Here is a 144,179-nt window from a genome sequence, read left to right on the forward strand (position 1 = left end):
TACTATACAACTACACAGACAATAAATACACATACTATACAACTACACAGACAATAAATACACATACTATACAACTACACAGACAATAAATACACATACTATACAACTACACAGACAATAAATACACATACTATACAACTACACAGACAATAAATACACATACTATACAACTACACAGACAATAAATACACATACTATACAACTACACAGACAATAAATACACATACTATACAACTACACACAATAAATACACATACTATACAACTACACAGACACAGACAATAAATACACATACTATACAACAAAATAAAGATAGAAGGTAAAATAGGTAATATTACTCGAATAACATCTTGGCTCTAACAACAAGGCAAGTCAAGTTCATTTGAGTAGCACCTTTTTACATAAGACACAAAATTGCGTGTGACATATATATATAAAAGGCAAAACTTATTTAAAGAGCAAATTTAAGCACTTCATGTTTTCCTTAAATCATAACCCAACCTCTGAACATACAGCCTCTGTTTGAAAATATTTTTGCTGTTTCAATCAGTTTCCAGCAATCTCCACAACTGACTTCTGTCTGAAAGTGGGGCAAATCTGACTGAATATGAATCCCAGTGCTCTGATGACACACAGAGACAGACACGCACACAGACGCGTGACCGCCCCCATCATGCCTGACTTCATGTGCTCATCCGGGTTCTTTTATGGTAAACAAGCCAGGTGACTCTGGTGGCTGGAGGTTTTCATAGTTATTTTGCTGATACTTTTAAACTCTTAACGTGTTTAAATCAACCATATGTCTTCTTAATGTATGTTTTATATTCTGTACATATAATATTTCAGTTATTGTGGATTTTTTTTACAATTGCTTAATACTTTTAATTTATTTCATTTTATTTGTATCTTGTCTTTCTTTTATGTCTCTTGTGTGCACTATACCCTATGCTGCTGTAATCCTGCAAATAAAGGATTATCTTATCTTATCTTATCTTACATCTTATAGAACTATCTTTTTTTTTTTCAAACATAATTTTATTATACTTGTAGTAAACCAAAAACAAATATGAGAGTAGTCTACACTTGCAGATAAACTCGACTTATTTTAGATATGTTTTCCAGTTTGAAATGTTTACCATAAGAGCTCACAATTCAGTAAATAATAATAATAATAATAATAATTATATTATTATTATATTCCTTTATTGATCCCCATGGGGGAAATTCAAGCAACTACACAGACACAGACAATAAATACACATACTATACAACTACACAGACAATAAATACACATACTATACAACTACACAGACAATAAATACATACTATACAACTACACAGACAATAAATACACATACTATACAACTACACAGACAATAAATACACATACTATACAACTACACAGACAATAAATACACATACTATACAACTACACAGACAATAAATACACATACTATACAACTACACAGACAATAAATACACATACTATACAACTAATAAATACACATACTATACAACAAAATAAAAATAATATAATAAAGATAGAACAGGAATAATAATAATAATAATAATAATAATAATAATAATAATAATAATAATAATATCACCAGTGTTTGTCTGTCTTTAAGGGAGCAGGGAGAGCACGCTGCAGAAACGTGACAACACCGAGTAATCTGACGCAGCCCTCTGGACCAATCACAGAGCTCATAGCCAGTGCGCGTCCCCGTGTGGGGGCGGGGTCTAGGTTTTGTAGGTGCGTCTCTGAGATAGAGCTGAGGACGAGCGCTCCATATTGATGCCCAAAACAGAGGACAGACAGTGCAGGAGACGACTTAGAGGATTTTTTTTTAACAGTTTTTTATTTGTTCAGGTTGCTTTAGGAAGAGGATTTATTAAAAACAAATATATAATAATAATTACAAAAGATTACCTTGAAATCTTAATTACTTAATTATATGAAAGTAGTATTTCTGCAGTGCATTCTTGCAAAAAGCGTTTTAGTAAACAATTATACAAAGCTTTTTTTTTTTTATTCTCATATATCATTTAGAAAAACAAGTTATACAACACGAAACGAGGTTACTGTGCGTCAGTAATCCGGGTCTTAAAGCCTGCGTGGTTGCTCGGATGGTTTTTAAATTCTTGGACATTATGGAAAATATTCTCTTAGAGCAAGGTTGATTGCAAACTTTGACTGCATCACTGAAAAACAACAAGCTTTTCTTCCCATATTTGGATTCACCTTTTTTTTTTTTTCTTCTTGGATACATATTTTTATTATTGATTTGCAACAACAACAACAAAAAAAAGGTGTCATCCAGTTGAGTAATGGTCATTAATACGATCCACTGGTTCAGGAAGGGCTTGCGGCTCCACGACAACCCGTCGCTCCAGGAGTCTGTGCAGGGAGCGGACACTGTGCGCTGCGTCTACATCCTCGACCCCTGGTTCGCTGGATCCTCCAACGTTGGGATCAACAGGTGGAGGTGAGAACATCCTGATGATGATGATAATAATACATTTTAATAATAAACATTTGAAATGGTCCCTTTTGGGTTTTTTCTGTGGCATTGCATGCAGAGGGAGCACCATTCACAACATAATAATAATAATAATAATAATAATAATAATAATAATAATAATAATAATAATAATAATAACTTTATTTATATAGCACCTTTTAAAAAACAAAGTGCTTCGACAGACAAGGCAGCAAAACAGTGCAATAGAAGAAACATTAAGAACAATGGTTAGGATAAAACTGAACAGAGAAACAAAGTGACAATCAAATAAACGAACAAAATAAATAAAATCAAGTAACATAGGTAAACATAAAATAGTGAAGAATTAAAGATAAAATACTAAAACCAATTAAAAACATTCTGTAAAAAAGTGTTTTAAGAAGTGATTTAAATGGCTCCTCGCTGTGATCCATGCACATCTGGATGCTTGGATTTCTTTTTTTATAACATTTTACATTTTTGCCCCCAAATGCATGTTATGTGTCATAGGTTTATGGGCTGTATTTTTTGCTGTTCAGTTGAAAGCAATGGGAAATTAAGTGTTTCACATCCAAAAGTTGTGTTTTTGTTTTTTGCTAATGTGATGAGTCGATGAAACGATCAGACAGATTATTCCTCTGCAACTGTTTTGAAAATAGTGTAATAATTTCAAGCAAAAGTGCCATACAATTTTCTGCTTCTACCTTAATGGATATTATGATATGATTTCAAACTGAATATGTTTTGGTTTATTGCTGTTGGTCAGAGAGAAGATGTAGCCTTGGGCAGTCTCTTTTTATAATCTTTTGACATTTTTGGACAAAACGATTAATCCAGAAAGTAATCAACAGATTAATTGATAATAACAATAACTGTTGGTTTCAGCCCTAATCCCCTTGATGAAGTATATTACAACTGCTTTCTAGTATCTGTGGTGCTGGTTGGTGCAGATGTCTCACAGCTGTTTTGTTCTATTCGACAACACTGCATTGTTTTGTTGTGTCTGCCTCAAAGAGATAAGCATGCTTCATATGTAATAACAGAACGAATATAACACAAAACAAAATGTGTCTCTATATTTGTTCACAGCAGGTGCATCCTTGACATGTAGACTGCCTCACTGTCTGTTTTGTTCATTACCACAGAAGAAGAAAATCTAATCTTTTTGAGTTTTGCAAAATATTAAGAATCAGTTAATAAGCTTTTGAGAAGCACAACATTAGAGAATAGTATTAAACTGTTTGGCTTGTATTATCTCGATTATATTAAAGACCTCAATTAGATACTCCTCCATTACATCATAAATTGTAGTGGCCAATAAAACTGTAATCTCTAAACAGTAATCATCATTAAACCAAACATCCATTAGACCGTCAGATACATGATTCAATTAGGCTATATAAATAATGAGTGCTGGCATCACATATCATTTATAATATGACTTTTTAAACTCCTCTAAAGGTGCATAAAATCTCAAATTGGTAAACAGTATTTTGGCGTGTTGATCTATGTTTCCCTGCTAGTTCCCAAAATCTTTTACATCAAGGTTCCCCAGCTCATTGATCAGTCGTCTGTACTGTGACTAGATTGTGGCAGCTTAATTTACACTTGGCAGAGATCGGTCTCTCCAAAATCTCAAAGTGACTTATGTGTTTGAAAATATAGCCCAAAGACAGAAGTAGGGAATTTCAAACTTGATAATTCTTCATTTGCAAGAGCTGAGAATACTGCCTTAACAAGCTTTGTTTTAATCTCTTCGGCATTTTTCCAAGTAAGGGAAGGTTGTCCGTTCCTTCAGTGCAAACTCTTTGGACAGGAGTTTGGAGGGTTAAAAATAAATCAAACTGTGCATTTTAACGTGTCAGAAGTGGATTACTGCTGCGATATATTATTGTCTGATTTTGACATTCATCACATAGTCCTCACATTTTATGTAACTGACTTTTCCTGACCTAACGGACACTAAGCTTGTGTGCATGTACGGGTGCAAGATAGGGAAAGTCTGGTGTCACACACGTGTATATGAGGCTTAACGGGCTCATGTGACGGAGATAAGAGCGTGGACTGTTATGGTTAGTGGATCATGTGACAACCTATAACCCACCGGCTTTGTCCTCCTTCTTTCTAACCCTATAACCCGTCCAGCAGACAGTCCAGAGTTAACCTTCTGTGTTACATGGAAAGTTTTCCTACTAACCACAAACAGTTGTTGGCATCTTTGGTACCCAGCTTGGCCCGTGACCCAGACCTTTATTCATTACACACATTTGTGCTGCAGTCTGCTAACTGCTTCTGCGTGGGAGCTGCGGCTTTCTTTGTCTGGCACATGTACACATGCAGCTGCTGAGGGAAAGAGCTCCAGAGGTTTGCAGTAGGGTGGGTGTCCTGCTGTGAAGCCGCTCTGGTTTGCATTGAGGTCCCATGCCGTCACTGGGAGAGTAGGAGCTGTTATGGAGCATCCGAGTTGAGCTTCCACGGTTATGTTATGCAACAGAAGCCTGGGCTGACGCAGAGCTAACACACAGACCGCTCAGCATTCTCAGATTTATTCTCTTAATGTTTTTTTGAATGCACATATCAGACACGAACATAAAAACCTTTCATCTCTTAAAACAGTAGGAGTGCGCAGGAAATAAAATATTTAGAGGGTCAAAATCTCTCTTTTGAGAGTCAAGAGATTTGTATTTCTTTTTGTTTGTGTCATCGATTTGTTGTTGCAAATAATGTCAAAGTCTGCAGAAAAAGCTCCAGCTGTGGTTTAGTGGAACAAGTAGTTAATTATATGATCGCACCAAAATTAAGCGTATATGTTTGGGGTTTTTTAAACACTGAAAAAAAAAAATAGGGCATAGGCTCCTTTCACCTTACCAGTGGACGAGTATGCCTTTCTGTTTTTGTGTCAAGTTCAATGTTACAAACACAGCAGAAAACAGTGAAAATGTACCTGTGATAACTTATTTTATATACGTATATATATATATATACTGTTACTGAGTCCGTTTCAAACTCTCAAACCAGATAGGTTGAAAGTGGAACAGTGGAAAGATTAACAAGGACAGTTTTGATGAGTTGTAATTGTTCAAATCTTTATTATAGTGTCACTTCAACGCTCATCACAAAGCAGCTCAGCAGAAACGGGGGGGATATTAGCTTCATGTCACGTTTCCACTGCTGCCGATCAGAGCTGAAGCCGATAAATTACCTGTGACTGCTGCAGAGTCATTCATCCCGGAAACAAATGCCAATTGTAGCCTTTACTTCTGGAGGCAGAAAGCAGATGTTAGTGGTGTTTTTATCCGCTGGGAAAGGAGCTCTAGTTGCTTTACACAGAGAGAGGTGTTACTGATATTAAGCTTACCCTCAGACACAAACTACTTCACAACTACCTGAAGTTGAATCATTATCATCTGAATAGCTTGTGAAAAATGAGCCGCCCTGGCGTTCCTCAGGGAATGAGGCGGGTCCATGCCAGATGACATAATCACGGCAACTTTCCCTCCCACAGACATCTCTACACATGGCGCTAGTAGGTCAGTGTGTTAGTGGTGAGACGAGATGTTAGAGAGCTTTCCAGTTGCCATCATCAGATACCACTGTGCTTATAACTGCCTCCAGATGTGGATGCACACAGCAACTTTTTGAGAGTGGAACAGAATGATCATTTAAGCGTCTTGCCCAAGGACACATTGACATGGACTGCCGGAGCCAGGGATCGAACCGCCGATCCTCTGATTGGAGGACGACCCTGCTCTCCACTGAGCCACAGCCGCCCCTATGCTATGCTATTTATCGCTAACCGAAGGATATTTTTATTGAGGGCTGGGCAATATATCAATATTATATCGATATCTTAATGTGAGACTAGATATCATCTTAGATTTTGGATATCGTAATATGGCATAAAAGTTGTCTTTCCTTTGTTTTAAAGGCTGGATTACAGTAAAATTATGTCATTTTCTGATGATTTCTTATCAAAAAACCTCATTGTGTAAATATTAAGTGAAAGCATCTACCCTACAATATCTTCACAATATTGATGTAATGGTTTAAAATCACGTGATATTCGTGATATATTTTCTCCATATCACCCAGCCTTAAGTGATGTATGACAAATGAAGCCGGACCAGTAGAAAAAGGACTAGATAAAACTTTATTGATCCCTGAAGGGGAAGTGTGGTTGTTACAGCAGCACTAAGACAGCAATAGTACAGATAATTAAAATAATAAATAATAAAAGCTAAAGTAAACTAAAAATGAAAAATAAAATATAGAATAACTTATCAAAAAACATGCAGAGACAAAATGATGCCCATGATTTGCTTTTAAATGTGGACCTCCACTTAGATCTTCAGCCTACACAGTTAACAATATTATCAGAAAAATAACTGAAATATATATATATATATATATATATATATACATTGTGTTATTAAATAGACAGCACTCGTCTGGCTTTGGTTTCAGTAGAAGACATGATAGACCTGGAGGATACAGGAAGCCTCCACCTATGAACTTGGGTAGCCATGGCGACAGCACGGGAAGCACCGTATTACTGCCGCTCTGTCTGCACACAAGTGTGGCCCGGTGTGTGTGTTTATGTGTGTGTGCTCTGATGTTTACAGTTGGCATTTCTTATTTTTGGTTAAAATAAATTAGGGAAGCACAGCACAGATTATATGAGAGTGTTATCGTAAAACACCATCGATCTGTAACAGGAACACGCATTTAGTCTGGATCCTCTTCTGTCAACTCCACTGGAAACAAAAGAGATTTCCTTGAAATACTTAGAAAACACGGTAAAACCTTTTCTATAAGAAAACCGACTCTTGGATTTGGTTGCCTGAACATATGTTTCTGTATCGTGCTGCATTAGTTTAGCACAACAAAGAGCAGTACAACCCAAAATAATCATTCCTACACATCCAAACAGACTTTTCTTTCCTAGCTGTTTAACTTTCATTGCTAGTAACACAATGTTCCTATTTTCCAGCTTCAACATCCCGAAAGTTCCTGACTTTGAAACACACTTTTGAATATTTAGCTGTTTTTTAACCCTTTGTCATTGCTGTCGTCCTCCAGGTTCTTGCTGCAGAGTCTCGAGGACTTGGACTCCAGCCTCCGTAAGCTCAACTCTCGACTGTTTGTGATCCGAGGACAACCCACGGATGTCTTTCCTAGACTTTTCAAGGTGACGTCTCATTTGACCGTCAAGCTAAAGCCCCAGCGCGCTTTTTAAAACATGTTGAGGAAAAACCTTTTTATTATTATTCCATGCTAACTTTTGCGAACTCCCTGATCTTTAGGAATGGAATATTTCTCGTTTGTCTTACGAGTACGACTCCGAGCCGTTTGGGAAAGAACGAGATGCAGCGATTAAGAAAGTGGCCTGTGAGGCCGGAGTGGAGGTGACCGTTCGCATCTCACACACACTCTACGACCTGGACAAGTGAGTTAACATCGACCCCTTAGTACCTCAGCTTTACAGCCATCGATAACACAAACAATAAGGTGTTATTATTCTTTGGGTATTTGACTCTGTGCTCGTTTCCCTCCTGCAGGATCATCGAGTTAAATGGGGGTCAGTCGCCTCTCACCTACAAGCGGTTCCAGACCCTCATCAGTCGCATGGACGCGGTGGAGATGCCTGCAGAGTCCATCACGGCCGACGCCATGGGGAAATGCAGGACGCCGCTGTCCGACGACCACGATGACAAGTTCGGCGTCCCCTCCTTGGAGGAGCTGGGTGAGTCGGGCCGGACGGAGCCACGTCAGTAGTTTGGGTTTCGGATAAAGCAGGAGAACGTGAACCACACGTACATTTACACTGCATTCCATTTGAAGTCAGATTTTTCATCTGGAAAGCCGCCTGAATTTCTGACTCAGAAAGTCAGAAGAACTCCAACCTTAAAATCAAAGATGGCTGCACCACACATCCACAGTTAAAGCACTTCTGTCTTATTTGTGTCTCATTAAATCAGTCATAGATACAGCACTGTCCAACTTATATCTGTGGACTCGTTGCTATGGTGTTTATATGCACAAATGACTGCTGTTATCAATTGGTAGTGCTAACAACGGCTAACCTGACAGGAGAAAAACAACATTTAGTTTTCCTTTTAAAAGGAACGCAGCGTTAATGTGATTATTTTCTTTTGTATGTGATCCCTGCAGGTTTTGATACTGAAGGTCTGTCCTCAGCTGTGTGGCCGGGGGGAGAGACCGAAGCCCTCACACGACTCGAGAGGCATTTAGAGAGGAAGGTTAGTCAGATCCTACCTACCTACTGTCTTGTCATTTAAAATAAAAACAATCAAATTAAACTACAACTATTATAAAAGAAAAAAATGATTATTCTAATCATGGAGGGCTGTTTTAGATAAATGTCTATCTTTGGTTGCTTCTCTACAAATGTGACAGCCATGATAGAGACCTTTTCAAACATTGGTGACATTACACCGTGCTGTCATTCATGTCTGATCATGTGACCTTGTCGCCATCAGGCGTGGGTGGCCAACTTTGAGCGTCCCAGAATGAACGCCAACTCGCTGCTCGCCAGCCCGACGGGCCTCAGTCCGTACCTGCGCTTCGGCTGCCTCTCCTGCCGCCTCTTCTACTTCAAACTCACCGACCTCTACAAGAAGGTGAGTCACGAAACACCTCTGAACGATTTCTCACTATCGGATGAATTATTATATCGGCCCAAAGATCTGCTGTTGGGAGATGAGGGGACGTCTCATATTTGGGCCAACACAGTTATTGAAACAAACTTAAGTGAAATTGTTTTTTATCATTCATGCCACATTTATTTTATATTGAATTTACTGTAAATACAAGTATCCTGTAATTTAAGCAAGGTAAACTACTGCATGCATAGAGGTTCATCTACTGCTCCAGTTGTTTACACCACCACCTAGTGGTTCAATATTTATTCTGTAACAAGCTGACCTATCCACGGCACTCTTAACTTGCTCCGCTGGCTCCCTCTGGAGCTGTGATGTTGTACATTCAGACTACAGTGCAGATGTTTACGGACAAGAAATGTCAAGTTTTGCAATACCAGTCAGCTCCAAGCGTTTTTTCCCACTCCTTTGTTAATGAGAAGTTTGATGATAACAAGTGTCCCACCGCTTCTCCAACACCCCTCCAGGTGAAGAAGAACAGCTCGCCTCCCCTCTCGCTCTACGGTCAGCTGCTGTGGCGCGAGTTCTTCTACACGGCGGCCACCAACAACCCCTGCTTCGACAAGATGGAGAGCAACCCCATCTGCGTTCAGATCCCGTGGGACCGCAACCCCGAGGCGCTGGCCAAGTGGGCGGAGGGCCGGACGGGCTTCCCCTGGATCGACGCCATCATGACGCAGCTGAGGCAGGAGGGCTGGATCCACCACCTGGCGAGGCACGCCGTGGCCTGTTTCCTGACCAGAGGAGACCTGTGGATCGGCTGGGAGGAGGGCATGAAGGTAGACCGCGTTGAATATGTTTAATATACATTTTTACGCCTTTTTTGTTTGTTTTGTTCTTCATTTAAAGTATTCAGATTATGTTGTTTAATATCAGTTTTATATTCTATTTTCTTTCTTGTGTTTGTTTGCTGCTGTGGTCTTTTTTTCTCAAAGAATTTGCTTTATTTTTTTTAAAAGACAACAAATTTCACTGAACAATACAGTATGTTGAATATTTAAGCACCAGGTGTTTTAAAAGAGAATATGAGAAAAAATATTTCTGCTAAATCTGCTTCTGAAATATTTATTTTTCAATTATTTCTCCTTAAAGTTATTAAAAATAAATACTTAGTGCTCCTCAGCTAACATGAGGCCTGTGTGTGTTTCCTCAGGTGTTTGAGGAGCTGCTGCTGGATGCAGACTGGAGTGTGAACGCAGGCAGCTGGATGTGGCTCTCCTGCAGCTCTTTCTTCCAGCAGTTCTTCCACTGCTACTGCCCCGTGGGTTTCGGCCGACGCACCGACCCCAACGGAGATTACATTCGGTATGCTGACAAACCGCAATGCACCCAGGAACCTTTTTAATAAATCCCAAAGCTGGGATGCTAAAATTTCCGCTTAATTGATAGCAGTTATTGATGGATGCTGATGCGAGTATATTAAACGATAATTAGGACTAAACCTCTTCATCCCTTCTCTCAGGCACTACCTGCCCATTCTGAGAGGCTTTCCGGCCAAGTACATTTACGATCCCTGGAACGCTCCGGAGAGCGTGCAGAAGGAGGCCAAATGCGTCATCGGAGTGCATTACCCCAAGCCCATGGTGCACCACGCAGAGGCCAGTCGTCTCAACATCGAGCGCATGAAACAGATCTACCAGCAGCTCTCCTGTTACAGAGGCCTCGGTAAGGGCAAGACGCCGGACACAGACTCACAAACGTCTGAGATGTTGATAGGAAGCAGGAACGACAGGTCACATGACATGATTAGTTTGCTCATTTTCCCTCATTTACAGTTACAGGAGTTGAACAAACGATGTAGATATAACCAGAGTTAACGCCGGTTGGCGTCCAGAACATATAGAACATGTTGTCTCGCTGTCTCTCGTTTTTTAACTTAGACTTTATCAAAATAAATAAAGGGTGCCCTTGTAGCTGAATAATTAAGGTGCACGCCACATAAGCGCCATGTCCAATGGTTTAATTCCAGCTTTGTTTTATGTCAAACTTCTCTCTCTCTCTCCCTTGTTTTCTGTCTTCCTCTCTACTATCAGAATAACAATAACGGCAAAATGCCAATACTGTAAAACGAAAAAGGGAAAACATGACTTTAAAGAACCGGAGTTCAAATGTCTGTGTTTATCTTGGTTCCAGACCCACAAGAGACTAAAAAAGTATTTTTCTTTAAACAAAAAAAAAACTGAAAACTGAACTATAGCAAGATAAACAATTCTTATCCAGCAGTGGTTTGCATTGATGGGATCTCGTCTATCTAAAGTACTTTGTATCAGCTGTTGACTGTCGGTCGTCTGTGTCTTCAGGCCTTTTGGCTTCGGTTCCGTCCACCTCTAACGGTAACGGGGAGATGACCTCCGACGGGATGGGGTTCCCCGCTGAGGCTACACACAGCGCTGCAGCTCCATCTGGTAAGCGGCACACCACCTGCAGTAGTTCTTCATAACATTTTTTCTCCATCGCCTCTGAAGGTGAAGTTCCATCCTTGACGGAAAGATTAAAATGTGTTGTTGTTTTGTTGTTTTACAGGCTATCAGATGCCAGTTAACTCCCAGGCCGACTGGCAAAGCGGCGTCCGGATGTACCTGCAGGCCGATCCGCAAACCAGCACACATCAGCAGGGTGAGGAACTCAATGCTTTATATGTCTCACCTTCCCCCTTTTATACCTCATTTGTTTCCCTGTATTTGTCACCCTTATGTTGTCACGATAATGTCTCGGCTAATCCTTTAATCTTGAATTCCAGGTTACGCAGGCACCAGTACCAGTATGATGTGTTACAGCCAAGGAGCTCAGCAGTTTCCTGCACTTCAGAAAGGTGAGAACTGATATGCTTTTACACCAAAAAGGGAGATCTACTGTTTCGCCTGTTTGGATGATAAGTCCTAAACCAATATCTATAAAGGTATATTTATCTATGCCTCCTTTTTGTGTAGGTAGTGCCAAAGACGGTAAAACTGTATGTTCAGTTTCTGTTTTGTTTTTTAACAGGACCTGAACACAGTTGCATCACTCAGTCCAGTGTCAAGCGGCACAGCGAGGACTCCCAGAATGGCAAAGGGTCTAAACTTAAGAGACAGAGCACTCACTAGAAGGTCAGTGGGAGACTTTCACTTCAGGCCAGTAGAAATAAAATTAAATAAAACAATAACAGACCTTAAATGGAAAATCTTGGTACCATAAGGAATGTGGTCATAAAACTAAATCATAACATCAAAATGTATAATGTATGGTTTTTAAATCTTCCTTTTTTTGTATTTTGTATTTTTCAGAAGTGATGAGTTAATTGCTGCAAGTGCATTTTCTTTTTTTTAGATTAGAAATAATTCTCAGCTGATGTGTGTCCTCTCTGTCTCCTCACAGGAATGTCTGCAGACGGATCGAGGACACAGCCGACACTAAATGGACGTTAAGGCGTACGTGTTTTTTCAACTTCAAGAGGAGCCTCATTAAACACACACAGACACACACACACACACACACACACACACACACACACACACACAGACACACACACACACACACACAAAACGTTTATCAACTATCAGGACTGTATATGATCACGTGGACTGCACGACCCGACCGGCACCGACATCACTGGAGCGGCCGTTTACACTGTGCTCATCTTTGGGATAATATTGCCGGGACAACAAACAAAAAAAAGCCCTTGTGTATATAATGATTTTGCTAATTTCACATACAAGTTGTACATATTTGAATATTGTATGTGCGTTTTCTCTCTTCGTGTAGCCATAGACCCATTGATATATTTTTGATATGAGAAATCATTGTGGATTTTTTTCCTTTTAAAAAAGAAAGGAGATAAATCTTGTATTTATTCTATTACAGCTGCCTCTCATTTATTCTACTTCCCGATTTTCTCCTTTTGGAGCCGTCCTGAGATATCTATCAACGAGTGTTTTAATCATTCCCTTTCTCCATCTCAGTACTAGTGGACTCAATTTAATCCTCACCGCTGTAGAGGCAATATCAGTATGATGTTAAAGATCAAGTTGTTCCTGAGAAAAGGGGACATTAATAAGGATACTTCATATTACGGTGCCTGCTCTGTATTACCCCCCAAATAAATGTACCACTTGAGAGAACCGCTCCACTTGCGTCTTGTTCCTTCTCAATGTGCTTGTTTCATTAAAAACTGGGTTTAAATATACGACATGGTTTCATTCTTAATCTTTTAATATGTATTCTTGAAAATGTGTTTAATTATAATATATTTAAACTCTGGAGAAGACTTAAATGTAACTTATTATTATGATAAAGGTCTGTGGATTATCTTGAGTAACCGGGTCAGGATTTAAGAGCCATTGCTGTTGAGTCACAACAAACCAATCTAGATTGATAAATAGCGCTTCAGATAACAGGACAAATGTGTGTTTTTGATTTGGGGGTAAACTGTCCCTTCGAGCGCTTTTAAGAGTTCCGTGGGATTAACAGATTTTGGACGTATCTACTTTCCATTTTGGGACAAGACTTTAACTTTAATTCTGATGCAAGTCTCAACTCTTTGTGCATATAAACACCATAGCAACGAGTCCACAGATATAAGTTGGACAGTGCTGTATCTATGACTGATTTAATGAGACACAAGTAAGACAGAAGTGCTAATAAACTACATGTTAAAAAAAAATGTTTTAACTGTGAATGTGTGGAGCAGCCATCTTTGATTTTAAGGTTGGAGTTCGTCTGACTTTCTGAGTCAGAAATCCAACTTCAGGCGGTTTTCCAAATGAAAAATCTACTGACGTCAGTTCCGTCCAGGGATCACATACAAAAGAAAATAATCACATTAACGCTGCGTTCCTTTTAAAAGGACGGGACGCTTTCCAGATGAAAAATCTGACTCAAATGGAATGCAGTCGTATGGTTCACGGCTCCTGCATTTCCCCCATGACGTGGTTCGGTCCGTGATGGACTCTGCAGGCATCTCCACAGCGGTCCATTTCCCCATGCGTCTGATGGACTCTGCAGGCATCTGGAACCGCTTGTAGGTGAGAGGCGACTGACCCCCATTTAACTCGATGATCCTGCAGGAGGGAAACGAGCACAGAGTCAAATACCTAAAGAATAATAACACCTTATTGTTTGTGTTATCGATGGCTGTAAAGCTGAGGTAGTAAGGGGTCGATGTTAACTCACTTGTCCAGGTCGTAGAGTCACCTCCACTCCGGCCTCACAGGCCACTTTCTTAATCGCTGCATCTCGTTCTTTCCCAAACGGCTCGGAGTCGTACTCGTAAGACAATCGAGAAATAACCCCAAACTAACCCTCATGCACATTTTAAACACATACAACACATACAAACATAGCTTTAAACATGGCTCCACATTATATTTAATTAAAACCAACCAACTGAAGTCTTGGAGAGGAGACGCAGTGTAGGGATTTTGATGCTAGCATGGTGATAGCTTTGGTTAAGCAGGACAAAATGGCTGACATATAAGATTGTTTATTGGGATTTAACTCTGTGAAAAAGGCGGCATTCATGAACTTGGTAATTTGATTGACATAATTTCTCTCTGGAAAAAACGGTTACTTTATACAAATGTGAAAATCACATCATTATAATTGGAAAGGAAGATTTATAGCTCTCATAGCAAATAATAAGTGAGATAAGCACCATTTTTGTCTTTATTTTTTTATTATTGTTTTTATTTTCAAGTTATTTCTTATATTGGTACTTTCTGTACTTAAAAAATAATGTGAAACTCACTGAATGCAAAACTTTAGACTGAATTGAATATGTAATATATCATAAGAAATACAGTCTTGATTGTCCTCTGAAGCCAAACGAATCTACTTTCTACTTTGGGACAAGACTTTAACTTTAATTCTGATGCAAGTGGGGTTTTTTTTGTACTTTTTTGTACTTTATTTCACTGAACTAGCACAATTTTACTCTGAAAGGATTATTTACTGCTCTTATGGCAAATGATAAGTGAGATAAGCACAATTTTTATTTGTTTATTTTTTATTATTTTATTGAACAGTTTTAAGATGTTGCACTGAATGTGGGTGAACCGGAGCTCCCGGAGTAAACCCTATATCTTACCTTACCTTACCAGTAGCTTGTTGAAGGATCAACGTTGTCCTCGATGCTGTCGGCCGGAGACTGAGTTGGTCCAAGAGACTCAGTGTCTGTAGTCTCTGTAGTCTGTCTGTTCATGTCGGCCTCTCTTTGGTAAAGAATGGCCTGTAACACATTTGCGCCGATCATCGTTGCCTCATTGTCTGTCGCAATAATCAAAGGCACATTACAAACTGTGAAGGATGCCACTTGTAAGGTCACTTCTACCCAGCCGGTTACATTCAGGGGTGTTCCATTAGCTGCAAATACTTCAAACTGTGTATTGCCTTCAACCAATTCACCTAAATCTCTGACCTCATTTGGCATATGTTGTCGTATCCAATCAGCATTAACAAGTGAACTTTCAGAACCGGAATCCAAAATTGCTTGAGTATTAATGCCATGAATTTCACAGTCTACTGTATAAAGTCTTCCAGATGTGGCGCCACTTCCAACCGTATTCATCGGCGAAGATTTTAAAGCCTGTGCCATGAAACGAATGAGGTTGTTTCCTATGAGAGGTGTTGTAAAAGTCATACCCTTCACAACATGCATGGTTATTTCAGTCTGTATCTGTGGAGCTGCACGGTTGGCAAACCGAAATGTGACCTTTATCTGGCCGATGGCTTTCACAGTTGTCCCATTTGAAAGCGTAATTACGCATTGTGCCCTCGGCGATCGGTCGAGTTTTACATATGACAAATATCTCTGCCACCAGGCATTAGATACAAGTGAAATCGTTGATCCGGAATCCCAATCTACCTCTGAGTATTTCCGCCCTATATAGCAGTTTAGTTTATACGCGTATGCAGTTTTGGGGATTTTTGCATCTGTCGCTGGTGTCGGTTTAATGAACACATGTTTTAAATTGCCCATTAAAGCCAGTAAATCCTGAACGTCTCGTGGAGCGGTCTGCGATGGTCCTGGGCTAGTCATGTTGAATCTACTTTTCCTTGTTAAATCTAGACTGATGGCTTCTATATATAAACGTCTGCTCAGTGATGTTACTCGTGACGTCACCAGTAACGGCTTTGAGTCTTTGAATGAAAAAGATGATCACAAAGTCCAAGCAGATCAAAGCAAACAAGTGACGCTGCGTTTGGCTTTGATCCTTGGTGACGTCACGTGAGAGCCTGTGACGCCTATGTAATTATTGCCTTGATATAATTGATACACATTATTGTAGCCTAATAACAATACAATGACATTTCAAACTGGCTTCACACTCGGTCAGTGTTAAACCAACAGAGCAGCGAGTGAAAACTTAACCAAGGAGTTTCAAAGCATTGAGGATTATCGACTATAATATTACGGCAACAATCACCATGGATCGACCACAAACACAGCAGACGGAGGAGACGCAGATGGATGGATCTGCTGTCAGCCCTCTCAGTGGAATAAATGGAGAGGAATCAGAGGAGCAAGTTCAATCCACAAACAGTCTTTCAGATGGTCTGACAGACTGGAACTCTGAAGAGGACGCAGCCAGTGATAACGCTGACGTCTCTTCTAATGTGAACAGTGAAGAGCCTGTAATGAATGCGGGAAGCAGTCCCTATCGCAGAAGACCACGACGGACAGAATTGGACTTTTATTCTTCAAGTAATGACAGCGCCGAGTCACCAGTCACGGTAAGTAATCCAGACAATCAACGTCTGGAGGCGTTGAGGGTGTACTTTGAACATCTCATGGGTCAAGTGTCAGACTTTCAGTATAAGATGGAACACTGTGAAGCCTATCGAGTGTTTCACTTTTTTATTCGTTGGATGTATAGGCCAAGGGGTGTGGCAACAAGGAGAAATAGCGTAAATCCTAGTGAATTTAACTTCTCCCAACTGAATAACGAAATGGACATCATATCCAACCGGGATAATATCCTAGACATCGAAATGTATTCAGATTTGAGCGAACAATGTCGTATTTTCACGCACGTCATGAAGAGATGGGTGGAAAGGATTCGTCAGCCAGACGTTGAGATCCAGTATAATATACCTCTGAATTTAGTGCACACTATTTCTGACCCAGCACACCTGGTATTGGAGATCGAAAAAATTAACATTGTCCTTGTCAGAGTTCAGAATAGGATTAGTCGTATTATTGAGCGAATAACAGGCCTAAATGATGGGCTGGTAAAAAATGAAATCGGTCAGGAGCTTGAAGCTATTGCAAAAACCTGTATTTGGCTAATTCTTAAAGACCAGAAGAATTGGGAGATGAATTATCCGACAGGAAAGAGCATCAATTTTGAAGATTACCGCTCAGATTTCCAATCATTAGTAGATCCCAATCATTTTCAGCAATATTATTGCTCGAACGTTAGGAGATGTATAATCACACAGGAAGTTAAGGATTTCCTCTCCAGTCACTTCACAAATGGGGTCGGGCCCACGATTATCCCAGAAACAATCAAAAGCAGGACAACTCGCAGTCAGTTACATGCTGACACGTACGCTGAGATACTGAATCAAATGTGGAGTTTCCTGAAAGAGATTAATGCTATAATCGACCTGCACGGACACAGAATGGAAGCTGAGTCTCCTGCTCCAGCTCAGCCGCCGGTCGTCAGCATCGAGGACGACGTAGCTTCAGCAGCTCCTGGGTCAGTATGTGAGGAAACACCAGATGAACCCGAACAAGGTGCAACAGAACAGGAAGAAATGAAGAAAATGTCAGTTCAGCTGTTCGTGGAGATGCTGGTTTCCCGGATATTCAAGAAAACAAAAGTGAACTGGACCATTGCAAACACCGAGGCCATCATTAAGCATCTGTTTGAAAGAACGTGGACCGAAGTCCAGGGTGTCGATTTTGATCCCGGCCCAAAAACCTTTCAACAACTTGACAAGGACATTTTCCAGGAGCTTCGTAAGAAGTGGGGCAGTGCAGAAATGGTGCTGCTCTCCATGAAATTAGGGGAACCAGCCCTCGGGAACTGCATCGCCTCCGCCGTCAAAGATCACCTGACGACACCACCCAAGAAACGCAGCACCATCTGCAAGTTCTTCGTCTGTGGGCAAAGCCATCTAACATCTGCAGGCGTAGAAATACTGCTGGTGTAAAGTAGGTGAAGGTAAGGTAGGGTAGGGTTTACTCCGGGAACTCCGGTTTTTCCCCACATTCAGTGAATATCAACTTCATTCACTTAATCTAAGAAAGAAAATCAGTTTAATACGATAATCATCTTGAGGGGGAAAAAAACGTGATGTTTTTTCTCCTTCAAAATGAACGTCAGCAGAGGTCACAGTGTAACATCACAGCTAGAAGGTTTGAGCCTTTGTGAGTCTGTGTGTTAAATACTGTGATGGTAGCTAAGGGTTTACTCCGGGAGCTCCGGTTCACCCACATTCAGTGCAACATCTTATAACTGATCAATAAAATAATAAAAAATAATAAAAAATAAACAAAAAAATAAATACAAATTGTGCTTATCTCACTTATCATTTGCCATGAGAGCAGTAAATAATCCTTTCAGAGTAAAATTCTGCTAGTTCAGTGAACTTCACATTTATATAGTACAAAAAAACCCACTTTAACCAATTAAAGTTATTGTCTATCTAGATTGGTTTGTTGTGACTCCACAGCAATGGCTCTTAAATCCTGACCCGGTTACTCAAGATAATCCACAGACCATGCTGTGCAACGGCACTACTGATTCATACTTTATCATAATAATAAGTTACATTTAAATCTTCTCCAGAGTTTAAATATATTATAATTAAACAAGTTTTCAAGAATACATATTAATATTATTTCGGTACAAAACAACGCTATTATTTGTCTTCACTAGTAGAACATTCAGTACAATGTTAAACTTCTACCACATACAGGAATCAGCACTGTATTTATTCACTTCACTGCACAAAATCCACAACCGTCTCTTCAAAGTCTGTAAGGCTTCCACGTGCTTTAAACATGTTTTTCTATGTCTGCAGTTGTTTGTTTTGTTTTTTACAAATGTAAAGCATTATTAAGTAGTTAAATGCTGTTATTATGGGTATTTCTTTCTAAAGGCACAATGACAGTCACATAGTTAACACAGAACATAATGGTATTATTCTGTTGGGTTTATGCTGTAGCTAGACCTACGAAAAAAGAATGCTCCGCAATTTGTATATATATATATATATCCCACAAAATAACTTTGTGTGGCTTAAACCACTGAAATGCTGCTTGTGTCGACTTTCTTCAGTTTGTTATTGTTGATAGAATACTGACAGGTCTGACAGAACCAGCACCACCTGCTGGACCTGGTACCCGACAAAGGATAGCTGCAGAGAGATGAGGAGACCAGTTCTGTTTTTCAGTTTTAACTTAACTTTCTCACAGAGTTTTGACTTCTTCTGCTCTATCATAGCTAAAACGATTCCTTATTAAATGCAGTTTATTTCATCGATTCATTTAAGTATTTTTGGGGTCTAAATGAAAACAGGAAATGGTAAAAATATCACAACCTCCTTAAAAACTAAACTGTCATATTCAGATTACTTGTACAGAAAAATTCTGAATTTAATAGGAGACTCTTATTTTGTAAAATGGATCCAGCATTTCACAAGACAAGGCCAAACATGATTAAAAAGTCCAGTGCCAACACATGACATGGAAAAGAAGAATCATGCAAGACGTGACGATAGCGCCAGAGAGAACACACAGAGTTACAGAGTTTGTATATATATATATATATATAAGCATATACATATATATAAATATAAAACTATTTAAAACAGGTAATCACACCCACTTTGCTTTCATCACAGGAGAGGATGAGCTGGACAATTTCCTTTTAAATCTATTGTGAAACTAGAGATAAATTGCCTCATAAATGGGATTTGAGCCCTATGGCATTTTAAGAGGACTCATCAGAAATTCAACATCACACCCACTGCTCTGCTTTCATCACAGGAGAGGATGAAATCTGGATCAATTTAACTTTTAAATCTTTGTGAAATCTAATGAAATTATAAATTGCCTCATAAATGGGATTTGAGGTTAGTTTATGAATTTGATTTTAAAGGGCTTTAATTTTGAAATCCTACATCAGAATGTCCTGATTCTCTCTGAATGACACTCTGAGATTGTCTGCTATCTATCTAAAATGAAATTAGTTTGTAACTATTGACAAATTCCTTTCAAATCTAATCTGAAATTAGAGATAACTTGCCTCATAAATGGGATTTGAGGTTTAGATTTTTAAAGGGCTTTCATTTTGAAATTCAACATCAGAATGTCCTGATTCTCACTGAGTGACACTCTCAGGATGTTTGCTATCTATCTGAAGTGAAATTATTTTGTAACTTCAGACCATTTCCTTTTTAAATCTAATGTGAAATTAAAGATAAATTGCCTCATAAATGGGATTTGATGGGCTTTAATTCTGAAATTCAACATCCGAATGTCCTGAATCTTACTGAGTGATACTCTGAGGTTGTCTGCTATCACTCTGAAGTGAAATTAGTTTGTAACTATAGACTTTTTAATCTTTTTAATTCAAATCCGAAATAAGAGGGAAGTTAGCTCATGATTTAGATTTTTTTAAAGGGCTTTTATTCTGAAATTCAACATCAGAAATTCCTGATATTCTCTGAGGTGGTCTGCTATCAATCCCAATTAAAACTAGTCACTTAGTGTAACCTTGAAGTTGCTGAATTTGATACAGTATAATTTAACTTTCAAGTCATATTGGTCATGGACATTTACTCTTTATTAATATATTCAAGTTTTGTCATAATTTAGTTTCATTCATTTGTCTTTCATATTTAACTTCATTCCAGTAGAGGGGGCCAGACGGTGAGGGCGGAGTGATGTAACCTCTCACTGTGACTGGACGCATCAGCAGAAACCTGTCAGTCTCTGCTTCTGCTTCTCGGATCATTGTCACCATGCGGGGCCGCAGAGGCGCACCTGGATCAGACGAGGACTACTCCTTTGTCAGTCCGGTTGTCAAGTACCTACTGTTCTTGTTTAATTTTATATTTTGGGTGAGTGTTTTTTCTTAATTCTGTTAAACACAAAGACCGTGGTCACCTTTATTTACTCTTCTCAGTGCGCAGGTTAATCATTATGTTTCCTGGCAAATCACATTTCAGTTCCTGGTGGCTGAAGTGAAACTACTTGTTCAAATTTTTTTTTTATCTATGTCAGAGCTGCTGTGTTTCTAACCTGTGTTTAACCTGTGAGATGATCTCTGCTGAGCATCCACTGCTTTATTTGAGATAGTTGTTCATTTACTCTGCTGTTTTACAAAAAGTGAAACAGTGTCAAAAAAAGGAGAAGGGAAGTTAATAAGTAAAGCTGACACACACACACACACACACACACACACACACACACACACACACACACACACACACACACACACACACAGTTTCATTCTTACTTTTCAATTCAGAAGAAGTCTATTGTGGTTTATTAGAATTTGTCTGAGGGGATTTTGAGCTCGGAACCTGAACACATTGTTGTCATCTCAACCACAACACTGTTTAAAACACCTGCACTCAATCAACACAACTGCAGTGACTGCATTTCAGGCTAGATCCTTTCATGACCTACGCAGCTGCCTGAGAACACAACCCTTTATTGATTCATTTTAGTTAAAAGTAACAGCAAAGCTCGGCAGTGGATTGTTAACAAACCAAAGTTCATATCGGTGGGTTCCAGTGTCAGGTGCTCAGGGACTGTAACATAAGGAGATTTCTGGCTTAAAAACATTTTTAAAGCAGATCTGAGGTTGCAGATTAATCTTGTTGGGGTTTAGTGGAGACTTTTTTTTTGTTGCTGTTTGAGCAAATATGCAAACAGTGAGCACTAAAGTAGTTAAAACATAGTCAATATTTATTGAGAAAATGAACGAACAAAAAGATGAAAGTTTTCAGCTTCTTTACACGCGGAAACACCATAAAGTCCGTCGAGTTTTCATTTATCCATTTACTTCTGCATTTCAACAGTGTCTCTTAAACACACCTGTATGACTGTGTCAGCCGTGCTCATGACTTCTGGCCGTGCACAAACAGGAAAAGGCTTTGTAAAAACTTGAAACTCTTGGAATGTGGAATGTGTTGTCATTTCTGTTGCCTCTGGCTGCGTTTGGGTCTGTGTAGGACACACCAAAGATAACTGCAAATGCATGGTTGTTTTCATGTAATGTAATGTTCATAGTCTGTTATAAACCTGGTAAACAGCTGTTTAAAAAAAAAAAAACTTTATTAACATTTATTCAGCTAATACAATGACAAAATACATTAAAAACCTGTTTGCTTCAGGTGTCTGGTTTATTTACTGTGAAACTAAACCTTTACAAAAGGAGCAGAATAAATCTAGCGTTGCCCTCCCACCGCAAGAAGGTTTTAGTTTAGTGTCTTTAGTAACTGGATCCATTTCATTCAGGGAGGGAAGAGTGTTTGTGAGGCCTCCCTATTATTCTGGGCTGACAGAGGAGCGCTGAGTGAAAGGCTCTTTATATTTTAGAGAAAGGTACAGATTGCTGCCAGGTCGATTTAGTCAAATGGAAGCAGAGTGGACGGCAGAATCTACATTTCCAAGGCCTTGGCCCCTTTAGTTAAACACTGATTCCACTTGGAGCACTGACACTAAAAGAAGCATACAGAATATAGTGTATTTTTTTGGAAAATGTGCTTTTATTCTACCAGTACAGCCATGTTTATATGACTCATATATGCCTGGTGGTGCCACTCCTTGGACAAGTATGGACATAGAAATGGTTCTTCACCTACTGAGCCGTGTGGGATCTCCTTCTTATGCCCCATTCATAATATTTTAAGATGCACTAAATGTAAATAATTCTTTTTTCTTTTTGTTTTTAGATAATCTCGCTGGTGATGGTGGCCATTGGCGTTTACGCCCGCATGATGAAACATGCAGGTAAATGATCCTTCAGTGATTGAGCATACAGTCTTTCCTCATGTTTATAGGGAGACGGTGGGAGTACTGCATGTCAGGACACATCTTTAGGCTTAGTGCCACTGCTTTCACTAAACAACACAGTGAGGAAAACAGCATCCACATCTGTATTGTTCAAGATTAACAAAGGAAATGTATTTCTAACATTATAGATACTGGCAGAGCTAAACAAACACTTCCACAGATGATTCCGCTTTAACTGTTCGAGATTAATAATTATTTTGTTACAAGAAAAAGAGAGTTGCTTTATCACATTGCTCTTTAAACCTTCTTCTTCTCTTCCTCTTTTCAGAGGCAGCTCTCGCATGTCTGGCAGTGGACCCCGCTATAATGCTGATGGTCGTGGGGTTCCTCATGTTCATCATCACCTTCTGTGGCTGCGTGGGCTCCCTGAGAGAAAACATCTGCCTTCTGCAGACAGTAAGTCAGGATTTTTTTTTAACTGCCAGGCTTCAATGTATCCTCTAAAGATGACGTTTTAACAGTACAACAGAGAGAGAGACGTGCTGTATGACATGCTGCTGTATGTACGGTATTTGCACTTTTATAATCACTCAAAAAGTTGAAACAAAATCAATTTCACATCAGTCTTTAGTTGACTAGCTTATCGTAAATTCTTGCTTTTAGGATTATTGATTTTTTTTTTTCTGCATGTTTTCGCCAAGTACGGGAAGTAACGAGTAACAGCTGAGTTTGCATGGAGACGCAGGGTTTCATGGAATCTGTCATCTAAAGAATTAATCCAAAACAGATTAGTTTCACAGTGCTGTAAACATCCCTCTCTCTTTCCTCCTCGCAGTTCTGTATCTGTCTGACAGTGATCTTCATGCTCCAGCTGACTGCTGGGATACTGGGCTTCGTCTTCTCTGATAAGGTAATGAAATAATGTGGAAGGGGTTCTCTATCAGAGTCATTTATGCAGAAATGTATGTTTTTCCACGTTCCCAATTTATTTAAAAACGTTGATCAATAATCATACAAATGGTATCTCATCAGTGAGAAGCCACAACTTTACAATAACACTGATGCACCTTGAAAAAAGTCAGTAGATATGTTTATTGATTCCTTCATGGGGTGGACTTGGCTTTATTTGTCCTTTTCTAAAAGTGAAGATTGGTGAAACACTGTCCTCTTCTGGGCTTTGTCTGTAACTGCTGCAACATTTGAAAGAATTTGAGAAATGAACAGCAGAGCTCACTCACAGAAAGGGTTACTAAATGGGATTTTGTTTGTTAGAAATGAGAATTTTGAGAATAAGTTCTGATGTTTTACAGCCATAGAAAATTTGGTTTATTGGGATTATCATATTTGTTATCAAACTGCTACTACACCGAACAGAAATATAAACACTTTTGATTTTCACTCCCATTTTAACACAAGTTGACATAAAATATCTTGAAAATGTGGAAGTGGCATCACAAGACAGACCAAGTGTAACTATGCGGGTCCAGGATCTCCACATCTGTCTTCTTCACCTGCAAGCCTGTCTGAGGCCACCCAGACAGCTGATGCAACAGTTAGTTTGCAAAAAACAACACATTTCTGTTCAAACTGACAGAAACCATCTCATGGAAGCTCATCTGTGTGCCCGTCGTCCTCAGCAGGGTCACTTTGACCTCAGTCTGTCATCGTAACCCACTTGAGTGGACAAATGCTCACCTCACATAGCGTCTGGCATTTTGGAGAAGTTTTCTCTTCCCGGATGAATCCCAAAAAATCCAAATCCGTAGCCCTGGTGTGAAAGCCATAATTCAGCATACCTAACAAAGGCTTTATGTTTTATAGTGGCATGAAAAAAATTGTTACCAATCTTTATTTCAACTGGTGAGAAATGGGAGCAAAAAAAAAACTTACTTACTTCACATATATTGGTTATTGGCGGACTTGTTGCAGATGTTAAACTTTCGATTTAATTATATAACATCACTTGCATTTGTTTTCATACTCTGCCAAGGCTCGGAATAGAGTGACATTGATGATCAATAACACCATTGTCCACTACCGAGAGGACATCGATCTGCAAAACCTCATTGACTTTGGTCAGAAAGAGGTAAGGATCTAATCCAAATACGGACCGTCATCATCAACAGTAAATACACAGATAATAGATGAATACGTCTTCTTATTCTTCCGTCTCAAATCATCGTTTGTGTCTTCAGTTTGGCTGCTGTGGTGGTGTGACGTACACGGACTGGTCCCAGAACATGTACTTCAACTGCAAGCAGGACAACCCCAGCAGAGAACGCTGCTCTGTGCCCTTCTCCTGCTGTATCCTACCCAAAGACGAGGTCACCTTCTTTACAAACCTCTCCTGATGGGTGTTTGATGTATTTTGTGAATGTTTCTTAATACGTTTGTCTTTTAACTGTATTTGTATGTGAGCAGCATGTTATCAACACCATGTGTGGCCAGGGCATGCAGGAATTAGAGTATGTTCAAGCATCAGACCACATCTACACCAATGGCTGCATAGACAAACTGGTGAACTGGATCCACAGTAACCTGTTCCTACTGGGAGGCATCGCCCTGGGACTGGCCATACCACAGGTAGGATACGGTGCACAGCACACACACACACACACACACACACACACACACACACACACACACACACACACACACACACACACACACACACACACACACACACACAACTCAAGCTAAGATGGTGAGCCCTCTTTTTGTGTTTTTCTCTTCTGCAGCTTGTTGGGCTCCTCTTGTCTCAGATTATGATCAACCAGATCAAAGACCAGATCGAGCTCCAGAACTACAACCTCAAGCACCGCTCCGACCCGTGGAGCTGATCCAGACCGGATCAGACCAGACTCTGATGAGCAGCGGCAGAGAAACGGTGACAGTTAGCAGGGATCCGCGAAGCTTCTGAAGAACCCAGTCATCTCTGCCTGTATTTAGCATTCAGTACCATTGCTCTTGGACTTACAGCATGTGGCCTTACAAATAATGTGCTTTCAAATACTTGCCATGGAAGTGGAGGTCAAAAGAAATGTATGGAGAAACAGGACTCTGTTGCCACCTACTGGACATAGACCATGCTTGAATTTACCAAACTATAGACATTTCTTGAGGAGGGTATTTGGTGGTCAGGGTCATATTGACCTTCACTTTAGACCTGCAATCAGTGTAATCTATTACAATTCATTGTTTTTGTCAAAGAAACCAAACAGGAGTGGGAGTTGATGCATATGTATTTTCATTGTTTCAACATTACCCATGATGGGGCAAATATAAACTACCCAAAAAGGGACATGCATTTTCTTACATATATAGATTTTATAGATTTTTAAATGTAATAAAGGAATGTCAGTCTTATGCCTGGTCAGTGATGTTGCTTATGGCTGCTAGTGTCTGTGAGATGCGTCTGATATTTGGTTGATGTTTTTATTATTGTAATTGTAATGTGTACCCTAATATAATGTGTTGTTGAAACACTGTGTACAAAATTGTCCAGCCTGCTTTATACATTCTGGTGGATAAAACAGGCACATATGCTAGTTGGTATGTTGTTTTTAAACTTTTCACAAGCTTTTTTATGTGCATAAAAAGTATTTACCTCTGGGCCCAAGAACTGCCATTTATCTTTGTTCTAAAAAAGTAAAATTCAAACAATATAATGACCTTTTTATATAATGTTTTGTAAGGATTCATTTGGCCCCATGGTCTGATTCGCCATAACAAAATGGCCATGTCAGGCTGCCTTGCCCTGACACTGCACATGAGGCCATTTCTTCTTACGTTTTAGCCAGATGACAGCCTGCATGGCTGCAGAGCTGCTGTATTTTGTCTCAATATGCTGCCATAATAATATTTTGTTTGCCATAATAATATTTTGTTTGCCAAACCCCAAAGGCTTTGAACAAAGTTCGTATTCTTTACATATGCTGTGGATGATATCATGTTCTCAACTCTTGCTTTTTCTTTTGTAATAATGGTCAAGTGGGGAATTCCCAATTTCCCACTAAAGAAAACAGTGGTGTGAATGCCTGAGGTGCTCTAGAGTTGTTTTGTTGATGTGGTCACTAGAACGGGCCAAGTTTGTATTTTGTGACCAATGGACAGTGGTTGAGGTTCTCTGACTGAGGAAAGAAAAAAAAAAAGTACTTGGAACTAAAACACAAAAAATGAATCTCACCCTCTCTTTTGTCTTGATACACCACCAATTAAAGCTTGATTTGCTCTGACAGCAACGGAAAGTGTAGCTGTATTTCAAGGTTTTTGTTCGGATTTGAATTCAATGTGGCCTTAATGTTAAGTGAAAAAAATCATCCACAGCTTTAAATTTCAGTTTTTTATATTTCTTTTCATCATGTTATGAATTTAGGCAAATTGTTTAGGTTCTTTCAAACGAAGAGCTATCCTTTAACTGGAGACTTTGTCCTTCTTTGTCCAGAGTAGCTCTAGAAAAAAGGTTTAATGTAACTGTGAAAAAGCATAAACCAACATGACCTCTCGCCTCAACCCTGTTTCTCTGCCTGACGAATGAAAAGCTGAGTTGCGAGGCATTTTCACCCTGAAACCTGATGCTTGTAATCTTTGTGAGCAGAAACAGACCTGCATGTTTAACAGCCTTTGACGCACGTCCACAATCTAAACATGATATTTCTGTGTTAGTTTAAAGCTGTAGTGACTCCCCTTACTGGGTGATTTCCCCATCAGCATGTAGCAAAATCTACTTTTATCACTAAACTGATGCTTCACAATTTGGAAAGGCACAGGTGATTTGGTGTTTGTTTGTGTGTGTGTGTGTGTGTGTGTGTGTGTGAGTGAGAGAGAGAGAGTGAGTTTGTGTGGGTGTGTGTGTGTGTTGGCCTAAGCTCCACTGCTCTGTGTGTGGTCCCTGGTTTTTGCCTCTGACTCATTCAGGCGGCCATGTTGCTGTGGGTTTCATGGAGGCCCAGACACACACACACACACACACACACACACACACACACACACACACACACACACACACACACACACACACACACAGAGAGAGAGAGAGGAGGAACCAGAGTTAACCCAGTTTTACTCTCAGAACACCAGGAGAGAAACAAAGCATCTACAGCCATGCAAATACCACAAGTGCACTGCCCAATTAATGCGATAACAACAGCACCGTGGTTGAGATTTAGAGATGTCCTCGCTTATTCAAACACATTAAAATAAACTCAAAGCAGGAGAAGATTGTGTAGCTATGTTTGAAATTGGGTTTTTATGTGCATTAATATTTTATTTTAAGCACTTGTTCTTGTTTTTTGAATATTCTCGCAGCCACCTTAACCACTAGAAGAAGCCCAGGTCATTATGAAGGTCCCAGAGGAAACTGACTCAATGTAATATTGAGTTATAATCTGTTTCCCTCCACTCGCTTCCTCAGATAACTACTAACATGCACACTCCTGCCATATAAACATGTGGCCTAGTTTTGGAGATATTGGCCATAGAGATGTCTGCCTTCTCTCTAATGTAACGGTACTACTATGCACTCGGCTTGTAGCACTCAAAGCACTAAAATAATACATTTAAAAAACTCACCAGCAATATCTCTCTCCAGAAATCAGGACCAGGTTACTGAAACCGCTTATTATTTTGTGGTCCAAGGCAAAAAGACACAAAAGAAGACATTTATAAATGTTAAAAAAAAACATCTTACATCTGTTTAATAGCATCTCTTATGTCAAAAATGTAGTTTCACTAAAAAGTGAAGGGAACAACATCAATGCAGATTTGACAACATGTACAGTATCTGTATGTTGTATGGATATATCACAGTGTTCTTTCAAAAATAATGTATTATTATGTAAAATATGTGTGTATCATTGCCCATAATATGATATACATCTGTGTATCTACTTTGTTTACCTATATTTATATTATATGTAATACATTTATTTCTGGTTGTTGCATGAATAGTTCAATTAATTTAAACAGTCTCAGGTTTTTGTGTTGTATATAATGTGTATTGCTCTTTAACGTCATCTCTTTCCCTTTGTCTGGAATTTGTATTTATTTTATTTCATTCTATTTAGATATCCTGTTATTATTGACTGCTGTATTATGACCTCTGTATATTGATCTGGTACTCCAGTAGTCCTCTGACGGTTTGAGCACAACCTGGGGTCCTTAATTATACGATATATATATATAAGATATAATATTATAAAGTGAGAAACATTTAAGCTTCACTCCCTTGAAGTTAAGCACAGGAGACATGTTGTATGAGATCCTATGATTCAGCACAAACTACAAATCCCTCTCACATGACAGTAAACATGTCAGATGGGGGTCCATGTTGTTTTGGGGGTCTTTGAAGAAGAGAAACTTTGTTGAGAAGGCCTGCCATAAGGCACATTCTTCCACTTGCAGAGGGGGATGGGAGGGGAGGTTTTGTTGCTCGGGCTCTTCCCCACCATGTGCATACCAGAGACAAGAAAAAAAAAAAAACATCCAGACACTGAGCTGCAAACTCCCGATCACAACAGAAACTTCTCATCAGACACTCCATGTGAAGAAATGTAGGATAAATGTATCATCTGATCTCTCTGGCAGCACAGAGAGGGGGGCTGAGGGGAAAGGGGTGGTCCGTCTGAACTACAGATCCTATTACAGACATCCAGACTGTTTCATGGCAAGTTTCTTTTTTTTTGGAAGTGGGGGGAGGGCGAATCTGCAACTTTTCTCGGCCTGATGTCTTTTTTTTTTTTAATTTAATACTACTCAGCCTAAATGCTTCTGATGAAACATTGGGGTTGTGAATAGACGATGCGCTTTGTTCTTGCACTGAGGATACATTGCATTTGGAGCTGATCGGATTTTTGGATAATGAAGGAATTGGAAAAGGATCCAGCGAGGACCGGACGAGACGCGCAGAACAGAAAAGTTTTGGAGAACTGCGAGAAAACTTTGTTGCGCCCCTGAAGTTCCTCTCACCGTGGACACGTATTAGACATCTGATGAAGAAAGCTTCCTCCTTGTTTCTTTAGAAACAGGAGAAGTGACTAGAATCCAAGTCTCTTTTTTCTTTTCTTTTTTGTTTTGCACAGTTGAACCTCTCTTCTCCCAAGATGTCTTCCCAGGGTCGGAGCCCCATTGTTGGATTTTACGCGATGCTGTGCGTCTGGGCAGCCTGGCTTTCAGGCTCCGGGGCGGTGTTGTCTCCAAACGGGACTACATTTGAGGACCACTGCAAGAAAACCTCAACTTGCGAGGCACTGAAATACAACACATGTCTGGGGTCGCCTTTGCCGTACACACACACTTCTCTGATCCTGGCAGAGGACTCCAGCACCCAAGAGGAGGCTTTTGAGAAGTTGACCATGTGGTCCGGTGAGAATTAAGGGCTCCAATGACTAGTCTAGATGTGATCTATCTCATTTATATTAAAGATCATAGAAGAAGAGTAGTACCACTGTAGAGGGAGGGTGAACCCCAGGCGTTAACCTGTACCATAGTAGATACAATATCAAAAACACTGTGACACTATTATGAATATTGTCTTTATTTATGTATTGTAAAAGTGATTCTTAATAACTAATTCCACTATAACCTTTATCAAATACAAGTTAGAGCTTGGTGTTCATGGTTGCAGCCTAATAAATAAGTATTTAAGCAATAGGATAAGTTTCACTACACACACACACACACACACACACACACACACACACACACACACACACACACACACACACATATACATATATAAATATATATATATATCAGTATTGTTTGCATTGTATATATGTGTTAATAATGTTAATTGGTTTGACAATGGGCTGTGATGGAGGCTAGAGGTGGGAAGAGAGCCTCAGCAGGAAATGAAGGGTTAAAAGCCATTAAAGGCAACAAAAGGAATCACTCATAGGTGTTAGGAGCCAAACAATAGGATACTTTCACTGATAAAAGGTTTTTAGATATTCTGCTTCACATTGATAAGCACTTACTAATGATCTGTCAGGCCCAGGTCACTGCCTCTCAGGGGTCAAGGGCTCCCCTCCCCACGCTGGATGAGGAGCCTTATTCTGCATTGTTAGAAATGGTTCATTCTACAATAATAACAATTTACAGCAGACGTTTCCGTATTATGCCGGATCTTAAAATGGAGCCAGTTGCAAATATTGTTTACTCTGCACAGATACAAGATGTCCAGGAATCCTCAGAGATGGATTCTATTCATATTACACACATTTCATCACACTTCAAAGGTTTCATTCTGTCTATATGACAATTGTGATTGTTCAAAATAGGGCAGCAACCACTGATTGTCTGAATTATCAGCAGATTATTTTCTCGATTCATCAATTTCTTCTACAAAATTAGAGCCGAGTGTTAGGTCTTCAAATTGCTTGTTTTGTCTGACTAACAATATTATTAACTTATATGACAAATAAACACTAGCATCCTCACATCTGTGCAGCTGGAATCAGCAAGTTTTTGACATCTTGGCTGATCGACTAATCATAGTTTAAAAAATTGCTGTTCCACAATTATAAGTTAGATGATGTGACTGAAGATGACCACGGTCGGTCAGTCATTTATAATCAAATTGACTGGTCTATGTTTTTGCTCGTCCCTGTCATAACTTCTATTCATCTGCATGTGCACATCTCTAGTATTATGATTATACTGTCTCTCACCTCTCTCATGTCTACCTTGAATGTTTCAGGATGTTTTAAGACTGTTTCTCCTGTCCTAGGTCTGCGTAACGCTCCTCGCTGTTGGTCCGTCATCCAGCCTTTGCTCTGTGCCGTCTACATGCCCAAATGTGAGAACGGTCGGGTGGAGCTGCCCAGTCAGAGCCTGTGTTTGGCTACACGTCAACCATGCAGCATCGTAGACCAGGAGAGAGGCTGGCCCAGCTTCCTCAAGTGTGACAAATTCCCTGTTGGCTGTTCGGTACGCTTCGTTGTTATGTAATGTTGTCTTGAGACTTTATTGATTTCCCAAAAGGGGAAAGTGTCTTTTCACAGATCAGAGGTCAGAGGTCAGGGTACGCCGGTTGAACAAGAAGCTCACCTTTGTGTCCTCTGTGTGCAGAACGAGGTGCAGAAGCTGAAGTTCAACATGTCAGGCCAGTGTGAAGCTCCTCTGGTGAAGACAGACATTCAGTCCAGTTGGTACAAGGACGTGGAGGGCTGCGGTATCCAGTGTGACAACCCTCTGTTCACCCAGGAGGAGCACAACGACATGCACGCCTACATCGCTTACTTCGGCACCATCACCCTCCTCTGCACCTTCTTCACCCTGGTGAGACCTTACTGCATCATTCTGTGTGTTGCCTTTTGTGGGATGGCGATTTCAAACTTCATATTCCTTAAGATATTCCTCTTCTGACTTTCAAAATGTCCTCTGTTTTTAAGGCAACGTTTCTTGCTGACTGGAAGAACTCCAACCGCTACCCGGCTGTCATTCTCTTCTACATCAACGCCTGTTTTTTCGTGGGCAGCATCGGATGGCTGGCCCAGTTCCTGGATGGAGCGCGGGACGAGATTGTGTGCAAGAGCGACAACACCATGCGACTCGGCGAGCCGTCGTACGTGAACGTCTTCAACCGCTCAGTTGTGAGATCAGAGATCCTTCCCAACTAGGAAATGTAATCCTTAAAAATCTAATTTATGTTCGGCTGTTCTCTACAGGTCTTCCGAGACGCTGTCGTGTGTCACCATCTTCATCATCGTGTACTACTCCCTGATGTCGGGCGTGATTTGGTTCGTCATGCTGACCTACGCCTGGCACACGTCCTTCAAAGCTCTGGGCACGACGCAACAGCCGCTGTCTGGCAGAACCTCCTACTTCCACATGGTCACCTGGTCCATCCCATTCGTCCTCACTGTGGCCATCCTGGCTATCGCTGAGGTGTGTAGGGAGCCATTCACCTCTAACAGTCTGACACTCCGAGACAGAAAGATGGTTTATTAAAGATACGTTATTTTCTCATGTTTTGTGACTCTGTTCCTCACAGGTGGATGGAGACTCTGTGAGTGGGATCTGTTTTGTCGGCTATAAGAACTACAGATACCGTGCTGGGTTTGTGCTGGCCCCCATTGGAGTGGTGCTTGTTGTCGGAGGCTACTTCCTCATTCGGGGTAAAGGATTGTTTGACATTCTAGTAAAATAACGCTTCTATCCCAATCTTTCAAGCTTTGTTACAAGAAGTGGGTGCTGATTCTGTTTATTTCTCCTTTTAGGTGTCATGACTTTGTTTTCCATTAAGAGTAACCACCCAGGACTGCTGAGTGAGAAAGCTGCCAGCAAAATCAACGAGACGATGCTGAGACTTGGTATGTTCTCTCATCTGGTGACATTTCACGCCACAAAAATCATCCTGGTATTAATCAGTTTTGAGACCTGGGTCTTAGGTAAAGAAAACAAATGTTTTAAGAGTCTGTAGCAGCATTTTATTGGGCACACTAAACCAAAACCGTGAACATTTTTTATGGATCACCAGGTCTTTGGAAATGAGGAAAATTTGTAAAAAAATATATAATAAATAATAATATTCTAAGGTACATTTCCTCTCTGTTTGAATGATATTGGGAGTGAAGTGTTTGGTATCTCACATGTGATTTGTTCTCTTTCTCCTTGTCAGGTATTTTTGGATTCCTCGCTTTTGGCTTTGTTTTTATCACCTTCGGCTGCCACTTCTATGACTTCTTCAACCAGGCTGAATGGGAGAGGAGCTTCAGAGAATACGTGCTGTAGGTTTTCATTGTATTTCTTCTTCAAGTTTGCTGCACGTTTGTTGCTGCACACCTGCAAACTCTCCACACAGAAATCCACAATCTGATGCTGTGTCGTGACTCAAAAACCGCTGCGTAACCACTCGGCCTGCAGCGGTGAATGCAGCCCTATTACACACCGTGTTGACACTGGCTGGATTGGAATTAATTTAGCCACAGAAATGTAAACCGCTCTCTCCTGCCCCGACATGTGAAAGACTTTCTTATTTACCAGATCCAGCATTTGAATGTACCTCAGTCATATGGATAGAAGTTATGCGAGGCATATGTAGTATTGGTCGAGGCATTGACTTATCATCTCTGCGATTTAACTCAACAGGTGTGAAGCCAACGTGACCATCGCTTCTCAGACCAACAAGCCAATCCCAGAATGCACCATTAAGAACCGGCCCAGCCTGATGGTGGAGAAAATCAACCTGTTCTCTATGTTTGGGACGGGAATTGCTATGAGTACCTGGGTCTGGACCAAGGCCACCATCCTCATCTGGAAACGGACCTGGTGCAAGTAAGCCAAGTGAAATGTAACATTAAAAATATAGAAAGCTTCTGCGGCTATGGTTGTAAAAAATGTTTATTCTGAAGATTGTGTTTCATGTTTGTTGTTATGTTTCTGGCTTTTCCAACCTCTCCATCAGCCTCTTCTCATAGCTATCATGGCTAAATGCCTGGCCATGTCCATATATGGTTTTAAAGATATGATAAAGTGGGAAAAGTCTAATCTCTCTGCACCCAAACATGTAGAAAACATTTCCCTGACAAACGTCTTTTGAAAACATGGATATTTGCTCCTAGTATTTAAAAGTATGGAGGCATATATTTGGTCAAAATCTAGCAGTGTGTCCACTGTGTGTGCGTTTGGGTGTACAGTGTTAATCCTTGGTTTTGTAACAGCACTCACAAGGGCTCACTGTGATTTGGATTTAACTCACAGGAATTAGTTTCCTTCTGGCTTTGAAAAAAAAAAAAAACAGTAATTCAGCTTCTTGGAATTATTGTTTTCAGTGTGGGTTTAAGACCTTCTCATCAAGAGTGACGTAAAAGAACGTGGAGGAAATCGGCATCCTGCCCGGTATCACATGGCTGCCGGTGGCGTTAAACGTTTGATCCTCCATTGGGTCTTTTTAATCATCAGACAGTGTCAGTGTGTCTCTCTTTCTGAACCTGCCTTCTGTTCCTGTGTCAGGATTATTGGCCGCAGTGACAACGAACCCAAGAGGATCAAGAAGAGCAAGATGATTGCCAAGGCATTTGCGTTGAGGAAGGAACTTCACAAGGACCCAGAGAAGGAGCTGTCCTTCAGCATGCACACCGTGTCCCATGATGGACCAGTGGGTGAGTGTTTCACTGGAGATCATTCATCCTGACTAAGTCTAAACTGGTTAAATTCAGTACATTTTAATACAGAGAACATAAAACACTTTTGACATGGTTTTCTACATTGTCCTCTACTTGGGGTGAAGAATGAAACAGTTGAAGACATGTCTGGTGATGTTTGCATACTTCCACCTCGTGGTAAATAACTGAAACTGCAAGGAGTCTAATTTAGATTATTTATAGTGGAGATCATACCTCATGTTGGCCTGGTTTTTGTGTGCATATTATTCATTAATTCACCCTTTTAGTATATGGCTGCTTCACCCAAAATACAAAAATATAGTTTCTCACTTATCCCTAGATGTATGTAGCCATGCAGATATATTCAGGTTTGGCACCATATGTACCAATGTAAAAAAAAAAAACGGTTATATTTTTCTTTTCGAATTTGGCCTGAGAAGAGTTTCCATTCGCTTTTGTGTGGTTTAGAGGCTACACAGTCAGGGACAACTGTTATGTCTGTAGCTAAGAACTGAAAGACACATCTCTGCTAATGTAAACTGTGAGGCTGCTGTGGCTGCCATGCTTGTTTATCTTGGAGCAGCTCAGAGCTATAGAGACACGCTGGGGGAGCCATATAGTGTTTAAAGCTGTCCTCAGTTGTCCCCGTTGTAAACGGAGAGTTTGTGGTTTTGTCTTCTCTCGTTCATAGCCGGAATCAATTTTGAGCTAAATGAGCCATCGAATGATATGTCATCAGCCTGGGCGCAGCATGTGACCAAGATGGTGGCCAGGCGAGGTGCCATCCTGCCCCAGGACATCTCCGTTACTCCTACTGGTACACCAGGTGAGAGCTGGAGGCCATTACACCTACTGCTTTACTTATGAAGAGCATTTCAAATCACATTTTCCTCCCATCTTTTTTTTTTGCCCTTTTTCTTTATCCTTGAACTGTTGAACACCATCTTACTTTTTGTTATTTCTTCACAGTGCCACCCCCAGAGGAGAGGAACAGGCTGTGGATGGTGGAGGCCGAGATCTCACCAGAGATGATAAAGAGGAAAAAGAAGAAGAAGAAGAGGAAGAAGGAAGTGCGTCCCGTGGAGGAAGCGGTGGACAACCAAGCTTATCGCGAGCGCGAGTTCGGCCGCAGCTCGGTGCCTCGCTTGCCCAAATTGCCATCCCACCCGAGTCTGGTCGCTAATCTGCGGGAGCATCAGAGGCAACAGCAGAAGCTGGAGGAGGAAGTCCTGCCAGGGTCCTACCCAGATATCCAACCTTCCTACATCCTGTCCTGTGAGGAGAGGTGTCCCTATCCATCTTACCAGAGCAGTCGGTACAACTATGGCCGCAGCCACCCCCCACCCTTCAACGACCGCCCGGAGGATCTGGGTATCGGCCCGCGCTGCCTCCCCTCAGCCTCCACCTGGCAGCCCAGTGGACCTTCCCGCTACCGGGGGGAGATGGATCTCACCGACGGGCTGTCAGAGAGGTTGGCCCACGTGGCTCGGGTACCCACAGGACGAAGGGCCGGCTACGGACCCATTCACTCCAGGACCAATTTAATGGAGGCGGAGCTTATGGATGCCGATTCTGACTTCTAAGAACACAGCTCCGATGTATTGCTTTGTGGTACACAGACAGTAAGCTACAAAAAGTGCTGGATACTTTCAAAATTCTTACTAAAGTGCATTTAGCGGTCCAAATGGAACTAAGCCGGTAAGTTTTTTGTTTTGTTTTTTTTTGTGAATAAAAAAAGGGATAAAGTGAAAAATATGTTGTGAATAAGTTAATGAAAACTATTTTTTGTATACTTTATTTGTGTAAAACAAAATTTCAATGGCAACTCCATGATGGCAAGACAAAAGGCAGCTAAACTCTTTATATGGCTTGAAACAGAACCCCCCCTATGTATTTATCAGCTAGTATCAGCCCGGCCAGACATCCAACTCTTCTGTCATAGATGAAATACAATTTGAAACTCTCAACTTGTTTTTGGAAATGATTATTAAGGCATTTGAAGATGAAGGCAGTCAATAAAAAGTCAATTATATTCTTAATCTTTGAATCACAGCTTGTGTGAGAATTATTTTTTTACAGAAGACTATACAAGTTTTAAAAAACATCTTATTTTGTGTTATATTTTAACGTTTTTAAGACTCCCATGTCTCTCTTCCCACCACTATTTAGCCATTAATTACTATGTGTATGTACAGTTAACTTGTGGTGCTATTTGCATTATGCTCGGTTGCCTGGTGCAATAAACCAACAATTAGCCTATTTTTGTCTGTCGAAAAAAAAAGACTGAAAAAATGCTGTTGCTGTCTTTTTCTCAATGCGTTTTCCTTAAAAGTGTTATTTTTATTACAGCAGTATTTCTACTTTTGTTAACCTGTTCTACATATTCGATATAAACTGGCCTTCATATGTGTTTTTTCCTTTCTTCCGTTCAAAATCTCTATTGTTTGATGTATATTAGACAGCAGTGTGCTTAGAAGTCACTTTTTATGTTAATACTTCTATTTCACAGTCTCTCTTTCTAAATGTGTGTTATGTATATAGGTTGTTCATAGATTTCTCAATAAGGGTATTATTTGTACAGATTTATATATCAAAACACGTGATCACTCTGCTGATATGATCAATAAAAAGGGAAGAGTCAACTATGCTATAAAAAGTTGTCACTGTACTTGTGCTGTAACCAAAATGTCACCTAGTATTGTCATGTTACACTCAATATGCATAAATGATGCTGAAGTAGACTGTGATTCTTAGCCAACGCTAAGTAGTTTGTCTAATGTAAGTGTCTCGATATTCATGTGAGATGTGTATGATAGAGAAATATTTATGTTATAAGTAGTAACCACTGCTATGAATTCAACAATATAGGGAGTTGGTCAACAAAATACAGAATAGCTGATATCCACCCAAAATGTGTTATGTTCAGAGATTATTAAGAGGACAAATGAAGATTATTGTTTTACTTTGTTTGCCATGAAAAGTAATCATTTCTCTTTTGTAAGCTGTCAAAAAGATTTAGGCGTAACAGCAGGCCTTGAGATGCTTTCTGTGTTTAGTCTACCAACTGTGTAAAAAGAAGTTTACTGTCACTTTGTGCAGCTGTACTTTTCTGTTTTTATATGTAAATAAAAGGAACCCTACACTTTTCTGTGTGGATGTTTTTGCCTTATGTCACACCACACTGCACTAGCAACAGTTTTTGCCTCTCACGTATTGCTATCATTACACCCCAGTCACAGATTGTATGAAAAATAATTACCCTCTGATTTTATACAATTTAGAAGCTCATTTAACAATGCATGATTTTCAGAATCCTCAATACTCTTCTTCCATCTCAATGAACATTTTTTTCGTCATGTTTAACAGTTTTCCCCTCTTTTTCTTAACACAAAAAGATTTCATGACACATATTTTCACTAAATTTATATAACATGAACTAAATAGTTTACATTTTACTGGTATATTTTAATGCTACTTTCTAAAACCTTATATTTTCCTACAAAAAAAATCGTGTTCATATCTTGCTTCTGTTTTACAAAACCAATAACAGTATGCATCAGAATGCATCGCACTAAGCTTGTGCATCTGATGCTGTCTGCAATATCACACTGTGTTAATTGATTATAGCATTGAGGGCGTTCAAGTTGCTGATTTTCAAATCCTACACACAGTAGCTTTAAAAAAAAAAAAAAATATAAAAAAAAAAGAACACATTCAAAAACATCCACAGAAAGAAAGATAGAAAGAAAACATGTGCAGGAAAGGCAGAGGTCCTTTTAAGAATGCACAACATGAACAAATCAGATTGAAAAGGTTACAGTGTCTCCAGCTGCTCCATCCTCCCCCCCTCTGATGGTGGCGCTGCTGTCACACCTTCTGCATGAGGAAGCACCAGAAACACGCACGGCAGACTTCATAAAGAGGGTTGTTAACCCTCGACGCACAGATGATACAGAAGCGACACCCGGACAGACAGAATGTCCCACAAGAAGTCCTCATCGATGCCAGCTGATGCGGAAAACCTGCGGAGAAGATCTGCGACTGATTCAGGTGAGACCAAACTGCTCCTGCTTCTCCTGCAGCTTTCTGAGACACCTCCTTTTGGAAAAAAAAAACTTTAAAATAAAAAAAAAAAAGTCTTAAAAAAAAAAAACAAAAAACCTAGTCTGTCATCTGCTGCTTTAGCGTTGGGTGTTTTTATTTCTTTGCTTCTTTTACATTTGAGTTTAGTCGTCAGTGCGTTCATCAGAGTCACCTGTGCTTTCACACTTCCCTCCCGGTCTGAACTAAACATTTAGAGGACTTCCTGAGGACTTTCTGTTTGACTGTCAAACTCCACAAAAGTCTCTTTTATTCCTAGAAGAAGTGAGGTCGTTATAAAGTTCTGGACGTTACTTTTGATGCAGCCTACCTTTATGTCAGTTTATGTGCTCAATGTCTAATACCATGTGATGATCACAACTGATTAATCAGAATGTAGTTTATTCAGCTTGTTTACATCATTGTTAGTTTGGTGGTTTGACAAACTGCCTCACTTGACAAGGAATAATAAGCAGCCATTGATTGTTCCAAACTTGAATTCTCTCATCTACCCACAACGTCTGGCTGTTTTCATGAAGTTGTCCACACTTTAAAAAAAAAAAAAAAAAAGAAAAAAAAAGGCACCAGGCCGAAAGTGGATATGAGTTTTCTATGGAGTTTAAATGTTATTTGTGAATGTGTGAGTCTGGAGCATCAGCTTTAGGTTGCTTTCCAAAAATCTGAAACTTTAACTTCACATCTTTTATCAGACATGGGGAGTAGAACATTATGAGCAGATGGATTATTTCCAGTACAACCAGCATATTTAATTACAAAGCGTAGCACAGTACAACTGAGTTTTCTTATGTGCTGCAATGCATTTATAATGTGATCAGTCTTGGCAGACAGCAGTTGTCAGAGTTGTGGGGGAGAAGGGGGACACTGTGCATGACTCTCAGGAGGTTTTTGTTAGTCACACACATGTCCATGTTCCATGTTGGAAGGCGTTGGTCCTGGATGTCAGTTTAGCTCTACACCTCTAATTCCTTGATACCTATTAGAGGTAACTTTGTGTGTATGTTTATCATTTCACTACACCATCTCCTGTCTCCATTCAGCATCGTTTTACTGCTGAATTTGCAAAAAGAATCAAGTTATTTCAAAGTATTGCTTGATGTACTATGCCTTTTTTTTTTTTTTTTTTTGAAGCCATAACTCCGTTCTCCCTGATATTTCCTTATTCAGAGCACTCTGTAGATCCTGAACAGCATCACCGGTTTCCACGGCGACAGTGCCAAACTGATTTGCACTGTGTTGGCCCCCAGCATCCGGAGCTAGGCGCAGCCGAGACGCCTTCCCCAGATGCTTCCGCACACCAATTCTGCCACTACACACCGAAATGTTTCCTCGCCATCCACAGAGGTGACTGTCACAGTTTATTTTGTGGTTAGTTGACACCACAAAAAATATGAAAGCACTCACAATAAACCTCTCCAGCAGATGTACGAATTTGTGAAAGGAAAGTTTAAATCTCTAACTTTGGATTTACATCCAGACAAAAGTAAACAGTAGCTAAGTTTCTGTAGGAATCTGTGGGTATATACATTGGAGCTGTTTAAATATAGACAGGAGAAGTCAACTGAAAGAGTGAGTGCATGGATCTCTGCTTTTTTTTGGGTGTTTTCATGTGGGATATTTTCCCATCTTGCCACGTGGAAGAGTTTTTTCTCACAGCTGCGATCTGCCACAGGAGGACACGGTGCCTCCCGATCTACTCCGTCTCGCTACGGAGAGGAGGGTTGGCATGAAGGCACCACAAAGACCACAATCAGAGCTGAGAATGAGGTGGAGGCGCACAGGGAGGCCAACAACTACAAGGTGGGCCATGACTGGGTTAAGGAGACACTTTCTCTCCAAACACAAACCTGCATCCAATCACTCAGAATCCACTTTTTCAGTTTTATTCAATAAAGAATTTAAAAAATGCAGATGTGCAAAGGATGTGTTGCTGCTTTTCTAGTTTTGTTGAATTCAGTGTTTCTCAAACTGTGGGGTGGTCCTCTCCTGGGGGCACTGAGGCATGCAGGGGGTGTCTGCATGACTGAAGGGGAAAATATGGAGTTGTTAAGAATACCAGACTGTTTTCACGTTCCTTGTTTTGTGTGACATACTTTGAATCCAAAATCACGTTGTTGTTGTTTTTTTTTCAGTTTGGCTTCAGAAAGTGGAAAGGCAATGTAACGGAGAAGCCCATTGAAGACCGATCAGACATCATCAAAGAGCTCTACTCTGATCTTAGCATTGTTAAGCCTCAAGAAGGTATATTTTTGCATTTAAATTTATATCATTGCACATTGTTGTTACGGGAAAGCAATAACCTGTGTTTGTGATCTCTTCTCTCCTGCAGGCTCAGTGGTCACCTTTGGGAACATAGTTTATGTCATTTTATTTGGATGGTGGATATCTTTGATCTACTTCCTCATTTGTCCTGTAATGTTTCTAACAATCTTCGGTGCCCCTTATGGTAAGTATCCTATAATCCAGCTGCATCACTCAGAGGATTGTAGTGTGCTCTGAAATATGGAACATCATGACATTTTTTTTATTGCTTTTTTTTCAGGAAAACTTTGTTTAAAGCTGGCTTGGTACTTTATTTGGCCATTTGGGAAGTCGATGGAGAAGGTAATTTCTTATATAGTTTAAAAATATTACCATATTTAAGTGTCACAAAAGTAGCTGAGAAATGTTATTTTCTGTTGTCATATCTGCCCTTTTCAGGCAAGTGATGTAGTTAAGAGATCTATTGCAAAGCCTCCAAAGTTTGAAGTCATTCCTGAAGAGCGGGACGGTGAAGACAACAGGGAAAAGGACTCTGCGCCCCTTCTCATGTCTTCCCCAATCCCTGTTATCATCCCTGTCCCAGAACCACCAGCTAGAAAAACTACAAAACGCTGGGTAAGAAAGTCAGACTCCAAATCACTTGGTGCATTGAAAGTTTTTAAATATTTCTATGTATTCTGAATGATTTTTAATTGTTCTTTGCCCCCCTCTGCAGTGTCGCATCAGCACGTATATATGGCTGTTGCTGGGTTACCCTGTCCTCGCTGTGGTCCACTCCCTGGCCTGTGTGCTCTCCTGGCTGCCGATCTTCACTATACCTGTAGCCAAGATGAATGCTCGCACTCTGACCGTTGTCCTCCTCATGGAACCAGAGGACATTCACATTCACAGACTGGAAAAGGTACACATTCATTTTGAATGAAATGTCAGCGGTTAGTCGAGATTGATGCATGATGAGCACTGCTCGACTCTAGCTAATCTACATTTAGATTCAGGATGTATCAAAAATTCCAAACTGATTTAAAGATATCTCTTTTGATGAGATATCAAGGCATCTGGTCATGCTCGTCAAACTATCAACTGCAAGATTTTTGTTATTTCTGCCTTTATTAGCTTTGACAACATATAACTGAAGTTCTCCCCGTGCATCTACTAGGACTTGTTTTCCTTTAGGGTCAGTTCAACAAAATCACAAAGAACATAGTTTCCCCCAAGTGGTGTGTTAAATGTACTGTACGTAACTTGCAAATGTTTTGAGAGATATGCTTCTAACACTGTGGACAGTTTTCATTCGGAATTGACTTCAGCTCTATATGAAAATTGACATACATTACCCAGAGTAACCAGGATGTTGTTCATGGAAAGACATGTTGCTGATGTAATGTAATGTAATGTAAAATGTAATGATGCCACTAGAGGGAAGCAGAGAAAGCTTTTTTTTTTTTTGTAACTTGTGGTGAGTACTTTATGTTCTCTTTTGCAGACGGGGTGTGAGACCAAGGTCATCTTATGCTGTTATCATGCTTTCAATGTGCATTACTACAAATACACTGTCCAAGGAATCAACATTTTCGCTCTCAGTATCCTTTTTTTTTTTGGTTGTCGGTTATAGCTCAATGAAAGTAAGAGGCTTGTAAGAAAAAATGTCATGAGGTCAGCTGTGGTAACATTAGATTGCTTTTCAATATACTCAACTTCTTTGTTCGTACAAAATGTATCATGGTGGTGTTGTGTGCACTGCCAGCTGCACCGTTCTGCAGATGTTCGTGGTAAATACAGTACAAGTCTGTCTGCTGCGTATTCATTTGTTCTCCTTAAGTCTATGTTCCCTGCAGACCTGCTTCCCCTGGTATTCATCACTCTCATTATTGGCTATACTGACCGTGAACACCATTTCTGCAGTGCACAGACCAAGTTTGCCACAGCCATCACCTCCATCATTCCTCTATCCTACTATATTGGCATGGGTATAGCCAGGTAAGGTTTATTTTTTCTGTCTCTGGCCAGTAGACGAATGTGAATGAAAGGAGAAAGTACATGAATTATGATGCACAAAACATGAAATGGTTGGTTCATTGGTAACTGCATATTCCCGCAGCATTTCTGCACAGAGTAACTTTGCAGTGGGAGCCGTGGTGAATGCGACGTTTGGCTCCATCACAGAGATGACCTTCTACATCACGGCACTGCTGCAGGGACACAATGCAGGCACCAAATGTTATGAAGAGATCGTTAAAGCAGCGCTCACTGGGACCTTGCTTGGGTGTATACTGTTTGTACCTGTGAGTGCACGAGGAGGACAAATGAACACATGTACATATCTGTTAACATGCAGCATTATGATCCTCTGATATGATTCTGAACTTTGTGTTTGTGTCAACTGAACAGGGTATCTGTATGATCATTGGGGGCATTAAACACAGAGAGCAACGGTTTAACAGTCGGTCGGCCGGAGTGAGCTCAGCTTTGCTCTTCATATCCGTCGGAGGTATGTGTGGCAGCTGCACATGTAACTCGTTTTTATACAGTATGTCCTCCACCAACAGATCCATAAACCGTGACCTTCCTGTTGTAACATGGTCCCCTAGGTGTGTTTGCTCCCACCATCTACTCAAAGACCTTTGGTAATCTGGTGTGTGAAAGCTGCACCAACATCCCAGGCAACGGCAGTGTGCCCTTCACCTGCAAAGATTGTCACTACGACATGGTGAGTTCGAGAACACTTTTTAATTCCAGTTTTTTTCCCACCGTCCCTACATTTGGATATGACTAGGAGAGCAGCAGGGTGATTCATGTTTGTAGCAACGCATTCTACACACTCCGACCATGAAGATTACACCTTTTTATGGTTCTCACATTTTCATTATATAAAAGGTTTTCAAAATATTTTAATTTTTATATAGCACCTTCTTAAAAACAGAGTTTACAAAGTGCTTCAACAGACAAGGCAGCAAAAAGCAAGACAATTAAACAAAAGAAAGCTTAGACAAATTAAGGTAAGACTTACACCCTGATAAAGAGAAAACGGTACAATAGATGAAACGATAAAAACAATCCGATAGGATAAAAATAAAATGAAATAACGAGAGAATAAATAGAATAAATGAAATAAATAAATAAAATAAATAAACATAAAATAGTATATGAAAATAAGATAGTAAAACCAATAATAAAACGGAACATTAAAGCGACGACATCACATGAAAGCCATTCTGTAAGAATGTGTGTTAAGAGATTACTGATTCTGCAAGCCTTATCTCCTCAGGCAGGTCGTTCCAAAGCCGAGGGGCCCTGATGGCAAAAGCACGGACGCCTTTAGTTTGTCCTTATCTTTAATGTTCACCTTTTTTGTTTTTTTTGTGTTTAACAGAGTCAAGCTGACCCACAATTGATCCTCTCCCATATCGAGTAAGTCCATTTGTGTGAAATGATGACGATTTAGCACAAATTATGACATTTGGACACATAAACAGCAACATGAAGCGAGGCGGTAACTGTAGTTTTAAAGTTATCAACTCAAAAGTGTTTTAACTAGTTATAAAATACAAAAATGTGTTCCAGGCCCCTGGTGTACACAATTTCTGTGCTGCTGCCTGCTGCGTACCTGATCGGCCTCATCTTCACACTGAAAACCCACTCCCACATCTACGATATCCATATCAGCGATGGCCAAGAGGGCAATGGGCATGGCGGTCAGTACGCACATGAGGGTACCAACAACTACCACCACCCCACTGGTGAGGTCACCACTGGCCATCACCTTGTAGCCAACACGTGTATTAATGGCGGCATTGTTTCCACCAGCCACGTTGCAACAGGTGTGTCTGTGGTGTGCATGTGGTGTTCTTTTAATCTTTTGGGTGACGGAGCATGAAATGGCAAAGCACTGATGCCTGTTGCATGCTGTATTGGTGCATGTAAAGAAAGCTTTTCCCTTGCAGTGAGGTAAAGTTGTGCATGTGCATGACAAAGACCCCTGAGCATGCGAAGGGTGAAGAACTTAAACACAAGAGAAAGTCCAGACTTTGAACTCCATTTGATGGATGTGAAAGACTCCCTGCAGCAGTGAGGTAAGTCAGAAATCTTTAAATTGGATAAGCTTATCGTTTTGTATTCAACCAGCAGGTCATCATGTAGTCCACTGGTCCCGGTTGAGGGCTTTTGGAGTGCTGATTGCTGCCACAATTTTGATGGCTTGCTGCGCTGACCTCAGCACAGAGAACATAGAGCCATTGCTGACCCATTCCTACATCTCCCAGGTATTCAAAACACTTTGTTCTTTAAAGAGAAAGTCAAAATGTCGCTTAGATTCTAAGTTTAATTGATTCTTGGTTATAGAAGAGAATGCAAACCTACAATTCATGTTGAAATTCACAACCTAGAATACCTTTTTGATAATCCAAGAGATAAGAAATGTAGTTTTAACGGAGCCTCAACGTTAACTGATGTGTTTTAGATTTAAGGACAATGAATTGTGTGTCTTTGTACTTTGTGCAGTACTTCATCGGTGTCACAGTGTTGGCCATGGTGCCAGAGCTTCCTGAGATCGTAAATGGGATCCAATTTGCACTGCAGAACAACATCAGCCTGAGGTACGAGTCCACTGTGCTGTTGTAGTATCATTTTTACTTTTTGCCTAAATTCTACCACTTTCCACCAAAGACCATACTTTCATTTTGAGCAATGATAGATCTTGCAACATTTGTTATTAAATATATAATGAATGACAAACATGTAATAGTTTGATGTCTAATTTGCCATTGTTAAAACATATTTTTTGTCTACAGCCTTGAAGTGGGCAGTTGCATTGCTGTGCAGGTCTGCATGATTCAGATTCCACTGCTCATACTCTTCAATGCCTTCTATGTAAGTGCAATAAATAAGTGTAATAAAAGAGTTCTTAACAAAATGCAGTTGCTCCAATCCTGACTTGTTTCAATCCCGACTTTTCCCCCCACAGGATGTTGGATTCGTGCTTGTGTTCAGTGACATACATCTCTGGGCGAGCATCTTCAGTGTCATTCTGGTCAATTACATCTTCATGGATGGAAAATGTGATTACTTTCAGGGTAAGTCAGGATGCAGATTTCTCCACATTAGATATGGACATCATACATTCACAAAGACCAAGATAGTATATTAGATGTGTTAGCAAGATGGTCATATCTAACATCTAAACCATGCAGTTATGAGTAAGTGTGATATTTAGACTATAATCAACTGTTTCGTTTTGCAGGCACGGCTCTAGTGGTGGTCTACCTCATCCTTTTGGCCCTTTACTTCTTTGCTCCTTCTCCACGCTCTTGTTGATCTGCTTGCCAAGAACAATCCTAAGGCTCCAAACATGTTAAGCCACTAAAACAAATACACTCACTTCAGGTGTTGTGGATTCAGTGGCACAAAACATGGAGAAAGATTTGGATTGAGTTTTGAAAGTTGACTGCAGAGTTGTAAGTGTATAGCTGTCTCCTTCTTGTCAATATGTGATACTGAGCAATGTTTTGCGCGTTTGAACATATTCCCAAATTCTGACATGTCATAAAAATCTGTAACTTCGATTGTTTTGCTCTTGCATTTAAATGTAAATTGGTGGTATTCATTTTTGGTTCTGATATATTGTAAGAATTGTTTTATACAGGACATAATAAATGCATTAATTTATAAAACTTCTGTGAAATAAGACTACTCTTTCAACTAGTGCTTTATTACCTACAAAGTTATTTTTTTTTCATTTTTAACTTTTGAATTATTTACTGTCAATTTTATTGGATTTGCATTTCAGTTACATATTAATATCTTGGCTTTATGTAGCTATAATGTTCATTATTGACATTTTGGCACTGTTGGTACGTAACAGGACCAATGACGTGCATGTTATCACTTGTATCCGGTTCTTGGGATAGAAGTGGCAACAGCAGCGCATGCCAAAATAGTCTAAATAAAACAATTTTGGTTTATTTCAGTTTTGTATCATGCTAAAGATTAGTCAATCAAAGTGAATGGGGGAGCACAGAGCTATTTACAGAACACCTTTATTGACAGTACTCCAACACAACATTCACACAAGCCTACTGTACAACATTTTAGTGCTCATCTTCAAAACTATGTCCCTCAGTAAAGGTTCGGTGTTAATTTTAAAAGCAGGAAATTACATCATGCATAAAGTAGTTTGCTATGTAGAACAGAAATAAAGGGGAAAATTAAAGAAGTGCAGGAAGATCAAACCATATGGCAACATCCCTTCCTAAGCCTCACCTCACCTTTCATTCATCGTTAGAATAACTTTGTCCAAGTTTCATTTATTTGGCATCTGTTAAATTAATTTATTCCACATATGAACTGTATATGTTTAACAAGTGCGTTTAGGATTAATACCCAAAAGGCCCAATATGCTGTATCCTGTCCTTAAGTCTACTGTCTGGCCTTTAACAGAAAGAGAATACAAAGTCTCTGCATTCTTGGCACCAAGATGTTTAGTGAATATATGTAATGTCTTGGTCAAAATGGCTAAAATGTCCACTTCCTTTTAAAAACACAATTTACAACATAAACCATTTGTCCTAATATGCAAAGGTCTTATACTGCCTATTATTACTGAAATGTCAGCCTCATTAAAAGTTTGAAAAAGGCACTGCAGTAAAAACAAATGCTGGTATAAGCCTGCTACTAAAAACAACTCCCTGTGCAAAACATGTCATGTCATCAACAGAGAGGGAGTAAATGTCTTAACAGAACGAAGTCTTTATTTGAATAAAAGCATTTAGAATTAATTTTAAAGAGCACCAGATTCACAGTGATGTGTTGCATGGTTCGGTTTACAAATGAGATCTGAAAGCAAACGGTAATTAAACAATTTTGAAGATACCTACCCTTAAACATTTCTGCAGACTGTTTTGCAGATTAGACTGTAAATTAATGAATAATGAAAAATACAGGAAATACAAAGGCCCAGACAAAAGCAGATCCAGCATTGAACCTTTCCTTCACTAATTAAGAGCATACAGTGTTTCTGCGTGTTTTAGCTAATTTACCATAAACAGCATATATTACTGGTGACCATTTTCGAGGCATATCATACTTGAACTGAAACTTAAAAATGTTTTTCCTTCCCTCAAGGCAGACACTGGTTTCCATTAATATAGTATGAAAACAACTTCTAAGAGACATTAAAGATTGGTAATCCTTCAAAGTGAATTATCATGTTGGCTTTCATTTATGTCAAACTTATGCAATATAACTTCAAGGATAAAAACACAAAGAAAATCAGTGTGATTGATTATGTTAAGAGAGTCTCAAGCTACTGGAAGTTGATTTTCATACCATAGGGAGATAAGGGAAAGAAAAAAGACTGCCATGAAGGTTGCAAATTCATTAAAAAAATTAATAAAACGGCATGTCGGAAGTAACAAAAGTTGTAAATGAGATTTGGATTAAATTGGCTATTATTTGCAAAAACACTGGTATGATTCTTTAGCAACTACTGTCTGCAACATTTTAGACTTAAGATAGACTGATTATAAGATCTATTTCTTTTAAAAGTAAATGTCCACAAATATGCGAGACAAAGTGTGCAAACAGCAATATCAGATGATGAGAAAAACTGGGGGAAAAAATGTAGTCCTTCAAATAAATACACATGCATTCTTCCTTTGCACAGAATTCTTAAAAGTACTAGAGAAGGCAGATCTTTTTTTTTTTTTTAACACATGGGAGAGACAGTTGTTGAAAATATGACATGGCAAAATAAAGTATTTCCAGCCATCACAGTTTGGAGGATAAGAAGCGTGAATTCATGTTTAGATTGACACAAAGGCATCATGTAAGGGGGCGGGGGTGATGAGTAAAATCCATAAAACATTCCACATTTAATTAATTTATCTTCACTGAAACAGCAAAAAAAAAAAAGAAACAAAAAAAAAGGCATCCCATTGTTTTTGGTTTTAAGGCGGGGCTACGTTAGGCAAAGGAGGGAGAGGGCCATTTTTTCCGTAGAATTTTGCTATGAGAATTGCTATGAATTCTGTGCTCTGTCAGACCTCAACTCCTCCCAGTCCAGCCCGGCCTGTCCCATCCATTCATATGTCCGTCCCCCCCACTGTGCGGCTTATTTCAAGCGTTCAATTAGTTCCTGTGTGAGGCCCAGGTTGAGCAGCTGCATGGTGGGGAGGGAAGTCAGGTGGGGAAAGGCTTTGAGGAGCTTCTCCCAGCATAGCTCCAGCAGGCTGGGCCCAGCCAGCCAGATCTTAAACAGAGAGCCAGTTCTCTTGTTCTCATGGATGTTCACCACTCCGCCATGGATGTACATACAGCCAGCCTTGGGACAGAGTGAGGGGAAGAGAGAAACACGTACATATTATAATTAATGTAGAGTTTAATACCTGAGGTTTTAAGCTCAAAGCCCGGTTGACGAGTGATTAGAGACGGTATTGTTGTACTAACAGGCGTGACAGCAGCACAGTGGAAGTAGGCCGGCTCAGGCATCAGTGCTGGTAGTTTACTCCACTGGAAAGTCTGCAGGTTGATCTTCCACAGATCAGCTAATATCAATTCCCCGTTGTAGCCTCCACAGATAAATACATCTACATCAGAAAAAAACGAATGGTCAGACAGTGTTAACGTAGTTCATGTGTGAGCTGGCAGGAAGTTACTTTCAAACATATGAGGATGTGATATCAGATATCAGGAGCACCTTTTTATCTTTGAAGCAGAATTACAGAAGTATGATATTTATTTTATTTGGCCACATTGGTTGCACAGCATTATCAAACATAATCTCACCATTTCGTATTTGTACACAGCTATGGCATCTCCTAGGAGCAGGATACCCTGTCAAAAGCACAGACATTTTAGAATGCTGTGAAAGAGAACAAAAACAGGCTCAGTTAAAAGTGAGGTGCAGAATACAGACCTATTTTGTCATGAGGCTTAGTTGTAATCTCCTCCCAGGAATTGGTCTCCAGATTGTACGCATGTATCTATTAAAAAGACACAATATTTACTGTCAGTCTAGCAGTGGTGAAGATGGATTTTGCTTGTGTACAAAATGTCTTTGCTGAGTATACCCTTAGAGGTGTAGTACCTTGTCCAGAGGGTAAGATGTCCAGGACGTTCCTCCTCCCAGAATGTAGATCCTCTGTCCGTCATGTGCTATTTCATGCCTGTACCTGTGACACACACACACACACACAGTAGCATGCCATGTCAATGAATTGTACCTTTCTGAAAAGTTCCCTAGCTTGGTTTGATCCTGTAGCACATTCAGGCGACACAAAGGGCGTACCGTTCTTCAGGCAGGTCGTCTGGAGGGTTGTTGGGCTTGAGGTGAATCCACTCCCTGGTGGTCAGGTCCAGCCTGTGCAGGTCTGTGCTGTAGATGTAGCCCGTCGTCCCTCCAAACACGTACAGGAAGCCATTTATAATGACCATTGCCTGAGGGAGGAAAGATATAAAGTAACAGTTTAGTAAGAAGCAGCTCTAACGAATTGAGAGTTGTGCATATCCAGTCGTAATATTTCAAAACCCTTAATTGAATTTGACCCAGTGAGAAATCAAATGAGAGATTTATGAGGTTACTTGTCCGTAGATTCTGTTGGGCTTCTTCCCCCGACAGTTGAGCAGCGACCACCGCTTGTACTTCACGTTACAAACATGTACGTCATTGCCATTATTTTCACCAAAGGGGATCCCGGTGCCGCCGAACACCAGGAGGTTGTTGCCGTGCAAAACAGCTGAGGAAACAAAGCAACACCAAACTATAATATACAAACACTTTTTTATTTGTTTTTGTGTATAAAATACTAATATTAAGTCTTGAAATGTCGTAAACTATTAAACAATGTCTCACCTGACATAGACGCCAGCTCTGTGGGCATATAGCCCTCGGTTTGAATCTGCTGCCAGCAGCCGGTGGCAAAGTGGTACCTCCAGAGCTCCCTGAACAGCGGATAGTCTTCATTCTCCGAGCCTCCTGACTCATCGTAGTCAGGGTTGTACCCTCCAAACACATACAGATTAGTGTTGTCAGCAACACAGCGATGCCCACTGCGGGCAGGAGGCGTACGATGACCTGCACAGGGAGGTACAAAGTTTCATAGGATGAGGAGAAGGAGGGGCATGCTGACAGAGATGCTAGACATTGTGAAATCATGATAATGCATTTTTTTTTAACCGTCCTTCCTTGTCACAGAATGCTGAGGGCAACGCCATACTGAACACAGGTAGTCACAGGGACAACACTTGAACATGGCTCACCAGGCACTGCCCTGATGACAGATATATTCCTTTGTGCAGTGAGTTCACACCCAGTTCAATCTCAACTCAATACATCTGCTTGGAGACAGTGAGCCATAAAAACCTTAAACGACACCTAAGCAATAGGCGTGTCCTCCTCATTGTACTGTATATACTGTGTATGTAGTGCAGTCCAAATGAAATGGCACTCTGACACTAATGCTGACAGACAAGTCTATTCATATCACACAGTGCTGTAGTTAAAATACAGAATCAGACATTCACAACGTTATCTGCGAGGTTCACACTTTTACCTTATAAAAGGAAAATATGCAAATAGCAGAGAATAACACATTACCACAATAATAAGATGTTTAGCCTGAGGGGTAAAAAGTTTTCTATGAGCAGGCGCACAATAACACAAGGCAGAGCACATTAATCCAAATCTTATGTTGTACCTTTTGTTTTTTGTACTAAGAATAGAAGCGAGGCCTACCTAGAACTCAGCACTTGTGTTTCAGCCAAACCAATGCATTGTTAATAATCAGGTTTGTGATTTGGGAACAGAGGCAGAGCAGAGGAATGCTGGCACACTTTAGTCTGGGTGCTTCAAGCGTTACATTAGAGATTTGAAGATGCTTTTGTCCAGACGACTGAAAAAGTGCATTCAAACTCATGAGGAACAAGAGCTAAGTTTGATAAAGTTTGTAGGTATAACCCTTCCAAATAAACAACTAAAAGTGTGTTCAGAAAGCTAACCATGACCACATGCTTGAAGTGAATGCGATGTTCACTTGTGACATGTGAGACAAGCCCAAACCTGAAGAATGAATGAGTGCGCAGTGTGGAAAAAAAGGCTCTTTCTTCAGATATTACTTATTTCTACTGAGCTGTAACCACAAAAAGAATGTAAATCTTTAAAAAAAAGCAAGAGTTTGGGTCTTCTTTTAGCATTTGCTAGAAATGCCAGTACATGTAATACAATTTGAGACCAACAGGGCAAATAAAAGTATCTGGCATAGTAAGCTGGTTAGTTCTGAAAGCCGATTGATATCATAGAAAAGCTAAAAATAAAAAAAAAAAGTCTTGACAATATCAGTCAGAGGAACCTCAGTTGGATTGTGTGCTAAACAGTGACTGTAGTTTGTATCTGTGAGACACAAAAACAAGGAAATGGACCAGGACCAGGATCTGTACAACATACATACATACATACATACTGTACAACATACATACATACATACATATATATATATATACAGTACCAGTCAAAAGTTTGGACACACCTTCTCATTCAATGGTTTTTCTTTATTTTTATTTTTTTCTACATTGTAGATTAATATTGAAGACATCCAAACTATGAAGGAACACGTATGGAATTATGTGGTAAACAAACAAATGCTCAACAAACCAGAATATGTTTTATATTTTAGATTCTTCAAAGTAGTTGAATGAGAAGGTGTGTCTTTTGACTGGTACTGTACATTGACCATGTATTGATATAATCATGGGTTTTGAAGTGATAAAGCATATTGTATGTGTGTATGTTCTACCTTGGATGAGTGATATTCACCTCTCTGTCAGACTATATTACACTCAACACACATATTCTCCTCACCAATAAATAAAGAGACACTTCCACTCCACTTGACACTTGACTCCATTTAGACTTACCTCTTACTTATATACTGTTAGAAATTCCCTTTTGAATGATTTTAATCTAATAAGTATCTAAATAGGGGTTAATCAATATATATATACTTTTGACTGGTACTATATATATATATATATATATATATATAAATATATTTATATTTATATATATATATATATATATATATATAAATATATTTATATTTATTTATATTTATATATATATATTTATATATATATATATAATATATTATATATATATATAAATATATATATATATATATATATATATAAATATAATATATAATATATATTATATATATATATAAATATATATATATATATAAATATATTTATATATAAATATAAATATATATATATATATATATATATACATATTTTATATATATATATATATATATATATATATATATATTTATATATATATAATATATTTATATATATATAAATATATATATATATATATTTATATATATATATAATATATTTATATATATATATAAATATATATATAAATATATATATATATATATATATATATATATTTATATATATATAAATATATATATATATATATATATATATATATATATATATATATATATATATATATATATATATATATATATATATATATATATATATATATATATTTATATTTATGTTGTACAGAAACCCTGCAGGTCTATTAAACCTAATCAATGATCTTGTGTCAGGCCATGCAACTACAACTAAGTAACCTGTGCAGCTGAAACACTTTAGAAACAGTTTCTTTTACCAAAAAAAGGTGAACAACTATGATTACAATCTGTTTTCATTGCACAACATGCATCCCTGAAGCTAATTTAACAAGATAAACAAGCAGAGTAGCCTCATGCTGCAGGCTGGAGCAGGAGCCCTCTCAGTGGCTGCAGCAGCGTTGCAGTGATCAATACTCAGAGGTGGTGTGTGGGTCAGCTGATCACGGCCCCACGGTGCTGCTCTGACAGGGAGAACCGGAGAGCTATCGGTAGCATGCTGCTCACCGACCCGCTGGTGTCTCACCGTGCGGCGGCCTGTGTGTCAGCCTCTGGAACCTGTTCAGCTGGTCCGGACTGCGAGCAGCTTCAGTGTCCGACATCCTCTCCATCCTCTGGAGCTCCTCACATCAAATGCATAAAAAAAAAAAAAAGAAAACCCAGACAAACATGTGCTAAAGTGCTGATAAAACATTATAAATCATTTCACATCTGAGTCAGTAGGAAGCCATTGAGAAAAATGTCTACCCCCCCCACACTCCCTTTTCTGACACTTCACCAATCAGAAGGCTTGTTATGAGGAAGTTGCGTCATTGGAGAGAGGGAGGGACTGAGCGTGTGTCGGGTCTCCAAAACAAAAACAACTTGGTTTTTTTTTTTTTTTTTGTGCATGGTCCAGAAAATGATTCATGTGGTTCAATAGAAATGTCCAAGTTGCACAATTTGAATTTCAAACACACACAATGTCACCTTTCTTTAATTTAGTTTGTTTAAAATATCACTGAGGTTTAAATGTTGGAGAACAGGCTACTTTTTATTCTATTTAGTTATTATGCATAAAAACACACTAGTATCTTATCTTATCTTATCTTAAAACCACCAAATTCCAAGAAATAAGAATAAGGACATGACTTCAGTATCTTTACTCTGAACAATATCAGAAAAAAACTTCTTTCTTTTTGTGCATGGTCCAGAAAATGATTCATGTGGTTCAATAGAAAAGTCCAAGTTGCACAATTTTAATTTCAAACACACACAATGTCACCTTTCTTTAATTTAGTTTGTTCAAAATATCACTGAGGTTTAAATGTTACCTCATATATGTCATTCTGGCTACTTTTTATTCTATTTATTCTATTATTCTATTTATTCTATTTATTCTATTTATTCTTTTTTCTATTCTATTTATTCTATTTATTTTATTCTTTTTTATTCTATTTAGTTATTATGCATAAAACACACTAGTATCTTATCTTATCTTATCTTATCTTATCTTATCTTAAAACCACCAAATTCCAAGAAATAACAATAAGGACATGACTTCAGTATCTTTACTCGTAGCTATGGCCCTGAACAATATCAGAAAAAAACTTTTTTTTTTGTGCATGGTCCAGAAAATGATTCATGTGGTTCAATAGAAAAGTCCAAGTTGCACAATTTGAATTTCAAACACACACAATGTCACCTTTCTTTAATTCAATTTGTTCAAAATATCACTGAGGTTTAAATGTTACCAGGGAGCATATGTCATTCTGGCTACTTTTTATTCTATTTAGTTATATTGCATAAAAACACACTAGTATCTTGTCTTATCTTATCTTATTTTATCTTATCTTAAAACCACCAAATTCCAAGAAATAACAATAAGGACATGACTTCAGTATCTTTACTCGTAGCTATGGCCCTGAACAATATCAGAAAAAAACAACTTTTTTTGTGCATGGTCCAGAAAATGATTCATGTGGTTCAATAGAAAAGTCCAAGTTGCACAATTTGAATTTCAAACAGTAGCTTCAAACAATGTCATCTTTTTGTTTTATTAAATTTGTATCAAATATCACAGAGGTTTAAATGTTACAAAGGAGCATATGTCATTATGTTGGAGAACAGGCTACTTTTTATTCTATTTAGTTGTTATACATAAAAACACAATAGTTTCAGAATCTTGTAATATAAACACAGGTCATATTTCTGTAATCTTAGAATGTAAACTCATCTGCATGTCATCAAAAACACCAAATTCCCAGAAATATTAAAAAGGACATGACCTCAGTATATTCACTGGTATGGCCCTGAACAATATCATAAAATAATCTCAATGCATTTCAGAATACACTAGCACTAATAAATGCTATAACATGGCTTTGGCCAAATTTATAACAGCACCCTATCCCCGACAAAATGGTTTTTCTGTCAGGGATGTTAGATATCGATCACACAAAACATTTCATTTGTCCTTGACATTTGGGATCCCTGACTTCAGACTCAGCTTTCATATGAGTTGTGTTTCTGGTCTGGTAGTTGCATTCAAAGTGACTAGATTTTGCTTTCCACAGGATATGTTTACCTCTAAGAGTGGTCTGATGCTCTGAAACCGCCCTGAGGATCGAGGAAAAGTGGGCAACTGGATAGTTTGTGAGCCATTTAACATTAGCAAATAAGGCCTGTGAGTTATTATTGTTTTTGGCAGTTATGTCGGAGAAGAACTGCCTTGGATTTCTCAGTTCTAAATTATAAATGCAAAATCGTACTTTACAGATGTCAGTTTTTTGACACAAACTTATTTTAATTTTACCTCCTTGATGCTTTTTTCTTACCAGAGACTACCATTAACTTATTGGCAGTGATGGCATCAATAACATTTTTAATTTTAGAACTGAATTTATTACAAACTCATTGACTGAGACCCACAAGGGTGCAGGTGTGGAAAAGAAAGCTTGAACAAATAATTGACTGGTGTTTTCAGTGATATACCATTTATTGATTCTAACTCTGATTGAAAACATGCACAGAGATAGTCATCTCAAAGAAAAAAGAAAGAAAGAACATCAGTCACCTCAACCTAAGCAAGACCTTTGGAGATGATTAGGTCCAGTGGGAGCCTCTTACTGTGTGTGGGCTCAAACAGTCCGGAGTCATCCAGAATACAACAACGTTCCTTTCTGCTGCTGTCCTGGGGGATGTCATCATGAAACTTAAAATCCCCAACAATAACTACACACTCAAAGTCAATGCAGATGATAGCAGTTCAGCAAAGTCATCCAAAATGTTTGCACCGTATTTAAGATAGTATTTGACAGATTGAAATATACTTCTTTACCATGTGAGACAACTGCTTGCACTTAATAGAATTATTGCACAAAATGGCAATCCTTAATGCACACTACTTTTCTCACAAAACTGAAGTGGGGAGGGGTTGACTCAATAAGAACTTCTACCCCAGTTTCAGTTAATAACATACAAATTAAGACTATGTTGGATAATCAAATCATAATTTAGAAATGATTTGCCTGCCAAAGATCTGACACACGTTTAAGTTTAAATTAAATTTGTTATTGGTACTTTATTTTTGTAAAGTCAGACGGTGACACATGAGTAACTGATATCAAATTTGATAATTCTGCAGATTTTGTTGGGTATATTTTGTTCAGAAGATGAGCTTTCTTCTGGGCGTTGGTGAGGGCCACTGTAGCAGGCAGCCAGTCCAACGCCCAATAGGAAAGCAGCTTAGAGCATCCGTTAACATCACATCCAGATCCCTTCTCCCTGATCTCAGCTAGTTAGAGATGTTCCTAAGAAGGGAAGACCGGAGGCAAAGTTTTGGTAATCTCACCAGGAGAGTCCTCTCTTTTTGCCGTTTTCATTATCAGCATGGGTGGTGTTACAGAATGTACTTGGTTGAGGTTGGACGCAGATGACGTGGTAAAGCGTAGAGGATGAATTTACTGCCAGTGTTAACCTGTGATCCATTTGATAATGAAGGGAGGAGGAGATTTAGGAGACTGAGCCATGATTATCAATTCCCTGAGAATGAGGATGTGATGACAATACTCCTAATAAGATTGTGAATGCAGGACTTTCACTTGTGATGGAGTGTTTTTAGATCACGGTACAAGTGCTTTTACATAAAAAATGTTTTACAATATGTCTCTGTCTTACCAGTGTTATAAAAGGTGCTTTAAATTGAGGTAGCCTTTTATCTCCTTGCTAGAAAATATACAGTACCAGTCAAACGTTTGTTCACACCTTCTCATTCAACTACTTTGAAGAATGTAAAATATAAAACATATTCTGGTTTGTTGAGCATTTGTTTGTTTACCACATAATTCCATATGTGTTCCTTCATAGTTTGGATGTCTTCATAAAAAGACTACGTTATATGTCCGCGACCCTAACGTCACCACAAATGGCCGTCTTTGTAGTTTTATTCAGAAACTCTTTGGTTCTGTAGTTTAAATTCAATTTTTATAGTGCAATTTGACACAATTTACTTTATTTTTATGTAGAAATTACAAAGACATAAAATAAACCCTTAATATTAGGACATTTTTCATGGTTTTGCAATTCAGAAGGTGGTCCTAATTGTTGTGAAACTGGCTCTTGCTCTAGTTTTGCATGTCTTCCATTACATTACATTACATTACATTAAAGTCATTTAGCAGACACTTTTATCCAAAGCAACTTACAATAAGTGTATTCAACATACAGTACCAGTCAAAAGTTTGTTCACACCTTCTCATTCAACTACTTTGAAGAATGTAAGATATAAAACATATTCTGGTTTGTTGAGCATTTGTTTGTTTACAACATAATTCCATATGTGTTCCTTCATAGTTTGGATGTCTTCAATATTAATCTACAATGTAGAAAAAAAAAAAAGAAAGAAAAAGAAAAACCATTGAATAAGAAGGTGTGTCCAAACTTCTGACTGCTACTGTACATGTACTGTAATGTGTCTCCTAAATAACCATGCACAGCTATATATATATAACAGGACTGGTGGGGATAAACAGGCAGTTATGCAACAGCTTGGCTTTTCCTTTCTTCTCACCCAAATCTGGTTTGCTATATGAATGCACAGACTAAATGTAGAGTTCCTAGCATTGATGGCTGGTAAACAAGTGCACAATTATTACATAATTCCATATGTGTTCCTTCATAGTTTGGATGTCTTCAATGTAGAAAAAAAGAAAAAAAAGAAAAAAAAAACCATTGAATGAGGTGTGTCCAAACTTCTGACTGCTACTGTATATATATAAATGGATGAAACATTTTTTTAAAAATAACAGGTATAAATTCAGATCCTGCTTTGTATTGAGTAATTATTCTGTCAAATGAAATAAAAAAATATATAAAAAGAGCTTCTTCATTTTAAAGTATTTAATTTTGCAGATACACAAAAGTTTGGACACACCTTCTCATTCAACTACTTTGAAGAATGTAAAATTTAAAACATATTCTGGTTTGTTGAGCATTTGTTTGTTTACCACATAATTCCATATGTGTTCCTTCATAGTTTGGATGTCTTCAATATTAATCTACAATGTAGAAAAAAATAAAAATGAAGAAAAAGAAAAACCATTGAATGAGAAGGTGTGTCCAAACTTTTGACTGCTACTGTATATATATAAATGGATGAAAAAAAAGATTTTTAAAAGGACAACAGGTATAAATTCTGATCCTGCTTTGAATTAAGTAATGAAGATAAGATAAGATAAGATAAGATAAAATAAGATAAGATAAGATAAGATAATCCTTTATTAGTATCGCAGCGGGGAAATTTGCAGGTTTACAGCAGCAGAGAGTAAAGTGCACACAAGAGACATAGTAGAAGAAGACAAGACAAAAAAAATATATAAATAAATAAAATAAATAAATAAAAACAAGTATTATAAATAAGCAATAAAAAAAGAAAAAACAATAACTGAAATATTATATTTACAGACAGAGAAAAAAACAACAACTATTTTAACTATTTTTAACTTATTATTCTGTCAAATGAAATAAAAAAAAACATAAAAAGAGCTTCTTCATTTTAAAGTATTTAATTTTGCAGATACACAACATTTAAACTGAGTTGTGCAGGCTAACAACAGCATATAGTATAGTGCACACAAGAGACATAGTAGAAGAAAAACAAGACAAAAAAAATAAAATAAAAAAAAATAAATAAATAAATAAATAAATAAAAACAAGTATTATAAATAAGCAATAAAAAAAACAGTAGAAAAAACAACAATAACTGAAATATAATATTTACAGACAGAAAAAAACTATTTTAACTATTATTGCACAGTGTTAATAAAAATAGCTTCTTCATTTTAAAGTATTTAAAGTATTTAAAGTATTTAATTCTGCAGATACACAACATGTAAACGGAGCTGTGCAGTGGAGCAGTGCGGTGGTTTGTTGCGTAATGTCTGGGGGTCCGGGGAGCTGCTGCTCCGTCGGGTCTCCCAAAGCGGAACGTTCGCTTTCGGGTTCTGTTTTCCGGAGGACTGCAGAGCCGAACATGGCGACTCTCGGCAGCAGTCGTGGGGATCCTCTCGGCAACACTAACCAATCCTCTTTTGCATCTCCAGAGAAAGTTCGTGAGCTGCTCAGCGCAGGAGTGTCGTCGGCAGAGGTCGGGTCCAACAGGTGCGTAATGTTGGACAAACCGTGCGTAAAGGTTTGGAGTTAAAAGGTTGGATTGAGCTAATCTGGTTAGCCACTTAGCCTGGAGGCTGTGCAGCCATAGCCGCCTGCACACTGCATTGTTTGAGAAGGGAGAAAAAAACAAAAACAAGTCTGCAGAGATTTTGGAGCTTGTCTGCAAGGGACTGGATGCTCCATGCATGGGTATTACTGGGTGTGTTTGGTGCATTTGCAAGACAAATGTGCCCATGGTAGCCATTGTGCATAAGGGGGTGGGGACAGAAAGTTTCACTGGAACACGATGCTCTTATGAGCTTGCCTTTCACTGCTCTGCAGGGGTGTTGTGCACTTGTTTACCAGCCATCAATGCTAGGAACACTACATTTAGTCTGTGCATTCATATAGCAAACCAGATTTGGGTGAGAAGAAAGGAAAAGCCAAGCTGTTGCATAAGTGCCTGTTTATCCCCACCAGTCCTGTTATATATATATATATATATAGCTGTGCATGGTTATTTAGGAGACACATGTACATAGGTTATTTTGGAGACACCTTCTCATTCAATGGTTTTTCTTTATTTTTACAGTAGCATGTCCAAACAGAAGCAGTTTTGGACACACCTTCTCATTCAATGTTTTTCTTTAACTAATAAATAACTAAATAAAAAAAAGTCTTGACAATATCAGTCAGAGGAACCTCAGTTGGATTGTGTGCTAAACATTGACTGTAGTTTGTATCTGTGAGACACAAAAACAAGGAAATGGACCAGGACCAGGATCTGTACAATATACATATATATATATGTATATATATATATATATATATATATATATATATATATGCATGTATATATATATATATATATACAGTACCAGTCAAAAGTTTGGACACACCTTCTCATTCAATAGTTTTCAGCAGTTTTTTTTTTTTTTTTCTACATTGTAGATTAATATTGAAGACATCCAAACTATGAAGGAACACATATGGAATTATGTGGTAAACAAACAAATGCTCAACAAACCAGAATATGTTTTATATTTTTACATTCTTCAAAGTAGTTGAATGAGAAGGTGTGTCCAAACTTTTGACTGGTACTGTATGTTGAATACACTTATTGTAAGTGGCTTTGGATAAAAGCGTCTGCTAAATGACTTTAATGTAATGTAATGTAATGTAATGGAAGACATGCAAAACTAGAGCAAGAGCCAGTTTCACAACAATTAGGGCCACCTTCTGAATTGCAAAACCATGAAAAATGCCCTAATATTAAGGGTTTATTTTATGTCTTCGTAATTGCTACATAAAAATAAAGTAAATTGTGTCAAATTGCACTATAAAAATTGAATTTAAACTACAGAACCAAAGAGTTTCTGAATAAAACTACAAAGACGGCCATTTGTGGTGACGTTAGGGGGTCGCGGACATATGACGTAGTCTTTTTATGAAGACATCCAAACTATGAAGGAACACATATGGAATTATGTGGTAAACAAACAAATGCTCAACAAACCAGAATATGTTTTATATTTTACATTCTTCAAAGTAGTTGAATGAGAAGGTGTGTCCAAACTTTTGACTGGTACTGTATGTTTAATCAATTGCAAGTTTTTGTTATCATTCAAATAAGAAGCGTGCATGTGGAAACTGAAGGCCTGTTTTTTATCTCTGTTTGGATTTCAGTGGACAAGGGAATTTGAAAGTTCTGGAAGTAAAAGGCAACACTCAAGTATCCTGTGAGGCGACGAACAAAGAAGCATTTTTCTCAAGAGTGGAATCGTATTCAATATCCTTTTCCTCATCTGGACCTTTTGATTCAGTTTGATACAGCACTTGTTAATCTATGTTTTTGATATGTTTGTTTATTTCACATGAAACATTTAATTATCTACTTAGGAAATGTGTAGATATCATCTTTGTTGTTCAGAGTAATAATGAATGTGATAATACTTGTTTTGTGTCTGAGTGGAAACTTTTCCTTAGCATGGCACTGTTTGAAATGGGCAGGGAAACCCCGCACACTGTCCCCTCTGATGTGTGCCAGATATGGCTGGATCAACATCGGCTGCGACATGCTCAAGTGCTCCAGCTGCCAGGTTTTCCTTTGTGCATCACTACAACCAACTTTAGACTTTGAAAAATGTGAGCACACACACACACACACACACACACACACTTTATTCTGGCAAGGTCATGCTGATGATTCAACTCTGCCAAAAATGAAAGGTCAAGCAACTTTTTTCCCTTTTTTTTTTAAATAGATGGAACCCGCATTGCAGAGATTTCAAGGCAGCTTCAGACGCAGCATGAGAAGTTTTGCCCCTGGCCTGACTTTCCATGTCCAGGTAGGAGGAAGAATTTAGTATTGTCATTTAAAGCAGAATTTGCCCTGAGATATCAACCTGATGTCAATGGTGAATGCTGTAATTTCAGAGCGGTTCTGGCTGGTTCCAGCCTGTGAACCATCAGCACTGCTCAGTGCCTTCTTAGAGCGCTTCCAGAGCACCTGTCTCCTTGCACAGCAGCTGCCTGCCATAAAGCCGGAGCAGCTAAAGTCCATGGTAAGGCGGGAGAAGAGTCTTTGGACTTTATGGATACTGACAAAAATGCACTCTAAAGCATGATGAACATATATTATTCATGACATTGCTTTAGCCAGGAGCTTCCAGGAGATGATGGAATGGACAGTCAGATTAATTGTAGAAAAACTTCATATATTCAGCTTTAATAAAGTTGTACACATGTGAATAATGTCCGCCGTTTCTTTGCAGTCTTTGACGGAGGATGTCATCAGTGTTGTGCTGCAGCTGATCGAGGACGAACAAAAAAGAAAAGGAGGATCTCCATGTTCTGAATCTTTGGCGGTCCAGGTGGCTGCGTGCATAGTTTCTCTCTGTGGCTGGGCTGCAAGGTGAGATGACCCCCACCCTTTGCTGTGTTAGAAACTTCAACACACTTTATAATAACACATCACATTTTCAAGTACACACAACTTGATATTGTCATAAACCAGAGAAATCACACATAGAAGCAAATGTTCAATGTGGAATGCATCCTCATTTAATCTCAAGCTACACGGACAGAAATACAATGAAAGGACCTTTAGTAAACTGAGAGAAACTTTTTGAGCACCTCTGACCGATTTAAGAAGTCTGAGCAATTAATTTTCTCTTCCTTAGCCCAACTCTGCACACCATGAACCTGCCCATCATCACCTGCTCGTACTGTATGCGCAAGGTGGGCTTGTGGAACTTCCACCAGATGGAGGGAACAGGAGGCGATGGAGACACCTCACCAAACACTGTAGGCCCGCCTCCTCAAGCAACAGTTCCTGCCCTGGTAGCCCCGCATGAGGGCCAGGGGGACCAGCCTGCTTCTGCCTCCTCCACCCCTACTACAACTCCAAGTCGCATGAAGCTTAGGAGCCAGGACTCCACCCGCTCTGACCAGGCAAGCTTTAAGCAAACGAAGGTTGACCAGCTTAATAAGCTAGGCTAATATGCACATATTCATTTTAGGCAGGATTACTTTATGTATAACAAAGGCAAGGGGATTGTAACAGGCTGCTTTTTAACCATGCCGTGGTGTGTGTGTCACAGGGTGATGGAACCTCCTCCCCCGTGTCTTTGCGGGCCCGAAGCAGAGACTCACCAAGTCCCAGTGAAGAGCTTCAAAGTCCTTTGCCCAGGGGCAAAAGGTCTGCAACTCGCGGTAAAGGACAGGGGGACAACTCCGGATCTGATGGCACCACCAGCCCGCACCCCCCTCCAAAACGCCTCTGCCTCTCATCATTTGGCGGTCCTGTAAGAACTAACATTACTGCTGATTTCAAACATTGATTTTGCATTTCTAGGGCTGCACATTCACTTTCATAACTTATTATACAGGGCCACCGGGTCATTAAGACCAGTTTGATAGAGTAATATCAAGAGTCAAGATGGCGCCGCACTATTCATCATTCATCACTTTTTTTAATTCTTACCTCTAGTCTTTGCCATCTCATTCTTGCATGACAGATTTTTGCCACATTTACATTTGCAAGGAGATCTGTTACATTGAAGTCAGTGCTCCTAGTGTCTTTTATTAGCATCTGGAAATGACAATGATGCATTGTACACAGGTAGAGGAGGCATGCATTATGCCAGGGTGACATTACCGTCAAGAGCACCTAGTTTGCAAGCAGCGTTTTGTCGGTCATGGCACAGGTTAACACTTTACATTCATGCAAACATTTGAAATGTCGTCACATCAACACAATCCTTGACAAGCTCTCAAAGGCACAATGAGATCATACATACTATATCTTTATCAAAACATCATGAGAGAAACATGACAATTCTCCCTTCACCCAGTATTTTACCCATCATCTGGTGTTATAACCTAGATTGTAATTCTAGTAAAATTTGAAAGAGGGTTTTGCATTACTCACTTTTAAAATATTTATCACAAACGACCACCTCTTCTTTCAGGACGGGCTCCTGCACAGGAATACATTTGACCCCCTCGCTCAGCACAGAGACTGGTGTCCCTGGATCTCTGTGGGGAAGGAGAACGTGGACCCAGGGGCGACCCCCTGTTTGGATGGAGTCTCAGCGCTTCATCAACAGGGCTGGAAGGCTGCTCTCGACCTCCTCATGCCCATGAAGAAGAACTCCAATACAGCAGCAGGAGGCAGTCCAGGACAGGCAAGTCAAGAATTTGTATTCTCGACAAAAAAAAATGAACCACATCACATCCTCTGAAATATGATGCATAGGAATACATGCTTAGACTTTATGCTAATTTCTTTCATTCTTTTTTAAATAAACTGTTACCACATAGCTGTGAAGCTTTAATTTGAACAATATCTGAAATTTCTCTCTGCTCTCTCTCGTCCCAGGGCCCTCGTGACAAGTCTAAAAGGGTTTTTGCTATATTCCGTCAGTGGCAGGTATCCTCCTCTCCATCTCAGTAGACTGTTTCCATCCAAACGGCACCACAACACTGAATCGATGAAAAGACCTGCCCTCTTTTTTTTTTGTGGCGCAGAGTCGATTGTACCAATGGCAGGAATGTCATCTCATTTCAATGTATGCCATCCCTTAAATTGTGTTTACAGTCAAAGTGTCTCTGGAGGAAAAGAAAGTTGACTGTGTCTTTAGGCCAGCGAATGAGTGACTTCTCTGTGAACAGTGAAATTTGTGAAGGATGCCTTTGCGGCTTTAACACCTTTTTTGAATTGAAATAGAAATTGGGATGTGCAGATATTGGGGCCTCTTTAGGCCTTGTATCATGTGTATGCATAAGAAGTCATCAAGTAATAGGACACATCTCGGCATATGAATTGGCCACAAACAAGGCATTTACCATTATTAACCTCACATGAAGTCTACTTCTGCTGGACGTCATGACATCATGATAGTCTGGATTTCTGTAGAATACAAGACGGAAAAGATCCCTTATCGTGAGAAAGGGCCAAATGGCTTGACACTGGAAAGGCAAAGTTTACCTTCAATGTATGTTGAGTCATTTGAGGGAGTGGTCAATGTTTAACCTCAGATGAGCAGAAAAAACTGTGAGGAATCATTTTTGTGTACTATTGTGCTTGAAAGGTCATGTGGATATGAGTTCTCTTTTGAAAAGAACAATCCCTTTACAAGTAGTGAAATGTTTATTTTCTTTTACAATACTATACAATACAATACATCTTTATTGTCCACCAGGGTTGATCCTGATTACTGCAGGCAAGTAAAACCATGTGCCATAAACTTTCAACCTGTTTTTAAATTAGATTCTGTATTCCTGTACTTCATTTCTGCCTTTGTGTGCATCTCTCAATGCAGTCCTTTCTATCTTGCATGTGCTTTTATCTTCATAGAGTTTCCTAAATGTGTTTAATAAATTGCCCTTCTGAAATTTTGTTTCACTTATCTTTTGGTCCACTGACATTTCAACTTAAGAAAAGAATAATTAGAAATGATTAGAATTATTGTGTAGTGAATAAATAGGGAATATATATACAGTACAGTTGTTTGTGGCTCACACAAATATTTTAGGACCCATTTTTGCAGCTTGTACAGTCAATGACTTCTGTAATTTCACATAGATGAGATTTGGATTTGGCTAATCTATTAAATTGACTGCTGTATGTTGCCTCTCAGCACTCACTCACTGGCTTATACCAATGACTGTACTATGTTGACTTTATGGCAAGCGGCCTTGACACTGGATCATTTGTGAGGACACAAGAAACAAATTAAAGCAGGAATGAGGCTGTCCTTGGAGCAATGGTATGTCTTTAGCCATGGTTGCGCTCTTGAAAACATTCTCTTCATTGGGTCTCATTTGTACCCTGTCGTACTGTATATTTCAACCTCACTGAAGACTTGAAAACACGATCTCATCGGTAATACTGTATATGTCATCTCACTTAAGTATTGATTGAAATTAGCTGATTTTGAACCTTGTCCCAAACAATAATCAAAGATCTATGTGCAGTATATTTCCCCCGAACTTTGTAGGAGAAGGTAGTCTTTCATTTATTGTCTGCTGTGGCCAGACATTTTGAAGTATATGCTGGTATCCATCACCTGAGTTTGGATGGAGAACATGGAAGCCTGAGCCTTCCACTTAGCACTTATTGTATTCGTATTAGTTTGTTTCTGCACTTTTGCTCTGGTTTATGCTCTCAGATGCTTGTTTAAGAAAGGAGATGCACTTATGACTTCTGGTGACTAGTAGTTCTCTTGAATACCTACAGTACCAGTCAAAAGTTTGGACATACCTTCTCATTCAGTGGTTTTTCTTTATTTTTATTTTTATATTTTTCTACATTGTAGATTAATATTGAAGACATCCAAACTATGAAGGAACACATATGGAATTATGTGGTAAACAAACAAATGCTCAACAAACCAGAATATGTTTTATATTTTATATTTTTATATTTTAGATTCTTCAAAGTAGTTGAATGAGAAGGTGTGTCCAAACTTTTGACTGGTACTGTATGTTGAATACACTTATTGTAAGTCGCTTTGGATAAAAGCGTCTGCTAAATGACTTTAATGTAATGTAATGTAATGGAAGACAGTTTCACAACAATTAGGGCCACTTTCTGAATTGCAAAACCATGAAAAAAGTCTGCATATTAAGGGTTTCTTTTATGTCTTCATAATGTCTTATTGTTTCTGCACTGTAATTTTGCTTTGGTTTATGCTCTTAGATGCTTGTTTAAGAAAGTAGATGCACTTATGACTTCTGGTGACTAGTAGTTCTCTTGAATACCTATGTTGAATCCACTTATTGTAAGTCGCTTTGGATAAAAGCATCTGCTAAATGACTGTAATGTAATGTAATGTAATGTAATGGAAGACATGCAAAACTACAGCAAGAGCCAATTAGGGCCACCTTCTGAATTGCAAAACCATGAAAAATTTCCTAATGTTAATATTAATATTAATATTGAAGACATCCAAACTATGAAGGAACACATAAACCAGAATATGTTTTATATTTTATATTTTATATTTTTATATTTTAGATTCTTCAAAGTAGTTGAATGAGAAGGTGTGTCCAAACTTTTGACTGGTACTGTATGTTGAATACACTTATTGTAAGTTGCTTTGGATAAAAGCGTCTGCTAAATGACTTTAATGTAATGCAAAACTAGAGCAAGAGCCACTGTAATGCAATGTCCTAAAGGGTTTATTTAAAGACATGCAAAACTAGAACAAGAGCTAAATAAAACTACAAAGACGGCCATTTTGTGATGACGTTCGGGGTCACGGACATATTAGGTCCACCTTCTAGATTAATATTGAAACCAAACTGAAAAACCCTAATATTAAGGGTTTATTTTATGTCTTCAATGTTTACATAAAAATAAAGTAAATTGTGTCAAATTGCACCATTAAAAATTGAGTTTAAACTACAGAACCAAAGAGTTTCTGAATAAAATACAAAAAATATTTTTTTTGATGAAGGTTTATAAAAATTAATAGATTAATATTGAAGACATCCAAACTATGAAGGAACACATAAACCAGAATATGTTTTATATTTTATATTTTTAGTAGTTGAATGAGAAGGTTTGTCCAAACTTTTTTAAGACTGGTACTTCTGATGACTGTTTCTCTTGAATACATGTTGAATCCTTATTGTAAGTTGCTTTGGATAAAAGTGTCTGCTAAATGACTTTAATGTAATGCAATGTAATGGAAGACATGCAAAACTAGAGCAAGAGCCAATTAGGGCCACCTTCTGAATTGCAAAACCATGAAAATGTCCTAATATTAAGGGTTTATTTAATGTTTCATAAAAATAAAGTAAATTGTGTCAAATTGCACTATTAAAAATTGAGTTTAAACTACAGAACCAAAGAGTTTCTAAATAAAACTACAAAGACGGCCATTTGTGGTGACGTTCGGGTCCCGGACATATGACGTAGTCTTTTTTTCTACATTGTAGATTAATATTGAAGACATCCAAACTATGAAGGAACACATAAACCAGAATATGTTTTATATTTTATATTTTATGTCTTCATAATGTCTTATTGTTTCTGCACTGTACTTTTGCTTTGGTTTATGCTCTTAGATGCTTGTTTAAGAAAGTAGATGCACTTCTGATGACTAGTAGTTCTCTTGAATATATGTTGAATCCACTTATTGTAAGTTACTTTGGATAAAAGCATCTGCTAAATGACTGTAATGTAATGTAATGTAATGTAATGGAAGACATGCAAAACTAGAGCAAGAGCCAATTAGGGCCACCTTCTGAATTGCAAAACCATGAAAAATTTCCTAATGTTAATATTAATTAAATTGTGTCAAATTGCACCATTAAAAATTGAATTTAAACTACAGAACCAAAGAGTTTCCAAATAAAACTACAAAAACGGCCATTTTTTTCTGATGACGTTCGGGGGGTCGCGGACATATGACGTAGTCCGCGGAGGGATCCCTACTTGTCAGGAGCACGGTCAGAGCGCTGAGAGGCGGTGAACAGGACGGGTCTAACGCGAGCTCAAGCTGCACCGTGAGGACGTTTTTGCTGCGAACATTTCTGGAAACAAATGTTAACTTTCGGATAGGACCGTCTGCTAGACTGTCTAGCGTTTCGGGGGCTAGATTTCAGGTTGTTTACTGCGGTGGAAATAAGGAAAAAATGTCGTCTCCAAGTCCGGGTAAAAGGCGAATGGATACCGACGTGGTGAAACTGTATCCTTCCCCCTGAACATAAACAACAGTGCATTCTCTGTGTTGTCAGCTGATGTGTAATGTTTGTGCAAATGTGTTGATGATGCATGTTTTTTTTTTTTTTGTTTTTGTGTCCCCCTTTGTTTAAACCCCCAAAAACCAGAAGGCTCTCATTGTGAATGACTGGTGTTTTTGGTGTAAACAACATTTTTTTTTTTTTTTTTTTTTTTTTTTTTTTTTTTTTTTTTTTTGCTATTTCAGTACTGCGACCATGTCTCAGTCCCAGGCTGTGTGAGCTCATCACAAAGGTCCCATTGCTTCTGTTTTTTTAATGCATTTTCCAGATCTGTATATTTAACAACATTTGCATTTTCAGTTTTGTTTGCTGTGTGTGTGTGTTTTAATAAATAACAATACTCTCCTTTTCACAGGTATGTCTTTCATCTTGCTGCAGACCTGGCAGCAGAGAGATTGCAAACCCCCCCCCCCCCCCCCCAAAAAAACACCTTTATGGACATTTTGGTTCCTTTGTGCAGCCTGTTGTTAAGTCAAACTGCCTCCTTTATACACGTTGACACAGGAGCTTGTTTACATAACGTCAACTGAAAATGCTGCTGTCTTTTGTTCTACTTATTGCAGCATTCTGGGTCTCACCAGCTTTGATTTACCACCCTACTAAAGGGGATTTTTCTAACTGTGTTATTGCATCTTCCACTGTGAATGTTTTACCTTGTAATGCTGCCGAGCTGGCTGGCTGGCTGGTCTGCTGGTTAATTTCAACATCAAAATGGCCACCTGATCTGTGTGTCTCACTGTACTTCAGAGTACAGGCTAACTTCTATGATTTTGTAATGTTTGCCACAAATCTATCGGTAGGGGAAGTGAATGTGGCAGCTGTTTTTGTTAAGTGTTACAGCAGGTGTCATCAGCCTGAAGTCGTTTTCATCGTGGAATGCTTGAACTTTTACTGTGTTCTGTTTTTCAAGACGTTGTCACCATGTTTACTTTTGTCCTGCTGATTCAGTTCTTTTCACTTAGGGGGCCTGTCCACAGGGAGCTCTAAATCAAACCATAACAATTCATTTCCAAGTCCATACAATCTGTTCTAGAAGATCATTTTGAACTAGTAGGTTTTTTTGTTTTTGTCCCAGCACAGTGGGAACCAGCTTAATGATTGGGTAGCCTGTTACTAGCCGGAAACCACAAGAGGGAGGGACTTAGAACAGCTGATGGGATGGCTGTGCAGCTTAGTCAAATATGGGGCTAGAACTGGGCTGGTCGTGATGGAACAGAACAAGGAGAAGTTGTCCCAACAGGGTCAACATAATGGTTAAAAGGGAAAGAATTGACAGTCTCTGCTTTCCATCCTTTCTCAACTTTAACAAGTTTTTAATTAAATCAAAAAAAAATACTGTATTATGAGTTTTGTCTTTAAACATTTAAGCTACATTTCCCCTGTTACCTAAGGCATTTTATCAACATTACTTGTTTGAGCAGGTTTATGCCCCCCCCCCCCCCCCCTCCCCTTTCCTCCACTAATGGTAGGCTATGGCAGCCATGACAGAGTGGTAGAGCAGACAGACCGAGAGTTTTTAAGGATTGCAGCAGACGCAGACAAGCAGCCCTTGCAGTAGTAGTACACCCCCACCCCCACCCACCCCACCCTCCTTCTTGAGCTACTTGACTGACAGGCAAGGGCAGGTTTGCTCTTTGCCACCTGCTCAATTCCTTACATTGACTTGTGTTTGTGTTACGCTACCATGAGCGAGCAAGTGTTGAGGGTGACAGCCGCGTGTGTTGAAATGCAGGCCTACAGAATTGAGATGTACTGGCTTACGTATCGCATCAGTTTCCTTCCGACTGGTGCGTCTGGTTGTTTAAAGTAGGGAGGGCTCCGGTATACTGGTATGGCAAACAGGTCCTTCCTCCTGTTTGTGTACCAACAGCCAACAGCCAACTAGCAGTAACAACCGTCCTCTCTGTGCTCCCTATCCCCCCCCCCCCCCAATAGTGTAACCAAATCCAGAAACTCACGACGCCTTTTTAGAAAGGAATGGTTTATTTCTTACAGGATGACACTGAGAGGCCTCACGCATTAATTTGCTGCGGCCGCCAGAGAGCTGGGAATCTAGAGCGTCAGCCATTAGGGAATTCATGAAAACGAATTTCAGAATGACCTCTGCATGTCGTATCACTTGGTTTTGAAGCTTTGTCCTGAGCCAGGCTGATGGATGGCGGCCTGCTTTTCAGCGCCAAATGTACAGCTTTTGCATTTGCATGCGAGTATTCTGGACTTGTACCAGCGAATGAAATATAGCCACAGAGAAGACATTAAGGGTTTGTTTACACTGACTTAACACAGTCATTTCCTGTGTGTCCCCTACTCTCTCACACCCCTCCTATGCGCTGTCCTTAGTGGCAGGAGAGAGCCTGTTTATCGTCTAGTTCTAGAGTTCTAGAGTTATTCTCCTGCATAACTTTTAGCCACTGGCTATTCAGTCCCGCTCTTGGACGTGTTGCTTTATTTTGGAACACGATGTTCCTGTACTAGAGTCTTGGAGTGTGTCATTTCAAAGAGCTTAACATTCGGCTTGTTGTGTGGGGTTGACTGCACATACTGTGTAGGTAGTTGTGCTATTATTTGCATGTATTCATCATTCCACCCGCTTTACAAATGCTTTCCAGCAGTAAACTGCTGGAATTTGAGCACAGGTAGATTACAAAGGGCTAAGCCTATTTTGAATGCTAACACAAGCCCTTGTGGTGTATGGCCCTGTGGAGTTTAAGGCAGAGAATGGGACGGAAAAGGATTTGTGTAGAACGATCTGTACAGCAGTTTATATTTAGTCAAGAATTGCCTAAAGAAATTGCTATCTGTGGTTGTAAAACATCCCCTAAACATGTATTGTATTTATCAGGCTTTATTTATTTATTTATTTATTTCAAACTCTCACTTGTCATCGATTTAGATAAACTGTGATATTTAGAAAATGTCAAGTTACTGTATGTGGAACCGTACATCATTTTTTCACTTCAGGAAAACAAACTTACAACACAATTTGTGAGACATGAAAGTAATGGAATGCATTAAGTGAAAAATATATAGGTACCCTGCTAAAAGATGTAGATAAACTAATGGATTCATAACACCAAAGAGCAGAGTTTGAGTATTTCTCTCAAATCAGTAAACTTGGCTTTGTCCAGCTCTTTGAAACGGCCCTTCTTTACTCCATTGTCCTGATGGAGCGTTTATCTCTATGATGACGCGGTGAGCCTGAAGACTTCAGGTGCATATTTGTTCACATATGCAATCTCATTCCATCAGAGTGGGATGTTAAGGATATTTTGATGAAAACAAAACTGCGTCTCAGCTGTACTTTTCAACCTTTCCGTTGCTGCCGGAAGCTCTGAAAGTGATTGGATAGCCGTTCTGTGAAGCATGACCACAGATGAATTATATCCCAGACTGTGGGGAGTTGATGGGAGGGGTGTCGCATACTTCACCAGCCCCGCTAACCATCATCATACCTGGCATAAATACCAGTGTATATGGGTCCTAATCATGATTAGATGTATGATACAGGTATATTGTGGGTCATGTTTGTGCTTCTTCATGTTTCTTCAAGGATCCATTTCTCCCCTGTTGCGGCAGCATTTGGCCTTCAGTGTTCTTGATTTATTCATTTAATCATATTGATCAGGGGTTAGTCTTCTAGGGGCAGTGTCCACCTCCTCTCTTTTTCTTTTTAATTTAATTTAATGTTCTCCCCTATTCCCTTCTCCACCACATCCCTCCATCCTCCCTGAGTGGAATACCAAAGTTTTATCTGCCCACCGCTTGGTGTTTCGGACCCCATTGTGCGCTCGGAACATGACATCCGGACAGAATCAGCAGTGGAGTCTTTTGTGTTTCCCCGTTTACAAAAGCCCCATGTGACCTTCACCTCCCGCTGCTGTGTCAGACCATGTCACACAGTCACAGCTAATCTGCACCCAGCGCTATTATTGCGGGGGCTGAACCAACTAGACGCAGTTTACTGTAGCGAAGGAGCCAGCAGTTCTCCACCTGTTCCTGACTGTTAGGGATTGAGAGAATGAATAGGAGCATGATGGACTCATGACCAGAAGGGGGAAAGCTTGTCGGTCTGGTGATGAAGTTCGAAAACAAAATGCTTGTTATAACTAGGTAATAGGTATAACTACAGCAGGAGACACAAAGAAGCGAGGAGGGTTACAGAAAACTTATACATACTACAGTACTATTTTACTTAAAGCAAATGGCGTACTGTTGGTATAAAAGCACACAACACAAAACATATGTTTCAATTTATACACAGTCAAATGATATGTTTTGATTGGAATCGACAGTATGTCTGGTGATGGGACTTCCCTTAAGGCTTTTTTTCCTTTTCTTGCTTCAATAGGCATTGGCCATATGTTAAACCCAAAAGCACAGTTATCCCTTTGTGCTCCACATTTATTGTGGCTGCAGGTTAATATTTAATCTGCAGTAAGAAGCTCAAACACTGACTAAGACCATGGAGGGAATGGCCCACCTGCTGTACACTTTCAACCCCAGTGATGGTATGAAACTAGCAGGGCTGAATTGAGATAATTATTATGATGTCTTCAACTCCTGGGAAAGCTGATAATATAATACCTAACTTGAAATGTTTTGGTTTTGTATGCAGTCAGATATAATGCATGTGTTTAAGATTTACCTGTGGGGCTTTTGGGCTGTTTTTTTTTAGTTTCGTAATCTCTTTCTGTCAGTCTGAAAGGTTAAAAATACAGCTATATCTGCTTCTTTACATCTACATCTCCTTTTCTTTGGTGACTGCAGAGTGTACATACAACTTTGGTGCGCTCATAAATATGCTACATCATTCAGCCTTCAGCCCTAACCGAGCTCTTATTCCTTTTTATTTCTTCATAAGTTTATCCAGTAAATCGTGGATAAAGCCCCTTACAGTCGAGGAGGGGGGGCCACCTTGATTGACAGTCCTGTTTTGGGGGTCCAGGAGCAAGGCATCTCAGGCCCTCACTGTTAATCCCACGGTGCTAACAGTGAAGCTTCCTGCACGCATGGCTGAGTTCCCTTTAGAAAAACAGATGGACTGAAGTTCCTCTCTTTGTTTCACATGATTTTTTTTTTTCTTTTCTTTTCTCTTTACACCGGGGAGCTCAGCCTGCCTCTGTCGCTCACGTGCACAGCTGCTTTAATGTGAACAATCGAAGGAGTGACCAGTAAGCCTAGCTACGTATTTATTTTACAAGTATTCCTTTTGATTGGGTTGAAATGTACGCCAATGTATGAAGTTAAAGAGCCTTATCAGAGAAGTGCAACCATACACTATTCACACCCTAAACTTCCTTCTATCTGGTAATCTGCCTCTGTGCGTCTCCTCTGTATCAGGTTGATAACATTAGCCGTGGTGGCTCTCCCTCAGTACTCTGGGATTCAGGTTTGTTAGCAGTTTCCTCAACATGTCAGTATTGAAATTCGGTTTGGGGGGGGGGGTCGGTTTCTTTACATCAGACGGCAAATCTTGTCTTGTCTGTTCTTGGATTTTGCTCATTAGAAAGGTTGCCTCCGATTCAGGTCATTGTTTCTGCTGCCCTGGCTCAGTTTTGCGATCATTAATGATAATTCTGTTTGTGTGTATGCAGGCGGCTCAGTCGCTCAGACTCCGTGCTATTGCTGTAAATAGACTGTTGATTTAGCGAAGGGCTGAGAGGAGGAGCAGCTGAGGGATTCACGTTTGATTGCAGTGGGTGGGCTCTCATCTCCCACCAGTGAAGACAAAGAACTTGGAGCCTGTGCAGCACTGTGCCGTTCCAGCTCTCACACAGGGAGGTAGCCATCAGCTGACATGGCAGACCCGGGCCTGTATTTAATGAGAACCAAATCTGGATTAGAAAATAATAATGATATGTTGCGTTAACTGTTAAGTGTTGAGCAAGGTGTTTTTGTTTGATTCTTTTTTTTTGGGGGGGAGGTAGATAAGAATAAAACATTCTACTGATTCTCTGCACATGCAATGACCACTTCTGCATTTATGTGATTTTCAAAACTGTTACTAAAGTATTGGTTGAAAATGTTCATCATAAGGTGTTTTTTAGCCCCAGGGGGTGGGTTGTATTCCTCTGTCTTCACACATTCCCGTGTGAGCTGAGAGAACAGTCTCATTAATACAAGTTTGATATTTTAGAGTCATTTCAAGTTTTATCTGGGCGTTTTACACTATAAAGTCACCGTTATAATTACAGTTGTAGACCTAGCAGTTGTAGTCCTTTTGTCTCATCCTACGTTAAATGCGTTGAAATTCTAGATGTTGACCTACTTGTAGCGTTATTGACACTGAAGTATTCATAGAGATAATTAAATTCTGATTCACCATCCAGTGAGTGCAGCACTTAGAAGCTACCAGGCATTTACATGTGGATTTCAGTGAGTCGGGCCTTCGGGGGCCATGTGCCCATTGATATGTAAAAACGTGCTGCGAGGTTTTCTTTTCACCGACCGCACACGCTGGCGCCAAGTGCTCCATCAGAATTTAGACACTTACTGTGTCAGAGCGAGCTAACCTAATCTATTCCCTATTGCTAACATAGTTCTTAGTAACTCCATAAACATAACCAAGACAAAATGTACTGTTACCTGTCAAAGTGGTTGAAAAGGAAGACCTAAGCATTCTAACTCGGCCATTGACCTTTTATGGTCTGCTAGTTTTGGGGTCATCGTTACCAAACTGAGCTCCAAATCAAAACAAAGTGCTGTGACGCAGTCCTAAATATTAGCCTAAGCCTTGTGACTGTGATCATACAAATTTGTGAACTTGGCCGTCTGACCATAATTTATTTAACTGCTGTCTAGTTCATTTCCTGAGATAATTTGTGAGGCAGTAGTTGGCAGAGGGAAGGATAAACGTGAGTATAACAGAGCTGTTTTGGTCGGGATTAAAGTTGTTCACACGTGTAACCCATATCCTATCAGATATCAATGAAGCTCATGTTGTGTTTTTAGTGACAAGCAGAGGTTAAAGTAGTCTCTAAATCTCCGGATTCCCTTTTATGATTTGTTTGTGAACAACTTTGTAGACATCCGAATCCGTGATCTGGTCCTTGAACGATTAGATCAGTCCTTGTGGCTTTATTGATTTGTTTGGCTCCCACGTAGAATAATGACATGTGCCTAATCTGTTTACAAGTATGTTGTAGTAAAGGTGGTTAAGGTGGTTAAGTGCCCCAGCGGCCCAGATCTACAAGGCTATCTCTTGTATCTCTTGTGGGATCTGGGCAAGAAAAAAAAGGGGGGGGGAAGTGAGAGCAGCTGGTGTGACCGCAGGCATGTTAGTATCATACCAGTATACCTATATGCAGTTATCAAAGCCAGCCAGGCCAGTCGTGATCAGCCAAGACCCCCCCCCCCGCCTCATGCTGGAGCTGAGACAAAGCATGCCTTACATTGACAAATGGAGGAAGTAGACAGAGGAACCGCGGGTGTTTGAGAGTTTGTCTAAATCAGATTTGGGGCCGTGGATAGCATTAGCATTAGCTTGTACATCCTATACAGTGGAGGGCATGACAATTTCCAAATAATTCAAGCAAACGTTCAAACACATTTAATGCACTTATCAATATTGCAACTCTGTTCTACCATTGGCCACCATGTAAAGAACCCTAAACCAACGTTTGTGACCTTTGAGTTCTTTCAAGCTGGTTTGATGATTAGCTACCCTGCAGCTGCACCCAAATTGAATCTTCCTCATTCATAAACTTTGGGAAAATTTGTATCAAGGCTTCTGTATTTGTAATGTTGTTGTTTTTTTCTCCCACTATATATCTTTTTTTTTTTTTTTTTTTAGTATTGACTTGTTTTGTTGTTTCCACCCTACAGTGCATCTCATTTTGTTGGACTCGAGCAACAGGCACGTTTCATATCGATTCATGATTAACAGCTCGGATATTTAATAGGAAAAACATCTGAAATATGAGATTGGTATATTTATTTGGTATATCACTTTGTTATCATCAATACTGTAAATGGAAAAAGTTGTATGAATGGGAGCTGTTGTTAAAATTCTCATTTCCGTCCCCTTTAAGCTCACCATGTATTCACAGTATTATCTATCTACTGAGTCATTGAGCTGGGGGGGGGTGAGGTGGTTTCTGATGGTTGAAATGTTTCAGTTAGAGTTTGACTTCATGAGCGATAAAAGAAAGTAAACATCTAGGTGAAGACGCTAGCCTCGGACTGAGGGGGAATGTGAGGGAGGAATGGGGTCAGTGGGGTCAGTGGGGTCGGCTGGTGTTTGAACTGATTAAATCACACTGTCACGGCAACACAGCACCCATCACCCGCTCTGCCCGCCGTGGCAGGATGGTTGTCGTGCTACTCTAGCTGCCTCTGTGCTCAGATCTCTTCTCTGTGCAGAGTGTAGAGGAGGTCACGCTGTAATCCTGCTTGGCTCGGTGCACGGCCCTAATGCGTTAAAAAAAAAAAGTTTATTGCACAAACACGGCCACATTTCCACACGGGCTTAGGCTTTATGAAGAAACAATGCACATGTATAAATACATGTGTGTATGCTGCAGGAGACTGCAAACAAGCAAACACTCTTAGACTCAAAGTAATGCTGCAAAATGATGTTTCCTCTGCGCTCTTTGAATATCAGAGAGAGGGTATTGAGCCCATATTGGGAGGAAGAAGAAGGAGCAGCTTTGTTGTTGGTGTAATGTTGGTATTGACTTAGTTGTTGGTTTCATTATTGTTTTTCAAAAGAACAAGGCTGTTTTTAGTCGTCCTTATTGCAAAAAGTTGCTCCTTGTCTTAAGCAGGTAAGCCGTCTTTCTCTCTGTTTCTTTGTAGGTAAATAATATTAGCCGGTGCTTTTGGTAGCTTGTTACTTGTTTCTGCGGAGGAAGCCGACCTATTGCTTACACTCTGAGGGCAGCTGCTATATTTCCTGCCTTTCATCTGCAAAGCCTTTGATTGTACTTTGCCAATCTGTGTGTAAGGGAGAGAAAGCGAAAGAGAGGCCGCTGCCTCCTCGTCTCTAAACCAAGATGTGCTCTAAAACAAGTTACTCCCTGTGAAGATTAAAGTGTTTCTTCTGCCCTTAAAACAAATCATTCGACAAATCCACATCCTTTAATCACCATGTACTCACAACAACAAAAAAAGATCCTTTTCAAACCATGGTTTCTCTCTAGCCAAGGCCACAACACTGTAAAGTGCAAAAAAAAAAGAAAACTTCCCCATATGAGGATATGCAGCAAGGCGTATCACCTCTCTGAAACAGAGCCGTAGTCCCCAGTGGTAGGAGATGACTTTGCATTCTCTTTTGTGTTGACGGGTCATCTATTGGTCAGAGTGGAGCGCAGTATGTCAAAGCCTGTCTTTCCTGCTCTTTGTCTCTTTCATAACCTGTCCTCTTAACAATTTGGAGGGTTTCTTATTGGAAACCTCAACATGAAAGGCTGTCATCTATGTCGTGGTTTATCAATAGAGGTGTTCCACAGGGCTCTTTACTTGTTATGTTGTATTTCTGATGCGTTGATACAGCTTTGCACAGATAACACCCTTTTGATATAGTGCTGCCATTTCGGTCTCATTTTTAACCCATGTTCAAACAAAAGCTCTTCGGAACAAAACTTAAAAAAAAAAAAAAAAAAAACAATACTTGCAATTTCCCTCTGCAATGTTGATGTGTCAATCACCTGTAAATCTTGATTGACTCTTAACTATAATCTTTTAAAGCTACATTTTCTTAGTAAAGTCAACATCCAGACAGTAGTTTGGCCCGTTTATGTGTCTTGCAAACACACAGGCAAACTCATCATCATCATCATCATCATCATCATCATCATCATCGGCCTGCAGTCCACAGCAATGATGTCATTCACATCCACAGATCTGCCTGCAAGGCTACATCAGCATTCACCAGGCTGAACTCTTTTCTCTCATTATCTCTGCATCACTATGTCTCTGCCTCTCCTTTTTGGCATCAGTCCGTCCATGTATCTTTTTGCTCTATTCTTCAGCCACTCTCTGCATCATCTTCTCCTGCTCTCTTTCTCCCCTCTTTCAGCCCCCTGCTCTGTTTGCTGACCTTTTTTTTTTTTCTACTCTCTCCTTTTTATGTTGTTCTTCCCCGCTGGCTTTTTTTGAGGGGTTACGGCCTATTAATGTCCTTCAGGGAGATTTTTAAAAACTTTGCTTGGCTTCTTATGTTCGGTCTCCTCTGGTTAGTGCCATTAATAACTGGAAAATCTACATGGTGTTCTTTTTACTACTCAGTAACCTAGCTCTCTCCCAATGCTTTTGGGTTTATTTGATTTTACTGCCTTTCCTGTTATTTCAGCCTAGTCTGCCTAGAAGCTCTGTACATTACCTTTTTAAAAGGAATTCTTGAAGCTGGAGGTGTCAGCAGATGGTCAGAGTATTGCATGCATGATTTAAATCATGCATGCAATACTTGCAGATGTAAATAGTCTAATCTGGCCTGTGGAGTCAGTTTGGTCTTTTGTAATTAGATTGTACATGCCGAAGACATAAATATGTATAGTTGAAGAAATGGTTTGGTCTTTCTGTGCTGGCATTGTTATTTAAAGCTTTTGGATCGCTTTGTTTTTCTTAAAGAGAAATTAATACACAAACGAGAAAGAAAATACTGGATTTTTAAAGTGTCACCCTGTTTACGAATGGATGGTGCTGCCTTTTCCCTTCCGTCCTCCCCTTAAAAGAAGAAACTGTTATGGAACTGCTTTGAAACTAGCCAGTGCCTCCCTTTCAGCAGATCAACAACTTCTCTGTCTCCAAAGAGGGAAATGTTCACGCATGGTTGACGCCGCATTGTTTGACAGAGTGCTGTTTATGATTCCCCATCATGTTTGTTTTCCATATTTAGAAAGTGTCTGGTCAGGATGGGATATTCTGATCTATGGTCATACCGGGATAGTGGCCTAAATGAACCAAAATGAAAACAAGAAATGTCTAGACCACGACTGTAAATGCTATTTACTGCATACTTCTACACATGAGCCTTTAAATGTGCTGGATACAGTTCAAAATCTGTATTACACTGACCTTAGTGCTTAGATACACTTTGAAACAGGCTAATTGGTAGCCTTAAAGTAGGTGTTTTAGACCTTTTTCTTGCTTTGTAGGGTTTTCAAGTGCGAGTGTTGTTAAGCCAGTATGTTATTATAAGAAAAAAAAGTCTTGTGAAACACAGGAGACGGTGTTGCTGTTGCAGCTCAGGGTTTTCTAGGTTATGTGAGATACAGCAGTGAAGATTTGTGTCTGGATTGATCGGACTCTCTGTATCAGATTATAAGAGTGTGTGTGTGTGTGTAAAAGGATATTGACCTGGTGCTATCCACAGATTATGATTTATCTATACTAATCCAAGGTGGGGGGGGGGTATGGACAGATTGTCGTTATGATGGGATTGAGGAACAAATAAATGTGAGCAAAACAATGTGGTTAGGAGTTAATTGTCCTACAATTGGTTGAAACCTTCCTGGTCAGGTGACAATGAATGTGTTAAATGTGCATTAATATAAAGAAATGTGTGGTGTGATCAGTAAACACTCTCAGTGGTTTATAATTCTTACAGAGATGCTTTGGATCAGCTTTTTCCAAACCGAGCAATATGTGAGAAATGATGTTCACATGTAAGTATAGAAGTAAATGCCAGCTTTTAACAGGCCAGCAGATTTATTCTTTTAATATTCAACATGTAGATTGATTCAGGTTATCGCCATTTTTTTTTTCTTTTTACAGTGTTCATGACTTCACCTGACTGGAATTTAAACACTGCAGCAGCTAAACACAACATTTGGACGCCTCAAATATAAATGTAATATATACAATTCAATTTCTGTCTTCCTTTCTTGACAGCTTTTCCGGTGAAACCAATTTGCCTTCCCTTTTAAAATGCGATGTGTCATGTCGCCTCTGTTGGTGACATGACACACAAAAAAAAGACAGTGCATCACATAGTTGATTAGTATACTGAATGTCCTGCCTATCCAGTTTTGCGAACCCACCACACTTCTTTCTCTCTCTGCTTGACTGGCTCATTGGACTGTTTGTCACCTCCACTCTCAGTACATCTTTCACTCCTTCAAACTGTTGAACATTAATAGGCTCTCCCAGTAACTCCCCTCTGTTTCTAAAAGACCTGCCAAACTCCTTCATGGGTGGAGGAAGGTGCTGTTGACAGTGCCCTGTAGTTATGTATTGGGTGAACTGAGTGCTTGGAGGGTTTCGGTCTCCCTGTTTTAGACAAAAGGCCGGTGGATTAGACCGTTGTATCGTGATGACGTGACTACACAAAGGGAATTCATAGTTTTGGGATTGGCCTTTCTGAAAAGAAAGATCAGAGGAGAAGGTGAGAGTGTTGATGACAATACATATTATAAGTAGTGTGTTTGCATGCTGCTGCTGCCGTGGTTTTTAACCAAGCAAATCGTGGGTGGATGATTGTATTTGTGATGGGGGGGGGACATTGATTGCTTGTGACTCTTTTATTTTGTTGTGTGTTCGCCTCATTGTCACGCGAGTGTAACATTATGTGAGAAGTCAAGTCGGTGCAGTATGAGCGCCTCCCTTTCCCCCACCTCCTCCTCCTCCTCCTCCTCCTCCTCCTCCTCCTCCTCCTCCTCCTCCTCCTCCTCCTCCTTCGCTCACATGGTCGCACGAATATTTGCAGATAACCAGGACTCCGACCTTTGCGTTTCTGCCTGCTTGTAATCCGTTTGTCGTGAATCTAATTTTGAAACAGGTTGGCCAGTTGTTCTCTGGCTTCTCGGTCATTATGGCTAATGTCAATCAGCCCCCTAGCATAATCAGTGTTGATTCAACCCCATTAATAGCTTACCCCCCCCCCTGCTTTACTGCTGTCCCCCATCAGCATTGCTTCCCTCTCTCCTATGGTCGTACACACACACACACACACACACACACACACACAAACACACACACACACACACACACTCACACACCAGTAGTTTCACTACTACATTAGTTCGGTTCCTCATATGAAGGGCAGAACTTGTTGACCTGCAGGATGCAAACATAATGTTTGCAGTCTGGTATGTTGACTGGAGTCTCCCTGTTGCATATGGCTAGTTGTTGTTCTGCTGGTAGTGTCCTCTTAGTGTCGGTGGTTATTCATTCTGCTTTGGACGTTGCATCAAAGAGCCTCAGAAGGGCTCGTCGACGCCAACACAAGTCAGAACAGAGAGCTTCCTCTTCTCTCTGACTGTGACACATTTCCTTGCAGAAGCCAGGGATTCAGTCTGCTCTTCGCAGACTCAACCAGAGCTTAAAATAACCTCAAGTTTGATTTAACCCTTTGGGGGGTCAGGGCCACCGCTAATGGGATACTCACTCGATCGGGATTGACGAGCCAGCTGCTGCTGCTGCGTGGCATTGGGAACCACGTTTCATCCCATCTCTTGAACCGTCTGACTCATTCTATGATCATTCCCCTCTTTCTTTTCCTCGTGTTTCTTTTCTCTCTCTCTCTGCTCACATGAAAGGGGGAATAATATCTCTGTGATGATTTTGTATTGGAGTGGAGATCAAAAATAATCAGAGTGAGCATACATTATGTGCTCATAGCTGTAATATTGAATTCTCCAAATAATACACTGATAAAAAATAATCTAAAATTCTTTTGGGTTCGCTATTGTCTGTAACTGCAGTATTAATAATTTCTGTGGTAGATTTATTGGATAAATATCTTGGCCGGCTCAACAGTTGAGTCAGGCTCTTTCTTTCTTGTATTGGAATACCAAGATTCATCTAATTAGAATGTTTGTCATGTGCGAGCCAGGTGTTACTATTATTAATAATAAGAATCTACATGATATGCACTCTGTTGCTTGGAAAAGGTTGCCATAGATCACTAAGATGCAAATTAAACGGTCAGAAATGAATAACGCTAATGAGCTTTGTCAAAGAGGCCTTGTAAAACTATTAAATATGAAATGGTTTTGACCTCCTAGTTCACCGCTTGACAGAAGCACATCTCAGTTAAGTAACATGCACATGCCTTGTGAGAGGGCACTCTGTTGAGTGGATCAGAAATTGATTACTGTTTTTATATTCTTTTTCTCATTCTAATGTTGAATCAGGGCTCACATAGCGAGCACAGTGGGTTTTCTCAGCAGTATATAAGGGAGTGACAGGTGGACGAAGGCCAGCAGGCTCCTAAAGCATGCGTGGATATGATCTGCAGGCTGATGTGAGTGTGCGTGATTGTTTTGGAATCAATGGCCCTCGTACTTCACATTCATTCTTGGGTTATAATTGAACGTGCAGAATGACAAGTCGGCGTGAGGCTATCGATTGTCATTGGAAGTGAGGCTCCATGACTCGGGGGGTCAAAAAAGGATCCATTAGAATTTTCCTGCATTGATTTGTTTTCATTATCTGTCCAAAGCTATCATTGCTCTCTTTAGTTTTCATAACTCTGTATGATATGAAAGGATGATGTTGGCTAGGAGAGAGGAAAAAGGTCAGACTCTGCTCGAGTTAACACCGGCAACAGCTGAAGCAGCTCTGTTACCATTTCACAGAGGCCACATTGTTAGTGATCTTGCGTACTATTCAATAACCGTTTATTGTTGTTGTCCCTCAGGTTGTTTTTTGTTTATGTTTGTGCAGTCATGTGAAAATATGATCCTTAACGACTTCACAGCATCGAGAGCAAGCATGAAGTCACCATCCTCAGTGGACTCAACGAATTTGTAGTGAAGTTTTTCGGACCACAAGGAAGTAAGTGTTCTCTTTTCTTATTTTAACATATATATATATATCTATTTTTTTTTTTTTTTTTTTTTTATGCGGACACATTAAACACGTATCCTGATTTGTTGCTGAATCTGCATTCGGGCTAATTCATGTGCTCCTGAGAGTGGCTGTAGGATCTTTGGCCATGTTTTCATCCGGGTTCCAAGAAATATGAAACAAATTAAGGAACGTCTATTTGTGCGTCCGCCATTTGGGATCCTGAACGCGCTCCCATTAAAGTCTCCTCTCCGACCAAAAGTGTAACATTTGAAAACGTACTAATAAAACCAAATTGACGTTGCTGTGAAAAACTTTTATAATCTTACCACATCTGACATTTAGTTAAAAGTAAACAGAGCGTGAAATGACAACGGATGTAGGGCTGACGTCAGCCATCACAGGAATCAGTCCTTCTCCTGTCGAGGAGATAAAGAGAGGTTGGTCACAGAAGGCCTGGAACGTGAAATGGATTGAAACCAGGCCTGAGGCAACAAAATGTAAAACAGAAGAGCCAGGCTTGAGGGGAATTTGGATGAGGAGAGTGGCCTCATCAGCAGGAAATACTTCTTTGGGTGTTCTGCTCACAACATCTGTCGCTCTGAAAACACTGCCACTTGCACATCGGCAAAGAGAGGAAGTTGGCGCTTGATATCGGTTTATGATGCCTCGTAACTATGCTGAATATCATGGCTCTGCTCTCTGCACACATGTGTGGAGTATGCACATTCTTACCACCAGTCATCCTCAACAAGTGTGTTTTCATCTCTGTGCTGTTCCGTCCTGTCACACACAGCCACTCTTGAGGGTTGCACCACACACCAAAAACAATCTCGTTCTCTTCCTCTTTGATGTCGGTGTGTTATATGAAGCGATTTTGGAAGTAAAGAATACCCCTGGGCTGAAATGCATTACTGCATAAGATAAAAGAAAAGGGAAGGGAAGTGGTATGTGTCGCTCATTTCTCAAGCGTTGTTCTCTCTCTGTGTTGTGAGTGCAGAAGATTGATATAACCCTGCAGTGTCTAAATCCATTGGAGCGCATAAAGAATGAAATATGATGTTCAATGGAATGAAAGTCGTCTTGTTGTCTCATTATTATTTTTTTGTGTGCCCCCCCCTTCCTCATGAACAGCACCGTACGAAGGAGGCGTGTGGAAGGTGCGAGTAGATCTTCCTGACAAATATCCTTTCAAATCACCATCAATAGGTAAGGAGCTCTACCGTCGTATGGAGACAAGGTCATAACCTTTTTAGGGGGGTTCCCACTTCACTTCACCTTCATCATCTCTACTTTGCTTATTTTTCAGGATTCATGAACAAGATTTTTCATCCCAACATTGACGAAGCGTAAGTTGAATTCCGTCGTGCTATTGAAGTGTGGATGTTATTGATGGCTTTGCTTTGAGACCACTATGGCTCTGTAGACCATTGGGTTATTGCTCCTGTGAAGGCCTTGTGTATTGAAGCTCGTCTGATGATACTTGCATATTGTTACGTCATGTTGTGAACAGCTGGCCTGTCTTGTTGGAAACTTAAACAATGGTTGAAATCGTTAATATTTCCTATGCTGCTTTTCAATGTGTTATTTTCTAGGCCTTGAAATATATTCTGCTCATGTTTTGAACTACGCTTTTAACTTTCTATTTAAGTCACTGGTTTTGGCACAATCTGTGAACAACAGGGAATCCCACAAATATTGAACCATGCCAAGGTCTTTGTTTCTCTTTGGCCCAGTAATCCACTGCTTAGAGACCAGATCCTCTGAAGAACATGCCCTGTGAATGTTGGTCTCTATGAGGGACAAACAGGACAGTGTAGTCTTGCAAAGACCAAAGATAATATTAGATTCAGGCTGTTCCCATTAGAAAGTTTTATAGTCATCACCAGGAAATGACTGGCAAAGTGTAAATACCAGTTTCAAACTGGGGGGAGTTCCATGTTAGCTGTGTTTACAGCACAAGTAGTATCATTTCATGTAGTCATACAACAGAAAACAGGTCAATCATTTGTCAGATATACTGTAAATCAATATAACTCCTAGAGCTAAAAGTGGAGTTTATGTCAGGCTCCCATTATTCCAACCCAGCTTTGTCCTTGTGCTGCTTAAATCAATACATTCACCAGTGACTGATAATTATTTGATTGCAACTACCTGTTACGTCTGACCTGCTCATGATACTTTCACAACTTGACAACAATCTCCAGAACTCTCCTTTAAGAGTGTTTAGGGCTCCAAGTAATAGATCAACCCTGTACTCCAGTTTTAAGGAAAAGAAGGCTGCACTTCTCAGGCCTCGATGAACCGTTGACATACTGGGACATTCATTGCACACAGATTTGCTCGTTCTTACCCCTCTGACTCTGTTTTTGTTCTCGGTTTCCCAGGTCAGGGACAGTGTGCTTAGATGTCATCAACCAGACATGGACAGCCCTTTATGGTGAGTGGCCCAACTGTGTCATGTGTCCATATTATGTTTCCCCCACCACTGGGGTCCGTGTGATTATGTGCAAAGAACTTGACACGGTGCCATCGGCAGCAGAAAGGTGACTGCGGGGCCCCTCGCTATAAAGTGAGGCCACATTAGGCAGCGGTGCACAACTGGTCCTAATCTACTTAACTGAGGGGGAGAAGTGGACGTAACGAGGTAAACCCTCACCCAGCACGGTCAGAGAACCTTCACCTTTGGACAGGGATGATTGACCGTCTGTCAGCTGTGTGAGGCAGGGGACGCGATCACATGATTGTACCGACAGTTGCTCTTCTCGCTGCCACCACGCGTCTCTTTAGTAGTCCATGTTCCTTTGCCCTTCTCTCTATTTCCCCATTAATGTCTCATCACAGCCCCTCCACAGGTCTAAGATAGCTGTTGAGCAATATAAATCACATAGCAGTAATACTCTTAGCACATGTTTCAGCATCCCCTCCCTCTTCATTTTTACTGGTTTTCTAGATATGACTCCCAAGACAAATATTTAAACCATAAATGTTATTTAAGCAAGCTTCATTCAGGATAAACTCTGATTTCCCCCATCTTGAAAGAATAGACCAATCAACCGGGCATTGTCTGTAATCATTCTTTTCAACGCAACAGGGAACAAAAGCATCTGATTAAATCACATAAACATTATGATACCGTACAATAGACTGCTGGAAAGTGTTTGATTTCCCCTACTCGAACGGGCTCAACAGCGACACCCAGGAGATGAGAGCAGAATTGCAGTTTTTTTCCCCCCACCAGGCCTCAGCTGTGAGAGAAAGCTGAGGCCTGCTAGCAGAGAGCTAGTGAAAGGGATTAGTGTGGTTCTAGCTTCTGTTAGCCTATGCTAGGCTGTGAGATCATGCTACTAGTTAATGCACCGTACATCTTTGTCGGGTCATCTCTTACTGATATGTGTGGACATTGACTATAAGCTTTCCTTTGGCATCAGTTCTTTGTTAGACATGTGATTTATAGAACATTAGAGCAGCATTTCTCCCTCAGGTTCCTTCAGATTAATGGTGAGATTTAAGAGAAGCCTGACAGTTACTTCCATTATATAACCAGTTTAGGGTTTTATATACTTTCCTCGTCACATATCCTTCGGTTGGTGAAGTGGTAATCTGTTGCCTTCTTCCCCAGATTTGACCAACATCTTTGAGTCGTTCCTGCCCCAGCTGCTGGCTTACCCCAACCCCATCGACCCCCTGAATGGAGATGCAGCTGCCATGTATCTTCACCGGCCAGAGGAGTACAAGCAGAAAATCAAAGGTTAAAACTAATCTAAATCTGTGTGGGGTGGATTCTAGCTACCTTTTAGATTTTTAGGTTATTGCAAACACAGAAAATGTTACTTTTCCAATCGTATTACCTAAAAAAAAAAATATAGTATTAATATATACTATATATATTTTAAGTTACCTTTTTCTGTCTGACCATGCTCTCTCTCTCTCTCTCTCTCTTCGTCTCTGTTTTTCCCTTCCACAGAGTACATCCAGAAATATGCAACAGAGGAGGCTCTGAAGGAGCAGGAAGAAGGACAAGGCGACTCTTCATCTGAAAGCTCCATGTCCGATTTCTCAGAAGACGAGGCCCAGGACATGGAGTTGTAGTGATAGGAGGGCTCCCCCATCCCGCCTCCTCCTTTAACCCCCACAGAGACTATATTTGATTTCCTAACCATGAGAACGCAGACTTATAATATTCATATTTAAACAAGTTGATTTTTTTATTATTATTATTATTATTATTATTACTACTAAACAAGGATTTTTATGGATATCTAGCCTTTGGTGTGTTTGACAGACATCCCTCCCCCTTCTGTAGCTGTTTCTCCCCCACACAGATGTCGCCATTTGCTTTCACATGCCCCTGTTATCCCCACATTTTTAAGGTGTGTCATGTAGGCGTAGGCAGGAAGTCTCCCCGTGGACATCTCATTTCTTTACTCAAATTTCCCCTTTTAAAAATATAAAAAAGTATATTTGTTTGACCTGAACCCTTATTTTCTTTATTTTGAGTTGCTCCACCACAGAGCTGCTTAGGTCTTGTTTGCCTTTTTGTAGTCAAGACAGTGTTTCTGAGGCACACAATCACACACAAGGTGTCATAGCACACCTTATATAAAAATACAAGGAGTGTAGTGCCAAAAGAAGCTCGTACATCAACCCTGAATGCTTCCGTAGCATATCTTTTTCAACATATTGATCGGGACATGTCTCATTCAGCTCGGGATGCTACCACGGCATGTTACTTTACCTTTTTGTTACTCTTTGACCTGCTGCTGCTGCTGCCTGTCTACATGTGCCACCTTGCAGAGCAAAATACATACTTAACAAGGTCTTGGAAAAATAATCAATTAGATACATGTCTTGTTACAGGGCGAGTGACAATGTGGTGACAAAGGCGTGTTGGGTGCTTTCGGTGTTGATTTGTGGAATGTACACCAGCTGCATAAACTGCATGGATGAATCATGCACAAAGGCAATGAAGACGGAAGTGGCATTTGTGGAGTATTCTGGTCAAACTCACTTCTTGTAATGGGAACTGGAAATATAGACCAGGGCAACCCTTTAAACATCAAACCATATACATTTCATTTTTCATGCAATTTCCTCTCAGGAGGCAAAATCAAACACCCGAGCACCAAACCTTCTCATTGCGCGAGATGCCACTGGCTGTCAATCACCTGTCCTGCTTTCAAAACAAATTTCTATTCGTGTTATTGGTCAATAACAACTTTTCAGGTAGAGAAATAATGTAATTATCACCTATTCTGGTGAATTTCGAAAAACCAGCACCAAAGTCAGTTTTCATTTGAGTGAAAAGCAGCAAAAGATGGTCACATGTTTATTGAGTTGATCTGAGTAAAAAATGATTTATTGGAGATTTCGGTTTGTGTAGTATCGGCCCCACACACATTCCACTGTTACCTGGAGTTTGCATCAACTGGACTCCCACCTCATGTCTGCCTACCAGGAGCTCTAGTTTGAAGATTACAAAATAAGAGCCCAATGTATGACATTCAGGGTTAAAGCAATTTTCGTTGAGGGGAATTTATTTCATATGTTTAGATTTGACCTCTTATCTCCAAAAGGAAAAAAAAAGAAAAATTGGTGCTACTCATTGTTGATTCAATGTGGTGGGTTAAGATGTAAATCCATGATGCGTGGAAAGAAACTGTGTCTCAGCTTTGACCTTTGGCTGTTTTTTTTTTCCATCTTTTATTTCCTGTTCATTTTTTTTTTTTGTTTGCCCGATGGGGGGGGGTCAACACGTTTGGAATTCTTTTTTTTTTTTTTTTTTTTTTTTTGTTTGTGTATGTACAGCATCTACCTTGTACAGTGATAAGACACCTCTATATAGCCTCATGAAAACTCAGTGTTGAACCCAAAAACACTGACCGAGTGTTGCTAGTCGAGGCTAACGCAGCAGTCAAACTACCTAGAAACCCTTGAAATGTGCTCAGCTCATAGATCGCAGTAAGAATCACTGGTTGCTTTGTGGCAGATTGCGCAATCTGAGTGGGAGAATCGAGGCTGAATCAGGCAGAAAAGGTCACCTCATCACCTCTGATCTCAACTCCATCGTCATTGCCTCATCACAAAAGGAAGGGTGACCACGTAGAAACTCCCTAAAACCATGTTTCCGGACAGTCATGAAGCTCAAAAGTCCCTAGAAAAGCACATGTTTTCTACACATCCTACTTTTACTCTCCTCTTTCCGTAACGTGATCCTTTAGAAAATTGCTATTCGACATCTAAATTCTCCTTCTCTTGCAGATCAGGGGAGTTTCAAAGGGCTGAGTAGAATTGGGTTAATTTGAGTTAATGTTGGATTGTTTGACTTTTCTGGCTCAGGTTTGAAATAAATAAAGTTTGCTTGTATCTTGCATAGTGATGAACATTTACACCCAGGATGCATTGAAAGGATGGAAATCATGCTCATATTTGTTGGAACTGTGTTTTTGACAGGATAGTTAGTTTCGCCGGTTGTTGGCTTCAACTCAACTTCTAGTTAGCTAGTTTGGTAAACTTACCTGATCAAGCAATCATCTGATTTTTTTAGGTAGTGTCTGTTGTGTGGTAAAATGTGAGATACTCCAGAGACATGCCCGCTTGACCTCTCGCAGATTCAGAGTCGTACAGATGAGTGTGAGGGTGATGTCCGACCCGTAGTGAGCCCGACGGATCCAACTGTTCAGAAATCAAAAGATTGGTTCAGCCCTTTTCAAAAGATTGGATTTTCTCCAAAAACATGATTTAAATGGTCATAATTATCACATTTAAAAGCCAATTTAGAACAGAGACACTTGCTGAATTTTTATTTCCGATATTTATTCGAAGAATTTGGCTGTTAAACGTTATATAAATAATACTTTCTCTCATCTTGCCTGATGAGGTTTCGGTTGTTAGCTCAGGGTTAGCCTCCAGCAGGATGCAGCCATTTTAACTGTTGCAGAGCTGTTTCTTTTTGTTTTGTTGTTGTGATATTCAACATGTTGAAGGCAGTATAAAGCTATGTGAATGTTTCCATGTGTTCAGAGTGTTTGTGGTGAAGTTTGGGATCCACATCCACTTAAACAGAACAAACCTGCAAGCTGTATGCAGAACCCCACGCTCACAATTGGCTTTGTGTTTTCTCCCTAAGCTGCCTATAAATATATTTATTCATTATAGAGACCTCCTTTTTTTTTTTTTTTTTTTTTAATCTTGGTCATCAAGCGCCTCTGTAAGTTATGGGTCAGCTAAAATATCACACTGATGAGAACTTGATCCTTGAGTTTTTTTTTTTTTTGTTTTGAGAAATTCAGATTGGATTCTTGTTTTACTTTACATTTGGGCAGTATTGTATGCGAGTGCTGAAAATATGGTATATCAGAGTTGAGAATTGTAATAAAATAGCACATTATGAGGCAATGGTGCAACAGGGAACTAATAATATTTCTGTGTTTTTCCAAAAAGAAAACCAAGACTTTTGTGTTCAGGTTAAATCATAGGTTTGGTTTTCAGCATTTTTTGCATCTGCTGGGCAATAAAATTGATGATGTACTCAACTGTGGCCTGGTATCGCTCTGGTTAACATGACAACCATCTGATCTTTCAGCGGCCTCCCTTTTTTTAATTTTTTTTGCTCTTCACAAATACCTATTCAAGGTCAAGAGAAATAATAACTTTGTCATTCAGGTTGTGTTTAACTCTGGTCAATAACTACAGATAATGTCATTTAACCAGTGAACGATTATGTTTACCATTGGAACTTGAAATCTAAATTATTTTTTGAAAAAAAGTATGGTGAAACATCTTTATAGTGCTTTTATTTAATTTCCTTTTGGCTTTCTCCCCTCGTCCTCGTCTGCTCTCAGACCACAGGTGTACGGATAACAATGTCTTCACTACTCCAGACAGCCACATTAACATGATTGATGGGGCCCCTCAATATTCTAACTGCAGTGAAGGTCCAGTCCAGAGCCATATCCCCACAACCAATACTTGCACACTCCCCTGCCGGATACAATAAGGATGAAGGACCTCGGCTAAACTAATGGACTGATCTGTCATTAATCCGTAGACGGGACGTCCAGGGCTCGTCCTCCCTTTTTATCAGCACAGCTGCAGAGAGCCAGCGCCCTGATCCTGTAATATCACCCCCCCTTCTGTGTGTTGACTGTATCTCCTTGTGCACTTGCATGCTTCTGGTGTGGAGTCGAGGCTCGCTTGGTGCACACCTCCCATTCTGTCTTGTGCTTGTGTGGATTTGTGCCCCGTGCTGGCCTACTACTGCTGCCATCAGGGGATTTAGCAGACAGACAGACAGACACACACACAGCACACACACACACACACACACACACACACACACACACACACACACACACACACACACACACACACACACACACACACACACACACACACACAGCATGGAAATGGCAGACTTTTTTTTTTTTTTTTTTCATTATTATTATTTTATTTTTTTAATAGAAACTATGTATTTGTTACCTAGTGTGTGATACTTGAGGGTTTAAAAAGTCAAAAGGTTTATTTTTTTTTTTTTTTTGAAAAGTTCATCCTTGGTCTTATTTTTATCACCCTCTTTTGCCCTCTTGTTTTTTTTTCTTTGCATTGTGAAGTGGGCATGCTTGTCAAAAAAAAGACAAATGCTCTCTATTAATAGGCTTATAACCTCATAAATAGTTGTGTATAAAATAAACTGTTATAACTTCTTTTTTAATAAAACATTCAATGTGTATAAAAGTTGTTTTGTCCGAGTCTGATGATTCTCATATGTAGCACCCAGACAACCGTGATATCCTGAGACGTTATGTGTTATATCTGCAGGACTCAACACATCCAATGTACATTTTCATTCAAATGTTTGATACAGCAACGTTGCTCTCAAAGAGATCTCATTCTAACGTTTTAGTGCTCCTTTAATGGCAACATCTGTTTGCGTTTTTCTCCCTTTTCTTTTTTGTTCATACAAGTTGGAGCGTGTGGATCCTTGTCATGTGATAAGGGTATGTCTTTATCTCCCTGTACTTTCTGTGAATTCCAGTTGCGTCAGATGGCTGGACTATCCTTCTGTACACTAAACAACATGATTGCACTCTTCTCAAACACACTCATTATGTTATCAGATAAATGCTCATTACATTTCAATTTCACATAGTTTTTCAGCCATTTTTAAAAACAATTGTGTAAGCTTTACAACTGTGCTGTAATGCACATTTAGCTTTTGTATGTATGGGGACAAATATAAATGCCGCCAACACACAAGGTATTTTTTTTCCCACACTTTTAATCTATATTATGTAATGCATGTGATGTTGTACAGATTACATGTTGTCCTCCGTAGAAACCTGGCCTGTAGTAGCTGCTCTTCCACAAGGTGTCAGTGTGGCACCACACTCCACTGTGTCTCCACTCCCCACCTCCACCTCTCAGCCAGCCTGCACAATATGGGCCTCTGTCTCTGCCATGATCCCTGTGAAACTTGAGAATGAGGTTAGTAAACCCGGTACGTCCAGTCTGAAACGGGGATGGTGAATGAATACAGCTTTCCAAAAAAACTGAGAGATGGCTTCTGAATATACCTTCAAACAAGCCAACAAATCAAAGTAGTGCTTTTGGTAGAAGTTGTATCATCCGCTACATTGAGTGACCGGTGTGTCAACCCTTCAGAGTGCCGTTTGGGTTTATATAGCATCGCAAATCTTGTATACTGCAGTGATCTGTGCCAAATCTGCTAAGCATTTGAGCTTCTGACTGGGGTTTTATTTTGAAGGGGACATTGGACTGTGTGAGATTAACCTTGCATTGAGGGCAGCCTTCACATGCAATGATTGGTGCAGTTTCACAAAAGAGGCAGATGAGGGCGCTGTCACATACATCCTCTTCAATCCTCTGCTGAACCCCCCTGTATAATCACAGCAGGGGGGAATAAATGCTGTGACATAAGGCTGTTTAATCCCCTCTTCTCTGGAAAAATGTATTCTGTCACGCAGCAATCTGCTCCCTCTTCATGTTTGTCTTTATTTCTGTAGCACTGCCGGGACGTGAAATTCCTCTTTAATATAAGTTTAATATTTCTATTGCTTTATGTTGGGTTGGATATTTAAAATGTGGGTCTGCCTAGCTCATGTAACATCCTCTTCCTTCCTCTCCGTCATCTTACACACAAAAAGGGTAAACAAAATACCAAGAACCCCCTCAGATGTAATGCAGTTCTACCACAATAGCTCTAGAATGAATGCTGTTGGATTTGTGTTTCATCTTTCTTGACATGTCTGGTTTTTTTCGGCTCTGGTAAGACGTTGTATTGAATTGTTTTACAGCACATGGTGAGATACTTGGTGCTCTTCCTGTACGCACACCTCTTTCTCCGTTCGGTACATCCTGTGCCAGGCCACAAGCTCCAGCCTGTCCAGATCAGAGCCCTAAAGGGTCTTCATCCCGACCAGGAATGAGGAGGTGATCGACACGTGTCTGTGTTCCAACTAAAGAGTTATAGTATTTCCTCACAATGAATCAACATACTGTGGGTACAAATAAAAGGAGTACTTCAGTTATTTAGTATTTCACTTCTATTAAGTTGGGAGACCTAGAAGAAGAAAAAAAAAATCTAAATTGAAGCAGTAGAGGCTGCGCTATCCTGACTTTTAGTCTCTAGTATGAGTCAAGCTTCAAAAACGATGGTTGATACAATTCCCATAATGCAACTCAATCACTATTTTATTTTAATTTGAGCCTCTCTGCTGCTCCCTCTCCTCACAAACATTGATCCAGATTGAGTTCGTTTTAAACTATGTGTACGAGAGGTGCAATGCTTCCTGTGACACCTGCCAATACAGCTATTTTGCATCCCGTCTGGTGAGTTTTCTGTTTAATATAAATATTACACCTGAGCAGGCACAAGTCAGAGCAGCATGTTCACAGCTGACTCTTTTTGCTCTAAAACCCAGCCCTCTGTTGTCATCCTTCTCCTGCATCAAAAACAGGAGGAGGAGGAGGAGGATGAAGGAGGGAGGGAGGGAGGGAGGAGAGGATGAGGATGAGGCTATCTGTCTCTTCACAGTCCTGACCTCCAGAAGTCCAGCAACCTGAGATCCTCAATGAAATATTTAGAGCTTCTGTTTTATCCGCAGTGCGTTGGTCAAGACAAACTGTGGGCCTCCATGACGTAATGCCAGCTGTCTGATTGGTCCTCGCCGAGCAGGGTGGTCAGGTGACCTGTGCCGTTAGGGCCTTTTAAGGCATTACAATGCCCCGAGGCTCCACATTAGGCCCATGAGCTGTCTGCTGCGAGTTATGATCAGTCACTGTTGGCTGCTGTGTTTTCCATAGCAAAGCTTTTAGCAGTGAATCTACCATATGCGTACATTCTTTAATGAACGCCCCAGCAGCTCAAGTTATACTCATCTATGTTTAGAAGATAATCAGATTAACTGTTGATGTTTTCCATCATGTCTTGTTTTGTGAGACGAGGCCTCCACAGATCCACAGATCCACGGTGCATTCTGCATCATATGAAACTATTTGTTGTGTGAAACGACTAAAGAAACCTAAAATAAAAAAAGCAGATTTAGTTTCCTCTCTTTTTTTTTTCTTCCCACTAATTCCCTTCTTTTCCAATCCCCCAACATGCCTTGCTGCTGGTGAGCTGACAGCCCATCAACCGATCTGGGGTGAACCATCACTGACATGCAGGCTGTGTGTTGGGTTTCTCCAGCGTGTACTGGGTGGCAGGCAGAGGCCTCTCTCAGGTTACAAGCTCCACTTCACTGGCACAGTGGGGGTGGGCGAGGTGGTGGTGGTGGTGCAGCAGCAGCAAGCATTACAATGATCCCCGGGTCTTTACTAATAGATGACCCACTGATTAACATGCCCCCACCCACCACCACCACTACAACCCATCCACTGCTGTGCTGTAACAGCAGAGAGACAATGGTGCAGGAGATGATTAGTATGAACACAATACAGAGAAAGAGCAGTTTTCAACATAAAAAAAACAATTAATATGAATAAAACGTTTTCTTTTTCTCAGTGTTACTTTTCAATATCAAGCACCCCACCAAACAAACAGTCAGCCAGTTTCCAGATGTGTTTTTATTTTTGGCCCCTTTTTTTCATGACCTTATTTTTCTCGTCATCTTTACATGTTTTATTTTCCAGAGTAAAATGATGCTGCACGTGCTGAATGCAGTCAATAATCCCCTGTTCAGTAATCCTCTGCAGAAGTAACGCAGGTTGCAGCTAAATTGTGAATTTCATATCAGGAGTGATATTAGTAATCATTGTCCTGTTTGATTTAATAATATGAAAATGTCTTGTTATTTTCTAATTTTCTAAATTTGCATCCATGTGGGCCCAATATTTATAAATGACTGTGTCAGATGTGTTATTAAGGGACACTATATATTACATTATTCACCACGTCCTTATGAAGTTCTGTGAGATAACTCATCTTTTTCAACATTTTTTCCAGCTATTTTTTTTTAAATATATATATTGATGATGACACAACCGCCTCTTCATTTTTTTTCCTAGAGCCCTGCCTTGCATCCTCAATAACATGATCTCTATTGTTGCCATTTAGTTATTTTTTCTTTTGGAGCAGCAGACTGAATCGTGCCGCATTATTATTTCATCCAGACTCCTATCATGTGGCACAAACGCACGGCATCCATCTGATCCCTCCGCTGGCCCCTGGTTCATCTGGCCCCTGGTTCATCTGGCCCCTGGTTCATCTGGCCCCTGCACGACAGCACAGAACCAAATGAGTGTTTTTAAATATTCATCGAGGGCCACTCATCTCCTTTACAGATGATCCTCGGCTCCTGTTTCAGCTTTTTCCAGCTGGAGACCGCGTCAGGTCTTGGAGAGGCTTTTTTTTTGGGGCTCCGGGCTCCTCAGCGGATTGATTTCACTGTGGCCCTCCACTCTGAAAGGACTGTAACACAACCCAGACCCATCACCTCTAAATATTACACGACTGTTGTCTACCTGGTGATCTGCTTAATTATCAACAGCAGGTAAATGGACTCTGACCGGCCATCGGAGAGGAGCGCGTCCTGGTATATTAAGGGCCCAGAAGTGAGCAGGGGGCCATGCATCGGGCTCCCACTTCAGCTGGGGCCCCTCTGGTGGTGTGCAGCTCCAACGTGGAGAAGAGGACCAACACCGAGGCCCCTAAAAGGCCCAGAAGAGCTGCAGGACGCCAGGCCTCCATCAGGGCCCACATCAGGTTGTATGTTTTTCACTGGAGTGACAGAATCCTCTACAAAGAAAGGGTTAAAAAAAATAAAATAATAGAATTTAAGTGGGGAAATATATAACGTGGCTACTAAAAAAATATTCACACTTTGATGTTAAAGCAAAGGTATGTTTTTCCTGCTTTCCTCGGACAGGAAACGCCATGCACTCTGCAGGGAGTGACCACTAGTGCAGGCTTTAAACGCACTATTTGATAATCATTAGCCATCTGGATGTGGTCATTTGATCCTGCAGTATCTCGACCCCAGAACTGCAGCCTCAACAGCATCAGCCGACTAAAACTAATCCGGGGTGGGGGCTGGGGAGCAGCGCCGGCTAGTCTGATGTGATCAGATGGATGCTCGGTTTCATATCTTCTGTTTGATGCTGGAGCAGAGTTGTTCTCAACAAAACCAAGAGGTTCATTCTCTCTCTCAGACTGTCTCCTGCTCTGTCCGTGGAGACAACAATGGGCTGTGCAGGTGCTGCTGAGGGAAACCAGTGAACCACAGTAAACCACAGTGAACCAAAGGCCTGCAGGCCTGCTCTGCTGCCTTAAAAGGCCTTAAAGATAAAGAAACAAACAGACATTAACACTGTGAGAGACACCTTTGTTTTAAGATTGAATTGCATTATTTAATGTCTGAAGAGGAAAACATTTATATGCAAAACTATATATAAATCATTAATCCCACTGTTATGGGAATAGCATTTTAAAAAAAAGCTTTTTTTATTTGTCTGATTTAACTGGCCAAACATAAATTAATGCAATAAAATAAAATAGAATATAAATATATTAATCTGGATTTCCAAACTGAAGGAAGGAGTGTGTCTTCTCTCTAAACGGGGGGGGGCTGGTCCCAATGATTCGTCAGGAAATCGTTTAATCCGGAGAGACAAAACCAGTCCTCCTCCCTCAGACTGCAGCAGTGCCCGGGGTAGGACACCGACGCTTTAAGGGATCCTCTCCCTCAGAGATCCACCTCAACAGACAACAGACAGACTGTCTGTACTGGGCCGTGAACCACAGATCACCAGAGGAGCATTTGGATTATGGCTTCGGTGCTTGAACAAAAAGTGTCTTTTCTCCCTGGACTCGAAGCCTAAAGGTGGAGGAGGACTGGATGGGAGCAGTTCGGGTCCTGCTTCTAGAAAAAAACCCTCCACTGTTATGAACACAGGTACCGGTGCGGTTCATACCCAAAAGAGGCTCTGCAGCTTTTACGCACGAATCTGTAGAAATGGACTTTAAAAATGTAAGTTTATATACATGAACACAATGTATCAGTCACTGCAGATGTGTTTAAAAGGTTTTAAAAAGCAGATTATTCAACAATATGCACATGTGGAGGGGCTTTTGGGTTCGGTTCATACCCAAAAGAGAGGCTCTGCAGCTTTTACGCACGAATCTGTAGAAATGGATGTTAAAAATGTAAGTTTATATACATGAACACAATGTATCAGTCACGGCAGATGTGTTTGAAAAGGTTTTAAACACAGATTATTAAATAATATGCACATGTGGAGGGGCTTTAGTTGTGCTCAGCCTCTTGGCACCTTTGTGCGTCTGCGCCTTTAAAAAGGTGCACAGAGAACCTTTCCTTCTGCCAGTGTGCAGTGTGGACGAGCAGGTAAAAGGGAGGAGGTAGAGTTTAGAGAGGAGGAGGAGGAGGAGGAGGAGGAGAGAGGAGGAGGAGGAGGAGGAGGAGGAGGAGGAGGAGAGAGGAGCGCATTGCTCACATTGACATTTGATACTCAGGAAGTTCTGAACGCCGCTTGGATTTCTTTTGTTTCTTTGTAGTTCTGCAGTCCTGCTGCGGGCAACACGGGCCGGAGGCTGCTGTTGCCTCAACACGACTGTAAAGAGAAACTCTCTTTAATGGTAGAAACAGGTGAAGGACTAAAATGTCTGATGGGGTCGACTTCAGAGCAGTTTTGTAGCTTCAGGTGTGACGCATCGACGGTGGACTCTGAGGAAGGTATGGACCACATTTGACCGTTTTTACTGCAGGTTTATTAGTAAGGACAGGGTGTATATATATATATATATATATATATATATATGTATATATATATATATATATATATATGTGTTTATAACTTTTTACTTCTTTAAATGAGAGGATTTGACTGTGGTTAACACTCGATGCCACTGCTCATTTATCCTGACAGGAATGTCCCATAGATCTGTAGTTTTGGGGATTAAGCAAATTTAAAATCAGTAAAAAAAAAAAAGTTTCCTATGTAGGTTAAATCACATTTAATGCTGTTTTAGCTGCTTCAATGCTTCACACACTGGTAGTAAGAACAGGTTGAATTTTGTCAGAATAAAAAGAAAAACGAAACAGTTGCAGGGTTACAGAATGAACTGGCCATTAATACTTATTTTTAAATTAAACGACCTTGTTGCTGTTTTGAATGTTTTTTTTTTTATTTCTGAGGTTGTTGGTTCGTGTTTATCACATTATGCACCTGCTTATTTCCAACTGCGACAAATAGCAAAGTAGGCCTTACCTCATCATGAGGATTAATACTGACAGGATGGAATGGATAAGATCTAAATATATATATATATATATATATAAATATATAATATATATATATCTATTAGGAAACAACACAGTTATCGAATTGTACATAAGTATGATGTTACTGCATTAAACTGTATTTTTTCAGAATAAGACTATTGCTGTAAAGGTAAAAAAAAAAAGCAAGTACAATAGAATAAACTCGCTAAAATTGAAATATTTATCATATTATGCCCAGTCCTTTTTTTTAAACCCCATAATACCGTGAGCATAGTCCAGCCTGCAGCCCTGACAGTGTGTTTGTGTCTTGCAGCAGGACTTAGAGGAGCCTAAATCCTCCCGAAATAACCGTGAAGTTGAGGACTTTAGTCCCGATTCAGACAAATGCGATTAAGTGGAGGGGCTTTGGAGCAGCTCCGGGGTTAAATGAACGATGGCAGAGACAAAAGGCTGTCCGGTCCCTCACAATGCTGGACATTTCACTCAAATAAAGCATGTTAGTAAATTCACATGTTGCTAAATAAGGAGGAGAACATGATTTCTAAACATCATTAATATATGACATTGTCACTATTATCTTTTATAAATATATAAACTGACATTTTGAGTTGTTTATTTGTACAGAATCCTTTTAAAGTGTATTATAATATTACTATTCTTCATAAAGGAGTAACTTATAGGGGAATTAGGAACTCTCGACAGTGTGTGGATATAACCTACACATTTCTTGTAAATTTGCAAACCTTAAAAATCTAACAATTTTCACATGAATGATAGTTTCTAAATTATCCTCATGATAAAAAAAAAAAAAAAAAAAAAAAAAAAAAAAAGGGCGGTTCCTGTTGATATAGGCTAATGCAGATGGGCTTATTTTAACAGCTGGCCTTGATGACACTTCAATGCAAGATGACTTTGTATGTCCTCTGTTAACCAAACAAATTCATATTCATATAAATAATAAGTATATATGGATAGTATGTTTGTTCATGTAGATAATAGGTTTACATGAACAGACATACTTTGAAATAATGCTAATATAAAATGATAATAAAAACTTAACTAAAAGCAATTAATTTATATGTTTAAGTCATATGCCACAAATTTAGTTTTTCACAGAGACTCTTTTTTTATTTAAAAAAACCCTCATGAAGCTCCATTATTAACTAATTAAAGTATATGGAAAAAGCTAAACATGAGCAAACCTTTAAAGGACACAGGTTCTTTTTGACTTGGCTTTTTTAGTGATATTGATTTCTCCAGGAAATGGCAATGGGAGTCTTGCTGAGGGAGCCATTTGGGCGTCTGAAGAATCACTTAGTACATGGTTTGATCGCTGGAATCAATGGGAGCTCCGTGCACTGCAGGGCCCAGGGTGAGGGAGCTAATGGCTGAAGCAAGGGTGGGGCGTCTGAGGGCGGAGAGCCACTCCGATTCGGATTATCTGCAGCACAGCGATGCTTTTGACAAACACGTCCAAGGTCAGGAGATGGACTGAAGGTTATCACTCAGCCGCAGTATTGCGTAGCATAATTTCTTTGGTCTTAATATTCATACTGAGCTTTTTTATGTTGCGCTAAATAGAGAGAAAAAGTGGCTTTAGATGATTTGCTGCAATGTCCACATCTGACTCTGATGGCAGCCATTTTCCTGGATTTGTCCTTTACATCGATGAGGGTTAAAATAAAAGGCTTTCTGTAAGTCCCTTAGACATCATGCCAAAACACAAGTTAGCTTATTTATATTTAGTAGGTTAGACAACAAAAAACTGTTAGCTGGCTTTTTATTATTATTATTATTAACAAGAAGGATTCACTTTGTGTTATCAGAGAGTTTTCAACTGGCATCAATTGTTAAAACTAGGATGTATAAACTAGGTTTTTACATTTGTGCAAAGATTAAAAAGACCTATTAGTGACTTGCTGTGTAAGAGGAGTTAGCAGCATGTCTCGGCCTTTGATTGGACAATGTTACAACGCTAATCTACAGAGCTAATTAAGGGGTCAAGTTTAGGGTGTCACCCTTTGGACAAGTTGGCGGTGTAAGGGGGAGGGCAGAGCCAGGACGTAAAGAGATTACCTATAAACCACGAGCGCCTTCCTGGTACCAACCGTATGTTGTCTTAGAATGTTTGTTTGCTCATTGCATCCTAACAGAATAGTATAAATAAATGTAGATTCATTTACATATATTTTTTATCAGTTCCAATCAGTGTTTGCCCGTCGGAATCCAATTGGCATCATTGTTTGTGAATGTTTAAATCACAAAAATCAAAAAGATGGCATGTGCGTCGGCTTATGTAGGATGTGTGCGCAAGATCTTGGCGTTCTGAGTTTGTATCACACAATTATAAGCTCAGTCTCAGGAATAAAAATTGTTAACGTGTGATAGTTTCAGCTTTCAACCTCAACTTACCTTTCCTAGAAATCTAAACACGGCGATGCCATGCAGGCGATTAGCAGAGAGCGTTTAGATGAGGACGTTTGCTCACTCATGGGATTGACTGGACTTATATTTAGTCGCCCACATTGAGACACGGCAGCCTTTGACCTGTTACTCAACGCGTGGACCAATCCACTGCAGTGCAGCGCATTTAGAGTTAAACTGCGTCACCGTGAACACATTGAAGGCTGCGGATGCTCCTCGTCCTGTTTCACATCACCTGCTCTCATATCTCTGTCCCTCCTTTTCTCCCACTTTCTCTCTCCAGGCTGTTGTTTCTGCCCTCGTCATGAGGGTCGGTGGTCTACTTTGCATAGCTTTGCTTCACTGGGCTGACTATCCTCACAGGCTGACTGGTGTTGGGGTTGATAATGACTCCTGTTCTGTGTATGGCACTGGTAGAATTCACTGTGAGAGCTCACTATCAGTGAATTACCATAGGGCCATAAACAGAGCAGAGAAAGAACCACTTGATGATGCCCGTCCATAGCGGCTTACTGTCGGTGGCTCTGCTCCTGTGCTTGTGGGTGGGGTGATTGTGATGTAATGACTGCGGTTGCGTGAGCTGTGTTGCGCACATCTCGCCGGGTACGTCGACATCTCTCCGTCCCGATGTGCCTCTGCAACAACAACAACAGCTGCTTTTGCATTTAGATGCTTCTTCTTTGCCCATTTTGGCACTAGCACATTTTTGCTTCTGTATATATACTTTGAGCAATTATGTGTAGTGCCAATATAGGACAAGACAGACTTCCATCGCTTTTGCATAATCGTGGATTGTAATCTTCTCTGTATTAGCACATGTTTGGGTGTCTCTGTTAAAAATGGCTCATGATTGACCTCTGTATTCTCCTGACTGTCTCCTGTAAGGCTTTTTATCCTTCCAGTTGTCCTTGAATGTAATTTGGTCTTCATTACCTGACTGTGCAAAAACCTTCAGTCGATGTGGACCCTTATTTTGAAGACATCCTATCAGCACAAGTGAACAAAAGAATGTCATAAAACAATCACTTTATTTCCCCTTTTTTCTATCTCTCTGTTTATTAAAGGTAACTTCACTTTGCTGAGCAATTCAGATTCATGTCATATCAACTTAGCGGATATCTCGTATGAATTTGAAACACACTACGTCCTGAGAATCCGTGTTTGGGGCTCGCGTGGGTTCTGAAGAGGCCCAGAGGCTCTCTAGTGGTGTTTGGCAATGGTAGAACTCACACTGGTGAGGTAGCTGGATCCGGTGGTTCTAGACTTGCCAACTACTGCTTGAGAGCGTCCAGCAGCTGAAAAACAAGACAAAAACCAGCCTTCCAGTCCAAAGCGGAGAAACATCCTGAAGATATTTTAGTCAGTGAGTGAGTGGCTGATGGTGGCGTAGGGTGGGGTGAGACTCGGTTCCTCTCCTACGCACCCCGGCCTCAAAGCTCCGGTGACTATTTGAAGGGCCGCCTGTATAGCGGTGAGGGTATAAAATGAACCAGGCCTCGGTCAAACCTGGTTGAGGTGAATCCAAATAAAAACCATTAGCTGTTTGCCTTCTTGAATTTATAAAAGAGAAGTTGCAGGAGGCAAGATATGGAGATATACTGAAGGATTTTTAAGTTTTGAGACCATGGAAATGTAGATTTTTGCAAAGGACTGCAAATCATGAATAAAAAGATACTTCCCTCATATTTAGTAAAATCTGCATAAATGTGATATATTTGGTGTCTGTTTGTAACAAATTATTAAAAATAGGCGGTAGAAGAAGCCTAAAAACAAGAAAGGAAATAAGACCTGGAGTCAAAAATCAATTTAAGTGTTTCTTGAAACAAGAGTTCACAATGCAATCAATGTAAAAACGTCCATCAGCACCTCCCAAAATCCCTTTCCTCTGACGATACTGCTAGTTAGACATGTTCAACCCCAAACCGAGATATCATAGCACATCAATGTTTAAGCTTTTCATGCTGTAACAATTACTCAATAAAAAAATCAGCCAACAGAACAATTACTTGTCATCTTATTTGATTTTTTAATTAAGTGAGAATGAGAAACATAAAACGAGTTTACTGTTTGCAGGTTTTTGTTTTATTGCCATTTCAATATCTTTGGGTTTGACACTGTTGGTCTAAAAAACAAAAAAAACAATCCGATTCCTCACCTTGGACTTTAGGAACTTGAGAAAGTCATTTTAACCACAATCCAATTTTTCCTGATGTAGACTAGAATAATTAATGTATTATTCTTTTTAAAGTAATTATCAAGGAAAATGATCATTAGTTGCATCCCTACGTGGTTTAAATGGAAGTAACCGATGGCTTGTAGTTTCTTCCATGGTGATTATGTTTCTACGATAATGGATTCCTCTGTTCCACAGTCAGCCTTGGATTCAGGTTTGACAAGCAGAGTTGGATCAAGTGAGACCAGCTCTGCAGCATGAGGGCCGACTTCCCGTACAGAGGTTCAACTATTCTGCCTTCAGCCAGCCATCAGGGGGTTCCTCTCTTAGCTCCGTGGCATAATTGGCAAACGGCGCGGTGTCGTCTTACCCTTCTCTTTCAATGCAGCCTTTTTCCCTCCTCCCATCCCAAACGAAAAGGGTGGAGAGCGATGCAGTCTTTCTCAGATGTTTTTTTTTTTTTTTTTTTTTTTTTGCCTGTAACAGTCCATAGATATTATGGCTAGAAAAGCTGCTACTGTATGTACTGAGCTCCATATATCTGGGTCAGGGTCTGCTAATGTAGGTGACAGGGGGATCTGGGGATTAAAACCTCTTTATCTGCCTTTGCATAAATCCTGCTTTATAGCCTACACTTCAGCTTTAGCTAATATGATTTGTATTGTTACTAGTGAATGCAGGCTAGCTATATTTGATCTATGTGGACGTCGCCATCGGACCTGTGCAGTGGCTATTTTGCCTTTGTGCGGGTCGGCCTTTAAAACAGAAGGGCTGTTTGTAAGTGCTAAGATGGTGGTGGTGATACACAGACCTGTTGACATGAAAGACCTCAGCCCAAGCTGTTATTCACAGGACAACTGATTCAGGTTGGCTGTGTTTGTCTCTCGTGTTACAGAAGATATCACGCACATATGACATGTATAGTGTGTAAATGTAACCACACAGTCTGGACTTTGATGATACCTCATGAATGTAACAAGTAAACCGTTTGTTCTGTGTGAGTGCGCCTGCTGATTTTCTCTCTTAAATGATAGATGTTTTTTGGTTTGTTTCTTTTTACATACAAATGATCTTATCTGTGATACAAATAAACACTTTCAAAAGACTGATCCGTGTGTCAGACTCCCTCTAACGAGCTTCTCTGCAGCAAAGTGCATTGTGGGATAACCCTTGTCAATGCAGGCCCTCTCCAGATGGGCCGAGCAGCTCAGGTTACACCGCATTTTTCAGTGCCCCCTCTATCCCACAGCCCCCCTGGCCCCTTTTTCCATCTCTCTCACACACACACACACACACACACACACACACACACACACACACACACACACACACACACACACACACACACACACACACACACACACACACACACACTGTTTCCTGGGTGGGTAGAGTCGGGCTGAGACAGTGCTTCGTCTGTGTTCTAATGCAGGCTACAGGGCATTAGTGAAATGAGATTATCGTCGTTCTTACGCAGTGTCTGGGCTGGAGGTGGACAGAGGTGTGAGTTGGGAAGGTGAGGATGACATTATTAGACTATCAGACTACATTATGGAGGGAAGACGCTTCATCAGCAACATGTCTGCTGATGCTCAGGCTTCAGGGGAAACTCTCCATTAGGCCCAAAGATCGATGGGCCCTGAGATGGATTTTGATGTTTTTTAAAAGACAGCTTTTCTGCTTTTCCACTTATTTTCTCAGGCCAGTGGGTCAAAAAGGTCAACATTTGTTTCTGCATAAACAGGGGCTGATAAGTGTTCATCTTTGAGGGACATCATTACAGTTTTGCAGGTTCCATTTCGTTGTTTGAGAAGGATGTTTTTTCTTTTTAAACTTGTGACCCAACCCTATGGTCAGGACGAGGGGTAGGAGATTATCCCTGTTAGAGCAAGTGTGGGGTTTGGACTGTGAGCAGTTTGTACATAAGTGTGTAGCCATGTGGGAATCTGTGTGTGCATGTGTGCGAGGGGTGCAGGGCCCGGGATGCACGTATTAAGAAACGATTAGTGGAGATTAAAGCTCTGCCCTAGAGTCTGCCTGCACGACTCCAGGCAACAAGAATGACCAACCCCTCCCCTCTCAACCTGCAGTGCCCCCCTGTGGAGCCGGGCCACTGAAGCCCTTGCTACAGGCTTGTCCACCGGCTGTGGAGAATCAATAGCGGTGCCTTCTCTCTGCCCAGCGAACTTCCACCACTAAACAAATTGCCCCCAGGACGGAGCGCGAGCACTCACACTGCAGACCGACTGCCTAGATTGGATGGTTTTAAAGACATCCAATCAGGTTCAAAGTCAGTCAGATGAATGTGATGATTGGAAGAGTGCACGGCGGTGTGGTGCACGATGATGTAACTTGTAACAGTGTCAAACGCAATGCAGCACAGGGTCTTTCTTTGTAAAACGTTGCTCTGAGGCCAAGATGCAGGTGCAGTAATCAACCAACAAATATGTGTTCACCATGAACATTTCAGCAATGACTACAGTCATTGTTGTTTTGGGACACATATAAGCAACATTCTATAATTTCTTCATGCCCCTCTTACAGAATAAATTTCAAAAGAGATAATATACAGCATATTTGACATTGAATCATGATAAAATTACCTTATTAAGATAATTTACAATACAAAAATTGGTTGTTGTTTTGTCCAAAAGCACAAAATTTGTCAACAATAAAACTTTTATTTAGTTAAAGACACTACAAAGTGAGTCAGGGCTATGAAAATCTTTTTCAAGTGTAAAAATAGATTCTACTTAATTTTGATTGTCAAATACTATACTGTAGGATCCAGTAGGTAAAGATATAATACATAGTCAATTTTACTTTGTCAACCTTTAATTGTTTAATTGTAGTTCACCATTTTGTCAATAATGGTTATTTTAGTTCATATTTTAGAATGAAACAAAAAAAGACGTGACATTCACTTTATACAGTTCTAACAAAATAAAAATAATATTCAAATTTATACACACTACTTTGATTTTTTCATTTATAAAAACTCAGTTGAACGCCCCATCTTAAGACCGGAGTTCACTTTTCAAGCAAGTTACGTCCTTTTTGAACTTGTGCCATTTCATAACTCAGTTATGTTCAGCTTTAATGATACAGTTGAAAGGTTTCGATGCACTTTGTCTAAGTGTAGCTGAGTGGATGGTGCAGAGGGAGAGACGGAGATGGAGGAGGGGAAAGCTTAGGTAGCATGAGGTGTAGGCCTTTTCCAAGAAAGCACGCTAATAAGGCCTTCTAAATCTGCAGTGACAGTCTGATGCACCTACAAAGTGTTCTCTTGCCAACAAAGACACAAAACAAACCATTGATTGTTTAATGAACTCACAAGGGGTCCAAATGAAAAAAGACAAGAAGAGAGAATAAAACATAAAACAGGAAAGAAAATGGGATCTTTTCATCTGTTTGAATGCAACCTGCTTCTGCTTTAATCTGGAGGAGAAGCGGGACATACACTGATGCCTGATAGATTAAGTACTGAACGCTTCTCTCTCTGTTCTACTCTGCAACAGAAGGGCCCGGCTAGCAAATCCCAGGCTTTAAAGCAGAGGAGGTTCAGGCAGCTTATGATGTAACCGTGGTCTGTCACGGTAGGGAAGGTGGGGGTGCTGTGGAGGAGGGTGTGGAAGTTATTGGGTTGTATAGCCAAAATGCAGAGACGTGTGGCATTCCTCAAAAAGGGAATAAAAGTTGTGAATACCAAAAGGTCTAACATAAACCTGCCTGTATGTGTATGTCTATTTTGCTATAATGGAGGAGGTGAGCCATGGTAATTATTAAAAAAAATACAGTTTCATGTCCAAGCTAACTCACAAATTGTAAATCTTAATTTGCTAAACAAAAAAGCGACCTAAACAAATTGATAGATAGAAATAAATCACCAAATTAGTAAAGTTCTTGATGTTATGCTAATGTGTTTACTTGCACATCGAGCATACAAGAAAAAAATGCACTGAATTGTTTCCTGCCATCTTTGCGAATATAAGTACAATATTCACTATTGTAGCTCTGTTTTGATCTCCACCAGCTCCTCAAAAACTCAACTGTAGTCTTGAGGGGTTGTAAAAGTGAGTGGGAGTGCGAAAAGGCTTTACAGAGCTGCAGAAACACCCTTATCGAATGTAATCATTTGATTTTATGTCTTCCGTATTTATTGTATGCATTGATGGTGACGCTTTTGGATTCTTTCAGTCAATTTTACAGCCACTAGGCGGTGCTGATTCTGTTTTGTAAAATACAGGCCTTATTGCTTGTCCTTTGAACCCTGTAGGCGGCCATTTTGTTTCCTTGCACTCCTGGGTAGAATGCACTTTGTGGAACTGTGCATTCAAAGCCTCTACATCCACCTTCTCTTGGAATCACTTATTGAAACATTGTCTGTAAGTACAGTTTTTATAAGATGCCTTTAATTGTGTTGTTGTTTATGTTTTGGGTGGATGGCAATATTGTATAGAACAGATAGACAGCATTGGACAACCATGACAAGCAGTGACCTATTCATAAACAGCTCCTTATATGGAGGATCTTGACTTCCTGAGGATTATGGAAAGGGAGTTCTATAAGGATGAATCGAACTGCTGGGTTGATCCGCTCCCTTTCCGTAGCCTATGACAACGCCTCGCCTACAACCGAGAACATGCAAGGAATCGTCTCACCACACCGACCGGCAAGCTCAGGAAACTCCCAAATAGTGAAGACCATTTCATTGAATTTATAAAAAAGGTCTTGTAGTATCCCGTGCTGGTACTTTCCTTACTTCGGGGGGAATCATCCTGAAAAACCTGCACAAATAAGGGTGGTCTTTTACTCAGGCACCCAGCACCATGGTAGGCCTCAATGACGCCCAAACATGAACAACCGCCTGTTGGGGTATTGCTTCAGTTTAGGAAGAAGCAAGTGGCTGCGATACATTACGTTAAACGTGTCACAATGACACCTCTGACCTAAGGATTGGGGAATGCCTAGCCCCAAGCGGGCCTAGACAGAGATGAAATCATTTCTCAATTCCAGCATGAGCGACATATATTCTTGGAAGGCGCCTGGAGAGCAGCGGGTCTATGGATCATTGGTAGAAAATGATGTGTTAGCAGCATCCTTTGTCAATGTGTCATATGCCAAAGACTACGGAGGAAAACATTAACTCATAAGATGTCAGATCTGCCTGTTGACTGCCACAGTACCAACAAACCTCTCTCCTTTTGGAGGATTAGATGTCTTTGGACCATGGACGGTCATGGCACGGCGGTCTAGAGGAGGTCTAGCAAGAAGCAAATGGTGGGCGGTGCTTTTACATGTATGAGCACAAAGGCCATATACATTAAGGACATCAAGTCTTTGAGCTTCTTAAGGCTCTGCGACAGTTCTTCTCTATCAGAGGACCACCTAAAGAGATTAGGTCTGATTGTGGTGCAAGGTCTGAAGATGGATGTAGACGGGTCTTCAACCCACCGCACTCGTCACATATGGGAGGCAGTGATGGACAGGACTCGTAAGATGCACCCTGCATTCCATGCTGTTCAAGGTTGGTCTATGAAGTCTTGACCACATTCATGGTGGAGGTCTCAGTTGTAGTGAATGCTCGCCCGTTGGTTCCTGTATCCATAGATACAGACTCCCAATCCCCCGTCGGGTGGATTTGATGAGAAGAATCTCTACGGCAAGGATGGGAGGCGAATACAAAGTCTTTCCAACACCTTTTGGCATTGGTGGAGGTCAAAGGACCTTCCTACCCTTTAGAGGTTTAGAAAATGGTAAAAAGTGGAACGCAGTTTTCTTGAAGGGGAAAGTGACGGAATGAAAAAGTACCAGGTGAAAAAAAAGTGAGTGGCCCAACAGGCGGTGCCGATTTTGTTTTGTACAATACCGGCCCTATTTCTTGTCCTTTGAACCCTCTAGGAGGCCATTTTATTTCCTTGCACATTGTGGAAGTGTGTAATTACAGCCTCTTCGTCCATCTTCTTTTGGAATTACTTATAAAAATATTGTAGTTTTTATTAGATGCCAACATTTGCATGGGTATTTATATTTTGTGTGGATGGCTTAGTTAGGGCATGTTTGTTAGTTATATTGGTAGCCACGTATATCAGTTAGGCTTAATGAGTCATAGAGTACATGATGGAAATGTATCAGTGAGGCTTAATGTTCTCATATTTTCCTTTATGGTCTTTCTTTCATTTCAGTTTTACGTCATTCTCATTGTGTCAATACTAAATGGTGGTATATCTTTGGATATTTCCATCTATATGTCTGGTAAAGAAAGTGTATTCATAATCAAGAAAGAAACTGAATGAATGGTGAACAGTCAGTCATTTTATTGGACTTTTTTCTTTTTTAAATAGTGGTGAGAGTTGAACCAACTGTTAGAGCTGCATAAAACTAAGTCGATTTATGGCAAGCAAATTTTTTGTTGCACGATTTCTGATATTAGCATCACAGATACTGCAGCCCCTGTCAAAGTATATGAACTTCCTGTGATATACAAAGTGATGCAGACCACCAAGTCCTCAGTGACATACATGTTCATGTTAAAAAAATAACATACCAAGGGGTGGCTCTCTATCCATGCACTGTAAATAAATGGATCCCGGTAGACAAAAATGGCTGCCTCCTCAGGAAGACAGCTCAGCAGTCCAACAGTAAAAAACAGCGTCATGTATATCCTGAGTCTTTACAAATCTTGGCATGTGCATGGACTACACTAAAACAGCAAAAGCACACAACAAGATGGTATTTCAACATAATATTTCATAATCTAATGTGTGAAATGTCTGAGCTCAAATGCGGGAGTTTTAGTTTGAGGTGGAAACACTGAATGTTGTATAGTGATCAAGGGTATGAGAAACAAAAGGAGGAGTGATCTCTGACTATGGCACTGAATCGCAAATGCATCCTAAAAACAAAACAGTCAAACACATAGACGATAATGAAAATCCATAACAGTGATAGTTACACACTGTGGGTGAAGCAGTGGTGGCTTTCCTCCCGGGCTTTTTGGTTCATCTTTTTTTAAGTAAAGGTTTATTGTAAAGAAATAAATACTAAATACTCAACATCACAGACCTAAAAAAAAAAAAAAAAAAACATGAAGCTAAATGGGAGAAAAATTACACCAACAAAAGCAATATCTTTACATAGTAAACACATTGATAACTCACTTTGACTTCCCCTGCAGATGTACATTTAAAATATATTTGACATTGTACACAGCGTTATTTGCTGGAAACCAGTAGGATAAACAAATCTCCAAGATGGCCGCTCAGTGCCTCCTACTCCTTCCAGGGTCTTAATTGTCACTGTTCAAGTGTCACAACCTCCACCGCTTGGCCGTCCAGAGTGACAGTGTTGTCTATGCGTGTTGCGACAGGTGCCATGGCAACCTGGACGGGCCGGTTGCCATGGGCGAGGCTGGTCACTACAGTCTGGTACATGCTGACTGGGATCTGGACAAGACCTGAGGAGAGGAAGCAGAGATGTTAGGGATTTAGACACAGCATCATTACCCTGTATGTGTTAGGGTTGAATTCACAGTATCCCAGTAGCTGAAATAACTAATCAATTAATCCATTAGTAAGACTGAAGCAATAATTCTAATAAATGATTATTAGTAATTCAATTCAAATCAAATTTACCAGGTAGCTTTTGTGGGTGAAAGAATGTCTAAAGTTTAAGAGTTGTTATTTTTCACTTTTCAGTTTTGGACTGTTTGTCAGATAAAACAAGCATTGACGCCCGAAATAACTTTTTCTTTGCAATTGATAATTCATTCAAGTTATTTATCATTGAAAATGCAAAACATTTGCTGGTTTCGAGATTCTCAAATGTGAGAATTTGCATCATTTTTGGATTAAACAAGAAATGTGAAAGCATCAATTTGGTGTCTGGAAAAGGGCCAACATGACTATTTGACATTGACATTTTATAGACTGAAAAAAGTATTGTTTAATAAAAAATAATCATTAGTTGCAGCCCTGATGCTAACAAATATTGCTGGTTTAGTCTTTGGCCAGAGGTTGTAAAGTCTGGTAACTAGACTATGTGTGTTTGGGAGGCAGTCAAGTCCAGGTTCTTGTCTGTGACGAGAGGCAGCCATGTTACAGAGGCGGCATTTCTGAATAATGGTTCCGAATGGACGTTCTCAGCTCACTTCCGCCATGCCCAGCTGTGTGTGTGTGTGTGTGTGTGTGTGTGTGTGTGTGTGTGTGTGTGTGTGTGTGTGTGTGTGTGTGTGTGTGTGTGTGTGTGTGTGTGTGTGTGTGTGTGTGTGTGTGTGTGTGTGTGTGTGTGTGTCTGCCTGTAGGGATTACTGCTGCAGTCTCTGCCCCACCCTGCAAGCTGTCAGTGTCACAGGCAGGCAAGAAGGTCAGCGTAGGGGATGGCAGTGGCTAATGCCTGCTACCAATAATGTGAGCTATTGCACTTGGCTTGAATCCTTTTAATACATACAATATTTAAAGATTTTGAAAAAGAAAAATGTAGGACATTATTTCATGCATGCTCAAAATTAAATCATCTTTCAAGTGTTCCGAAATTAAACCAGGCCCCTTATGTTAGGCTAGCTTGTAATAGTTTGTCCTCCAATGTGGGCCATAGCTAAGCCCACTCGCCACTGATTTGTGACAGGGCTAAGTTTTGCTGATGCAGGTGATTGTGATTATGGAGGAGAGCTTAGGGAAGAGGGCATTGGGCCTGGCACGGTGACATACAGACGAAGCACAGTTATTGAGTGAAGGGCCTCGTTTGGCCCCTCGAACTTTGTTACTTGGACATTAAGGGTCGTGTGCGGTGTGGTGTGGTGTGTGTGTATGATTGTGTGTCTTCATGCATGTGTCGGCGAAGGGTCCGCTACACAAACCAATCAGCGCTGTCTGGGCCGGTGCACTTCAAACGGAGCTCTCCACTCCACCGTGCAGCACTTCAGTGATTAGCTAAGGTCAATAGTCGGGAGAAGGACTGGCTTTGGCAGCTCCATTAGTTGTTTAAGTGAGCGATTGCAGCCAAATGACTCTTTATGGTTTAGGAAGTACGATTTCAAACTTCACAAGCTCAGATAATGGATTTAAATAACTTCAAATTATATTCGTATACACATGTGAAAATATACATTGTACGTATGTTTGCAGGGCTCTCTGTTTATTATACTAAAGTTAAATTATGTAGCCAATGAAAACATTAAAATATCTGACATTTAACACCCCATTTGGTTTCATGCATACTATAAAATAGCAAATAACATGCAAGAAATCAGTCCTGTTGCATGCTTTCTGCACAATTTGAAAGCCTCTTCTCCAAATATCTGTTTCCACACACGGAGCAGTGGGGCGTAAAGCTGGAAGGCTACTTTGGGTAAAAGCATCTAGAGATCTTCTTCACAGCAGTGAATTAAATAATAGTTTTGTATAAACTGGTGAGAAAACACTGATAAATTATAGGTACAAATATGTATGCAGATACACTTGTTTAATTTAGAAAAGGCTTTTATTCATGTAACATGCATATGTGTAAATGTCAATAGCCAAACAAGGGAACCTGGGGATTTCATGCTGACAGCTGGCTCAGTGATTAGACTATGGACTGATAATGGAGAGGATTGGCCCTCCTTAGGAGGGTCCCTGAGGATCCTGTTCATGCCCCAGGACTAGTGTGTGTGTGTGTGTTAATCCCACTGTAGGAAGGTGCTGACTAGAAGATAGAAATAATAAAAAAAAAAGATTGACAGCTGTCTAAGTGTGTGTGTGTGTGTGTGTGTGTGTGTGTGTGTGTGTGTGTGTGTGTGTGTGTAACTAAACATTTTGTCTGGTAGAACTTCCTGTTATATTTGCAATAGATGGACTTTGATGTTTAAATTTGTTATGTTGTGCATTATGAACCGTGTTGTAATAATTAATTTGTTGTATTATTTTATTAATTATAAATTATTCATAGCCTCGATCTGCTTAAGAGATGATTCAATTATTTGGGCACCAGCAATAATCTATATGAAAGGATAGCATTATTAATAATAAACATAATAAATACCTAAATGTAAAAAATACAATTTGCTGTTGAATCACAGTTGCGACCTAAACAATCAAACTGCTAATAAGCCAGCAATTGACGCACCTAATTACAAAGGCATTAAGTCTTGTTTGACATGTGACAATGACAAGCCATGTCATGGTTTGGATGCCAGGCAATGCCATAAAAAATGACTCTATGTCTGTATTTCACGCCTAGTTTCACTTGAATATCTGTATTTATGTGGAATAGGCCCATTACATTTCCAGTCTACATTTAGTAATCAACGTCAGATTAGCAGCGTACCCACTGATGCCAATCAATAGTCTCTTTACATTGTAAGAAAAAAATAGTTAATGCTATCCAACAAGGATCTCAGAACGTCATTACAAACTGGTCCAATCCCAGCAGACACACACATCCACAGCAGTGAATGAAATATGCATGTAAGGAGGGTGACGATGGGGTCATGCAGCTACGGTGTCATTAGAAGGAGGGAGTATTGCTACAAGATACACACACGCGAAAAAACACACCATCTGTCACATCAGCACAGAGTAGATTAGAGTGTACGTAGGAGCTCAGAGGCCGCAGTGCTACTGCAGGGAAGCTTAACCTTGGTGAGACTAATTAGACATGCCATTGGCTGGGGAACGCACACAAGTTCCAATTAGTTAAGAAAAAGTCTTGATAAAATAATTGTGTTTTCTGTTGTTGTATTTCCATTTCGCATTAAAGAAAGAAAAATCTGTATCAAAATAATCAACTGCCCTAAAAGTGTTTACAGCTCACTATAAAGTAAACTATTGTGTGTCTATTATATAGGGAGTTGTAAAAAAAAAAAAAAAAAAAAAAAAAAAAGGAGAGTGATTTCAGACACATAGCTCGTATTTTAGCAGCTGACTCTATGTAAGTTGTCAATATTGGTGTATTTTGCTTGTGGAGAACATCATTGGTGAATTCGTACCTGTGGCATCTTGAACCCCTGCCAGTGCCCCAACAGCAGCTGCAGTCTCTGCCAGGACAATCTGCCCCCCGCCTTGTAGAGTGGCCTCTGCCAACGTCGCTACAGCATGGGCTGCTGCCTCACTGCACAAAAAACAAAAAACAAAAACACACACATCCAATAAAGCGTACAATTTACAAAAAACACAGGAAAAATGAACATTTTCTGTTGATAAACACATATGAGATGGATGTACTTTATATATTAAGCTTCCGGATACACACACACACACACACACACACACACGCAGTCAGCTCACAAAGGCAAGGGTTATTATCGAGATGTGGGGTGAAGAGGTAGGAGTGTATGAGCTGTAAGAGGCTTTTCTAGTCTGGACTTATGGAGAATCTGTCACATCTCCCCAAAGGCCAGGTGCTACGGGTCTAACAAAGCAGTTTTATTGACCAGATCCACCCAGTGGAATTACCACGAGCCTATTACCGCACCAGCTTCGTTATGAACTAATGGAACTGTTCACAGCTTGTTTGATAATCACATCTGAGATAGAACTTCAGACGGGTCAGATAAGGGGAGGCGGAGCTAAGAGAGTACAGACGGAGACAGTAAGCAGTAATGATGCACTCACACTGCTGTAAGTGGACGACACCCAACGGGATGTTGTTCGGTGAGACAACAGCTGTTAAATCTGGCAATATTGGTAAAATAATTTGATTACAGATATTGAACTGTGATCATTCTTGCTGTCAACTTTGTATAAAATTGGTGGTTTTCATTCTTAGCAGTAAATATTTTGTGTTATCAAACTACAGCCTGCTGTGCAACAAATCATACCAACGCAGATTAAATGGTTTGCAATGAGAGTGCTTTACTAATTGTGTTTGCACAGCTGGCAATAGGCTCTGAAAAGTGAAGCCAATTGTGAAAGTGCCTTAAACTTCAAGTCTTTATTGAAGTTTAAGAGAACATTGACCCTTCTTCGGACTTGATTTATTACTTCAGTAAAAATTGTAAACATGAGTTTATGGTCTCAATCACTAGTTTCAAGTAATCTTCCGTACAGCATGATGTTCTTTAGTACAGTGTGGTCCCATTCAGAGTAAAATGGAGGATAAAGCTGGGTATTTAGGGCGTGGCTACTTTATGATTGACAGGATGCCACCACAGCTTCTGCCACTTTAGGTGTTTTCATCCTAGAACTTTAACCCTTTCACAGTGTGTTTTCAGTTCATGAAAGTTCATTTTGTATTTGCATTTGACCAAAACACAATATGAGGTCATTTTATGGTCTGGTTTTGTCCACAAAGCAGAAGAGGTAGTCTAGTAGGTCTAGTCTCCCTCTGGAGCTGGAAAGCAAAGACAAAATGTTCCAGAGCCTGTGGAGCAGAGAGCCCAGAGAAGCTCGGCACAGGTAAACAGGGGAGGGGAGGGGAGGGGAAGGAAGACTCAGGTGGGTGCAGGTAACAAGCCCCAATGGGACATACCCATACACATCTGAAATGATTGCCTAGACACTACTGCTGTGAAAAAACAGCTAACATGTTAGCATCTCAGAAAAGTTAAAACCTTAAATGAAAATATGAAAGATTATGAACAAGTGGATACAGCAAGCCTCAGGTTTTATTTGCAGCCAAAGACGACCAACTCATTCTATTCATGAGCAGACTTTCAACCCGCTGTATTCTTGCGTTGTAATCAGATCCTGCAGAAGCGTGGCCCTCCATGGGACATGATTTAAGATCCTACGGTAGATCCCATCTGGATATAATTGTGTGTGGCTGATTTCCCTTCAGAAAAGCATTACACCCAACAACAACCCCTATGCATCTTTATTAATAGAGTGGCTGCAGTAAGACATTCGTCACTGATGGTACTATGACTGAAAACAGGACTATTTCTAGAAGCTGCAGACAGCCTGTTGCTAAAGGTCAGCATACAAGTACATGCTCTACATGCTTTGTTTTGTGTGGTTTTAGTCGCACTACTAAGCAATCAAGCATTCAACACATGCACTAGTGTTTTTTTAGTAAACAGAACCCTGTCCACTGTGAAAGCTACAGGCTGATGAATTAGATGCTGAACTAGGATGAGAGGCAGTTGACTCGTCCTGCAGGGGACTCCTCCTCCGGTAACCTGCCCTGAAAGTTGTGCCATTCTCATCCGGTTGTCAGGGCTACCTGAATAATTATGGATTCTTCTTACTGCAGTGTCTGCTGGTTCCACCACCAGTAACTAAAGACCCTTGAGGATTGTGTCAGTGAAAACGCTGAACACCAAATCATACAGTATGTGTACGTTGAGAAAGTGTTGTCTACAGTGACGGCTTTATGCTAGCACTTTTACTTTCATGTTTACAACAATCCAACCTCTGTTTCCTCTCTGTTAGACATTTTTAAGTGTGAAGAGGGAACATTTGTGAGCTGAGGATACTAGTCAAAAGCACTGGAAATCTTTAAGATCTTATGGTCTCAATAAAACAAAAAAATTGTGACTAAGATTCTCCATATGAGAATAAAACACACCGATCAGGAATTATAAAATAAAAAAATGTAAAAAGTACTCCCTGAAGACCTGAACATGAATATTTCCAATTCCCTTAAACACAACCCCCCATGTAAGTATGCCTTCCTTCCTTCCTTTCTAATGTAATGTCTAAAGTTAAAGCCACCTAAATAACACCAATATACTATTTACTTGTACCTTTAACAGCCTTATTCCTCTAAAGCATTGAAAGGATAACTGTTTCATTTCTCCCAGCCTCACCTGTTAAGAGCCATTGTGACCGTTGCTCCGGGCTGCATTTCGTGACTGGCAGCTACAGCGGCTTCTGCCAGGGATGCTACTGCCTGCGTGGCCTCTGAGGCCTGAGTGGTTTGGATTGTCATCTCGCCGCCCTGTAGGGTGGCCCAGTTCTGTTCCACCTGGAGAGAACCAAAATACTGTATAGTATCATACAGGAAAAAAATGAGTATCTGAGGTTAGGTGATAAAGAACTTTGAGAAGAACACAATTATTTGATTGTTGGCTTGTGTTTGGATGTTGTGGTGCTGAATGGACAGCTCCTATTGAGTGTGCTTTAAACACTTCAGAATCAGAATCAGAGTCAGAATCAGCTTTATTGGCAATTTGAATCTGGTTACTTGCGCTCAATAATACACAGAAAAAGACAAATAAACAAAAAAAAAAAAGGATAAACATTAACTATTTTGTACACAGAAATATAAAAATGCAAAAGTATATATAGGAACAATGAAGTGTAGATAAAAGTGCAGAAAAAAGTACTAGAGAGCGCAGTACCGAGGCTGCCATCCGCGGCGCCATCTTGATTCACTGATGCACTGATTCACTTCAATGAATTTGATGGAGTCTTGTTTCTTATAAGTTCTATCAATTTATGTAGGACTCCTTCATTAGTAAATGAAGGAGTAGTTGATTTGGAGTTCATTACTACAGTGTGTGTGTAGTGAGTTCATGTGTATTGTAGTATTAAAAAAAGTGATTTGTTGTGCGCATGAGAATGTACCTCTCCGTCAGTCACAGTGGCGTAGTTGACCTGTGCAACGGTCACACCGGGCAGCTCTGAGGCATCTGCCAAGGTGGCAACTGTGTGTCCTGTGCCAACCTGGGAGAAAGGGGGGCGGTAAAAACAAGTCAACGGATTGTGCTGCTGAAAAAGATTTCGATTAGTAAACGTGCACGAGTGCTAAAATGTACCTGGATGAGCGAGACCGTCCCATCAGGGTTGTTGATGGTCTGTACCACAGTTTGTTGGGGCACAAGGTGAGCGATACTCTGCGCGGTGGTCATATGGTGCTGGGTGGTGGTTGTCGTGGTTACATGGTCTTCGAAAGCATACAACAGATCCTCCCGGCCGTGCTGCTTGTAGCAGTTCTTCACGATGGTCCGCAACGCCTGCGTCCAAGACACCTTGGGGAAACACGAACACAAATGAATATGGCTAATTATTCTACAGACTTGTTTAAGGACATTGAATGCCACATCACAGATTTTGGGACCTAATGTACAAAAAGAGGCATGGAATCGCACATGCCAGTTGAGGAGGGGAGGGGGCTACAGCAATGAGTATTTCCCTGCAAAGTATCAAAGTATGATGTCATCACACAAGTATTTCTCTCACCCTCTGTTTCTGCTCCTCTGTGCGGACGTCACTGCGGACGTTGGCCCAAGGGATGTCCTCTGGCCACCACACTGGCTTGCAGCTCTCCTTACCCCAGCCAGGCTTCCCTCGGCCCGTCGAGTACTTCAGCATCTCAGGGATGAACGCTCGCAGCTGGGCCTGACGCAAAGCAGAGATGCATGGAGAAAAAGAGATGATACAGACACCCAAACTCCAAAGTGGAAAGCCGCAGTGTCTCTCTCTCTCTCTCTCTCTCTCTCAGACACACACACACACACACACATATGTAAGCCCACACGCCCTTGAGCAGGCAGCAGGAAGCGCGTATTGATCGGGAACCCGCTGCCGGCTGCTGAGTTGGCCAAGGCCTGCAAATAGAAACAGGCCGTCTAAAAGGAGAACAATGCGATCATGTTTATTAACGGACCAATCTATGGCCGTGGCTCCAGCCTGGTGTGTGAGACAGACAGACACCATGGGAACATAAAGGGGTGACCCAACACAGTTCAGCAGTCAACCTGTCCTAGCAAAGGCTCCAGTGCACTCAAACTGCCCAATGTCGTTCAAAAGAAAATCAATGTCAAACGAAAAAAACATTAGATTTGCTTTGCTCACTCAGACCTGTGCTACATTATAGAGTTGTGTAAAGACTCAAGTTAGGGTTTCCTTATTGTACACGGACTGTATCACAGTGAGTGCTTGTCCACTTTATCGGAGTGAACCGTTCACAAACGATGAAGTAAGGGAGCCGAGCGTCTTCGGTGCAGGTCGTTAGAACTGAAAGAAGCTGCTGTAATTGTGGACTGATTGCTTTGTCCTGGAGTCAAGAGACCAGAACTCATAGCATGTCCATTCTACAGAGACAGGGATTTGAGTTTTTACTCATTTTAAAAAGACGAAATTATTAGATTTTTAGGGCTACTACCAATATTTAAGAGTTTAGAAATTGTTTTTTTACAATAATTTATTAGGAAATATATATATTTTTTTGCACTGTGCCCCCATAGCAGGTAATGAGTGGGGCTCTTAATCAAATCTGATTTGCTTGCTCTTGATCACTCACCAGCATACATACTTCACGTGTGGCAGCGGGCGGCATGTCTATCCACTCACCACCACCACCACCACCACCACCACCACCACCATCACCATCGACACTTCCAGAACAAGCATGCTCTCACACTGACAGGCTGGGGTGGGGTTTATGGCCAATGTCCTCAGCGTCCTGGTAATATGCAGGCATCACCGGGGGATTATATTGCACAGTGAGGCACTGCAGCGTCTGCCTGCCTCGACATCATGGGCTAAACTTGGTTCCGGGAGAAATAAATCCATCCCTCCTTAGACCCCCTTTTTTTTTTTTTTTTTTTTTTTTTTTTTTTACTCACAAGCACAAACCACCTTAACACGGAGATGTGTCGAATTGGATCTGGATAGAAAATGGATGGATGGAACTTAATCACACCAGCTTTGTAAAAAACGCATCCGGTGTCTGCTGTAAAGGGGCTTCACTTCGGCCAACACTTGCCAACACTGACAGAACAACTTGGATTAACCCCAGAAAGACGGACTAAGTAGCAAGAAGATGCTTGCATTTCCACCTGTGTCTCATCCATGTGTGGATGTATTTGCGCTAGGCCAGATGGCCTAATTACAGTGACTAGTGAGTTAAGTGGCATGTTGTGCTCACGCTCACCCCCCCCCCCCTCTCGTAATCCTCCAAAGCAATGGTTCAATCAGCATTTAGGAAGGGCGGCTATGTTGCCGGGGTCCCTGGTCCTAACAAGGCTAGGGGGGGGTAATTATGGGCTCAGGCTAGACCCAGGATCACCTGCTACGGATGCTCCATATATCGGACTGGCCAGGGCTTCTGCCTGCCTCACTAAACCTCCGTTGGGGTTTCTTCAGCTTTGCAAAACCTAGTGCAGATGTCTGCATCGAAGACAATACGGCCTTGCTGATAAGGATGAGGAGTGCAAAGCTTGAGTTAGCTCCCTTTAACTGCAGAGCTCTCATTTTCCGCACTTGTCACTTCCAATGTTGATCAACCTTTCCACTGACAACATCTGGTCTCCAACACTTGACACCCACATGCCTTTAAAAAAAAAAACACCCACCTCCGCACCTTTCAACCTGGCTTGGCCAAGCTGAGTGAGGCAACATGTTACTCGTTATAATCTCATCCTACTACCTCCAGAAAAACAAGCACAAACTAACACCTGCCCTCCGAGGACGCATCGGGCCCCGGGATTGGCTGCCGTGCTCCCAGGGGTGAGGAGCGTCTCTGAGGGCCGCTGTCATGCTAGGCTAGTCTGACGATGATCCCGAGAATGCGTCAGCAGCCCTGGGACGGAAGAGTAAACAAGCCGGGCTCCCTCGGGTGAAGAGAGTACTCAAGCTGCCGATGGTGCTAATGTTGCAGTGTAAGATCCACCAAGATCGGTGTGCTCTGCACATCCTCTCTCTGGTACCACAACACGTCTAGCAAAGAGAGGAGACCCGGCTCGTTTTCAGATGCCGACACTTCCTGTGCATCAAGCAAACTGTCTGCCTCAATAATAATGTTGAAAATGAATCCAAGTATTTTAGAAATAATTACTGAAAAACATGAATCAAACTAAAAAAAAAAGTGACACTAATTGACATGTAAAAAGAGATGAAATTGAATGGTTAACATTGATTAATATACAATTGCTAGCTGAACTCACAACAGACATAAAACACAAACTGGGAAGCTGATTTGTTGCCAACTGGTGCCCTCTGCTGGGACCGTCGGCATTGTGTTTGTGTCTCCGACAACCAAAAGGGAGTTTTGGACTACAAAAGGACCAGCTGTTTAATGGGCCATATTATGTTGGACCACAATAGATAAGCAGATCGAGTATTGAGACTGACCTGGGTCATCTTGTCCACAGAGACAGGTATGCCATCAATGGTGAGGGGGGGCAGCTCTGAGGCCAGGTCTCCACCAGCGGGGGCATGTTCAGCCAGAGCGTTCTCCAGATCCTCCAATATCATGCCCTTGTACTTCCTCACCTGGAGGGCAGGAAAACAGTTGTGGCACAGCTTCAGTTTAGTGCTGTCGCTATTTTGCTAATTGTTGATTAAATCAACAGTTTATGGGTTGCCTTCATTTTGTATGATCATTTAACATTCGACACCCTTATCAAGTGAATCGCAAATAATTGTTAACTATAACACTCACCACATTCTCCAGAGGAGCAGCACCAAACACCTTGAACACGGGGTTTGGTTTGGAGGGAGAGATACACAGCACTATGGCCTGTTGGCCCACTCGGGTGGTGTACTCATCCAGGGTGGCTCGCAGTTTCCTGTAAACACACGCCATCATTTACCTCCAGGTTCTCAGATTGTTTTTGTCACTTTAACTATTAAGTGATAATACATGGTAGAGGTATAGTGGACTTTTGGCCTATTGGTGTCTTAAGCTCACCTGAGCAGACGAGTCTGCTGCCTCTTGCGGATGGAGGGGTTGGATTCAAAGATATGAGGCCTCTTTCTTTTCTTACCAGTTGCCACGGCAGCAGCAGCTGCCATCCCTACTGGCCCTGAGAGAGAAAGAGAAAGAGAGAGAGAGAAAGAGAGGGAGAGAGAGAAAGAGAGCAATTGTGATTGTTAGTAAAGGTAGAGGCCAGTAATCAGAAAAAGGATATTTTCTAGATTGTCTTTGCATGCAGTTTTTTCCTCTCTGATATGAGCTTTCAATAACAGTCTTGAATGTACAGTCTGCACAATTCAATCTTCTTCTTTTTTGGTTTCAATTGGAATTTTTGGATGAAAGTGAGATTTAAAATAGAGCCGAGTTGCAACTGCGGCTCGCTTGCACCATCTCTTAATCTCTTAAAAGAAAAAAAGGGATTGTCAGGAGCTTTATGGGAGGCAAGACAGCAGAGTGGCAGTGCCTCCACTAAACAGCCCACTGGCACCCCCTGTTGTTCAGTCAGCAGCATTACACTGAACTCAGGTGGCTGCAGATGTTTTACTGGATTAGCAGAATTTATCAATGATGCAAGATGAAATCAACTGCTTGTCGGCAAGGTAATGGTTGGGAAAACTCCAGAAGTATTCTTGGATGTTTCTCATCAAATAAATCCCACTCCCCACTAACTTGGATCCACCAAAAATGCTCGGCTTTCCCCCACTGGCTGGAGGCTGGACTGTACCTGCGGCCGCCAGGTGAGCGGTGATCTCATCAGTACCGGCCGAGTTGAGGATGTCCGTGTCGTCATAAGGATCATCGTCTGGCGAAGACGTCGAGTCTTCTTCGGCGCTCATCATGGACGCTTCGGTAAAGGTGGCCACATGTACCTATGCACAGTAATGATCCAAATAGAATGGGTTTAAATCGCCTGAGTTGTTACCGTTTCTGTTCTAGTGAACATCTAGTGAATAATAGGAAGAAGGATATCTGCTCTCTTCATCCTCCCTGAATGCCACTGTTTAACTATTCTGCTTGTAAGTGCACCTGATGAACTTGTTGGCTGACGGCGCTGGCCTCGATGGTGGTCATATGTTCTGTCTGGTGAACGACGTGCTCATCCATTATTGGCCACCTGGTCTACACAGCTGGATCGACGGTACAATGACTGAGGAGAAGAAAAAAAAAAAAAGAAGAAGAAGAAATGCAGCATGAGATAATGACAGGATAATGACTTTTGTTTTCCCTCTAAATGGTGCCTGAGTAATTTCCATCTATTTATTTTCTTCATTGGCTATTGATCTTAGCAGATGCATATTAATGCATACACACAATGATGTATCATGTCCTCAAAATCTACCATTATCTATATTGGAAGATGTGCTTATAACCATATGATGGTAAACTACATCATTCAGATCACACATAATTATAATTAAATGCAAATTAATCAGACATACTGCCTGGTACGTTAATTTGCAACTATTTTGAATGTTTTTGTGGTCTCCAGTGCAGAACCTCCTGTTAAAATGAATGACAATGATGACACCATAAATGCAAATTCATGGAATTAATACCCTTAAACTTGAGCAATTTACTTACAAAGCTGCGACCATGCACAGCTGTCATCATTGTCATTTATTTCACAGGAGGTTCTGTTACATTACTGCACAACAGCTCTCACTCTCCCCAAAAATTGTGTATATAAATAGTGCAAAGATATGCCTGTATTTATCTTTGTGCTTCTTGCCAGAGTGCACTGACTGCACCACTGCTGCTCTGCCTCCAGAGGCCTTCCTACTGTAACAATAGAGAATATATTTGGGATAACATCACTGTAATCAAGGCATTACATATTTATTTTCCAATTTATTACGTGTTAAATCATAGGTTTTATATGAAATGTGTTTACAAAATTGCATTCAACACATGTTAGACATTAATATATATTGATTAGCCCCTATTTAGATACTTATTAGATTCAAATCATTCAAAAGGGAATTTCTGACAGTATATAAGTAAGTAGTAAGTCTAAATGGAGTCAGTTTGAACCAGTGGAAGTGTCTCTTTATTTATTGGTGAGGAGAATATGTGTGTTGAGTGTAATATAGTCTGACAGAGAGGTGAATATCACTCATCCAAGGTACAACATACACACATACAATATGCTTTATCACTTCAAAATCCATGATTATATCAATACATGGTCAATGTACAGTACCAGTCAAAAGTTTGGACACACCTTCTCATTCAACTACTTTGAAGAATGTAAAATATAAAACATATTCTGGTTTGTTGAGCATTTGTTTGTTTACCACATAATTCCATATGTGTTCCTTCATAGTTTGGATGTCTTCAATATTAATCTACAATGTAGAAAATAATAAAAATAAAAACATTGAATGAGGTGTGTCCAAACTTTTGACTGGTACTGTAGACTCACTTTATCAATGAAATGAATCATTGTGGCAGATGTGTGGGGATATCATAGTGGGCACCTGATATATGGATTATGTATTTCAACAGATGTGTCCCACACACAAACTGTTTTCTTATTGAGACACTTGGACAGGGACACTGTTAGTGTAACACCACCAATGCAAAATGACAAAAGCATAAGTAGTCAAATTGTGTTCCCCCTGCAACAACTACATAGACTGTATCAATGGGATGATGCACAATAACACTCATCCAACATATGCATCACTTCAAAATCCAAATATCAATACATGGTCAATGTATCACACTTTATCAAAATCATAGTATGTTTATATCAATACATGGTCAATGTAGACACACTTTATCAATGAAATTAATCACCTGATATATGGATTATGTCCATATATATTTAAAATATATATATATATATATATACATGGTCAATGTATTTTAAATATATATGGACATAATCCATATATCATTGATAAAGTGTGTCTACATTGACCATATGTTGATATAATCATGGATTTTGAAGTGATAAAGCATATTGTATGTGTGTATGTTGGATGAGTGTTATTGTGCATCATCCCATTGATAGTCTATGTAGTTGTTACAGTCATTTTGCATTGGTGGTGTTACACTAACAATGTCCCTGTCCATATATATATATATATATATATATATATATATATATGCATAATAACACATACATATAACATACAATATATATATATATATATATATATATGGACAGGGACATTGTTAGTGTAACACCACCAATGCAAAAAGACAAAAGCATATACACAGTCTGTATCAATGGGATGATGCACAATAACACTGGTGTTTAATCACACATGCATGAACCCCACACACACACACACACACACACACACACACACACACACACACACACACACACACACACACACACACACATTAAATAAGCAACATGCGACTACCAAACACAGCTAAGCTAACGATGCTAACCCCTCGGTGCTGCAGCTTCTGGTTCAACCTGAATGCACATTTTCTGCAACCGACTGCACAAATCAATGAAATGCGACACTTTACACGCATTATGCACCCAAAACGGAGCTCCACCACCAGCACCACCTCCACCACAGGGCCCAGAGGCCTGCGCGGCACCCGGAGCTGCTCCACTCTTTGCGGGGTTGTTGTCGAGACCCGTGTGCAACATAATCCCGCAGAAAAAACGCAGAAATGCATGAAATGCGGGGTCCAGATAACACGCACAACAATATGCATTTCACACCCTCCCCTCCCAGCGCTGCCGGGTTCGGTGGTGCGGCTGCGCCGGGGCTGAAATGCGTGGAGATTGCGCGGTAGGGCACTAACCTCAGAGCGGCTGCGCTGCTTCGGGCCTGCGCCGTGCAGTGGGGATGGAACAGAAGCTCTAATGGACGACGGAGGGGAGGCAGCAGCGAACACAACAGCGCGCTGCGTTCAGGGGCTCCGCTCTCATGCAGTCACGATGCAGGAACTCTTAGGCGCGTTTTTTGAAAGCAGCTTTTTAATATTTAATAATAATGATAATAATAGTAAGACATAATAATAATAATAATAATAATAATAAAGACATAATAGTACTCAAAGACATTTAAAATCAGCATTTAAAAGCTAATACTAAAGACTTAAAGCATTAGTTAGACATTAAAACATGCATTAATACTATAAATACTATAATAATAATAATAATAATAATAATAATAATAATAATAGTAGTAATAAATAACTTTTTATTTATAGCGCTTTTCAGAGTACTCAAATACATTTAAAATCAGCATTTAAAAGCTACATACTATTAAAACATGCATTTTTAATACTATTTTAATACTATAATAATAATAGTAATACTAATAAAATAATAATAATAATAATAATAATAATAATAATAACATTTTATTTATAGAGCGCTTTTCAGAGTACTCAAATACATTTAAAATCAGCATTTAAAAGCTACACACTATTAAAACATGCATTTTTAATACTATTTTAATACTATAATAATAATAATAATAAAAATAATAATAATAATAATAATAATAATACATTTTATTTATAGAGCGCTTTTCAGAGTACTCAAAGACATTTAAAATCAGCATTTAAAAGCTACACACTATTAAAACATGCATTAATACTATAATAATAATAATAATAATAAAATAATAAAATAATAATAAAAATAATAATAATAATAAAATAATAATAATAATAATAAATTGTATTTATAGAGCGCGTTTCAGAGTACTCAAAGACGCTTTACAGACATTTTAAAAGCTACACACTAAAAACTTAAAGCATTAGTCAGACATTAAATAATAATAACAATAATACTACTAATAAAATAATAATAATAATAATAGAATAATAATAATAAAATAATAATAATAATAATAATAAAATGATAATAATAATAAAATAATAATAATAATACATTTTATTTATAGAGCGCTTTTCAGAGTTCTAATGGACGACGGAGGGGAGGCAGCAGCGAACACAACAGCGAGCTGCGTTCAGGGGCTCCTCTCTCATGCAGTCACGATGCAGGAACTCTTAGGCGCGTTTTTTGAAAGCCCCTTTTTAATATTTAATAATAATGATAGTAATAGTAATAACTTTTTATTTATAGAGCGCTTTTTAGAGTACTCAAAGACATTTAAAATCAGCATTTAAAAGCTAGACACTATTAAAACATGCATTTTTAATACTATTTTAATACTATAATAATAATAATAATAATAATAATAATAGTAATAACTTTTTATTTATAGAGCGCTTTTCAGAGTACTCAAAGACATTTAAAAACAGCATTTAAAAGCTACACACTATTAAAACATGCATTAATACTATAATAATAATAATAATAATAATAATAATAATAATAATAATAATAATAATAATAATAATAATAATAATAATAATAGTAATAATAATAATAATAATACATTTTATTTATAGAGCGCTTTTCAGAGTTCTAATGGACGACGGAGGGGGGCAGCAGCGAACACAACAGCGAGCTGCGGTGGTGCGTTCAGGTGCTTCTCTCTCATACAGTCACAATGCCGGAACTCTTAGGCGCATTTTTGAAGCCCCTTTTTAATAATAATAATAATAATAATAGTAATAGTAATAACTTTTTATTTATAGAGCGCTTTTCAGAGAACTCAAATACATTTAAAATCAGCATTTAAAAGCTACACACTATTAAAACATGCATTTTTAATACTATTTTAATACTATAATAATAATAATAATAATAATAAAATAATAATAATAATAATATTTTTTTATAGAGCGCTTTTCAGAGTACTCAAATACATTTAAAATCAGCATTTAAAAGCTACACACTATTAAAACATGCATTAATATAATAATAATAATAATAATAATAATAATAATAAATAGTAATTTTTATTTATAGAGCGCTTTTCAGAGTACTCAAATACATTTAAAGACATTTTAAAAGCTACACACTAAAAACTTAAAGCATTAGTTAGACATTAAAACATGCATTAATACTATAATAATAATAATAATAATAATAATAATACATTTTATTTATAGAGCGCTTTTCATAGTACTCAAAGACATTTAAAAACAGCATTTAAAAGCTACACACTATTAAAACATGCATTAATACTATAATAATAATAATAATAATAATAATAATAAAATAATAATAATAATAATAATAATAATAATAATAATAATAATAATACATTTTATTTATAGAGCGCTTTTCAGAGTACTCAAAGACGCTTTACAGACATTTTAAAAGCACACACTAAAAACTATAAACATTAATACTATGAACAGTGTTTTAATTGTAACTTGTTTATTATTATTATTATTATTATTATTATTATTATTATTATTATTATTATTCGGGTGTTGCAGCAGCTCAACTACATAGAAACAGATAATAAATAAAACATATTATAAAAATAAAAATGTACAGTATATCCATAAATTTATACCCAAACTGTAGTTGCACATATTAAGAAATTTAGAAAATAGTTGCAGTTGTTGCCAGGCCAGTGTAATATTAATTAAGTAAAGGTATAAAATAATTTAAAAAAGTGAAACTCAAATATTTAGTCTTTTTGTATAGTAGCCTTCATTTCATGAACAAGGATGTTTTCAACGTGTTTACATAATGCACTGAAACATTAAAAGGCGAATCACACGTTTTTATATTCCGATCAGAGTGATCGTGCCTTCATAATAAACCCAGATTGTTAATTCAAACGCCATCAATCGTCACTTATATTTCCGATAGTTTTGAACGCCACACAAGACCTGGGAAACCACGCCCCTTTCCAGTGACGCGCTGAACTCAGCAGAAGCATGACACAGGCAGGCGTTGTTGTATATATATATATATATATATATATATATATATATATATATATATATATATATATATATATATATATATATATATATATATATATATATATATATATATTTATTTATATATAAATATATATATATATATGTATTTATATATATATATATATATAGTACCAGTCAAAAGTTTGGACACACCTTCTCATTCAATGTTTTTTCTTTATTTTTATTTTTTATTTTTTTCTACATTGTAGATTAATATTGAAGACATCCAAACTATGAAGGACACATATGGAATTATGTGGTAAACAAACAAATGCTCAACAAACCAGAATATGTTTTATATTTTAGATTCTTCAAAGTAGTTGATATTGAAGACATATATATGTCCAAACTTTTGACTGGTACTATATATATATATATATATATATATATATATATATATATATATATATATATATATATATATATATATATATATATATATATATATATATATATATATATATATAAGTTAACATTACTCAACACCTGTGTCATTCATACATTCTGTGTCACTTTCTACATGAAGCTGTTGATTCCCCACAAGAGGTTAGATGAATTTATGTTCAAGAAAATTATTCAAACAAACAATGGATAAACTATGACGTATTAAAGGGATTAAATATGTTACAAGTAACGTTCCTACTGTCATAACGGTTATAATGTAAGGTATTTGTTTTAGAGAGACTTTATGATCATCTTGGAGGCTGCAGTTTGTGCTGCTTTATAAAGAGCGTTTTTTATTATTTAGCCTATCCTCATTGATATAAATGGGGTTGACAAAATAATAGAAACAACTGTCAGTATAACGCCGTACAATTCAACAGAAGCACAAACTTCAGCCTCCAAAACAACTGGTTACAGCTGTTTGAGAGATGTGTTGATCTGGAACAGGACAATGGGATTTAGGCAGGACTGTTCTATGATAATGTATTAGTTTTAGCCCCTCATAAACTGGCCACTTATTGTCAATGATATTCAGGCCTATTTTACAGAAACTCTCATGAAAGTTGATCATACTGTTTTAAAAGTGGCCTTATTTTATTTTCTCTTATAGCTTCACACACTGGACAGCCAATAGGTTACGACATGTGGCAGGGATGTCAAAGAAAATTCTTAGTAATAAAGTCTTATTGCCGGATAACTGCTGCTCTATACTGTATAATAGTATGTAATGGGATTAAGTATTAAAGAAGGACGAACATTTTTGCCTGTATTGGTTGTAAATCTCAAGTTTCCTGGACTGCCCTGATGATATGAACCTGACTGACTTTGTACTCCAAATAGACAACTTCAGTGATGCCCCAAGGAGACAGATCTGTGGGAAAGCAGACTGAAACAATAGAAAGGTAAAGTACCTGACACTTTTTGTATCTTTCCTTTGTATTGAATTCCTACAAAAACTTGCTCCAAGGACACATCACAGACCAGCATCCACAACTTGAATCCCACCTCAAGAGGGCAGCATTGCATCACGAATCCCACTTTGAACTCAGCCTCTCAAGTTTGTTGTAACAGGAGATGGCAGTGAGGCATCGTCCATGCGGCTCTCCGCAGGTGCCCTGGCGTGCGTTCAAGATGATGGATGTTTTACATTAGTGTGCGGTGACAGCAGCTTATGTTTGTGCATCACTAAATGTCAGCCAGTATCATATTCAAAAATCTGGCAGGAAGGGACGCAGGAGTGTTACTCCACATTTACAGCTTCCATACTGTGTAACTGACCTTCACACTACGTTGTCGCTCTGCAGTGCCTCTGTCTTTGCTTTCAACATCTGCAGACAGGATGCCACATAAACAATATATCAGTGTCTCCTAATGCTCCATGATTTACAAACTATGATCAGAAACAGATGGGTGTACTTTACACTGTTGCAGCATCCTGTTTAAAGTTTACGATGAATTTGTTGAGTTTGCCAAAATCTAGCTTTTGGATATTTGGTTAGCTCTGCCTTTTTATATTCGGCTTTTCTGACTTTGGTGACCATTTAGGGATTAAATGCTTTGGTCACCACATTGCATTCTGGTCTGTAGATCATCTTGTAAAAGTTGCAGCTACCTAGAGGGTACTGCTTTTGCATTCATTCAATTTATTTCCCAAGGGCACTGCAGTGGGAAACTGTTTCTGTCAGGTAGGTGACTGTGTGACGTAGATGGAGTGAGAAGCTGGAGTGTGTTAATGAACCAAGGTCCTATTATTTGGTCCTATTCTGCTTTCTCCACCGTGGGCTGTGGTTGGGTATAGATAAGGCTTACAGCCTGCGGGTCTGGAATCAATAATGGATGCAATTGGTGAGGTGGAAGTGAGGATAATTGAAGGTAATTGTGTGGTTCGTCACAAGCCTATGAGAGAGGTCAAGACAAGAGTAGTAGTAGACAAAGAGAAGTAGAAGGTGGTGGGGATGGAAAAAGAAAATTATTCTGTAGTCTAACTATCTTTATGTTAATAATTTAACATCTCCATGGTACTAACCATATCTGCTGCAACTAGACATTATTTTAGGTAGAAATACAAGATTTATCAACCAAAATCACAAATTGCAGCTCAAACAAAGTATTCATCTTTCCTTAAACCACATAAAAAAAAACCACATTATTTGAAAATGTAAAGTTATTGTGTTGCGCATGGTTACTTCTTCATCCCCAGGAAGCAAGAAGTTGGAATTCTCTCAGAGAAATTAGCAGTAATTCATTTTTCAAATATTGAGCTAGATCTTTCTCTATTTCTTCCTTTCTTTCTCTCTGCTTTTCTCATGAGTATAAAACAGAGTAGACCAGCGGGGATGGTAAACATGAGCATGTTGTGTAAAGTTTACAGATGTTACATAACCTGCTTTTCTTTTTTTTAGAGTTAAAACTAAAGGTAAAAAGAGCCATTCGGAGCTGCAGGTGTTGCATTGCGCTACATTACTTAAAAATGTAATTTTCATCTTCAGATCTGTTTGAAATATCTTGGTTTCCCAGTTAATCTTTAGTCCAATACAACTCCTAATATACTCATAAATATAGCACTTTTAAACTATTTTTGCATGCTAGAAAACAATATGACCAATGTATTGTTTTTCTCTTCTCATGAGCACAGCTATGTTATTGTGCTGCTGGCTACCAAGGAGTTACATTGTAGCAGTTGTTGGGTACTTGTCTTGCTCAAGGGCACCTCAACAATGGTACATATGGGAGTGAGTGCATTGGTTTAATGCACTCACGTCTTTGTCCAAATCATTTCAGCCAGACAAGATTGAAACAGGCAACTGTTTAAACCTGTAGCCACTAGGGTGCACCAGCCTAAAGTCAAAGTGTAGGAGGTAACAGCAACTGGCATTCTCAGTGTTCCTTTGGTTATGTGCACCTGTCTCAGATCAATTCAGTGAGAAAACAACACAAGCAATACTAATGGAATACATTTCTTTGATTATGAAGTATATTCGTTTCCCCAAGGTTGTTGGACGTTCCATGAGGTTCTTCCGTTGGGTATAACAGGTGGAATATTCTGCATTAGCAGCAGGGGGCACTGCAGTACCATGCATTGAACCAAAACTGAACTGCTGTAGAAACTTTTTTGCTGCTCTGCAGAGTCATGCCCACTGGATGATATGACACATTCATTCATATTTTACCCTGACAACATTCAGAGATTACTCCCATTTAATATCTTGGGGTAAAATTAATCCATGATCTAAGCTATGTTATCTTTTCTGTGGAGTAGATGGAATTTAGGGTCGTACTTTGCAGTTGGATTTACGTCCACTTGCAGAGAGTAAATTTTGTGTAAGCAATGAATAAACGAATGAATGAATGAATGAATGAATGAATGCATATATTGTAACCTTCAAAGTACAAACAATATTCTTATATTGTACACTATGTGAGAGTAACAACATCACAGCATCGGTGCAGCTTTCTTAAATTTGAGCAGACTAAAGTGCTGAGGGCACTCTGTAGAGTTTTATGTCCCAATGCTCAACCATTTGAGAGCCAATACTGTGTTTTTATGGCTCGCACCAAATTTGAAAAATGTTGTGCCGCTCGAATGTATTTATATATCTGCGAAAGCTTACTTTACAATCGTACTTGCTGCAGAGTTGCATAAACTAACGTCTGTTACACAAACTTTGTAGTGATGGAAGTATTTTTTAATTAGTATTTTCCTTTGCATAAACTAATATTGTAATTTCTTGTAATGTTTGCATATGGGCCAGTATAAAGTCAGTGATATAAATTTATATACATTTTATTGTTTGTTTTACTTTATAACAATTACCATATGGCTTACAAATAACATAAACATTTCTTAGAGAACCCAAGGACTTCACATAGGTGAATGGGAGCAGTGGTTGGATTGACAAACTAAAGCGTGAAACATTTTTTGGGTGGGTAGATGTAATTGCATTGATACAACATCAATCACCTGCTTTGATGTCGCAGCCAAGTGTTTCCAGGTGAGCGCACAACTTCACAGCTCTCCTGCCATTGGTTGGCTCAGAAGTAGCCGCTCCAGCATTTCTTGTAGATCCCTCTTCCCGGAGGATTTGGTGAAGGATGTTGTCGGTGATCAATGCTTTTTGCAATTGACCAGATATTAGATTGAAAGTTCTGTTACTTCTCTGTAATTTACCATTAATCTGGAAGGGGATGTAAATAGATGGAGAGCATTTGAAATATCTTACACACATGGAAATCAGAACGGTACTTATTATTCATTCCATATTTTGGCTGTAGTTTTCTGTGTTTACCTGCTGGCTCACACATGTTTCTTCATGTTTTTGTCTCACACCAACCACCTTCTCTCCCACTCTCTTCCTCTCTCCCTCTATCTTTCTTTCAATAATGTTTTTTTTTTATCATACAATGGTTCAAAACCGAGTGAATGCAAGGATCTGAAAGAGTGTGAGTTTGCCACCGTATACGAGTTGGTAAAAAGAGAGAAAGAGTAGTGTTTTCATTAAAGATAATCAAGCCAAGGCATTGCTTTTATTCTCCAAGCTCAGCCTGTTGTCAATAGAAACAGGAGTGTAGAGAGAATGATAATAAAGCGCAAGAAAAAGGGGTTGAAGGGAAAAACAAGCAGCAAATTGTAAAGGGAAGACGGAGTGGAACAACTATCAGTGAGCTGTTTCTCTATCAAGTGTCTCTTCCCTCCTTCACGATGTGTTCCCGTGCCTAATTGGAAATGCTGTGTAGGTAATGAACCTGTTTATAGACTCATTATTACAATATTCAGCATTAGCAAAAAGGTATTGTGGAGAGGAGAATGGAAGAAAATGAAATGCATGAAGAAGGACAATTGAGAACAATGCAGGGTAAAATATTACAATCATGAATTTGCATACTTTGATATAAAAAGATATGTCACAGGTGTACTCTGATGTCTCTTCACACATGCTGATTGTTGTGACCGGGATAATTGGGCCCCTGTCGGCTCGTGTGGTGCCACGAATTCTCGTTTAACACCTGCCAACAAAGGGGAGTATAGCCTCGTAAAGCCAGCCTGCTGTACATCTTGCAAGCTCAGTTTTTTTTACTGCTAGATTGAACATCATGAGCTAAGCAGAATGTGTGAGCTAGTGTGTTGCTAGGCTAAGGATAGCAAGACACCTTCAAAAAAAAGTAACTACTAGCGCTTTAGAGTTCAAATGCAAGGACTGAGAACTGGCAGGAAAATGTATACGACAAGATTAGAAAGTTTACCTTATCTCCTCAATCGCTGCTTTTTAGTGAATGCTTGCGGGAGTGACATGTTCAGACTATGATCGTGTTTTATAATAATAATAATTTATTATCATTGTTGTCCCAGCACCTGTGGTGGTTGAACCCTGTCCAGCCAGATAGAAGTGGTACAGGAACAATCTGCTTCCAACTGAAACAGATCTAGTTTTGTGTCTTTAATCTATATTTTAGATAGCTACTGTCTCTGACTCTAACCGTGTTGCCTGGCAATGCATCTGCATAATCACAAGAGTCTCCTGAGCTTCAGCCGTACGTTTCCAATCCAACCGGTAACATTTTTTTCACGCGCTGCAGGAGTCTGGTAAGCCTAGTTGAAATTCCATTACGCAGTAAATACCCAGCATGGAATTCTATTAGTTACAAACTGTGCACTAACACCATCAACTTAATTCTTGTCGAGCTGTAACATAAAACATGGTAATAGATTCACCTGTTTTAACACATGGTTAACTGCTTGGAAGTGGTGCATATTTTGATGCCTGTGAGTCACTCTGTCATACTTAATGGCAGAATGTTTTTTTCTTTGATTTAATGAGCCTCATCAAGTGTTGACTCAGTTCTCCTCTTAGTTTTGGTTGATTTTCCCCCAATGATAATTCAGTAACAGGGACTGCTGTTCTCATGCTGGATGCTTGTAGGTTAGAACTTTGCATTACAGCATCTTTCTCCGTGATCATGTGCGTGGTCCACTCTAAAGACTGCCTCTTGTCATATATCCCACTCGATGTGTTACAGTGCAACTTTACAAAGTACTTTACATTCACACTTTCTTGAAAAGTCAACTTTTTGCCATCAAAGTAACCTTTCTTGTGTTTACAGCATCTCCCAAACTATTTGTCTACACAGTCAAATCTGCTTCGCACCACAACCAATGGCATTATCTCAGCCAAGATTCCCTGATGCTGATCCATTTGAAGATGGAGTAAAAGAGCTGACGGGAGGCAAAAAGTAACTCTGTTTTTAAAGGCCAGCCACTTTTACTGTGTGTACATGGGTGTGTGCTTGTGCTTGTCCTTTCTCTAATTGACCAGCTGTGGCTACGTGTTCTGCCTCCTTAAAACCCCCATTGATCCGATGGCCGTTTCACAACAGGCCTTATTGCTTTGCTTGTGCTCTCCGTTGCAGCCGTCCGTAACGCTCTGAAGGGGAAAGAGGGAAAAGGTTTGGAGCTGTGATTGCAGAGTGAGGGGGAAGAGAAAAAAATTCAGTGAGTGAGGGAAGCAAGTGGAGGAAAGAGATGGATGGAGAGGGAAATAATAATGGAAGCAGAAAGACGGCTAGGGAACAGATGATCAGGAAGGTCAAGATGGGTGTGTTAGGTCTTTTTATGAATCCTAGTCCCTTATGAGAACTATTCATATTGTAAATTTGATTTGATAGTACAGAACAATACCTGCTTCTGGATACGACTTGATACAATGTGCAAGAATCAATACATTGATACCAGCACAAATGAATCGCTGAAGATTTCCAATGAAAAAAGCAGCATACAGAAACATGTCCACAGTTTCCAGTTAATAAAATGTAAATGTACCCACTTTTCTTAAATGTCAAATTTAGTGACAGTAATATAGACTAAGTGGAGTACATTAATGTGTCATCATCTAAAATATATAATTGAAGAGCCATCTGGGTGTCAAGTAGTCTGAAGAGCATGCCGCATATAACTTCATAGTCTGGGTTTGAATCTGGTCAACAACTTTTTGTCACCCCACTCGCTCTTAACTTCTTTGTGTCTTTGTAACAGGAAAAATCTTTAAAAACAAATAAAATCATAATTAGCTTTAGATGTGGGCTAAGGTCACAGAATGTGGTGCTTTCAAACTTTGCTGACTGAATGCAAGCTTAAGCACATTTTCAAGGGGAGAAACTTGAGAAAGTCTTGGTTAACATAATTCTGTTTTATAGTCGATGCAAAGACGGAGCCGTGCCAAACATCCCACACCTCTGACCTTTCTTCCTCCAGGACTCGTCTTTGGGTTTGCCGGCCAGGGTCAAGGCCATTAAACCTGGCTTAATAAGCTGCTGAGCCCTGCTCTGCTCACCCCCGAAGGGTCCATGGGAGGTCTGAAGGTCCAGAGTCAGCAAAGTCAGAGTCTGGTCCTGTCAGCAACCTTCAGAGATGGTTTACAGAGCGTTTCTGGAGCTTCTTTATCTTCATCTCGATACTTCCTGATACATGCCGTTTCCTATTGATAGTGATTAACTGGAAACGGTTTTCTTTGGTATATTTGTGTTAATCCTTTATTATCTTATTTGAAAACTTGCATATTTTTCTGGAGAGGCGAAGTCCTGCCCCTTCTCGTTGACCACCATGGGACCTTATTTTTCAAAAAAATATGTATAATAGTCGATGGTGAGAGACACATAATATTTTGATCCAGTTTGGATTGTGGCATGAATGACACATAATGTTTGTCAATTTAAAAAATAAATGTGCAAGTCAGAAAGTCACATTTTGTCAAGAAACTGTATAACATTGCGAAAATGGGTAATTAAAAAAACTACACACGCAATAGTTGAGTAAGTGACATCTCTAGCTGAAGCTACGACACCTCTGTGTTTCGTACCGGGATGAACACTCACAAACAACTGGTCATGCTCGTTCTTTTGCTTCTGGGTTGATTAAAAGAGATTCTCGATAAAACACATCATGTAAGATAAAGTTACATTTGTGCATAGCTAACTTATCTAAATAGCTAGCAAGCCAAGGTAATGGCCATGTTGGTGACATACATTGTGCAAGAAAAGAGCTGTAGTTCACTGAGCGGTACCTATAACAAACTTCAACTTTCTTGACTTAATTTTTTGAATCAATAAACATCATTGTTGTAATTCTTGGCACAATTCAAGAGGCATCCCCCAAAAAATTGTCTCGTATTGTACAAAGTTTTTTCCTTCTTTTTCTGAAATAAGGTCCCATAATGGGACATCGGAGCGGGAGGGACTTGGTCTCTGTATTGGCTGGATTATAGAAAAGCCACCAAAATCTTTAATTCAAAAATCTATTACAGACTTTCTCCTCCTGGTTCTACCTTTAAGCCAGATGGGAGTTTAGAGGGTTGAGAATATGGGTTCGTTGCTTGGATGCAGACTTCGGTCTTCTTAGGGATGTGTGTGTTGTGCATACACGTGTGTGAGAATGTGTCTCATTAGCCCGTGTAGCCGAACTACAACACCTAAAAAATGACTGGTGTGAGAGAGTATAGCTTTCTGTGTGAAATGGATTGTGTTTTACTAAGTGTGATCATTTCTGAGCCTCTATTGTTTATAGACGTGCTTGATTTCACACATACGTTTGCATCTGAAGAAATTGTGCGCAATTTGGACAGCTTCCTGCATTCATAGAGCTATAACTTTCACTTAAAAATATATATTTGAGGCTTGAAACCTCACCCATTCTCTTTTTACTAGATTCATGCTTTATGTCTCACTAAAAAACAGCAAACACTGTAAATGTTACTGTCACATGTGTCCTGAAAGCAGTTGATCAGAATTAGCAATGCAGATGACAAAAAACTCAACATGTAAAGCACTGGAGTTTGTTCTACAGTGTCTTACTCTTGTGAGTCAATGCATTTTTAATGTGGACTTATTTTCAACTGAATAATTTAGTGCATGGTCAGCAGCAGGGGTTATTCAGAATCTATCTGATGGGAAGAAAGAGCACAGGAGGTATATCCAACGCAGGAAGTTTGAATGGACATGAAAATGCATATTGTAGCACTATGTGTACTATAGGTTGAGTGTTACAGAGTGATTTCTTTTTTGTCTTACAATGTTGCAAGAACTGTAGCAATATAGTCATTAGAAATGGGCAGTTTATCTATTTATTGTTATTATTTTTGGGATTACGATAACATTGTTTGTCATTTTACAATTTTTCCAGTCACTACATTTCTGATGTCTGGGGAAAATGTTTTCATATCTACTGTATACAGTTTATATAAGGTGCTACCTCGCTTAGTTGATTATTCGACTTATTGGTTGTTTTGGTCAACTGAGATTTCTTTAGTCAATAGTTGATTTATGCTTTTTTAAATGCTGAGTCACTTATTTCCAAAAATGTATGAACACATCTCCGGCAAACACAAGATTTAAAGTAGTGCTTTTGTGTGAATTTTTGTGGAGAAATGTGAAACTAGATTAAATTGACAAATCAATTTGTTTTAAAATTTATTTAAATAAGAATTTCTTTGGTCAAGGAAAGCCCTAGTATATATAAATGTCAGATTTTTTTTCATTTATTGTATATTTTTTGTCCAAATGAATTAGTTCCAAGTGGTTATTTTGGCTATGTCTTGAACGTTATTACCCTACTTGACATTGCTTTTATTGTTAAATTTTGCTACAGCATAATGTCAATGCGATCAGCTGGAGTTTTTGGAGATTCTGTTAGAGAAGCCCATGCTTAGATACCAAGGTCCCACAACTCATTCATCTGGCTTGTGTCTATCTTCTGATGGATGTCGTGACATAGTGGTGTTGTCAGGAAGCTTTGGCCCTTGAAACGGATGGAGGGAGAGTAACACTTATTCAATAAATCCCTGTGATTAAAGGACTACATCAGACGGTGGGATAGGAAGGAGGATCATTTTTACCTAAAGTTACCTGAATCAAACTGTGATTATTAGGTAACAATATATAGACACACATTCAGCTTAATCTTGTGTTACTTTGTGTCCAAATCTCACGAGATATATGGTCGGGTCTTAGATAGTAGACCTGTTTAAGAGCTCACACATGTATTGCAGCGATTGCAGTTGTTGATGTGGGTTTCGTGTGATGCTTCACTTGGTACAACACTAATGTCTGCATTATGCATTTTTAAGGTACAATTAGAGTGGGCTGGTTTATTTTCTGTAAACCCAGGCCCTCTCCCGGCACACAGACAGGACTGTTTTCATTTGTTTTATTGTATTAGAGCATTATGTAAATATGTACATTGCCAGTCTCTGGAGGGAAAGTGCGCCGATGGAGCTGAATAGAGAGCATGCAAAAAGGGCAATTTAACAGCCAGCTATGAATGCCCGGTAACATATGTCAGCTTGTCACGCACACAAGTGGACATCAACATCATCATGCAGGCGAGCGAATAGACCCATCTGCCGCCAGGGGTAGACCCGGGCATCCGGGGGTCTCCGTCTCTTTCATTTACCGTGGCCAGGGTGCTGAGTATGAACGCAAGGTTTGTGAATGGCCTGTTATTAATGAGACCTGATCCGGCTCAAGCAGACACCCAGGGCTGCTGCTTAGTGACGTGCCATCAGCCATCGTGAATAACAAAAGGCAGAGTGGGATCATTAGGCCCCGGGACGCCAGAGGGGTCCGCCGCTTTAATCACGTTTACTTAATGAATGCAGCTGCTGTGAATCACTGCTTATTCATAATGTCTCCAAAATGCAGTTGTAATGTGGTATTAATGTTGCTTCCTGCACTGCCAGAGGTGGTGTGTGTCTGTGTGTGTGTAATTGGAGAAATTGAGATAGTGTCAGTTTTTATTACTCATGGACAGTGGCCCCTGTGTTGGTTGGATACTGTGACAATGTTATGACAAGGCCTAAGGTCATGTTAGATTGATCAGCACTGTGGGATTTCCTCATTCTGCCCTCATGAGTATGGGACATGAAAATTCATTTCTTATTCCAGAAAAAATGTTTTAGTCCCCATGCCTTCTGCTGTGAGGGCAAACTTGTTTTCGAATAGATCCTGTTACTTGAAAGTGGGATGATTTGTACACGGTGATGATTAGTGTTTTGATTTTGCTTAAAAATCCGATGTTGTGCCTGAGAATACCACCCCATTTCTACTTTCGGCCATCGTGCCACCCTCTGGGGACTGTGTACCTACCACCACTACACTTCATGTCGAATGATTTGTGGCCTAATGTTATGTGTAGAGTTGATAACTGGTTTTGTTTGCTTTCATGTAAACTCCCTAAAGCATGTGTGATCTGGTGCCAAATAAGTGACCTTTTCCCATTTGTCTTCGTCGGAGGGGACCGTGCCAGCTCCGAGCATTTCCCCCCAGCTGTCGGGCTTACTAAAGCGCCACTGGAAAACAGCATGTCACTCTCTCATCTTTTTGATGTTCTCACTATGGCTTTATACTAGTTGAAGGGACAGCGGGTTTCTCTACATGCCAACAAGTCTCGAGTAATCTAAATTAAAATGGCTAATCTTGTTATTAGGCCACCCCTGTGCCACGTGCACTTCAACGCATCTGTCCCTCGGCCTCTCCCTTTCTTTCTCTTTATGGCAATCAGTGGAGCCAAATGGTGCCAAAGGGATTTGGAGCAATTGTTTGCTGCCCTTGAAAAATGTACATTAGTTTTTAGAGTATAGTGTTGATCACTGTCTCCTTTGAGGCCATTGTGAATCTGCTCTCTGTCCGTGCCAAGGCATCTGTCTTCTTACTATTGCAAGTTAGATTTTAATCCCCGGAAGGAGGCTCAGTCTTAAATAAATCTGAAATCTGTTTGGTTTGAGTCTTCAAGTCATCTGGACTCTCTAAAGGAAGGAGGGCATAGGGCCCTACCCCAAATCCCACCCTTTGTAAACCCCAGGTCTGTAATACAGACACAGGATGCAAGTGTAAAGACGCCTGCTGCATTTCTATTTAGATTTCTGTCTATTTGCATATGCATAGGATGAATCATTGTAGTCAATTGAATGAAGGGGGGGAAAACTCCCTCACAGGCAAATACCACAAAAAGAGACCATTTTGATGGCAGACATGCCTTCATGATCAGCTTTAATAGGGTATTTTACTGGGGAGCTGCATTGAAGTGGAGCGCATTAAGAAACAGCTTAAAGTGGCTCATAAACTGCTTGGATCTTCCAATTCTCACTGTCATCATCATCATCCCAGACAGACAAAAAGCATTCCATTTTCAGAATTTTCTGCACTCATCTTCTCCCTACCCCCTTCCCCTCCCACAGCCAGTCATTTTAGATTTCTGAGGACAGTTGTGATGCTGATGTTAATGTTTTTTTGTCTTGTTGTGCTTTAAAGCCTGCGGAAAACTAGCTGACTGTCAGACATGGTAGATGTGGTCCGTCTATGCTATACTCTAACCACCGAGACTCATTCTTAGTGTTATCTTGTCCTCCTATCCCTATCAATCTGAATCCAAACTCCATAAAAACAGAGCTTTTGTTTGTTACTTCAAATCCCTCGGTTGTTCAGTCCCAATGTCCCCTAAGGCTCTCCAAGTTAGGCGGGTACTATAGAAGGCCCATGTAACCAAGCCTTTGCAAAATAATATTTAGAAAAATAAAAACTTTTTTTTAGGTGACAAGCCATTTTTGTATTATTAGTTGTTGTACTGCCTCTCAGATTATTGGTATTGTGGTCATAATTAATATAGATTCATTTCTCAAGCCTGACAAATGGCTGACTTTTAACAGTCACTAAATACTTGGACAAGGCAAAGCTGCAACAGCCTCACTGCTTTCCACAGAATGCAGATTCAACAAGCATCCTTTAGTCTGTTTCTATGGAGAGACACCTCTGTTTGTGCTGTCCTCAACAATCTGTCCTCAGCTTATTTAGAAGCAATGCGAATAAGAAATAATGAAGCAGCTGGGAGAAGAGCTGAGACATGGCTCCTTGGCTGCACTAGTGGAGCAGATTTACTTTTCCTAGAGTAACCATGGGGGTGGAAAGGGAGCAATGAGGGTCTTCCACTGAGGCCAATAAAGTATATTGATACCATGGTGAGTCTCCATCCATCCTATTGAAGTTGGCATTCATTAGAGTGTGCTAAGAAAATGATTTGTTATTTTGTTTCATTTCCAAAATATTTTTTTCCTTCCATAATCTTCTTATTATGAGCTCCATACCTGCATATTTTTACTCTTGCTGCAACACGATGGCACTGTTGCACACACAAAGCCTGGCTTCAGGTCTGTGATTCACTGCCAACATCTCAGGTTTTTGCAGTGATTCAAATAGATAACATTTTTTTAAATAAATAACGAGGTGAAATCAAATAGCAATCGGTCTGATTATCAGGATAGAACACACATGGTAATTAACATAACGTTTTTTCCAGTTATGAG

General features: G+C 39.7%; 8 protein-coding genes across 11 annotated transcripts; 6 read left to right on the forward strand and 2 right to left on the reverse strand.

Annotated features, from left to right (window-relative positions):
• The first annotated feature begins 2,328 nt into the window (after positions 1 to 2,328).
• Positions 2,329 to 12,627, forward strand: LOC129112225 (cryptochrome-1-like). Its single transcript, XM_054624222.1, has 14 exons — positions 2,329 to 2,486; positions 7,581 to 7,689; positions 7,805 to 7,947; positions 8,060 to 8,244; positions 8,673 to 8,761; positions 9,002 to 9,142; positions 9,649 to 9,960; positions 10,335 to 10,486; positions 10,644 to 10,846; positions 11,482 to 11,586; positions 11,705 to 11,797; positions 11,922 to 11,993; positions 12,167 to 12,270; positions 12,539 to 12,627. The coding sequence occupies exons 1-13, from the start codon at positions 2,329 to 2,331 to the stop codon at positions 12,265 to 12,267; spliced, it is 1,863 nt and encodes a 620-aa protein (XP_054480197.1). The 3' UTR covers positions 12,268 to 12,270; positions 12,539 to 12,627.
• An 8,437-nt stretch (positions 12,628 to 21,064) lies between these two features.
• tspan33a (tetraspanin 33a) lies at positions 21,065 to 26,501 on the forward strand. The gene is made up of 8 exons (XM_054624469.1): positions 21,065 to 21,232; positions 23,075 to 23,132; positions 23,464 to 23,591; positions 23,971 to 24,045; positions 25,126 to 25,221; positions 25,331 to 25,459; positions 25,557 to 25,718; positions 25,874 to 26,501. The coding sequence occupies exons 1-8, from the start codon at positions 21,134 to 21,136 to the stop codon at positions 25,973 to 25,975; spliced, it is 849 nt and encodes a 282-aa protein (XP_054480444.1). The 5' UTR covers positions 21,065 to 21,133; the 3' UTR covers positions 25,976 to 26,501.
• Positions 26,502 to 29,551: 3,050 nt separating this feature from the next.
• smo (smoothened, frizzled class receptor) lies at positions 29,552 to 38,377 on the forward strand. Its single transcript, XM_054624468.1, has 12 exons — positions 29,552 to 30,497; positions 31,864 to 32,063; positions 32,205 to 32,414; positions 32,528 to 32,700; positions 32,804 to 33,023; positions 33,130 to 33,253; positions 33,356 to 33,448; positions 33,757 to 33,865; positions 34,227 to 34,412; positions 35,091 to 35,239; positions 35,934 to 36,068; positions 36,212 to 38,377. Exons 1-12 carry the CDS (start codon positions 30,236 to 30,238, stop codon positions 36,823 to 36,825), a joined length of 2,475 nt encoding a protein of 824 aa, XP_054480443.1. The 5' UTR covers positions 29,552 to 30,235; the 3' UTR covers positions 36,826 to 38,377.
• A 718-nt stretch (positions 38,378 to 39,095) lies between these two features.
• On the forward strand, positions 39,096 to 47,237 carry cax1 (cation/H+ exchanger protein 1). Of its 3 annotated transcripts, none has more exons than XM_054624692.1 (20): positions 39,096 to 39,292; positions 40,508 to 40,684; positions 41,013 to 41,140; positions 41,473 to 41,581; positions 41,670 to 41,786; positions 41,883 to 41,944; positions 42,041 to 42,217; positions 42,318 to 42,503; positions 43,086 to 43,182; positions 43,438 to 43,579; positions 43,701 to 43,884; positions 43,991 to 44,090; positions 44,191 to 44,309; positions 44,973 to 45,010; positions 45,164 to 45,339; positions 45,725 to 45,861; positions 46,100 to 46,194; positions 46,390 to 46,468; positions 46,563 to 46,671; positions 46,839 to 47,237. In XM_054624692.1, the coding sequence occupies exons 1-20, from the start codon at positions 39,220 to 39,222 to the stop codon at positions 46,910 to 46,912; spliced, it is 2,379 nt and encodes a 792-aa protein (XP_054480667.1). In that variant the 5' UTR covers positions 39,096 to 39,219; the 3' UTR covers positions 46,913 to 47,237. The 3 variants fall into 3 exon arrangements, with proteins under 3 accessions (XP_054480667.1, XP_054480668.1, XP_054480669.1); XM_054624693.1 differs by having other exon boundaries at positions 45,164 to 45,294; XM_054624694.1 differs by having other exon boundaries at positions 45,164 to 45,294; positions 45,728 to 45,861.
• A 402-nt stretch (positions 47,238 to 47,639) lies between these two features.
• klhdc10 (kelch domain containing 10) lies at positions 47,640 to 54,780 on the reverse strand. The gene is made up of 9 exons (XM_054624608.1): positions 54,551 to 54,780; positions 51,447 to 51,668; positions 51,176 to 51,330; positions 50,883 to 51,031; positions 50,682 to 50,766; positions 50,511 to 50,577; positions 50,381 to 50,428; positions 50,042 to 50,181; positions 47,640 to 49,916 (listed from the first exon to the last, which is right to left on the reverse strand). The coding sequence occupies exons 1-9, from the start codon at positions 54,633 to 54,635 to the stop codon at positions 49,707 to 49,709; spliced, it is 1,161 nt and encodes a 386-aa protein (XP_054480583.1). The 5' UTR covers positions 54,636 to 54,780; the 3' UTR covers positions 47,640 to 49,706.
• Positions 54,781 to 60,405: 5,625 nt separating this feature from the next.
• Positions 60,406 to 66,546, forward strand: zc3hc1 (zinc finger, C3HC-type containing 1). The gene is made up of 10 exons (XM_054624759.1): positions 60,406 to 60,663; positions 62,341 to 62,443; positions 62,649 to 62,799; positions 62,919 to 63,002; positions 63,091 to 63,218; positions 63,429 to 63,568; positions 63,837 to 64,107; positions 64,257 to 64,460; positions 65,127 to 65,342; positions 65,537 to 66,546. The coding sequence occupies exons 1-10, from the start codon at positions 60,440 to 60,442 to the stop codon at positions 65,609 to 65,611; spliced, it is 1,596 nt and encodes a 531-aa protein (XP_054480734.1). The 5' UTR covers positions 60,406 to 60,439; the 3' UTR covers positions 65,612 to 66,546.
• A 3,057-nt stretch (positions 66,547 to 69,603) lies between these two features.
• Positions 69,604 to 90,378, forward strand: ube2h (ubiquitin-conjugating enzyme E2H (UBC8 homolog, yeast)). The gene is made up of 7 exons (XM_054624574.1): positions 69,604 to 69,854; positions 84,551 to 84,627; positions 85,774 to 85,848; positions 85,949 to 85,988; positions 87,027 to 87,079; positions 88,262 to 88,390; positions 88,607 to 90,378. The coding sequence occupies exons 1-7, from the start codon at positions 69,802 to 69,804 to the stop codon at positions 88,729 to 88,731; spliced, it is 552 nt and encodes a 183-aa protein (XP_054480549.1). The 5' UTR covers positions 69,604 to 69,801; the 3' UTR covers positions 88,732 to 90,378.
• A 20,920-nt stretch (positions 90,379 to 111,298) lies between these two features.
• Positions 111,299 to 127,452, reverse strand: nrf1 (nuclear respiratory factor 1). 2 transcript variants are annotated; one of them, XM_054624434.1, is made up of 12 exons: positions 127,333 to 127,452; positions 124,585 to 124,705; positions 124,283 to 124,427; positions 123,553 to 123,667; positions 123,304 to 123,430; positions 122,994 to 123,134; positions 120,099 to 120,257; positions 119,675 to 119,887; positions 119,484 to 119,582; positions 118,724 to 118,881; positions 115,964 to 116,085; positions 111,299 to 112,453 (listed from the first exon to the last, which is right to left on the reverse strand). In XM_054624434.1, exons 2-12 carry the CDS (start codon positions 124,660 to 124,662, stop codon positions 112,293 to 112,295), a joined length of 1,518 nt encoding a protein of 505 aa, XP_054480409.1. In that variant the 5' UTR covers positions 124,663 to 124,705; positions 127,333 to 127,452; the 3' UTR covers positions 111,299 to 112,292. The 2 variants fall into 2 exon arrangements, with proteins under 2 accessions (XP_054480409.1, XP_054480408.1); XM_054624433.1 differs by having other exon boundaries at positions 118,724 to 118,899.
• Positions 127,453 to 144,179: the final 16,727 nt, after the last annotated feature.

This window comes from Anoplopoma fimbria, chromosome 23, assembly GCF_027596085.1.
Source record: "Anoplopoma fimbria isolate UVic2021 breed Golden Eagle Sablefish chromosome 23, Afim_UVic_2022, whole genome shotgun sequence".
Classification (NCBI taxonomy): domain Eukaryota; kingdom Metazoa; phylum Chordata; class Actinopteri; order Perciformes; family Anoplopomatidae; genus Anoplopoma; species Anoplopoma fimbria.

Bases quoted from the DNA above. Each gene is read 5' to 3' on its own strand.
- LOC129112225 (XM_054624222.1), top strand. From the start codon at position 2,329: ATGGTCATTAATACGATCCACTGGTTCAGGAAGGGCTTGCGGCTCCAC. The intron at 2,487-7,580 runs GTGAGAACATCC...GTCGTCCTCCAG, and splicing joins GTTGGGATCAACAGGTGGAG to GTTCTTGCTGCAGAGTCTCG. The intron at 10,847-11,481 runs GTAAGGGCAAGA...CTGTGTCTTCAG, and splicing joins CTCCTGTTACAGAGGCCTCG to GCCTTTTGGCTTCGGTTCCG.
- tspan33a (XM_054624469.1), top strand. From the start codon at position 21,134: ATGCGGGGCCGCAGAGGCGCACCTGGATCAGACGAGGACTACTCCTTT. The intron at 23,133-23,463 runs GTAAATGATCCT...TCCTCTTTTCAG, and splicing joins CCGCATGATGAAACATGCAG to AGGCAGCTCTCGCATGTCTG. The intron at 24,046-25,125 runs GTAATGAAATAA...TACTCTGCCAAG, and splicing joins GCTTCGTCTTCTCTGATAAG to GCTCGGAATAGAGTGACATT.
- smo (XM_054624468.1), top strand. From the start codon at position 30,236: ATGTCTTCCCAGGGTCGGAGCCCCATTGTTGGATTTTACGCGATGCTG. The intron at 32,064-32,204 runs GTACGCTTCGTT...CTCTGTGTGCAG, and splicing joins AATTCCCTGTTGGCTGTTCG to AACGAGGTGCAGAAGCTGAA. The intron at 33,254-33,355 runs GTAAAGGATTGT...TTCTCCTTTTAG, and splicing joins AGGCTACTTCCTCATTCGGG to GTGTCATGACTTTGTTTTCC.
- cax1 (XM_054624692.1), top strand. From the start codon at position 39,220: ATGTCCCACAAGAAGTCCTCATCGATGCCAGCTGATGCGGAAAACCTG. The intron at 41,582-41,669 runs GTATATTTTTGC...TCTCTCCTGCAG, and splicing joins CATTGTTAAGCCTCAAGAAG to GCTCAGTGGTCACCTTTGGG. The intron at 43,885-43,990 runs GTGAGTGCACGA...TCAACTGAACAG, and splicing joins GGTGTATACTGTTTGTACCT to GGTATCTGTATGATCATTGG.
- klhdc10 (XM_054624608.1), bottom strand. From the start codon at position 54,635: ATGGAGAGGATGTCGGACACTGAAGCTGCTCGCAGTCCGGACCAGCTG. The intron at 51,669-54,550 runs GTGAGACACCAG...CTCCCTGTGCAG, and splicing joins GACACACAGGCCGCCGCACG to GTCATCGTACGCCTCCTGCC. The intron at 50,767-50,882 runs GTACGCCCTTTG...TGTGTGTCACAG, and splicing joins GACGACCTGCCTGAAGAACG to GTACAGGCATGAAATAGCAC.
- zc3hc1 (XM_054624759.1), top strand. From the start codon at position 60,440: ATGTCTGGGGGTCCGGGGAGCTGCTGCTCCGTCGGGTCTCCCAAAGCG. The intron at 62,444-62,648 runs ATATCCTTTTCC...TTAGCATGGCAC, and splicing joins CAAGAGTGGAATCGTATTCA to TGTTTGAAATGGGCAGGGAA. The intron at 65,343-65,536 runs GCAAGTCAAGAA...CTCTCGTCCCAG, and splicing joins CAGGAGGCAGTCCAGGACAG to GGCCCTCGTGACAAGTCTAA.
- ube2h (XM_054624574.1), top strand. From the start codon at position 69,802: ATGTCGTCTCCAAGTCCGGGTAAAAGGCGAATGGATACCGACGTGGTG. The intron at 84,628-85,773 runs GTAAGTGTTCTC...CCTCATGAACAG, and splicing joins GTTTTTCGGACCACAAGGAA to CACCGTACGAAGGAGGCGTG. The intron at 87,080-88,261 runs GTGAGTGGCCCA...CTTCTTCCCCAG, and splicing joins GACATGGACAGCCCTTTATG to ATTTGACCAACATCTTTGAG.
- nrf1 (XM_054624433.1), bottom strand. From the start codon at position 124,662: ATGGATGAGCACGTCGTTCACCAGACAGAACATATGACCACCATCGAG. The intron at 124,428-124,584 runs GTGCACTTACAA...TACTGTGCATAG, and splicing joins TCAGCCAACAAGTTCATCAG to GTACATGTGGCCACCTTTAC. The intron at 118,900-119,483 runs GTACATTCTCAT...GATACTATACAG, and splicing joins CCACTGTGACTGACGGAGAG to TATTTTGGTTCTCTCCAGGT.